The sequence below is a fragment of the Manis pentadactyla genome, chromosome 8 (assembly GCF_030020395.1).
Source record: "Manis pentadactyla isolate mManPen7 chromosome 8, mManPen7.hap1, whole genome shotgun sequence".
In the NCBI taxonomy this organism is placed as follows: domain Eukaryota; kingdom Metazoa; phylum Chordata; class Mammalia; order Pholidota; family Manidae; genus Manis; species Manis pentadactyla.
The window spans coordinates 59303003-59447181 of NC_080026.1; the positions used below are offsets into that span (position 1 = coordinate 59303003).

The 144179-nt window shown below is 39.4% G+C and overlaps 1 protein-coding gene across 1 annotated transcript; it reads right to left on the reverse strand.

Annotated features, from left to right (window-relative positions):
- Nucleotides 1-37936: 37936 nt before the first annotated feature.
- Nucleotides 37937-117944, reverse strand: ERCC6 (ERCC excision repair 6, chromatin remodeling factor). The gene is made up of 21 exons (XM_036916617.2): nucleotides 117866-117944; nucleotides 113865-114297; nucleotides 111932-112052; nucleotides 109865-109976; nucleotides 104659-105382; nucleotides 88839-88967; nucleotides 83895-84053; nucleotides 76563-76698; nucleotides 67743-67913; nucleotides 60743-60919; nucleotides 56244-56360; nucleotides 52548-52643; nucleotides 50379-50594; nucleotides 49533-49643; nucleotides 48996-49115; nucleotides 48448-48542; nucleotides 46981-47126; nucleotides 46205-46900; nucleotides 44473-44677; nucleotides 43768-43843; nucleotides 37937-42626 (listed from the first exon to the last, which is right to left on the reverse strand). The coding sequence occupies exons 2-21, from the start codon at nucleotides 114281-114283 to the stop codon at nucleotides 42204-42206; spliced, it is 4449 nt and encodes a 1482-aa protein (XP_036772512.2). The 5' UTR covers nucleotides 114284-114297; nucleotides 117866-117944; the 3' UTR covers nucleotides 37937-42203.
- Nucleotides 117945-144179: the final 26235 nt, after the last annotated feature.

Here is a 144179-nt window from a genome sequence, read left to right on the forward strand (position 1 = left end):
ATAGAATTCGTGCCTCATATCAAATTTACCGAGTATCATAATTCTTCCAAGTGGTAAAGATACCTCAAGACAAATGCTGGGCATAGAAGCCACAGGGCATAAATATGCAAAGAAGTAAAAAGCTAACCTTTTCAAACAATAAGGCTTCTCTCTCACTTACCAACTTCACATTTCCCTGTATGGCCCCGGAAGATGACTGGTTAGCCAGAGACGGGTAAGATTCCTCAAGGGAGGAACAACCTAAGACAGGCACAGTCGCAGGGGGGCCATCAGGTGAGAAATTGGGGATCAACAGAGGTGAGGCTTAGAACCTCACCCCCCCGTTCTGAGAGAAATCTTCTGCATACGTGGATGTTTTATTGCCCTGGTCTAGCTTGGATTAACACAGTCTACAGGCACACACCTGATCATCTACATGTGCTCTCTTACAACACTAAACTATGTTTTCTACCTTTATCTTGTATCTACCTACCACTTCAGCATTTTATTAAAAATAATAATAATAAAGAGAGAAATGTGGTATCCACATATAAATCAAGTATAAAAACCAAATCAGTATTCATATTTGAACTGACTGTTTATAGTTCATAATGCATGAGCAAAACCGAAAGTTTCTGTGATGACTGCCCTTGTACTGTTCACTATGTAACTTATTCATTATGTAAGAATTTGTTCTACATGTAAAAACTTGTTTGTTATGCCTCAGAAGATTGGAGACTGACAAAAATTAGGCTTGGGGTGGAATAATGATTGTGCATTGAGCATTGACTCCCCTATACAGAATTTTATTGTCGTTAACAACCATTTGATCAATAAATATGAGAGATGCCCTCACCAAAAAAAAAAAAAAAAAAAAAAAAGGACAGACTTCCAATGGTAAAATAAATTAGTAACCGGGATGTAATGTATAGCATAAGGAATATAGTCAAGATATTGTAACAGCCTGGTAGGGTGATAGCTGGAACCTAGAATTATGTATATAAATGTTCTACCACTGTGTTGTACACTTGAAACTCATGTAATGTAATACTGTGTGTCAACTACCCTTCAATAAAAAATAATTATTAAAAAAAAAAAAAAAAAAAAAAAAAAGAAATATTTAGGGGTAAATGTCTGCAACTTACGTTCAAATGTTCAGAGACAAAAATGTGTGTCTGTGTGGAGAGAGAGAAAGAGAGTGCACAGGAGAAAATGGGGCAAAAATGTAAACAGTTGGTGTGGGTCGAGAGCACGCAGGAGCTCTCTACCATTCTCATAGCTTTTCTGTAATAGAAATTATTTCAAGATAGAAACATTTTTAAATTAAAGGTTTCTGTCTGTGTGCTGACCCATATACTCTGTTTTGGGCATCATCCAAAGAGGAGAAAGAGGTGTGGCTGGCAGCCACCTCGCAGCCCAGCGCCTGTGTTCCGTGTCCAGGGACCCGTGTGCCTGGCCTCACCACCTGGGAACTGGAGCCAGAGGAGCCTGGGCTTCAGGCTGGCAAAGGCTGGAAGAGGCTCACCTGTGACAACACAGATGACAGAGGCAGGAGTAGTACCCGACCCACAGGAGGCGCTCAGCAACACTCCTTCCTGGCCGGCAGCCCTCCAGCCCAGAGGGCTGAGGCCCTTCCCTTACCATCCAGTGACGTCAGCACCAGCCCGCCGCACGGGGTCAGGGGTAGGTCTCTGGCTGAGAGGAGCGTCCCTCGCTGTGACTCAGTGGGGGGATCCAGGACCTTGCGGACTTGCACCTGGGGACACGGCAACCTTGTCGTGAGCTGAGCCCACATTCTCAAAGGAGAAAAGCTGCACACGGTGGTGCCATGGAGAAACATGGTATGTGGCACATAACACACAGATCCTTGGCAGCTCTCGGGGTCAAAGAACCACGGCCTCTTCGGTTCTGATGACCTGTAAGATTGTACATTTTCCATGCTGCTGACCATGTAAGTTTTATTCTCTGAAAATAGCCTGATGACTCTCATTTCCCACTCTATTTCATTGTTCACTTTTTTCTTACTAATGTGTGGACAGCTTTGAATGTTAGGAATGTGTGCTCTGTGTTCTAGAGACTGCAGGTAAGTCCTCACGGACTGCCCTTCACCTTTGCTCTTTGTGTCTATCGTATCTCAGAAGTTTTAAATTTTCAAAGGAATCAAATTTATCAATCTTTTCTTCTATGTTTTTGTGTTTTCTGTTTGGGTGTGTGTGTGTGTGTGTTTTGCTTTTGAAGGCCATTCCCATTCCAGGTTTATACACAAAGTATTTGGTAATTTCTCAAAATGCTCTTACAATTTTTTTAGTTCTTTAACTTGAAGTTTATTTTTACATGATTATCTACAACTATCTATAATATTTTAAATGCGTATTTAGGTTTTCAGTGCTGTTTATTAAATATTTAAGCTTTTCTTTCTGGCCCCATTGATTGTATACTAATTTCCCATGTATATATGGGCTGTAACTGGACTCCGTTCTGGTTCATTGATGCATTTGTCCTTTTCCTGCATACAAAAGCCAGGCAACACCTGACAGGTGGGAAAGGGAACTGAACGTCTTTCCAGAAACGTGGAAAATATTGCCAAATCCTACGACATTGAATCTTTATTTTTACAAGTCTCAGGGCAGCATGGGAAGCAGAGAGGAAAGGGAACTTGTGCCAGGTCACCCATTGAGGGGCTTCTGACCCCCCACCAGGGCCTCCCTCTAGTTCCTCCTGCTGAAAGGTCCACTCTGAGCTGGGCTACCTCCTCCCTGCTGCTCTGGCAGGACCCTCACCCAGACAGAGGCCCCACCTCCCAGAGCTCTTCTCAGGGCTATTTCCAGACCACACTATTCTGTAAGGAAACCCTCATTGCTCCCCTCACCCAGCCCTCGTGTGCTACAAGGGGGACCCTGGGAGTCAGCCTGGACCCTTCCTCTCCCACCCAACCCATCACCTCACCACCCCAGTTCTCATCACAGCTCCACCTCCTACCAGGCAGGCCCTCTCTGTGCCTCAGTTTTTCCCCCTGTTAAATTGGGACAACAGTCACACCTAGCTCATCAAGATTTTTTGATCATTAAAAAAGGTAATATTCGGAAGGTGCTTGCAATAGCACCTGTGATGTGCACCCACTATTTTCAAGCCTAGACAGAAGAGCCTGCCGATAAGAAAATTAAGTGGCCACAGGTCCACCCTCAGTTCAGCCTTCTGGGGGCTCATTTGGTTTCTCTCTGCACAGTCAGCTTCACTTGGGAATATCACCAAACCAATAAGCCCCTCACTGCTTACCCCACTGCCCTGGAGTTCCCAGGTTTCCCTTAAAATCCTCCCCACTGGCCCAGCCAAGGACATGAGATCAAGCCCTGGTGCCACGGTAAATGGGACTGCACACACCACATCCTTCCTGCATCATCCAAGCACACAAAGCTAGCTTTAATGGGGCCCCATAGGTGTGTGACAGGGAGACCAAAACTTTGTCAGAGCCATTCACTCAAGGGAGCCCGTGTGTGGTTGAAACAAATGATAGAATACTTCAAAGCAATGGGGCTCTTTCATCTTTCTTAAATTTTTTAACAGAGCCATATATGTATTTGTCTTAAAAGTCAAATACTACTCTAAAGCTGATAATTAAGCAATAGCACCCGTGCATCTATTGGTATGGGAGTACACAGGTGTACAAATTTGCGCTCAAATGTTGGATCCTTGCTTGCCCATTTTTATTGTGGCATAAAGAAGCCTCAGAGTGGAAGCTCCATGTGCAAGAACAGGATTGGGTGGCTGGTGAGCTCCCCAGAAGGGGCTCCACTATTTAGAATCCCCACCATCCTGAAGGACTTGAACAAGTAGCTTGGCTATCGGTCTTTCCACAGACATCCACTTGATTTCCACTTTGCCACTGTCTCCACAGCCCCAGATTCTGCTGCACCTGGTGCCCAAAGCCCCCAGCTACTGCAGCTCATTTCTCCAGGGACTTAACATCCTCCTGCTGCCCTGGTGGCAGACGGATCTGGAATTTCTAGACTTGTAGGATAGTCCCCTCAGTGTGACCTCCAGCAGTTCCTATGGTTCTAATTCTGCGTCTTTCTGGCCATCCTCAGCATATCGTCTTCCTACCCCTTCAATTTTATTCTGCTAAATTACTTACCCTTCTTCATCTGAATTCTGTCTTTCAAAAATATTTTTGGTATTTCCCATCCACTGTTTCCTCTTCTGCTCTCATGCTCTTGTGAACTGACACCATAGTTTCAGGGAGGAAGGGAGATAACTGTGACCTCACTCTTTCTAACTAGATGTCTCAAATTTATACTCTAAGTTGTTACATTGTTTTGAAGAATGTTTCTTGACTTCTCTGAGCACGAGTAAGCACCTTTGTAAGCCAAGAATGCAGAGTTCAGGCACTGTAAGATCTCAAAGTGCTTGATGATACAAGTGCCCTGGTGGGTTGTGTGGCCAGGATTCAGCTCTGTTTTTGGGACAACCTCTCACTCTTTACAAGACAATGGAAATGGCAGCATGGGGCAAAGTCACCATACTAATTTTCAGTACTGATACTAAAGGCTCTAAAAAGAGGGAAAGAAAGAACTCCCCTTCAACTGTCCTCTATGCCCTCATACTAGATGGACCAATTACCTTTCATAGTCTCTACTTCTTCATCCTTATGTTGAGGAAAGAACCTTCCTGCAGGCTTCAAGGACCAAGGGAGTGAAGGGATGTCAGTGATGAATGAAACTAATGGAGAGTGGTGAACAGAGGAGGGAGGGGGATGGTGAATGGAGGTGGATGGAGATGAATTGAGGTAGATGGTGGATATTGCATGGAGGTGGATGGTGGATGGAGAACAGAGGTGAATGGTGGATGGTGAGAGATGGCTGATGGTGAATGGAGGTGAGTAATGGATGGTGAGTAGATGGTGGACAGTGAGTAGATGGTGGATAGTGAATGGAGGTGAGTGGTGGATGGAGAATGGACAGTGAATGGAAGTGAATGGAAATGGGCAGTGGGCAGTGAATGGAGGTGAATGGTGGAGGAATGAATGCTGAATGGATGCTGGGAAGCACTTCCCCACCCCCTGGAAGAAGGAAAGGCTTTTTCACATTTATGTGATTTCCACATCCACCTTCAAAGGATTTTTGCCTCTAGTCCATTTGAGAGAATAGGGATTCTTGGATGGCTCTCAGAAGGTCTGGGTGTGAAGGAGAAGAAAGAGGACAACATCCTACTCCTGAAAGACAAATTCCAGAACAGCTAGTTGCCAGGACTTTCCTCTAACCTCTAATTTAGATCCCAGGGACAGATCTGGCTCTTATCCTCCAAGGTATAGATAGGATAGTGGTTCTCAAAGTGAGGTCCTCAGACAGATGCCTTAGCATCACCTAGGATCTCATTAGAAATGCACATTCTGGGCCCCATGTGGACTCACTGAATCAGGAACTCTGGGGGTGGGTCCCAGCACTCGGATTTAAGGAGCCCTCCATCTGCTCAAGTTTCAGAACCACCACTCTCTCTAACATGCACACCGATACCTGGGGGTCTTGTTAAAATGTAGGCTCTGAGGCCTGAGATCCCACATTCCTAACAAACTCTCAGGTGATGCCAGTGCTTCTGGCCCAAGGACTTCACTTTGACTAGGAAAGCTCTCCAAAATACAATCTGAGCCACAGATTAAATTATGAATTTTCTAATAGTCACACTTAAAGAAAGTTAAGAGACAGGTTAAGTATGTTAAATTATGTTTCATTTAAATCAATACATCAAAAATATTATTAATTCAACATGTAATCCATATGAAAATATATCAAAGTATTTTACATTATTTTTCCATTTTTCCTTATTTACATCATTTTTCATATGAAGTCTTTGAACTCTTTTACATTTAGAGCACCTCTCAGTGGACACTGGCCACATCTCAAGTGTTTCATGGCCACATATGCCCAGTGGTTACGTATTGGAAAGTGCAGCTTTAAAGGCTCTTCCCACCCTGGGATGAAGGCATATGCCCACAGCTCTGTTGGTGACCTTCCTGTGGGACAGTTCTTTTATTAGAGTGAGTATACACATCACTTCCCCACTGATTTAATATTAAAGAAGATTCATATCTGTGTTTGGAATATTTCTAGTGCTCACTAGGGATAATTACCCCCATTTGTTATTAGATGAGAGAGAAATCATTGTGCCCACTCAAGCCAGAGAGCTAGGACCAAGACCACTGCACAAAGCTGAGATCCGACGGGGTGGAGGGCTGCAGTGAAGGGGGAACAAGGAAGATTCTGCCCACCAGCATAAAAGAGGTCAGAGAAGCTGTATCTGCCCACAGCTCTGAAGTGGTGGGCAGGGTGGGTCAGGGTAGAAGGAGGGTTCTCCCAAGGGAAATCGAAAACCTAAGCTTACATCACGCACAGGTTTGCAATCCCTATGTACACAGTTAGGGAGGTGTGGAAATCCCTAAGCTGAGAAATTGACATGAGAAATGGTTATAATTGGGTGAGACCTCAGATATCCTGGAGGAAACAAAAGCAAAAGCAATCCTTGGGAATAATTTCCCAACCCAAAGCTTCCTACATTGAAAATAAACTATTGAAACCCCTGCTATATATGAGGTCCCATCTTAAAAATTCCAAAATATACAGGAATTATAAGACACAATAAGTAAAAATTAGCAGAAACATCAAACAAGAGGATTAGCCACCCCTGTCCCCACCAAATGAGTAAAACATATGAAAAAGTTGATAAAGTAGGAATATTTTAAATGATTAGAGAGATTAGAAATCACATGAGAAAAGGGAATTTTGAAATTATTAGTTAGGAAAAACAAAACAAACATTAAAAATATCATATGTTGTTGAAATTAGCAACTCAATAGGTTAAAGATTAAGTTCAATACCTAGGAGGAGAGAATTAATGAAGGTGAAGGCAATTCTGAGGAAATCACCTGGAATACATCACAGAGAGGTAAATAGATGAAAATCTTTGAGGAGCTCAAATGATGGAGATGAGAATAATTACTGACACATCATGATGGGCATTCAGGAAGGAAGGCATACAGGAAAGGAAGACAAGGCAGTATTTGAGAGGTGGATCATTTTTAAGAAATTATAAAAAATTTGATTCTCAGATTGAGGAAGCACAAGTAGTTCTAAGCCAGGAAAATCAAAATGAATGCATGGCTATACCACAATAAAAATCATAAGTAGCAAGACAAAAAGAAAATCTAGAGAGCAACCAGGGAGAAAAGACCAATAATCAGGCAAGCGACAACCCTGAGACTGAGAGCAGGTGTCTAAAGAGCAAGAGAAGAGCCAGAAAACAAGAGAATGACATCTTCAGTTCATTGAAAATGCACACTCCTGATGCCCTAGCCTTCCACACCCTGTTAAGGAATCATTCCACAGTGAGAGTGAAATAAAATAATTTTCATTCAGGTAGAATATGCCATTTACACGTACACTTGCACATGCACGCATGCACCCACAGATACACACACTCACTGGGAGAACGATTTAGGAATGTGCAAATGAGCAAAGAAATGAGTGAATCTGTAGGTAAATCTGAGTGAGCATAAACTGTACAAAGCAACACTATGACCACTGGGGGTCACTGGATTCAAGACGGGCCTTAAATGAAGACAATATAGCATTCAAATTGGGGGAAAGATACAACAGTTCAAGGGTCCTCTGGTTTGTCTATTTTTCAGAAAGAAGATTAAAATGCTGGTTTTTTAAATGCATAGTAGACTTTTAGAAAATAGGTATAAACAAGTATAATTTCCAAGTAAATAAAGGGAAAAGGAATAACAAAAATTCAATTAATTCACAGAAGACAGAGACAAAAGTGAAATTAAGGATTAAAACAAAGCAAGATAATAATGAACACAAAACATGACAGAAGCAAATCCAAATTTATTAGTCATCTCAGTTATAAACTGACTGTATATGCCCATTAAAATACAGTAATCTCAGATAAGATTTTTTTTAATCCAGCTATATGCTATTTTGCAAGAGATGCATATCTAAACACTATGACACAGAAGATGAATGTATAAAGGTGAGAAAATATAATAGACAAATATTAATCAAAAGACAGCAGCTGTAGCTATATTTATATTGGACAAACTAGACATTAATATAAAAAGCATTATTAGAGTAAAAAAGACCAGCACATGATGATAAAGGGAACAATTCACCATAAACATATAAAAAATCCAAATCTGAATTTTTCTAACAATATAGTCACAAAATAGGTAAAATGAAAATCAATAGACTTACAAAGAGAAATTTAAAAATCCACAGCATAATAGAAAATTCTATACCCCCCATTCAGTAATAGATAGATTAAGCAAAGGAAAAAGAGATTAGTAAAGACAAATAATATTTTAACAGCATACAGCTTACAGGTTTGACCTAGTAAATGTTTATAATGTACCCAATAACCAGCATGACCTGGCCCATTTCTAACAATAAATCTCACCTCCACAAATACCAGAAGATCGATACAATGTAGACCATGTTCTCTGACCACAGTAAAATAATAGTACAAATCAATAATAGAAAGACAGTCAATCTTGCAAATGTATTTGAAAATTCAAAACTTTAAACATATTAAGAGGTGAAGAAGAAAACATATTAGAAATTAGAACCAAAAATGATGACTGTATGACATTAGAATCTGTAGAATCAATAACTAGAGGGAAATGTATAGCTTTAAATACATGTATTCCAATACAAGAAAGAATGAAAAATTATGAAACAAGAGTCCAACTCAAGACATTATGAAAAGAATAACAGGTGGCTCCAAAACCACAGAAGAAAATGATAGAAAGTCTGTTCATTTGGGGAAATAAATGAAATTGAACCTCTACTTCACACCATGCATAAAAATCAATTCCAGGTGAATTAAGTATTTAAATGGCAAAAGTAAAAGTTTTAGTAGAAAACTTAAGCAAATATCTTTCTGAATTTAAGTGGGAAAAGATTTTTTTTTTAACCAGGCATAGCAAGCACTAGCATAAAAATAAAAGATTGATCAAATAAACATCTTAAAAGAAGAGCAAAAGCAATACAAACTGGGAGAAATATTTGTAACATGCATAAGTTATACCAATTAGTACTGACACTATGAAGAACTGCTACCCATCAATGAGAAGGACAAATAACCCAATAAAAATTAAGGGAAAAAAGAAATGAAAAGGAAAAGAAACAGGTGTTCCACATCATTTGTGAATAGGGAAGATAAAGTTAATCAGGATGAAGTCTTATAATCACTTGATCCACAAAAGTTAAGTCTGATAGCATCAAGTGTTGAATAAGCACAATTTCTTCTTTTGCTTGAAGGGGCAATATTTGGTATAATTGGTACAATTGCATTCCTGGCTACATGTCCAGTAAAATACGTCCAAGAGAGGGTCTTCCTTAGGTAATGCCAGGAAGCATATATCAGAATGTTGACAACCACAGTTATTTATAATATAAAAATCTGGAAATAACTGAATTCCTTTCAAGAAGAGAATAGATAAATTGTGGAACATTCACAAAATGGCATATCATTCCATCGTGAAAACTGAAGTACAGCTTCATGCAATAATGTGAATGAAACAAGCAATATAATATTGACTTTAAAAAAAAGCCCCAGAAAGATGGCGGCATGAGAGAAGAGACAAGAGCCTTCCTCCTAAAACTGGATACAATTAGAAAATTTAATTGGCGCCACTAATCCTGAGAGAGCAACAGGAAAGAGGACGGCGTCAGACTGCACACACCTGGAGAAAAGAGCAGACCTCAGTGAATGGGGTAACTACCAGAGCTGTGGCTCCACAGGACCCAAGCCTCTCCCCAACCCCCGCTCACCTGTGGGAGGAAGAGAAACAGAGCAGGGAGGGAGTGGAAGGTTTAGGACTGCTGAATACCTAGCTCCAGAGATCTGTGACGGGAGCACAAACCTACATTTCATGGTGCTTTCATGAGACTCGCATGACTACCCGGTTGGAAAGCTAATACAGGCAGAGTTCCTGGGGAGACTGGGATTCCGGCTGCGTGTGGAAAACAGGGATCCAATATCCAGCTGCTCTGGGACAAAAACTTAAACCTGTGTGACCGCCCCACTGGCACAGCAGCCGGGAGGCGGGGAACAGCTCTTTCCTTCTGCCAGGCACCAGTACCGCTCACCTGCGACCCCCGACATTGCTTCAGGGGCTCAGCAGCTCCAGTATAGAGCTTATGGACACTAGAGGGCATCATATACAAACATGAAACGCCAAAGGAACCTTGTCCAGAGTAAAATTATTAATACAACTCTGGAGAAACATTTAAATGATATGGACCTCATGACTCTTCCTGAAAGGGAGTTCAAAATAAAAATCATCAACATTCTAATGGAGGTACGGAAAGACATCTAAGAACTCAGGAATGAATTCAGGTAGGAGATTCAATCATTGAAGAACACAATGGAGGGTATTAAAAGCAGGTTGGATATGGCGGAGGAGGTGATAAATGAAATAGAAACTAGAGAAGAGGAATACAAAGAAGCTGAGGCACAGAGAGAAAAAAGGATCTCTAAAAATGAAAGAATATTGAGAGAACTGTGTGACCAATCCAAGCGAACAATATTCGCATTATAGGGAAACCAGAAGAAGAAGAGAGAGAGAAAGGGATAGTGTCTTTGAGGAGGTAGTTGCTGAAAACTCCCCCAATCTGGGGAAGGAGATAGACTCTCAGGCCATGGAGATCCACAGATCCCCCAACACAAGGGACCCAAGGAAGACAACACCAAGACACACAGTAATTAAAATGGGAAAGATCAAGGATAAGGACAGACTGTTAAAAGCAGCCAGAGGCAGAAATAAGATCACATATAAAGGAAAACCCATCAGGCTAACATCAGACTTCTCATCAGAAACCTTAAAGGCCAGAAGGGAGTGGCATGATGTGTTTAATGCAATGAAGCAGAAGGGCCTGGAACCAAGATTACTTTATCCGGCAAGATTATCATTTAAATTTGAAGGAGGGATTAAACAATTTCCAGATAAGCAAAAGTTGAGAGAATTTACCCCCCACAAACCATCTCTGCAGTCTATTTTGGAGGGACTGCTATAGAAGGAAGGGTTCCTAGGGATGGACAGCTGTCACCAGAGGTAGTAAAACCATGATAGGGAGGGTGGAGCAGCCGATTGTGAGGCAAATGCAAAATTAAATTGACTATCCCCAAAGTCAAACAAGGGATAGACAAAAAGTACAGAATTTGATACCTAATATATAAAGAATGAAGGAGGAGAAATAGAAAAGAACCTTTAGATTGTGTTTGTAACAGCATACTAAGTGAGTTAAGTTAGGCTCTTAGATAGTAAGGAAAGTAACCTGGAACCTTTGGGAACCACAAATCTAAAGCCTGAAATGGCAATAAGTACATACCTATTGATAATCACCCTAAATGTAAATGGACTGAATGCACCAATCAAAAGAAATAGAGTCACTCAATGGATAAAAAAACAAGACTCACCTCAAACCCAAAGACATGCACAGACTAAAAGTCAAGGGATGGAAAAAGATATTTCACGCAAACAATAGAGAGAAAAAAGCAGGTGTTGCAGTTCTAGTATCAGACAAAATAGACTTCAAAACAAAGAAAGTAACAAGAGACAAAGAAGGACATTACATAATGATAAAGGGCTCAGTCCAACAAGAGCATATAACCATTTTTAATGTATATGCACCCAACACAGGAGCACCAGCATATGTGAAACAAATACTAACAGAACTAAAGGAAGAAATAGAATGCAATACATTCATTTTGGGAGACATTAACACACCACTCACTCCAAAGGACAGATCCACCAGACAGAAAATAAGTAAGGACACAGAGGCACTGAACAACACACTAGAACAGGTGGACCTAATAGACATTTATAGAACTCTACACCCAAAAGCAACAGGATACAAATTCTTCTCAAGTGCACATGGAACATTCTCCAGAATAGACCACATACTAGGCCACAAAAAGAGCCTCAGTAAATTCAAAAAGATTGAAATCCTACCAACCAACTTTTCAGACCACAAAGGTATAAAAATAGAAATAAATTGTACCAAGAAAGCAAAAAGGCTCACAAACACATGGAGGATTAACAACATGCTTCTAAATAGTCAATGGATCAACGACCAAATTAAAATGGAGATCCAGCAATATATGGAAATAAATGACAACAACAACACTAAGCCCCAACTTCTGTGGGACACAGCAAAAGCAGTCTTAAGAGGAAAGTATATAGCAATCCAAGCATATTTAAAAAAGGAAGAACAATCCCAAATGAATGGTCTAATGTCACAATTATCGAAATTGGAAAAAGAAGAACAAATGAGGCCTAAGGTCAGCAGAAGGAGGGACATAATAAAGATCAGAGAAGAAATAATAAAATTGAGAAGAATAAAACAATAGCAAAAATCAATGAAACCAAGAGCTGGTTCTTCCAGAAAATAAACAAAATAGATAAGCCTCTAGCCAGACTTATTAAGAAGAAAAGAGAGTCAACACAAATCAACAGTATAAGAAACGAGAAAGGAAAAATCATGACAGACGCCACAGAAATACAAAGAATTATTAGAGAATACTATGAAAACCTATATGCTAACAAGCTGGGAAACCTAGGAGAAATGGACAACTTCCTAGAAAAATACAACCTTCCAAGACTGACCCAGAAAGAAACAGAAAATCTAAACAGACCAATTACCAGCAATGAAATTGAAGCGGTAATCAAAAAACTACCAAAGAACAAAACTCCCGGGCCAGATGGATTTACCTCGGAATTTTATCAGACATGGAGGAAAGACATAATACCCATTCTCCTTAGAGTTTTCCAAAAAATAGAGGAGGAGGGGATACTCCCAAACTCATTCTATGAAGCTAACATCACCCTAATACCAAAACCAGGCAAGACACCACCAAAAAGAAAACTACAGACCAATATCCCTGATGAACGTAGATGCAAAAATACTCAACAAAATATTAGCAAACCGAATTCAAAAATACATCAAAAGGATCATACACCATGACCAAGTGGGATTCATCTAGGGATGCAAGGATGATGCAACATTCGAAAGTCCATCAACATCATCCACCACATCAACAAAAAGAAAGACAAAAACCACATGATCATCTCCATAGATGCTGAAAAAGCATTTGACAAAGTTCAACATCCATTCATGATAAAAACTCTCAGCAAAATGGGAATAGATGGCAAGTACCTCAACATAATAAAGGCCATCTATGAAAAACCCACAGCCAACATTATATTGAATAGCGAGAAGCTGAAAGCTTTTCCTCTGAGATCGGGAACTAGACAGGGATGCCCACTCTCCCCACTGTTATTTAACATAGTACTAGAGGTCCTAGCCATGATAATCAGACAAAACAAAAAAATACAAGGAATCCAGATTGGTAAAGAAGAAGTTAAACTGTCACTATTTGCAGATGACATGATATTGTACATAAAAAACCCTAAAGTATCCACCTCAAAACTACTAGAACTGACATCGGAATGCAGCACAGTTGCAGGATACAAAATCAATACACAGAAATCTGTGGCTTTCCTACACACTAACAATGAACCAACAGAAAGAGAAATCAGGAAAACAACTCCATTCACAATTGCATCAAAAAAATAAAATACCTAGGAATAAACCTAACCAAAGAAGTGAAAGACTTATACTCTGAAAACTACAAGTCACTCTTAAGAGAAATTAAAGGGGACACTAACAGATGGAAACTCATCCCATGCTCATGGCTAGGAAGAATTAATATCGTCAAAATGGCCATCCTGCCCAAAGCAACATACAGATTTGATGCAATCCCTATGAAACTACCAGCAATATTCTTCAATGAACTGGAACAAATAATTCAAAAATTCATATGGAAACACCAATGACACCGAATAGCCAAAGCAATCCTGAGAAAGAAGAATAAAGTAGGGGGGATCTCACTCCCCAACTTCAAGCTCTACTATAAAGCCATAGTAATCAAGACAATTTGGTAATGGCACAAGAGCAGAGTCACAGACCAGTGGAACAGACTAGAGAATCCAGACATTAACCCAGACATATATGGTCAATTAATATTTGATAAAGGAGCCAAGGACATACAATGGCGAAATGACAGTCTCTTCAACAGATGGTGCTGGCAAAACTGGACAGCTACATGTAGGAGAATGAAACTGGACCGTTGTCTAACCCCATATACAAAACTAAACTCAAAATGGATCAAAGACCTGAAAGAAACTCATGAAACCATTAAACTCTTGGAAGAAAACATAGGCAAAAACCTCTTAGACATAAACATGAGTGACCTCTTCTTGAACATATCTCCCCGGGCAAGGAAAACAACAGCAAAAATGAACAAGTGGGACTATATTAAGCTGAAAAGCTTCTGTACAGCAAAAGACACCATCAATAGAACAAAAAGGAACCCTACAGTGTGGGAGAATATATTTGAAAATGACACATCCGATAAAGGCTTGACGTCCAGAATATATAAAGAGCTCACACACCTCAACAAACAAAAAACAAATAACCCAATTAAAAAATGGGCAGAGGAACTGAACAGACAGTTCTCCAAAAAAGAAATACAGATGGCCAACAGACACATGAAAAGATGCTCCACATCGCTAATTATCAGAGAAATGCAAATTAAAACTACAATGAGGTATCACCTCACACCAGTAAGGATGGCTGCCATCCAAAAGACAAACAACAACAAATGTTGGCGAGGCTGTGGAGAAACGGGAACCCTCCTACACTGCCGGTGGGAATGTAAGTTAGTTCAACCATTGTGGAAAGCAGTATGGAGGTATATCAAAATGCTCAAAACAGACTTACCATTTGACCCAGGAATTGCACTCCTAGGAATTCACCCTAAGAATGCAGCAATCAAGTTTGAGAAAGATCAGTGCACCCCTATGTTTATCGCAGCACTATTTACAATAGCCAAGAATTGGAAGCAACCTAAATGTCCATCGATAGATGAATGGATAAAGAAGATGTGGTACATATACACAATGGAATACTACTCAGCCATAAGAAAAGGGCAAATCCTACGATTCGCAGCAACATGGATGGAGTTGGAGGGTATTATGCTCAGTGAAACAAGCCAAGTGGAGAAAGAGAAATACCAAATGGTGTCACTTATCTGTGGAATATAAGAACAAAGGAAAAACTGAAGGAACAAAACAGCAGCAGAATCACAGAACTCAAGAATGGACTAACATGTACCAAAGGGAAAGAGACTGGGGAGGATGGGTGGGTAGGGAGGGATAAGGGGGGGGAGAAGTAGGGGGGTATTAAGATTAGCATGCATGGGGGGGTGGGAGAAAAGGGAGGGCTGTACAACACAGAGAAGGCAAGTAGTGATACTACAACATTTTGCTATGCTGATGGACAGTGACTGTAAAGGGGTTTATAGGGGGGACCTGGTATAGGGGAGAGCCTAGTAAACATAATATTCGTCATGTAAGTGTAGATTAGTGTTACCAAAAAAAAAAAAAAAGGCAGTTTCTGTGTGGTAACCTCCAATGAGTTCTACACAAGCGTATAAAGGGCATATAAAAGTGTAGGCAAAGGGTCTTGTTTGTGTTTATACAGAGGATCAAAGCCTAATTGGGCTACTCCAAAAATGAACTAAGATACGATATGGAAAAGAACTTCCAACATCTGCACTCTCTGGAAGACTCATGCCAGAAGATGATCATCAAAAAACCCCAACAAAGATCCATGCACTGCTACTGCTGTAGATGCACTCATCCCACCAGTTTCTGGACTTGCCATGGGAATGAAGAAGGAGATATCTAAGCTGGCCTGTGCATACAGTAAAACAACAAATTTGACTGGATCTATACTGTTGGAACTCAATCAAGAATTCGGAGAAGTGCAAATTGTAGCACTCCAAAATCTTACAACTACAGACTATTTACTGTTAAAAGAACATATGGCATGTGAACATTCCCCAGGAATGGGTTGTTTTAATTTGTCTGATTTCTCTCAGACTGTTCAAGTTCAGTTGGACAATATCCACCATATCATAGATAAGTTTTCACAAATGCCTAAGGTGCCTAACTGGTTTTCTTGGTTTCACTGAAGATTGCTGGTAATTACAGGTCTGCTTTGGTTATGTAACTATACTCCTATTATGTTAATGTGTGTGCGCAATATAAGTAGTAGCTTAAAATCTATACATGCTGAAGTTACTCTACAAGAAGATATGTCAAAGAAATAATCAATCTACCCATGTTTTCTTCCGCCTGCTACTTCTATAGCTTTTCTTCTTCCTTCCTAATTACAACCCTTAAATAGAATTCGTGCCTCATATCAAATTTACCAAGTATCATAATTCTTCCAAGTGGTAAAGATACCTCAAGACAAATGCTGAGCATAGAAGCTACACGGCATAAATATGCAAAGAAATAAAAAGCTAACCATTTCAAACAATAAGGCTTCCCTCTCACTTACCAACTTCACATTTCCCTGTATGGCCCCGGAAGATGACTGGTTAGCCATAGACGGGTAAGATTCCTCAAGGGAGGAACATCCTAAGACAGGCACAGTCGCAGGGGGGTCATCAGGTGAGAAATTGGGGATCAACTGAGGTGAGGCCTAGAACCTCACCCTCCCTGTTCTGAGAGAAATCTTCTGCATATGTGGATGTTTTATTGCCCTGGTCTAGCTTGGATTAACACATAGTCTACAGGCACTCACCTGATCATCTGCATTTGCTCTCTTACAACACTAAACTATGTTTTCTACCTTTATCTTGTATCTACCTACCACTTCAGCACTTTATTAAAAATAATAATAATAAAGAGAGAAATGTGGTATCCACATATAAATCAAGTATAAAAATCAAATGAGTATTAATATTTGAACTGACTGTTTATAGTTCATAATGCATGAGCAAAACCGAAAGTTTCTGTGATGACTGCCCTTGTACTGTTTACCATGTAACTTACTCACTATGTAAGAATTTGTTCTCCATGTAAGAACTTGTTCGTTATGCCTCAGAAGATTGGAGACTGATGAAAATTAGGCTTGGGGTGGATTGATGATTGTGCATTGAGCATTGACTCCCCTATACAGAATTTTATTGTTGTTAACAACCATTTGATCAATAAATATGAGAGAGGCCCTCACAAAAAAAAAAAAAAAAAAGTACACACTTCCAATTGTAAAATAAATAAGTAACTGGGATGTAATGTATAGCATAAGGAATACAGTCAAAATATTGTAACAACTTGGTATGGTGATAGCTGGTACCTAGAATTATCATGTATATAAATGTTGAATCACTGTGTTGTACACCTGAAACTAATGTAATGTAATACTGTGTGTCAACTACCCTTCAATAAAAAATAATTACCTACAAAAAAAAAAAGCCCCAGAATATCATGTACAGCAAGATGCTCTTTTTATTATGTGAGTACAACTAAAAATAAATTATGTATTTAGGAATATACAAGCACACACACGCACACACACACACAGAAGCAAGGGATTAAAAAGCATGAGATCCAGAATGTGGTTACTTGTGAAAGGAGAAAGCTGAAGGAATGGTGGGGAGTGAGGGGGAGTAAATAGGTAGATGTAAGTTTTGGAGGTGTCCTTTCTCTCATGTTGAGCAGTGGGCTCCCACATGCTTATTACATACTGTCTTGCCAATGGACTTCAGCCCAGGGCAAGTTCACTGTGGATTCAGTGAGACTGAGGAATGACAATGGAATGTTCTTGGGGTAAAAGGGTTTATTATCTGGTTTGTTCTCCTGGTGATAGATCGAGCAATAGAATTACATCTTCATCCAACAGTCTGCAGGTCTGTAATCCTCCTTCCTCTCTGCCTCTGCCCAGAGCACTGTGCAGAGCTCTTTATATAGTGACCCAGTCAATAACAGCTTATTGGCTATGGGTGTGGAAGCAGTAGCCCAGCAGCAGGCCAGTTACATCATCAAGTAGGTTAGGTTCAGGTGAGGATCCTGGCCATCAGAACCTTCACTTCATCCACACATATACAGACACAATAAAACAGGGCATGACAGGATAAGGATGAGCATCTTTACTAACAAGAATTTGCACCAAATCCTGAGCATCTGTGGTCCATTAGAAAGTTAGTGACATAGTAATCAAAGAAATAAGAGAATGACAAAACTAAAAGCTGGTTCTTTGAAGAAACTAATAAAAGAGACAAACCTCCAGCATGACAAAAAAGGAAAAACAACTTAGGAATATTTTAAGGAACATAATCATAGGTACAGTCAAAACTGAAATAATCATTTGAGAATAAGATGAATAAGTTTATGCCAATAAATTTGAAAACCTGGATAAAATGAAGCATTTTCTACAGATATATTAACTTAGTAAAAGTAACTCAAAAGAAATACAATGCCGAACAGATTCATATTGTGGATAAAGTGAAGGTTCCTATGGCCGGGATTCTCACCTGGCCCTGGTCAGCTAGCTCACTACACACGTGTGGGCAATACGTTGTTACTGACTCTATATAAAGAGCTCCACCCAGTATTCTGGGCCACACGGCGACACGGCTGCAAGGCTGCAGGAGAGCGGAGGCTGGAGTGGTGGAGTACAGGGACAGAAACGGCTGAGGGGGCAGAGGCCCCAGGGGCAGATAACACTTGCTGCGTGCCGACTCGCTCTGAGTGGACAGGATTCTAGTGCTTGACCTGCCACCATGGCAATAAAGTTGGGTATAAACCCTTTCTCTGCAAGAATGTTCCACTGTCAATTTTTCAGTCTCATTGAGAATCCACAGTGAACTTGTTTGGGGCTGAAACCCATTGGCAAGACAACCTAAAAGGTGGCTCACTGAAAACCAATTAGAATTTACTCAGAAACAGGGGGAAATGCAGATAAAAAGCATCATACAAATTAAGATTTATCCTCAGGAATAAGAAGCTTGAGGAGCCTGGGGGCTGAAATCTCTGGGGAACCTGGTGAGCAGTAAGGCGTGGAGCCGTGGTGGTGCAGTGGGGAAGCCGATGGGAACCTGTTAAAGATGTTGCCTCCCACCATGACATCTCAGTCTTGCTTCAGGTTCCAAAAACTGTGGTTATCAAATAGAGGAGAAAGTCTCCTTTCTAATGCAGATTTTAATTATTCTAAAATATTATAAAAGTACAACTCATTAAAAAAATTTTAAACCTGCTTTGCCCTCATAGTAAATTCAATCAGCTATTGACATTTTCCCCCTTTCCTTTGCCTCTTTATCATGATATCAAACATTTTACACGGTGTACAACTTCACATTTTGATCTCTTAACAATTAGACGTGCCACCCCCACGCAGCCGGAGTCTCCACAGCGGTTCTTCCGAATCTGCCACCCGCGGTGCCCTGGGCGCGCGAACCGTCCGCGCATCAGCTCGCGCCCGGTGTGCAGAGCCTTACAAGGTGTGTTCCTGATTTAATGGGTTTAAAAACGGGACTTTATTTTGACGACTGGTTACGACCCACTAAAAACTAAAAGGAAATAAGGCGGGAATGTCAAAGAATGAGGAGGAGGCAAAGGAAAGAGAGGGTGCTTCAAATTGAAAGTCAAACTTTATTCTGTGAGGTGAGTCAGGAGAGCCTCCTGGGAGCCAGGGAAACCCGAAGTGCCTCCTGCCCTGGCAGGACGATCTTCTCTGGGGCTTTAGCACATTCCCACACAGGCTGTTCGTATCCCAACAACTCCTGGGAAGGGGGCGGGGTGGCCGGGGAGGGGCGGCGAAGCGCGACTGCACTGAATCGCCACAGTTGTAAATGTCCAACATTTTTTTTTTTAGGTATAAGGGTTAAATAAATGCTTAAGTTTTACTAATTTGCTTTACTGACCCCCAAATTACCGTGGGGAAGGTCACAGTGACCTGAGAAGGCAGACCACGTCCCTCTACCTCTTCCCTCCTGTGCTGCGCTGTATTCGGACTCCCCACGCTGAGCGGGGGTGTCAGGGCTCTACCCTGATTGTCTTGAAAAACGAAAAGTAAGTTTGCAGGCTTGCTTGTGCAACACTTCCAAGGCTAAGGGCACCCAATTCACTGTGACGACAAAAATGATAAATGGTGGTGGCCAGTGTTCAGATATGCAGTTTCTCAAACCAAGGTACAAACTAAATGTTACCCTTTCTCCCTCTCCAAAGAAGCAGAAACTTATACAAGCAACTTAGAAATCCCTGACAGTGACAATGCTAGTGGGGTGCATTAGTCAGAATTTTTTGTCTTAAATTCAGAGACTATCCAAAGCAATAATCTAAACTGAAGCTGGGTTCCAGCCTTTTTGAAATCTGAAATCCACAATACAAATAAGGGGAAATAAGCAGAACAAGAGTTTTCAAATGTGAAATCTATAACATGCTTAAGGGGAAATACACAAAACAACATTTGAAGCAAGGGTTCTGACACTTGATGGAACACGGGCAGGTGGTCAGGTGCTCAGAACTAGAAGTTTTCCGTTGTTAAAATGGGCTGAGATTATTTTCCCTCCCCCTTAGTTCATACATATTTCTCTAGATTTTTCATCTCCAAAATTCCTCTCCTATTTTTAGCCTCAGGTTACTTGCTCAGCAAAATGTAATTTTTATTCTCCAGGAAAAAAATTAAAAATTTCAAAATTCTACTCCAACCACTAATTAAAGAATTAAAACATCCAATTGCCTAAAAATGTTACAGCATCCTTTTTCCTCTCTGGATACTTTGTTTGCATTCACTTCTGAAGGTGTAAAATAGAGGTATAAAATGTCCCGTTGGTATGACCTGGTCATCAAGAGGTTACCTTCCCTAATCCCTTTGCATAAGTGAAGTTCCCAGACACTTGGCAGCAGAAGACATTGAGCCGGAAAGCAAAAATCCAACCTCTGAAAGAACATTTTGCCATTTGGACAGTAAATAAGATTCAGATTGAAAAAAAAAAGTGTCTTAAAATTACTCTTATGAATTAAATTTTAATACATTTAGGTTAAAGAAATTAAATCAATCATTATATGAAGATTGGACCAAATGGTAGACTGAACATAAATGTTTGATGCCCCTTTCAGACAAAATATATATGTGCACATACAAAAACAGTTGCATTTAGTTATCAGAGATGTACTTCTATATCTATATCTATGTATATATATCTCCACAGTGTTGGAAAACAAGGAGGGCCATTGTGATTCAGAAATTATGAAGAGTGCCTGAAGGACAGGCACAATGGGTAAGAAGGCACCACAGATGGGCAGGGGGTGGCTGCCAAGGAGGGAGTCACTGGGAAGGAGGCTTTGGGCTCTCCCTCCCTGCCATTGCCCACCCCCACTCTATTAGGGTAGGTTCTTGCACAGAGGGGTTTTGCCATGCCCTTGAGCTGGAAGCAGCCAGAAGAAATAGAATCCATCTCCTCGGACAGACACTTTTCCGTTTGGGCCTGGATTCTTAGTGAGGGACTTTTACTTCCCCTCATCCCTCACCCTAACATCCACCCTCTGAGATTCATAATCATAAACTCATCTGGATTAAGATTTAAATTTATACTGCTGTGCAATCCAGGAAGGTGCAAGCCAAAAATATAATTAAATCAAAAAATTGGTCCCAGGCTGGTTGTTATGCCCGAATCGTGGCGAGTCCCAAGAACCACCGGAGGACTCAAATAGCATATAAAAACAAAGAGCCTTTATTAAAACAGAACAAGCTCGAGCTTGGGCACCTAACCAGCCCGACGCAGCGGGACTTAGTTTGGGAGCCCCTGTGAATGTTACAACAGGATTTTTATGCATTCAAGAGAGGCAGTTAGGGGGTTTCCTCTCAGGCAGAACTGGGATTGGTTGACTTTTAACTTGTTCTAAGCTGATTGCATTGTTAAGGTAAGTTCTCTTTTTCTGTTCTTGTAATGTTCCTAGGGTTCTTTCCTGCCTGAGCCTGATTGGTTGAAGTGGAACATGGTTTTTCTTAGTTGCTGATTCTTGGTACAGTTATGGGGTAAGAGTATAGTCATGGGATAAGGGTACAGTCATGGGGTACGGGTACGGTCATGAGGTAAGAGTTCAGTCATGGGGTAAGAGTATTTTAACTTCTCTAAGATAGGGAGTCTCTTCGATCAATCTTAAATTTTGCTTGGTTGTCTCATGGTAATACCACAGGACATAAGCAAATGCAAAACCATACTAGTCAGGCAAGGCTTATACCCACAGACATAGTCCCTCTGAAGATAACTCACATCCAACAGACACAACATAGAACAGGATTAATACCAAGAGCTTCAGCCAACTCAATAATCAGATGGGGACTCCAGAACAATTTTTTAAAATTACAGCCATAAAAGAAAAATTCAATAAGAAAAAAGAATTCTGAAACAAAACCAGGAAGACTTGGGGATGGGAGATAAAGTTTTGAAATAAAAATTTTAGTTATAAATTAAAAACTCAATGGATGGTTTAAACAAATTAGAAAGAAAGGGTTTCAGAAGAAGAGGATGACAGAAACCAGGGAGAAGAAACATTCAAAGAATAATGGTTGTTTTCCTGAATTGTTGAAAGACATGAATCTTAAATTCAGGGAACAAAAGTTTATGCAGGGTGAAAATAAATCCACACAAATTAGAGTGAAATGCAGAATACCAATGACAAAGAAATGATATTCACAAAAGGAACAACTTTGAAAACTAGACAAAATGGACACTTTAGAAAATACATTACTAAAATTGATTGACAGTAATATTGAACACATGGAAATGTTTAAAATAAAATTCAGTGGCCCTTAGTACATTTGTGTTTTGTAATCACAAAAATTGTTTAGTCCTAAAACATTTTAATTACCCCCAAAAGAGAACCAGGTTCCTATTAAGCAGTTGCTTTACACCTACTCCCCAACTCCCAGCCTCTGGTAATCTCCAAACTACTTTTTGTCTCTGTGGATTCCTCTATTCTGGATATTTCATATAAATGGAATCATACAAGATGTAGTCTTTTGTGTCAGGCTTGTCACTTAGCATAATATTTTTGAGGTTCATCCATGTTGTAGCAATACTTAATTCCTTTTCATGGCTGAGCAATATTCAACTGTATGGGTATACCTCCCTTGTTTATCCATCCAATAGACACTTTGGTTGTTCCCACCTCTTCATTCTTATGAATAATGCTATATGAACATGGGTGTAAAAATATCTCTCTGAGTCCCTACTTTCAATTCTTGTGGGTATTCAATTCTTTTAAGTGGAATTGCTGGATCATACGGTAATTCTGTTTTTAACTTTTTTAGGAACTGCCATGCTCTCTTCCAGAGTGGATACATCATTTTACATTCCCATCAATAGTACACAAGTGCTCCAAAATTTCTCCACATCCTCAGACACTTGTTCTTGTTAAGTGACCCTAATGGATGTGAGGTGACATATCATTTGCCTAATCAGTGGTGTAGAAAGCATCTTTCATGTGTTTATTTCCCATGGACAAATGACTATTCAAATTTTTTTCCCATTTTGGAATTAGGTTTTTGTTGTTGAATTTTAAGACTTCTCTATATATTCTAAATATTCACCCCTTATCAGATAATTTACAAATACTTTCGTCCACTCTGTGGATTGCCTATTTTAAAAATTTTTTATTAAGATATGATTGATATATACTCTTATGAAGGTTTCACATGAAAAAACAATGTGGTTACTACATTTACCCATATTATCAAGTCCCTACCCATACCCCAATGCAGTCACTCTCCATCAGTGCAGCAAGTTTGCAGACATTCACTATGTCCCTTCTCTGTGATACAGTGTTCTCCCCATGATCCCCCACACCATATGTACTAAACACAATAACCCTCAGTCCCCTTCTCCCTCCCTACCCACTCTCCCACACCCCTCTCCTTTGGTAACCACTAGTTCATTCTTGGAGTCTCTGAGTCTGCTGCCATTTTGTTCCTTCACTTTTGCCTCATTGTTATACTCCACAAATGAGGGAAATCATTTGGCATTTGTCTTTCTCCACCTGGCTTATTTCACTGAGCATAATATCCTCCAGCTCCACCCATGTTGTTCCAAATGGTAGGATTTGTTTCTTGTGGCTGAATAGTATTCCATTGTATATATGTACCACATCTCCTTTATCCATTCATCTACTGATGGACACAGGTTGCTTCCATATCTTGGCTATTGTAAAAAGTGCTGCGATAAACATAGGGGTACATATGTCTTTTTGAATCTGAGAAGTTGTATTCTTTGGGTAAATTCCAAGGAGTGGGATTCCCGGGTCAAATGGTATTTCTATTTTTAGTTTTTTGAGGAACCTCCATATTGCTTTCCACAATGGTTGAACTAGCTTACATTCCCACCAGCAGTGTAGGAGGGTTCCCCTTCTCTGCATCCTCGCCAGCATTTGTTGTTCTTAGTCTTTTTGATGCTGGCCATCCTTAATGGTGTGAAGTGATATCTCATTGTGGTTTTAATTCTCATTTCAATGATGATTAGTGATGTGGAGCATCTTTTCATGTGTCTGTTGGCCATCTGAATTTCCTCTTTGGAGAACCATCTCTTCATATCCTCTGCCCATTTGTTAATCAGGTTATTTGCTCTTTGGGTGCCGAGGTGTGTAAGTTCTTTATATATTTTGGATGTCAACCCCTTGTCGGATATGTCATTTACAAATATATTCTCCCATACTGTAGGATGCCTTTTTGTTCTGTTGATGATGTCCTTTGCCATACAAAAACTTTTTAGTTTGATGTAGTCCCATGCGTTCATTTTTGCTTTTGTTTCCCTTTCTCAAGGAGATGGGCTCAGGAAGAAGTTGCTCATGCTTATATTCAGGAGATGTTTGCCTATGTTGTCTTCTAAGAGTTTTATGGTTTCATGACTTACATTCAAGTCTTTAATACATTTCAAATTTACTTTTGTGTATGGGGCTAAACAATAATCCAGTTTCATTCTCTTGCATGTACCTGTCCAGTTTTGCCAACACCAGTTGTTGAAGAGGCTGTCATTTCCCCATTGTATGTTGATGGCTCCTTTATCATATATTAATTGACCATATATGGTTGGGTTTCTATCAGGGCTCTCTAGTCTGTTCCATTGGTCTATGGGTCTGTTCTTCTGCCAGTACGAAATTGTCTTGATTACTGTGGCTTTGTAGTAGAGCTTGAAATTGGGGAGCATAATTCCCACTGCTTTATTCTTCCTTCTCAGGATTGCTTTGGCTATTCAGGGTCTTTGGTGGTTCCATATGAATTTTAGAAAGATTTTCTCTAGTTCATTAAAGAATGCTGTTGGTATTTTGATAGGAATTGCGTTGAATCTATAGATTGCTTTAGGCAGGATGGCCATCTTGACAATATTAATTCTTCCTATCCATGAGCATGGGATGTGTTTCCATTTATAAGTATCTTCTTTAATTTCTCTCATGAGTGTCATGAGGTTTTCAGAGTATAGGTCTTTCACTTCCTTGGTTAGGTTTATTCCTAGGTATTTTATTCTTTCTGATGCAATTGTGAATGGAATTGTTTTCCTGATTTCTCTCTCTGCTAGTTCATTGTTAGTGTATAGGAATGCCACAGATTTCTGTGTATTAATTTTGTATCCTGCAACTTTGCTGAATTCAGATATTAGATCCAGTAGTTTTGGAGTGGATTCTTTTGGGTTTTTTATGTAGAGTATCATGTCATCTGCAAACAGGGACAGTTTAACTTCTTCCTTGCCAATCTGGATGCCTTTTCTTTCTTTGTGTTGTCTGATTCCCGTGGCTAGGATCTCCAGAACTATGTTGAATAGAACTGGGGAGAGTGGGCATCCTTGTCTTGTTCCTGATCTTAAAGGAAAAGCTTTCAGCTTCTCGCTGTTAAGTGTAATGTTGGCTGTGGGTTTGTCATATATGGCCTTTATTATGTTGAGGTACTTGCGCTCTATACCCATTTTGTTGAGAGTTTTTATCATGAATGGATGTTGAATTTTGTCAAATGCTTTTTCAGCATCTATGGAGATGATCATGTGGTTTTTGTCCTTCTTTTTATTGATGTGGTGGATGATGTTGATGGATTTTCGAATGTTGTACCATCCTTGCATCCCTGGTATAAATCTCACTTGTTCATGAAGGATGATCTTGTTGATGTATTTTGAATTCGGTTTGCTACTATTTTGTTGAGTATTTTTGCATCTACATTCATCAGGGATATTGGTCTGTAATTTTCTTTTTTTGTGGTGTCTTTGCCTGGTTTTGGGATTAGAGTGATGCTGGCCTCATAGAATGAGTTTGGAAGTATTCCCTCCTCTTCTATTTTTTGGAAAACTTAAAGGATAATGGGTATTAGGTCTTCACTAAGTGTTTGATAAAATTCAGTGGTGAAGCCATCTGGTACAGGTGTTTTTTTCTTAGGTAGTTTTTGATTACCAGTTCAATTTCATTGCTAGTAATTGGTCTATTCAGATTTTCTGTTACTTTCTGGGTCAGCCTTGGAAGTTTCTATTTTTCTAGAAATTTGTCCATTTCTTCTAGGTTATCCAGTTTGTTAGCATGTAATTGTTCATAGCATTCTCTAATAATTCTTTGTATTTCTGTGGTGTCCATAGTGATTTTTCCTTTCCCATTTTTTATTCTGATTATGTGTGTAGATTCTCTTTTCTTCTTGGTAAGTCTGGCTAGGGGTTTATCTATTTTGTTTACTTTATTGAGGAACCAGCTTCTGCTTTCATTGATTCTTTCTATTGTTTTATTCTTCTCAATTTTATTTATTTCTGCTCTAATCTTTATTATGTTCTGCCTTCTACTGACTTTGGGCCTCATTTGTTGTTCTTTCTCTAGTTTCATTAATTGTGAGTTCAGACTGCTCATATGGGATTGTTCTTTCCTGAGGTAGGCCTGTATTGCAATATACTTTCCTCTTAGCACAGCCTTGGCTGTGTCCCACAGATTTTTGCGGTGTTGAATTATTGTTGTCATTTGTCTCCATATATTGCTTGATCTCTGTTTTTATTTGGTCATTGATCCATTGGTTATTTAGGAGCATGTTGTGAAGACTCCATGTGTTTGTGGGATTTTTCATTTTCTTTGTGTAATTTATTTCTAGTTTCATAGCTTTGTGATCTGAGAAACTGGTTGGTACAATTTCAATATTTCTGAATTTACTGATGCTCTTTTTGTGGCTTAGTATATGATCTATTCTTGAAAATGTTCCATGTGCACTTGAGAAGAATGTATATTCTGTTGCTTTGGGGTGTAGAGTTCTGTAGATGTTTGTTAGGTCCATCTGTTCTATTGTGTTGTTCAGTGCCTCTGTCTCTGTACTTATCTTCTGTCTGGTTGATCTGTCCTTCAGAGTGAGTATAGTGTTGAAGTCTCCTAGAATGAATGCACTGCATTCTATTTCCCCTTTTAATTCTGTTAGTATTTGTTTCACATATGTGGGTGGCCCTGTGTTGGAAGCATAGATATATATATAATGGTTATACCTTCTTGTTGAATTGACCCCTTTATCATTATGTAATGTCCTTCCTTGTCTCTTGTTACTTTCTGTGTTCTGAAATCTATTTTGTCTGATACAAGTACTGCAACTCCTGATTTTTCCTCTCTATTAGTTGCATAAAATATCTTTTTCCATCCCTTCACTTTTAGTCTGTGTATGTCTTTGGGTTTAAAGTGAGTCTCTTGCAGGCAGCATGTAGATGGGTCTTGTTTTTTTTATCCTTTCAGTAACTTTATGTCTTTTGATTGGTGCATTCAGTCCATTTACATTTAGGGTGAGTATCGATAGGTATGTACTTATTGCCATTGCAGGCTTTAGATTCATGGTTACCAAAGGTTCAATGTTAATTTCCTTACTATCTAAGAGTCTAACTTAACTCACTTAAGCTGCTGTTACAAACACAATCTAAAGGTTTTTTCTTTTTCTCCTCCTTTTTCTTCCTCCTTCATTCTTTATATATTAGGTATCATATTCTGTATTTTTTGTCTATCCCTTGATTGACTTTGGGGATAGTTAATTTAATTTTTCTTTTGTTTAGTAATTAGCTGTTCTACTTTCTTTACTGTGTTTTTATTTCCTCTGGCGACAGCTATTAAACCTTACGAACACTTCCATCTATAGCAGTCCCTCCAAAATAGACTGCAGAGATGGTTTGTGGGAGGTAAATTCTCTCAGCTTTTGCTTATCTGGAAATTGTTTAATCCCTCTTTCAAATTTAAATGATAATCTTGCTGGATAAAGTAATCTTGGTTCCAGGCCGTTCTGCTTCATTGCATTAAACACATCATGCCACTCCCTTCTGGCCTGTAAGGTTTCTGCTGAGAAGTCTGATGTTAGCCTTATGGGCTTTCCTTTGTATGTGATCTTATTTCTGTCTCTGGCTGTTTTAATAGTCTGCCCTTATCCTTGATCTTTGCCAATTTTATTACTATATGTTTGGTGTTGTCTTCCTTGGGTCCCTTGTGTTGGGAGATCTGTGGATCTCCATGGCCTGAGAGACTATCTCCTTCCCCAGATTGGGGAAGTTTTCAGGATCTACCTCCTCAAAGACACTTACTATCCCTTTCTCTTTCTCTTCTTCTTCTGGTATCCCTATAATGTGGATATTGTTCCGTTTGGATTGGTCACACAGTTCTCTCAATATTCTTTCATTCTTTGAGATCCATTTTTCTCTCTGTGCCTCAGCTTCTTTGTATTCCTCTTCTCTAGTTTCCATTTTATTTATCATCTACTCCACTGTATCCAACCTGCTTTTAATACCCTCCATCATGCTCTTCAGCAATTGGATCTCTGGCCTGAATTCATTCCTGAGGTCTTGGATATCTTTCTGTACCTTCATTAGCATGTTGATGATTTTTATTTTGAACTCCCTTTCAGGAAGAGTCATAAGGTCCATATCATTTAAATCTTTCTCTGGAGTTTTATTAATTTTACTTTGGGCCAGGTTCCTTTGGCGTTTCATATTTGTATATGGTCCCCTCTAGTGTCCATAAGCTCTACTCTGGAGCTGCTCAGCCCCTGAAGCAATGTTGAGGGTCGCAGGGGAGCGTTATTGGTGCCTGGTGGAAAGAAAGAGCTGTTCCCTCCTTCCCGGCTGCTGTGCCTGTTTCCACTGCCTTAACCAGTGGGCCAAGCATACAGGTATAAACTTTTGTCCCAGAGCAGCTAGATATGGATCCCTGCTTTCCACAAGCAGCTGGAATCTCTGTCTCTCCAGGAATTCTGCCTGTATTAGCTTTCCAACCCGGTAATCATGTGAGTATCATGAAAGCACCATGAAATGTAGGTTTGAGGTCCCAGAGCATATCTCCAGAGCTAGGTATTCAGCAGTCCCTGGCCTCCACTCCATCCCTGCTCTGTTTCTCTTCCTCCTGCCAGTGAGCTGGGGTGGGGGAAGGGCTTGGGTCCTGCCTGGCCACAGCTTTGGTACATTACCTGTTCCATGAGGTCTGCCCTTTTCTCCAGATGTATGCAGTCTGGTGCCGTCCTCTTTCCTGTTGCTCTCTCAGTATTAGTTGCACCAACTATATTTTCTAATTGTATACAGTTTTAGGAGGAAGCCTCTGTCTCTCCTCTCAAGCTGCCATCTTTTGTGTGGACTGCCTTTTTATTCTGCTGGTAGTGTCTTTGATGCACAGATTTTTTAAACTTTCATGGAGTACAATTTGTCTATTTTTTGTTACCTATGCCTTTGATGTCATATCCCAGAAATCATGGCCAAATCCAGTGTCATCAAACTTTTGTTCTGTGTTTTCTTCTATGAGTTTTATTGTTTTGGGTCATATTTCTATTCTTTTACATTTATTGAGGTTTGTTTTATGGCCTAGCATATGTATCTCTCCTGAAATGTGTTCAATATGCACTTGAGAAGATGTACATGTTCAGTGTTCTGTAGATATCTGTTAGGTCTGTTTGGATTATAGTGGTGGTCAAGTCTTCTGTTTCATTGTTGATCTTCTATTGATTCTCTATTATTGAAAACGGGGTATTGACAAAATCAAATATTGGAGATTAAAGATTGCAGTGTGAGAGGTGAGACAGAAACCTCCTCCTAAAACCATATATAATATGAAAATATAATTAATACAACTAATCTTGAAAGAGCAACAGGAAAGAAGGCTGCACCAGACTGCATACACATGGAAAAAAGAAGAGCTCTCACAGAACAGGGTAACATACCAAAGCCATGACCTGGTGGGACCCAAGCCCTTCTGCCACCTCAGCTCACCGGCAGGAGGAAAAGAAATGGAGCAGGGAGGGAGTGGAGACCTGGGACTGCTGAGCACCTAGCCCTGGAGATCTGCTCTGGGAGCATGAAGCTATATTGCATGGTGCTCTGGTCATTAGTGGGGTTGGAAAGCTAAGACAGGGGGAATAACTGGAGTGACTGAGATCCAGCCACTTGTGGAAAACAGGGATACATATATGGCTGCTGTGGGTGGTCAGTCTGACAGAATTCCTAACAATGGGAGGGCTGCTGAAGGGGCAAGAATTGCACAGAGCTTACTACACAGGAGAAAGGACAGGTAGAAAAAATTGTCCAGCTGCACTTCCTACAGCAGGTAGGGAACTTTCAGAATCTTCAGACACTCCATCACCCTGGATAGCTATGCAGCTCCAAGGCCCCACCATGATACGCAGCCTGCTATGCCTTCCTCCCAGCCAACCCACACCTGGCTCACAAACTGGCAACCCCTGCCCTGGCGTCAAGGCAGCCAGAGGGAAGCCCCACTTACAGAAGCTACAAATGCAAAGCATAGAGACTTACACCTGTGTGTTCAGCACACTGGTTCTGGCAGTGGAGACAGGCATAGCAGCCGGGTAACAGGAAACAGCTCTTTCCTTCCTGCAGGCACCAGTGCTGCTCCCCTGAAACCCCCAACATTACTCCAGGGGCTGAGCAGCTCCAGAGAGTAGAGCTTCTGCGCTCTAGAGGGCACCACATACAAATACAAAACATCAAAGGAAACTGGTTCAAAGCAAAATAACACAAACACCAGAAAAAGGATCAAGTGAGACTGAACTAATCAATCTTTCTGAAAGAGATTTCAAAATAAAAACCATAAACAAGCTCCTGGAGGTACAGAAAAAGATTCAAGAACTCAGGAACGAATTTAGGACAGAGATCCAATAATTAAGGAACACAATGGAGGGTTTCAAAAGCAGATTAGATATGGTGGAGGAGATGATAAATGAAATATGAATTAGAGAAGAGGAATACAAAGAAGCTGAGGCACAGGGAGAAAAAAGGATCTCTAACAATGAAAGAATATTGAGAGAACTATGTGAACAATATTCATACTATATGGGTACCAAAAGAAGAAGAGAGAGAAAAAGGGATAGAAAGTGTATTTGAGGAAATAATTGCTGAAAACTTTCCTAAACTTGGGAATGAAATAGTCTCTAAGGCCATGGAAGTGCATAGATCTCCAAACACAAGGGAGCCAAGAAAGACAAAACCAAGACATATAATAATTAAAATGGCAATGTTCCAAGACAAGGACAGTATATTAAAAGGAGCCTGAGAGACAAAAAAGGTCATATACAAAGGAAAACCCATCAGGCTATCATCAGACTTCTCAGCAGAAACCTTAGAGGTCAGAAGGGAGTGGCATGATATATTTAATGCAATAGAGCAGGAGGGCCTCGAAACAAGAATACTCTACCTGGCAAGGTTATCATTTAAATTTGAAGGAGGGATTAAACAATTTCCAGATAATCAAAAGTGGAGAGAATTTACCTTCCACAAAGCATCTCTAGAGTGTATTTTGGAAGGACAGCCTACCCCCAATGAAGGGTCTACTGTCTAGACTCTTAGACAGTAAGGAAGTTACCCTTGAACCTTTCATAAACACAAATCTAAAGCCTGCAATGGCAATAAGTACATACCTATCAATAATCACCCTAAATGTAAATGGTCTGAATGCACCAATCAAAAGACACAGAGTAACTGAATGGATTAAAAACAAGACCCAACTATATGCTGCCTACAATACACTCAATTCAAATGTAAAGACATACACAGACTAAAAGTGAAGGAATGGAAAAAGATATTTCATGCAACTAATAGGGAGAAAAATGCAGGAGTCTCAGTACTTGTATCAGACAAAGTAGACTTCAAAACAAACAAAGTCACAAGAGACAAAGAAGGACATTACATAATGATAAAGGACTCAATCCAACAAGAGGATATAAACATTACAACTATCTATGCACCCTACACAGGAGCACCTACATATGTGAAACAAATACTAACAGAATTAAAAGGGGAAATAGAATGCAATGCATTCATTCTAGGAGACTTCAACACTTCACTCACTACAAAGGATGATCAGTCAGAGAGAAAATAAGTAAAGAGACAGAGGCATTGAACAACACATTAGAACAGATGGACCTAACAGACATATACAGAACTCTACACTCAAAAGTAGCTGGATACACATTCTTCTCAAGTGCACATGGAACATTTTCAAGAATAGTTCATAGACTATGCCACAAAAAGAGCCTCAGTAAATTAAAAAAGACTGAAATTGTACCAACCAGTTTTACAGACCACAAAAGTGTGAAACTAGAAATAAATTAGGCAAAGAAAATGAAGAATCCACAAACACATGGAGGCTTAACAACATGCTCCTAAATAACCAATGGATCAATGACCAAATAAAAACAGGGATCAAGCAATATATGGAGACAAATGACAACAATAATTCAACACCACAAAATCTGTGGGATGCAGCGAAGGCCATGCTAAAAGGGAAGTATATTGCAATACAGGCCTACCTCTGGAAGGAAGAACAATCCCATATGAACAGTCTAAACTCACAATTCACAAAACTAGAAAAAAAAAAGAGTACTGAAGTCCATAGAAGGAGGGACATATTAAAGATTAGAGCAGAAATAAAATTGAGAAGAATAAAACAATGGAAAGAATCAATGAAAGCAGGAGCTGGTTCCTCAATAAATTAAATAAAATAGATAAACCCTTAGCAGAATTATCAAGAAGAAAAGAGAGTCTACACACATAATCAGAATAAAAAATGGGAAAGGAAAAATCACTACAGACACCACAGAAATACAATTATTAGAGAATGCTATGAAAAATTATATGCTAACAAACTGGATAACGTAGAAGAAATAGACAAGTTTCTAGAAAAATAGAAACTTCCAAGGCTGACCCAGAAAGCAACAGAAAATCTGAATAGACCAATTACTAGCAATGAAATTGAACTGGTAATCAAAAAACTACCTAAGAAAAAAACACCTGTACCAGATGGCTTCACCGCTGAATTTTATCAAACATTTAGTGAAGACCTAATACCCATTCTCCTTTAAGTTTTCCAAAAAGTAGAAGAGGAGGGAATACTTCCAAACTCATTCTACGAGGCCAGCATCACCCTAATACCAAAACCAGGCAAAGACACCACACAAAAAAAGAAAATTACAGACCAATATCCCTGACAAACATAGACGCAAAAATATTCAACAAAATATTAGCAAACTGGATTCAAAAATAAATCAAAAAGATCATCTGTCGTGATCAAGTGGGATTTATTTCAGGGATGGAAGGATGTACCATATTAGAAAATCCATCAACATCATCCACCACATCAACAAAAAGGACAAAAACCACATGATCATCTCCATAGATGCTCAAAAAGCATTTGACAAAATTCAACCTCTATTCATAATAAAAACTCTCAACAAAATGGGTATAGAGGGCAAGTACCTCAACATAATAAAGGCCATATATGACAAACCCACAGCCAACATCATACTTAACAGCGAGAAGCTGAAAGCCTTTCCTTTAATATGGGGAACAAGACAAGGATGCCCACTCTCTCCACTTTTCTTCAACATAGTTCTGGAGGTCCTCACCATGGCAATCAGAGAACACAAAGAAAAGAAATAAAAGGCATCCAGATTTGTAAATAAGTTAAACTGTCACTGCAGATGACATGACATTGTACATTAAAAAAACCCTAAAGAATCCACTCCAAAACTACTAGATCTAATATCAGAATACAGCAAAGTTGCAGGATACAAAATTAATACACAGAAATCTGAGGCTTTCCTATACACTAACAATGAACTAATAGAAAGAGAAATCAGGAAAAAAATTTCATTCACAATTGCATCAAAAAGAATAAAATACCTAGGAATAAACCTAACCAAGCAAGTCAAAGACCTATACCCCAAAAACTACAAGACACCCTTAAGAGAAATTAAAGAGGGCATTAACAAATGGAAACTCATCCCATGCTCTTGGCTAGGAACAATTAATATTGTCAAAATGGCCATCCTGCCTAAAGCAATGTACAAATTCAATGCAATCCCTATCAAATTACCAACAGCATTCTTCAATGAACTGGAAAATTGTTCTAAAATTCATATGGAAATACCAAAGACCCCGAATAGACAAAGCAATCCTGAGAAGGAAGAATAAAGTGGAGGGGATCTTGCTCCCCAACTTCAAGCTCTACTACAAAGCCACAGTAATCAAGACAATTTGGTACTGGCATAAGAACAGAGCCACAGACCAGTGGAACAGAATAGAATCTGCAGACATTAACCCAAACATATATGGGCAATTAATATATGATAAAGGAGCCATGGACATACAATGGGGAAATGACAGCCTCTTCAACAGCTGCTGTTGGCAAAACTAGATAGCTACACGTAAGAGAATGAAACTGGATCATTGTCTAACCCCATACACAAAAGTAAATTCAAAATGGATCAAAGACCTGAATGTAAGTCATGAAACCATAAAACTCATAGAAAAAACATAGGCAAAAATCTCTTGGACATAAACATGAGTGACTTTTTCATGAACATATCTCCCTGGGCAAGGGAAACAAAAGCAAAAATGAACACATGGGATTACATCAAACTAAAAAGCTTCTGTACAGCAAAGGACACCATCAACAGAACAAAAAGGCATCCTACAGTATGGGAGAATATATTTGTAAATGACATATCCAAGAAGGGGTTAACATCCAAAATATATAAAGAACTTACACACCTCAACACCCAAAAAGCAAATAACCCGATTAAAAAGTGGGCACAGGATATGAACAGACAGTTCTCTAAAGAAGAGATTCAGGTGGCCAACAGGCACATGAAAAGATGCTCCAAATCACTAATTATCAGGGAAATGCAAATAAAAACCACAATAAGATATCACCTCACACCAGTTAGGATGGCCAGCATTGAAAAGACTAATAACAACAAATGCTGGCGAGGATGCGGAGAAAGGGGAACCCTTCTACACTGCTGATGGGAATGTAAGCTTGTTCAACCATTGTAGGAAGCAATAAGGAGGTTCCTCAAAAACTAAAAATAGAAATACCCTTTGACCCCAGAATTCCACTCCTAGGAATTTACCCTAAGAATGTAATTTCTCAGATTCAAAATGACATATGCACCCCTGTTTACTGCAGCACTATATACAATAGCCAAGATATGGAAGCAACCTAAATGTCCATCAGTAGATGAATGGATAAAGAAGAGGTGGTGCACATACACAATGGAATACTATTCAGTCATAAGAAAGAAACAAATCCTACCATTTGCAACAACATGGATGGAGCTGGAGGATATTATGCTCAGTGAAAATAAGCCAGGCAGAGAAAGACAAGTACCAAATGATTTCCCTCATTTTGGAGTATAACAATAAAGCAAAACTGAAGGATCAAAACAGCAGCAGACTCACAGACTCAAAGAAGAGACTAGCAGTTTCCAAAGCGGAGTGGTGAGGGAGGGTGCGTCGAGAGGGAGGGAGAAGAGGACTGAGGGGTATTATGATTAGCACATATGGTGTGGGGGGGATCATGGGGTAGACAGTGTAGCACAGAGAAGGCAAATAGTGACTCTGTGGCATCCTACTACACTGATGGGCAGTGACTACAATGGGGTATGGGGGGACACGATAATATGGGTGAATGTATTAACCACATTGTCTTCATTTGAAACCTTCATAAGAGTGTATATCAATAAAACCTTAATAAAAAATATAAATATAAAGGAAAATGGGGTATTGACATCTCCAAGTATTATTATTAGTTCCTTTATTTCTACTAGTTTTTGCTTCATGTCTTTTGGCACTCTGTTATTAGGTGCATGTCTATAATTGTTATATCTTCCCAATGGGTTGACCCTTTTATCATGAAATTTCCCTTTCTCTTAGTAACATTTTGAAATTTTGAAGTCTATTTTGTCTGGTATTAGTATAGCACTTGAGCTGTTTGCATGATGTACCTTTTTCCATCCATTTGCTTTCACTCTGTTTGTGTCTTTGAATCCAGTGTGACTCTTGTAAACAAGAGTTGGGCTGTTTTTTTTTAAATCCAATCTGATAAGCTGCCTTTTGATTGGATAATTATTTGTTATTACTGATAGTTGGGTTTATATCTGCTACTTTGTTTTCTATGTCTCATGTCTTTTCTAGTTCTTGTTCTCCTTTTGTTTTCCTTTGCATTGGATGAATATATTCTAATATAGTATTTTAATTTCATTAATGATTTTTTCACTTTTTTGAATCATTTTCTTAGTGATTGCTCTAGGGTTTACCATATACCTCTTAACTTACCAGAATCTATTATAGATTTATACTTAAGTTCCAATATTTATTGTACACAAGAATTGCCAAAAGCTCTATTGCTATTTCCTCATTATGGTTATACATACCTATTGCTACAAACCCAAAATTACATTGTTATAATTGTTTACTATCATCATTTTATCAGCACATTATAGCTTTGCTCCCACCTACCTCCTTTGTGCTGTTATTGGCAAGTATGTAATATATTAATTTCTGTATGTTACAGGCCCAATACAATATATTCATATTATTTTATACAGTTGACTATTGACTCAATATAGAGGAAAGTATGTATTTATACTTTTATAATGACAATTATTTTTACTAGAGCTCTTTGCTTACGTGGCTTTGCTTTACTATCTGAAGTCACTTGCTTCAGCCTAAGGAACTTCCTTTTATATATTTCTTGTGAGGCAGGTCTGCTAGCAACAAATTTTCTGTTTTTATCTAGGGAAGTGTTGATTTCACTTTCATTTTTGAATGATACCTTTGCTGGATATAGGTTTCTTGGTTGGTAGGTCTTTTTCTTTGAGCACTTTGTTATTCCTGCCTCTGGCCTCTATTGTTCCTTCTGAGAAGTTGTTAATAAATTCCTTTGTAAATGATGCATCATTTTTCACTTGCCACTTTCAAGATTAACTTCAGCATTTGACCATGATATGTCTGTGGGTCCCTTTGTGTTTATCCTACTGATGTCCACTGAGCTTCATGGGTATTTTCAGCCATTATTTCTTTGAATGATTTTTCCTTCTTTGTCTTCTTCTGGTACTCCCATTATGCATATATTGGTGTCCTTCATGGTATATCACATGTCACATGTCTGAGACTTAGTACATCTTTCTTCATTTTTCTGATCTTTAGATAGCAATAATATCTATCAATCTATCTGCAAGTCTGTTGAATCTTTCTTCTGTCACTTCATATCTACTGCTTTAACCCATCTAGTGAATTTTCCATGTTATACTTTTTAACTCCATGAATTTAGCCCCTTCAACTTGGGGCTGGAGGGAATGAGAAATGCTGGCATCATGCCCCTCACAGTGAGGTATTATATTGCTTGATTGGAAACTGAGGAAAGGACCCTCATTTTATTGGCTAAACCTACCTAGATTACTGCATCTGTCATCACACTGAGATGGGGAGAGACAGAAAGAATGGGTTCTGGCTAAAGAGTCACAAACCCCCACTGTTCCTATCAAGGTTTAGATTTTTTTTGACTGAGTGTCTCTTCGTTTGCAGTATGCCCTCAGGACTATTTCTGGAAATATGAAAAAACACTTCGGAATATTGTCCAGTTACAGTTTTTCAGGATAGCAAATCCACGGAGTCCCTCATATTGCCATTCTGGAAATGGAAGTCTTAGAATGTTGGAAAACTTAACTGTTTACTTTATAGCATTAAGAGATATTTAAAGGAGAAAAACCACACAACTAAATCAATAGATGCAGAAAAGATATTTAATAAAATTTAGCACTGGATTCGGGATTAAAGGATCATTTCCTTAACTTGATAAGGAGCACCTGCTAGAAAACAACAGCAATGGGGTATTGAATGTCAGAAATAAGTCAAGGATGTTAACCACTATCATTTACATTCATTATCATATTGGAAATACAGAAAGTAGTAAGTATTGGAAGAAATAAGTTGTCATTATGCACACCTTACATGATTGCTATGTACAGGACAATTTATAGAGCCATTAGACCTAATAGGAGTTCAGCAAGGCTGCTAGATATAAAACCAATATGCAAAAATCAATAGTATTTTTTTAAACTAGAAAACATAAATTTTTTTTAAAAAGCCATTTACTATAGCAACCAAAACTGTAGGATAATTAGGAATAAGTATAAGATGTGCATGACCTTATAAGTGAAAGATATAATGGAATTTTCTTTATAATATATAAATGGAGTGATGTCTTATTCATAGATGGGAAACTTAATATAATGAACCATATCTCCCCAAATAATCTGTAGTCATTACAATTTCAAAAACAAAATCAAATGTGGTAAGTTGATTCTAAAATTTATATGGAATAAAGGTCCAAGAACTAAGGTATTTTTGGAAAATGATAGGAATTACTCTACTATATATGACAGCCAATTGTAAAGCCACAATGACTAAAACAGCAAGTTACTAAAACTGGCAAAGTTCAACCAATTTAACAGAATACAGAGCCCAGAACCATTCCCATAATTACATGGAAATTGGATATAATGATAGAGGTGGCCTTACAAATCAGGAGAGAAAGGATGGACTTTATAAAAAAGTTGCTAGGGGAAATAACTATCCATGTGGAATCTGCATGAGAATTCATGAAAATGTAATCATTATTTTAGGTTAGGGAAATCGTTAAGTTAGGGAATAAAACATGGAAAGGCTGAATTTGACTATCTAAATTAAAAACTTCTGTATGATAAATAACATCATAAAGTAGATACACGGATGTTCGAATTCTCCCCATTTTTATGCTGAAGTATAAAAAGCCCCAACCAAAATTAAAAATCTGTAAAATATCTAGGAATAAGCATGAAATCTGTTGAGAACTTTATGAAGAAAGATATTAAATTTTTATCCAAGAACATAAAATACTTTAATTAATAACAGAGGGCTATTATGGTACTAATGGGAAAAGTTTTATTAACTGTAAATAAGTCCATTATCCTCAAACTCATGTACAAACTAATACAATCCCAACCAAATGAGCAACACAATTTTAATGAAACTTAAATTGATTTTAAGATTTACCTGTAACAGAAAATATAAAAAAAGACACTGAAGAGGGGGAAAAAGGACAGGGAACTTAGTATAATATCAAATGACAGTGAAGAGTATGATTGGTAGAATAGATCCATTGTCCAGAAATAGAGAACTTAGTATATGATGAACTTGGCATTTCAAACAGGGGCAGAACAGAATAGACTATTCAATAATACTTGGGACAACTGCTTTTTCATTTCTATTTGGGGAGAACCCTAAAAGATAAATAACTACTAGTAAAACAAGGCAAGTATGACATGAACGGGAAACATAAAATAGAGGTTCTACAAATAGCAAAAAAACATGGAAAAGTCTGTTTTTTTAAGTAATTAAGGAAATTTAAACAAGACATTTCAAACACAGATTGATTTTAAAAAGACAAAAACAGAACTCCCAAGACTGATTCTACCTACTGTTTGGCAAGCATGTGGAGAATAGGTTCTTTTAGGGAGTGTGAATTCAAGGAAGCAGTTTCACCATATCCATTAAAATAAAAAATCTACATAATTTTAGTCCAGCAATTCCATGAAGGTAGAATTACAATTACAGGGATGAAAAGATGTCTTGTATATAATGTTGAATGATAAGTTAGTTGCAAAATAAGATGCTATAATCCCATTTATGTAAATCACATCTATAAAACAAAACTAGCTGTCATAATAAAGAGACCCCAAAAGACAGTGGTTTAAACAAGTCAAGAATTTATTTTACTAACAGATGGAAGGAAAGCAGTTCAAGACTGGCAAGCTGATTTCCCTATCCTATACACATGGTTTCTGTGGCTCCCCTATAATTGCTTCAACTGCCACAGGCATCTCAACCAGCAAGAACAGGGAATGTCAATATGAGTGTGCATTCACTTCCTTATTTAAGGACTGGAAGTTCTATTCGCATCCCATTGCTTAGTCATGCGGCTACAATTAACTATAAGAGGTGCTGGGAAGCTTATAATAGCTGAGCAGCCATGTGTCCAGTAAAACTCAGTAATCTTCTCAATAAAGGAAGAAGGGAAATCTGGACAGTATAGCAGCAGCCTCTGCCATATGTATCTGTAAACACATGGAAAATAGCTTGGAAGAATATGCACCAAATCTATCTCTGGAACATGAGCAAGAGTGGTTGGGAGACAGAGTATTGCCTGAAATCTTTTAAACAGTAATAGTACATTCATGTATGAACTATGGAATTTCACAAAATTTTAAAATCCATTATTGCAGCTTGATACCGATATAACATTAAATACATTATCTATATTGTACAAAGCTTTCTGAAAAAGTTCTAAAACTTAGATTTTACCTTAATGAATAAGTTACTCTTTGTTGTTAAGACCACTATATTTAGAGCATCTTCCTCTAAAATCTTTCCAAAAACAGAGTAAAATGAACAAGCCAAAATTTTTAAAAAGCAGAAAATCCTTGTGGGCATCATGACTGATTATGACATCAACCATCTAAGGGGAGAGATTCCTGGCCCAGCTATCTGACAAAATCTCAGAACAGAAAAGTAAAACTCACATCCCCCAACCCAAGCTGCATGGTGCCCCAGTAGAGACTCTCTCTGACCCCCAAGTCCAAATCTCTTCCCCCTAGGTCTGGAAACAGCTGTTCCCTTTCAGGATGAGCAAGATGTAAAAAGACATGGCATGAGAGGAGGGCAAGCATAATCCAGAAAATCAAAGAGAGGAAAAACAGCAAGCCAGAGAAAACAAATACAAGAAACAAACAAATTACACTGTGACAGCTCTAGAAGAAATCTAAGGAATACAATGAACTTAAGAAAAGACTTCAGAGATGAGATGATAAAATAAGAAGGAAACAAGAAAAACAAGACTCAGAAAACAGAGGATCAAAACAACACAACCGCAGAACTATAAATACATAAACAATAGCCAGAAACAGAATGCAGCAGCTGAAAACTAAAACTCTTCAACAGGAGAGTCAGTATAAATACAAAGAAAAAGAGATATAAAAACAAATGGAAAGATGACCACACATAAGGAGAAGAGTGATGCCTAATATACAGTAATGAGCATCTTTAGGAAAGCAAATGATAAATTAAATAAAAAAGGTTCTAAGTTGCCTCCCAGCATGTAAGCAGAGAGAGGCTGGAATGGTGGTCACTATGGCTGGAGTCTGCAGTGATGTTTATGTGCATGTGTTTGTCTGTTGGTTGTTTTATTTGTACTTATTTTTGGTTCTGCTTGAGTTTTTTTTTCTTTTTAAGATAACACATTTCATTTTCCTAAAACCAACAGATAGTTATTGTAGGGGGTTTGAAAAAGATGCCTTTTGTTTAAAGTAAAGCCAATGTGAACTGAGTACACCACAACTTTCTGCAAATACATCTTATCATTTATCACTAAGCTATTTCATGCTTTACTAATAAAAATACCTGCCAGTTTAACAGTATCTTAAAAGGAAGATCATTTAAAGGCAGTTAATATGAGTCAAAGCATAACAAATCTGATTTTTTGGGTGGCAAATAATAAAGTTAAATTTAAAAGCTATGCATCAAAAATAATGCTGTTATCAGATATTGATTAACTTATTGAACAGGTCTGACTGAATATAAAACATGTTTTTGGCACCAATAAAAAGAATTCTTGAGGCTTCTGGTCTACAAACTTCTAAATGAGTAGTAATATGCTTTCTGACAGCCATCTTTTAGGTAAAGGAATAAATGTGTTTCAAGGATTAACTTTTAGGTCCCTCATTTTATAACATAATTCACAGAACCAAGAAAAAAAAAATCAACCCAAGCATTTTTAAAACTTATAAGTTTCAGAAAACAATTTCTTCTCTTTTAAAGTTTCAATTATGAGGTAGAGATCAAAGTAAACATCAAATGCAGCCATCTTTTGTTGACAAACATGATTATTAATCATAGGATTGATAATCAGAAATTTCCACTAGAAAAAAGTCAGTCAAAAGTGTAGAAAGTAATACTGATCAGCAGTATTCTGGCTTGAGTTTCCAAATTCCTTCACCATTAGAAGTTCTATGAAAAGTGCACAGATTTCTCAATAGTTCTCGGAAGACACAAGACTGTGAAGTTGATAACTTGGATTCGAACTCCTGCAGTATCTCCTGAGTGCTGGCCTGCCCATCAACATGGGCCTGAAAAGCAATAAAGTTTCTCATTTCTACCAGTAGGTCGTCATGTTCTGTGGCGGAAGGCAGTGGAGCAGAGGCCTCCTGAAGGTGCACATTTTCACCTTCTAACTGCTCTGGCAAAATCAGGTGGTTTCTAGCCCTCATTTTAGCCAACAGTGAGGATGAAGGGAGGACCCCAGATGAAGACTCTGCATCTTCTACTTTTCCACTAAAATGCTTAGAAACGTTGTCATTTCCATCCTTTGTCATGATGCCATTCTGGAGAAAGAAGATCTATTTAACTTACAGTTTATGTTCCCACTTATTTCCCCAAAGGCTCTGAGGGGCCATAAAATAACACATGCACCCAGGGCAGGAAGAGGACAGGGAAAGGACAAGATGCTGTCTAACACAGAGGGAGAGGAGTCAGGTGTTGAAATCCACCCGCTGTTAAAGAACATTTCCTATAAAAACAAAAAACCCCAAACTACACTACTCGCCTGCTCACCATTCTGAGGTGAGAATGGGCGGAGGGCAGAGGGATGGGGACAGGCTTCTAGGAGCTCCAGCCAGCACGGGTTCTGCGGGCCTTTCCTGTCCTTCCTCCCAAATCTACCCTGATCTAGGCACTGTGCAATAAGGAACAACATCATAGCTGTACTTCTTTTTCTTAATTTTAAATCTTATTAGTCTTTCCCACTTTATACATCATGTGAGTTTCCTTGAAACAACACAAATCTGTTTTTCACATTCTTACTGATAAAATAACGAGGGAAGTCAAGAAAGGTTCTCTCTTCCTCAATGTGTTGCATTCTAACTAAAATAGGAGTCTGGACCTAGGAGTTTTCAAATTTTATCAGTGACATAACCCTTAACCATAAAAAAAAAAAAAAACAGAGCAAGTGCTGAATGAGAGTCTGGATGAGTACTTGCTCTCAGTGAAGCACGCCCAGCACGCAGGGAGAGACAAAACGGGGCGGGGGTGAGGGGCTCGGGGGGAGTGGCATGCAGGGAGTTACAGGCCGGGTCGGGGGGGAGACGGATGTGATGATGTACAGCTAGTAAACTGCCAGCAAGTCAAGGTGGTTTTGGAGACCTTCATGCTAGAGGCTGGTGGTCTGTGGAGGTGGCACCTCATCTCTGGAAAGGGTAGGCTGTATGGGCAGTAACTACACATCACCTATCCCTGTATTAACTTCCTGGGGGTAAACATACTCTGCTATTGGTCTTGGGTTAAAGACTTTGTCTTTTACAGGGAAAGCTAGCCAATTTAGATTTAAATGAAAGTGGTTCATAAATCAGAGCATGTAATATAAATATTACGTGTCATTAAGCAAGGATTTTCTTCCATCGAGTTAAATTTTCACAGCAGTCCAACCCAGTTGAGTCCCACACAACAAGCACAAGGTTACAATATTACCTGGCATTTCTCCTTTGGAGAAGCAGAAGGATGCCGCACAGGGAAGCGGGAATTCCTTTTCTGACCAAATCTACTCCTAAATAAGGAAGAGAATCACAGTAAATTCAACATTTGCTTTTGTGACTTAGAGACTAAAACACCCTTTCAATGACTAAATCTTCCTGGAAAAATGGTCTTCAGCAGGGTTATTCTTTCATGACCACGTGCTTTATTCTACCCCCTTCAATCCCTTTGCTTTACTCTCCTGGGAAGTAACTGCTGCATCTGGAGTGAGAACTGCTCAAAATCCTCATTCAACATATGATGGAAACTGCCCTTAAATGCTAGGTAGGAAAATTATTCTATAGGAGCATATTAACTAGCACAGTAATTATGGACTATTGAAAACTGGCTAATCATCTTATTAAAATTACACGGTCATTCTGTATCCCTATGATTTTTAGTGACATCATCTCTTAAACAAAACAGATCACTTCTGCCCGTGAAAAATCAGCTTTGGAAAGTAGGCAACGAAAGTGAGGGAGAAAGGAAGATTATAAGTGTACTTCCCCAAATCACACAAATCTGCTGACCAATCTGAGCCTGAGAGATTTCCTACAACTGCAGATCAACAGGAGTATGCATCCACGCCTGCCCTGACTTGACTTCCAGCATGGAGGGTTTGGCCTCCATACCAGCATGGTAGCGCCGGTCGCAAGTTCTTACTTTATTCCTGTTGGTGCACCAGAAATCCCTCTGCGGCCAGTCCAGGTGGGAACACCAGACACTGCTCCCAGACACTGCTGACGAGACAGTCTCAGTGCTTTCAGGGCATCCTGGGCCACTCGGCTGGCTTCTGCCTCCACCAGGACATAATCTGGACTGGCTCCATCTATGATGGCATCATGTTTCATGACACTGTGCACACCAACTAGCAACCACAAAGGAAACAGTGAACATGTTACTTCAGTTTGTACACCATCGTATATTTCTTCTGTATAGTCTAGTGTGTTGCGGGTGGAGGAAAAATGATGAACGTTTTTAGCTGCTATTTACTGAGTGACTACCATGACCCAGGAGCTTTGCAAATGCTGTTGCCATTCACCTTCATCACAACTGTTTATAAGGTAGGGACTATTAACTATCCCTGTTTTATAATAATTGAAGCATAAGGCTTTAATCAGCACAACTACAACATATCTGCCATCTGGAAAATTCTAAAACTTCTATTAATAAATTCTTTACTGAAGTGAAAATATAAAAATAAAAACCAGAATTATAGAATTTCTAAAAAGCAATGATCAGGAAAATACTACATATCATAATTTAAAGCAGTTATTAGTAGAAAAATTCACAACCTTAAATACTTGTACCAATAAAAATGAAAGAATAAAAAGGAACTAAATTTTCAGGTCAGTTTTATAAAAGCCAAAAAAACTCACCAAAACACAACAGAAATAAAAGCACAAGGAAGAAAGAAATAAAGATAAAAGCAAAAATTAATGAGGTACAGAACAACCATGGATCTAGTTAGTAAATAAAAATCCTGGTTTATTAAAAAAAAAAAAATTAAAATAGGCAAACCACTAGCTTAACTTGATTAGAAAAAATATACAAAATTAGAAAAGTCAAGGAAGAAAATTATCTTGAAGCAGGAGCAAATTAAAAACAAAATTATTACAAGAGTATTTTCTATGCCTCTATACAAATAAACCTGAAAACTAGATGAAAAAGGTAATTTCTGAAGACAACTGACCAGTAATTATAGAGAAAATAGTGAAAGTTACCAATAAACTACCTTACAAAAAAGCATCAGGCCCAGACGGTTTCTTTCTGAAATGTCATCCATAGACCTGCCTTTATTGAAGAGAGAACCACAAACTATGACCTTCGGTGAGTCCAGGTCCTCACACTGTGAGCCAGGGACTGCCAAGGCCTGAACAGGGCGATGCTCCCAGGGATGACCAAGCTGTGCAGGGCTGCCTGTCCTGCAGGTCCTGGGCAACTGTTAAGACTACTTTCCTAATTTTTCTCCCTCGACCTTAGCTATCGGCTTTCCTACTTCTAGAGTGCCTGCCTCTGGCCATGCCCCTGCTGTTCTCCCCCATGGCCTGTTACTTTACTGCCCGGGGGCTGGAAAACCAGATAAATATAGCAGATAGAGAAACTTCCTATTAATGTTCAGGTAGTACGAATCTATTTAAAGCATTGCACCCCTCTTGTATGTGGCTATGAGTCACACATGATTATCCTCTGAAAGTTTCAAATTCTTTCTTGTCTTCAGAAAAGAGAGGCAAATCTGATTTTCAAAATGTCAACACATTTCAAATATGAATTTTAGAAGAAATAATAATTCCAGTTGAGAACCCACTCTGCACTCTCAGTGAAGCTGCTACTACTAGAAACAGCCTACTCGTTTTCTGTTTCTGGCACACCCGTGGCAATTCAAAAAGATTACCTGATTTTTTGAAAAGCTTCTGTAGAACATAGTCATCATTGCTCTGTTCGTTGGTCTCACTCTCGTTCTCATTGTCCTGCTTCTGGTACCGCCTTTTCTTCACCAGGTGTGGAATTCGAGCTCCCTCAAATTTGGCATCCCTGCAATGCTTAGAGTTCTTAGGCTTTTTCTTTGGCCTCACATGTTTCTCCAGTGTCTCCTCTTCTGCCACAGTGTGTTTTGTTTTTGACTTGTGTTTATAAAAATTATTTTCCATTTGTTTCTTCTCCCAAAGAGGTTCTGTTTGGATCTGGCAGCTTTCTCTTTCATGAGAAAGACCTTGCTTTTCATCGATGCTTTCCTCACCAGATGTCCTGTATATTTTGCTGACTCTTAGAGCATTTGAATAGTCCCCATTTCCACTAATCACTGATGACTCCTCTAGGCTAGACACTGCATTTGTCTCTTCTCCAAGTCTATCACTGCTATTACTAGGTGTTGGAGGAACATCTTTCAAAGGATCACCTTGATTAGAAGTTACTGCATTTACTTTGGCTCCTATAGCTGTAGATTTCTCTTCAGATGATGTGGCATCATTTGCAGGTGCGTTAGAATTGGGGAGCTCTTTGCATATTGGAATGTTATGGTCTGTTCCAAAGGCGAGTTGAAGTTTTTTTTTTAAATGGCATTTGGTTGTCTGAACATCTGAGCCAGTTCCTGTAAAAGGCGGAAACACACTATAGTTACACTGCATGCTTAAGTAACTTACTGTTCTAAGTCAAACCACCTTAGTATACCTGCAAAAATAGCACTAGTTTCCGTGCCCTGGCATGCCTCAGGGCTCGTCAGCGTAAACAGCTCGTAAAGATCATTGGGCTTGAAAAATCGCCTTTGCTTTGGATCTTTCAGCACTCTATTTGTCAAAAACTGCTTGAAGATTTGTCTAAAAAGATAAAAATTAAACTGGCATGAAACAATGTTTAGCTGTTACCTCAAAACTGTAATCACAAAGAATACAAGAGACACATGACTAGAGCTGTACGAATGTCTGAATAATCCCCCAAACCCAAAACTTTAGCTTTGGAAAGTTAGAATTCAGGAAGTGCATTAAACATTAGGTGGTCTCCCATGTTTTACAGAATTTAACTTAGAAATAATACCTTATTCTTATTTACACCCAGTGAATTTTTACAACCTCCAAGATTCATCACATTTCAAGAAACAGCTTTTCACATACTCCTGTGTAACTCACAGCCTGAGTTGGACAGAATTGGCCTCCCTGACTCCTAGACCAAGGGCCTCCTGCCCCATGTAGGACCCTTCTGTAATGTGACTCAGGAAATCCTCACCTGGGCTTTGCAAAGTTTCCACATGGAGCCATCCTGCCCAGCTTCCACCTGCGGGGTCACACTCCGTGCTAAAGCTCCACACCATCGGTGTTCCTGAGCAGCTATCTCCACAAAGTAGTCCTGTCCCCTCCCCATTCCCAGGAGCCGATTCTGCAGGCTAATGCATGTGTCTAAGACAAATCCCTCAGAGTACTATCTCCAGCTCTTTCACAAGGCCTGTAAGGAACACAAACCATTGCAGGAGAGGCCCAGTGCACGATGGAAAGCAGGGAGCCTCCCTTTACAAGCTGGTGTGGCTCAAGAAAAGTTTCCAACAGGAGAGGGAAGAAGGTGGCAATATCTCCACTCTACTGTTAAAGTTACTCTTGCCCAAACTCCCTAATCATTGTAGAGAGAGAGACAGCTTTAGAAACAGGTGTCCTGGTCAACCTCTCTCTAAGAGGCAGCTGAGCCAAAGATCACGAGACCCCCCCACAGAGCACACCCGCAGGGTGTGTATAAATACGAAAGGTTACTTCAACTGTGTCGCTTCTTAAAATTTTCTAAAAGAAGATGGCATACTATAGTAGGTAAGAACCCTTCTCTCACAAAATAATATGAAATTTACACATAAGCAGTCCTTGGAATTTAGTAAGGTACAAAAATGATCAGGTTCAAAGACATGTTTTAAAAACTCACAATAAGCCATCTAAGCTTATTTTCATGAGAAAGAAAAGATACAAAAACAAATAAAAAATTTAAAAAACACACATACCCCTCAAGTCAGAAACTACTGCTTAAGAAGGAAAGACTTTTAAAAGCAATACGTTCCAAAAATTTCCCTGCTCAGAACCTTGGCAGCATACTTCTACATCCTGCAAACACCACAGCCAGGAGCAACCTCCAGTCAAGGAGTGGACAGCCATCTATACTGACCGGTGGTAAATCTTTTCTTCAATGGTGCCCGCAGTCAGAAGCCTGTACACCGTCACCTGCTTCTTCTGGCCTATCCTCCACGCTCGCTCCCGGGCCTGCAGCAGAGAGGCATCTCAACAAGGGTCCTTCTCAATGACAAGTACTAACTAAAAGAGATAGCTGGTTGCTTCCATCTATTGCCAAAGTTAGAATTTTGGCAAATGAGGCCAAATATACCTGAGACTTCTTAAGGAAGATAAACAGGTGGGTGACAGAGCCACCTCCACCTGAAAAAGCAATGTGTGTTTGGACTTTGCACATTTTCTTTTTACCCCAGACCTAGCGATGGATGCTAGGTCTGGAGTAAAAAGATGAATACACTGGTGTGTATGGATCCGCCCATCTGCGATGCTATAGGGTGCCCCCTCCTCCCTGCCAGGGATGAGGCAACTGCCGATATGCACTATAAGCTGGGGCTAATCCAAGCACCACAAGGACACTCCCCAGTGCTGCCAGGAAACTGTATGTCACTAACACACTCCTTCAAAAAAAAGGGAACAGGAACAGACCTGCGTGTCTGTGCTTGGGTTCCAGTCGGGGTCATAGATGATGACTCTGTTTGCCCCTGTTAGGTTGACTCCTATGCCACCCACCCGAGTGGTCAGAAGAAACACAAATACGGATATGTCCTAGAGGTAAGATGTACAACACTTAGTATGCACATTTACAACTAGTCACATTTACAACTCTTCACCTCTGCCTTTACCTATTCTACATATGGAAAGCTATTCCGAATAGGAGCAATAGTTTGTCCTAGAGACCTTATGTCATTCAAGATCCCACCTCACAGCTCCTACCCTGAGTATCAATTGTATTATCAATACAATATTTAAAAGTTGGGTTTTCAAGGAGTACACATTCTTTGCTTAAATAGCCCCACCCCCAATAATCCAGAAATGCACAGAGTTCATAGCAGAGTCTCCCTCCACCTGCTGCCCAATCCTAAATGTTAAGTGCTGCTCAGGTAGGTGCAGATACTCTGTGTCTCTTCCCTCTGCAAACACTAATGCTATTTCCCTTTCCTGTTTGTTATATTCATGGGTTACCTCATTGTATCTTGTAATCAGTGGTTGTCGTGAAGCTATTGCAGTGGTACCATCCATCTTGAGATAGGAATACTTTTGGGCTCTCAGGAATACTTCAAGTATGTCCAACATCTGTTTGGGAGAGGGGGTAAGGGATGAGTTTAAAAATCAAATACACAACTCCAGTGAGTACTTCTATATTTATATAAATAGTCACACCTTACCCAACAGGCTTAAATTAAAAAGGTTTCTTGCTTTAAGGTAGATAAATGTAACTACTACAAGAGTATTTTTGGCATTTCTCTACTGTTAATTCTAAAAGTTTCAGAAACAGCAGGACATTTGAGTTCAGACCCAAACTCACCTGTACCCAAGAATCACATGGTAAGAAGCCTTTTTAAAAAGTCAACTTTGGTGCACCAACTCTAGAGAAAGATCCAAGCTCCCGAAGAGATTTGCAGCCTGCCACCTCAGTATCAATGGATTGATTTGCTTTTGGAATCATTATTTTAGATTATATCCCATTTTTTGAATTAATGGTTGTTAAGTCATAAAGAACCTACTTATAACAAACAAACAAACAAACAAAAAAAGTACACACTTCCAATGGTAAAATAAATAAGTAACCGGGATGTAATGTATAGCATAAGGAATATAGTCAAAATAATGTAACAACTTGGTATGGTGATAGCTGGTACCTAGAATTATCAAGTATATAAATGTTGAATCACTATGTTGTACACCTGAAACTAATGTAATGTAATACTGTGTGTCAACTACCCTTCAATAAAAAAATAAATAAATAAAAATAAAAAAATAAAAATAAAAAGAACCTACTTATTTCTTGTATAAGGTTTATATACTCACCTGTCTTGACTGTGAAAATAGCAATACTCGTTGACCCTGTTTGTGCCATATTTTCAACAAGGACTCAACAACTATCATCTTCCCAGAACGTTTCCAGTATCCAAATTGATCTTCTTCTAATTCATCATCTGGAATACCTTTGAGATTCTTGGGACCTCCAGAAAAGAGATCAGGGTGGTTGCAGATTTTTCTTAGGGCTACAAGTCCAGAGAAAATCTATCATATAAAAGAATTACACGCACTTGGATTAGCACCATGTAAAATAATACCCATTCAGGAAGGAAGTAAGGAGGCTATTTAATAAGTAATAGATTAAAATGTAATTCTTCACCAACTTCTTAGTTTCCTCCCTAATCACAGCTTATTAGGAGCTGGACGAAATCAACCCTCACTCATCTTTTTCCTGATAGGAAAAGTTTTCTTGAAATAACAACAAAAAATTTATTGGACCTATGTGTCTACTGGGGTTCTATTCAGTTGCTGATGATTTATTCTCTCACTAGAAAAAGAGTATGCAGTTCACAGCACATAAAAACTGACACATCTTTAAAATATAAAGAATTCATTCCCACCTAAATCTGGAGAAATCAGACTTAGAAAATACATTTAAGTCTTACATTTCTAAGTACCTCACTAAAAGTTCTCTAGTTTAATGTATGAGTCACAGGTTGATGTTCCATTTACCTTTACCTTAGTGTATCAGAAAACACATTTGCATGGAAAATACATAAGTGGGGAAGATATGAAGGATGGTTCACACAGCAGACCAAGAGTGAGTGCTTGCCCTCCCAGAAAGAGGGCATCTCTCACAGTTTTTGCAGTGTGACTTAAAACAAGCTCACCAGTATAAAAACTCAAACAGAAAAAGAGAAATCATAAATTAAACCAATAATCAAAGTGTATGGTAGTTTAAACTAGTTAAACAGGTAAACATAAAAGATCTGAATAAATTAGGAACACCGTCAAACCCCCCCAAGGAGTCATCAACAATCTTTCTTCCTCTAGATCTGAGCTGTCCAATAGAGTAATCACAAGCCACACATGGCTACTGAGCACAAGAAGTGTGGCTAGTCCAAACTGAGATGCCCCACAAATGTAAAGCACCCAATTTTGAAGATTTAATGCAAAAAAAAGTAAAATACCTCACTAATAATTTTTCAGTTTTAATCATTAGAATATTTAGCTATATCAGATTAAATAAAATATATTATCAAAGCTGATTTTACCTGTTTTCTTTTTACTTAATATGACTTCTAGAGAATTTTAAATCACATGTGTGACTTACATTCTCTGTCTACTGGATAGTGCTGATCCAGACCACCTAAGCCTTCCCAACTTGGGAGTCACATGAAGGTAAGGGGAGATTTAAGAAAGATAAATTAATATGAATGGTTTAAAAACCTCCTACAGATGCCAATGACAGATATGAGAAACTAAGAGGTGGTTAAAAGAACTGAAATAACTTAATCTGGAAGAAAAAGCATGTAGATGTAATGGGACATAGGCAGCTGTGTCACCTGTATTCACCTCTATCTACCTCCACATAGGACAGGAAGTGTGTACTTTGCAATGTATGGTGCCACTCAACTACACTTCAGTGAGGACTGACGAGGACTAAGTCTTACACGTCAGATAAATAAAAGTTACACTTTAAGATAATGAAGCACAAAGAAGCTGAATAGTTTATATGATGTTTTAGACTAAATGCTGATGATTATAAACCTGCTACATATGCTTATTGAACATTTACCCACATATATTCCGGAGTAATGATAATAACTGTTATTACTTACACAAAAATTTAATAATAATTCTTCCTCCATGTACCTGCTAACAACCCAAGGAGGCCAGGGCTGCTTCTCATCATTCCGCATAGGATCAACTGTCCCTGCAGGACTCACCATTACAGGCCCTGTCAACTAGTGCTACTCTCCCACTAGACCACCCAGTGCTGGGTTCAACTACAACGGTGCTGAGCACAGATAGAAAGGGAGCATGCCCAAATTTAATCGTGTTCTCTTACTTCTGGAAGGGCTTCAAATTAAGCAAAGGTTCAAACCCAAATGTTTCAAGAGGGTGGTGGTGAATCCCTGCCTAGTACTAGTTTCCTTTTCTCCTCTGCTGCCCTTGGTCCATATTAAATTCTCTAGCTACTATTATTTAGCTGACCTGCATCTCTCCATTGAGAATTCCATAAACTTCTTTGGAATCAATAAAACTTTGGTAGACATTATGTTGCTCATCTGTAAGACGGCAAAATAAGACCTGAGTAGGGAGAAAACAGAATTTAAAAAAATTAACAGAATAATTAAAACATCAACAAAAACTTTTAAATCAAAATAACATATTATATGTAATTTTAAAAACATAACCTCTTATCAAAAAACCCAAATAAAAAACCCTCATCTCAAAGCTGAACAAAGAGCAGAGTCCACTCCTCACCAGCCCTCTCCATTTCTGTCATCCATTCACCTCTTGGTTCCCAATCTACTATCCAACAGTCCTTAAAGGCTGGCTTCCTGCTAATAGACAAGGCAAGTTCAGGACCAAGTGCACAGACCTTTCTCCACCCTGGCTCCCAGGTGCTTGTGTCATCTCACCTCCCATACTTTTGCCCACATTTTACTTTAGCAAACCTGACCGGGAACCTTAACCTCGCCTGGCATATCCCCTTTCCTGGAGTTTAAGGGCAGGCCCACAAGTTCACCAGACTCACCTGACCACCTCTACCCTCCCAGCCGAAATGCGCCCATTATTTTATGCCATCATGTTCCTGACTTTCTGCCTCTCAACCCTCCTCTCTTTCTCCAAGTCCACTGCCAGCAGCTTATGGCTTAACTTTATTCCCTGGCTAGTCATAAACCCAAGGTATCTGCCTTCAGATGCCCCTTTGCCACCAATTGCCTCTAGCCTGTAAATGTCCAAATGAAGATGAACTCTTACCACCTGCCTCTCCACTCCTTTACATGCTGGGTGCTGCTGGAGAACAGCACCCACCCCGGCAGTGTCCTGCCACTGCCTCCACCTGGTCTCCAGGGGCATCCTCTTTGCACTGCCTGCTCAGCACCTTCTGCAAAACCAGACTGGTGGGACAACACTCCTCACTCTCTGCAAGCCACCCACCTCTGTCTTACTGTATACTTAAAAACAATCCAACAAAAACAAACAGCAAAAAGAAACTGAAACTATCAGGCATGATTCTCTAATTTTCACTCCCTAAAATTTACCTACTTTTTCATCCACCTCACCATTTTTTTTTTTTTTTAATTCTCAGAGGAAGAGGGCCTGTATGGGATCCAGGGCAACCCTTTGACTTTTGTACTAGAATATGAAAATCCACCCATCTTCCCCAGAGTGCTTCATATTTTATAAAGATTACTCAGGCATCACGTGGAAGCATTGCAGGGAAAGAAAATGGAGGTAAGAAGACCCCTTAGACTCTCCAAAACTAAGAGGGAAGCCCTTGGAAGGATTATGTGTAGACCCCATTCCCAGTCTCTCCTGAACCCAGCACAAGGTGCAGCACTTCTGCTGCCCACTGCAATGCTGGCAATGAGGGCACTAATGCCTGCTCAGCTGCCAGACACACTGTCCCTAGGGCCCACACTCACCCTGCCTCTCCACCAGGCCTCCCACCTTCCCAGCTGTTCCTCCTCCTCTTCGCTCTCCTTACATGTTGCAGTTCCCTGGGCTGCTTGTCACTTTCTCATTCCCCAGACTCCCTGGGCAAACTCCTCCCTGATCAGGACTTTTAACACCTTTCCTGCCAGCAGGTCACAGCTACATCCCAGCCCAAGACTGCTCAGAGCTCTAGATCCATTTATAACCACCTTTTGGGCAAGCAGGTGTTCCAGGAGCACTTCAAAGAGATACAAAGTAAACTCATCAGCTGTCCCCTCCCAGCCCTCTGTCCTTTTGAAGTATCTGTGGCAGCAGATCCATCCCACCATCTAAGTGAGAAGCTGGGGCATCCCTGGGCCCTTCAGCTTTCCCCTGTCAGCCCCATCCTCTCCTCGGTTCAGGCCCATGTCTTCTCTCTTGAGGAATTTGTAGAGACTCGCTAACTTGTCTTCTTACCTCCATTTTCTTTCCCTGCAATGCTTCCATGTGATGCCTGAGTAATCTTTATAAAATATGAACCTGAGGGTTTATCATTCTTAATTTCTCAAGTTCGTATTTCAGTCCTTTAAAATACAATGCCAACAAAGAAAAGCCTTTCCTCTCAATCACAAAGTTAACCGTACAGATTACTCACCAGATGCCTAGTGCCTGCATTTTATGGTTCTGGGTGTTACATGGCATTTTAAGATGTGTAAGACAAAGCCCCTACCTCAAGGAGTTTCAGTCTAGTGAGATTCTAGGAGAGCCTAGTTGGATCTTAAGATTTCTCCATGTGTTTCCTGGGGTGAAGGATCCCCCAGGTAAAAGGAGCTTCATATGCAAATAGAAAAACAACTGACACATGTTTGGAAAATAGGAAGGAATTTGCCTTGGCTACTGCATGGAACACAAGAAGAGACATTCTGGGATTCCCTTGCAGAAAAATATATTGGTGCAAATAAGCAAATCAGTATTCTTGGGTAGGAGAGGGGCACTGAAGGTTAGTTGGAAGACAAACCTTTGAAAAATTAAACCACAACCCCACGCAATACTGGTTGGAGACCAGTCAGACATCAACAGCACTGATTTATGAGGATGTGAGCAGAGAAGGGAGAGAATGAAACAGGACACAGATCACCATCACCACAGCAACTGGCTGATCTAGAATGAGAGATACCTCAGAGCACTGTGGCCTGAGTAACCGGCAGGAAAGGGAGACCTGTAAGGGCAATGCTAAGACCAAGGGCAAAGTTTGGAGATGAGTTTTGGGAAGGAAGAGGAAGGGATCAAAGTAGCCTTAGTGACAGCTCTCTAGGTTCCTTCATGGTTTTACATTCAAAATCTACAATGCGCTTACTTTTAGAATCTCAATAGAAGGCTCACACAATCTATGAAGATAACAGAACATTAGGTCAGAATTTAAGGGGACAATCCTTTTAAAACTAGGTCAGATATCATCATTCCTTTACTCAGTGTCTTCCTATGAATTGCCTACTCACTCAGAGTAAAATCCAAAGGCCCTGGTGATCTGGCCAGCAATCTAAGTTCTTCATTTGATTGTTCTTCTCCTGGCTCCTGCCCTGCAATCACACAGGCCTCCTTGCTAGTCCTCAAATATACCAACCCATTTCCATATTGTGGGAAGAAGAGCATCCATCAATGTGGAGCACCCACCAGTGTTCCTCCAAAAACCCTGTGAGTCATCCTTTACCTTCTTTGGGTCTCTGCTCAAATGCCAGCTTATCAGAGAGGTCTTCTGTATAAAAAACCCATTTCCCTAAATCCTTGCCCTCAGTACTCCCTATCTCCCTTACCCTGTTCATTTTTTTGTCCACATTATCACCACCTGCCATCTGATATGTTTCTTTATGACTCTGTCTCCCCTCATGAATGAATGTGGGTTCCATGGGAACTAGCATTTGCTGCGTTCACACTATCTCCCAAGAATGTGGCCATCACCTAGTATGATTTGCAGCATGAATGAAGCGGGTGCTTGAAGAAAACAGAGAAGTTTAAGAGGAGCTATAGGAATCAGTACATTAACAAGAGGGCGATCAAATCCTCTGGACTAGAAGGGAAATCCAGCTGAGGGCAAATGCCACAGCAGGCTCACCTGTCACACACAGATGTAGAGTTAGACCAGCCTGCCCCACAGCATGAGCGACCACACCTGTTAGCCTCACCAATTCCACATGTGAAAAGCAGAGTAAATGGAGAGGTATACCCATGCTTTTGGAATGTTTGGTAACTCCTGAATTTACAGACCTGTTCGTTCTTATCTGGCAAAGAAAGGCTCATTTTGACATCTGACTTCATCCTCCGCAGTAGGTATGGATTTATGGTATCTCGTAAGACACATGCACACTTATAAGCAGTTTTAACCTTTAGTAAGAGAAAAGGGGAAACAATTACTATATTTAAAGAGTGCCACTGTTCTTAGCTCTCAACTGACTCCAGTGCTTAAAAAAGAAATTTAAAAAAGAATGACCAATGGCTGTACAAAACTGGTTGGAAATGGCTGGCAAAATTTAGTGTTAAGTTCCATATACTCTAGGAGGTGGTAGCTTTGAAAGTATCATCTTTAAAAAAACTTATTAATCAAAATGTACAAAAAATGACAGATAATTTTGTGCCCTCTTCCTCTTCTATACTTTGCTTTAATTATTATATGGTTAATTCTAAAGAAGGGAGTTGGTTCTCCACCACCCTCTAGGGAAAAAACTACTTTCAAATTAATCTGTTTTATAATCTTGTATTCTCCAAAAGCTACAAAGGAACCACTACTCTGCAAGACTCAAGATCAAAAGCTTACTTTAAGGGAAAGCTGCAGCAATAGAAGTACCCAGATAATAAGCAGATTACTGCTCACTGGAGACTTAGGAGAGTAAGTTCAAGAAAAGCCCTATGATCCCAGAAATGAAAGGTCACTCTAGCCTAAAATGGGGCATATGGCTCTGTAATGGAGCAGAGCCACATGAGATGGGTATTAACTGTACACACACAAAGACCCACAGAGTAGGAAACCACTCCCTCTGCAATTCACTTAGAGGCAAAAAAAGAATTCAATAAATTATTGATACTTAAAATCTAAATAGGCTTAATAACCCAGTAAATTACTATTTAACAGAACACAACAAATTCCAAAGTTTACATTTAAGAAAGTTAGCTGCAAAATGAATGAAAATGTGAAGTGCTTGATCATAACAAATACAGAAAAATCATGTTTAAAAAAGAATAACACAGTAGAAAACATTTTAAAAGACCTTAAGAACACCTCCCTCAAGTATGTATAATATATGTACATGTATGTGTGTTTATCTTGTATGTAAGTGTATAAATATAAAAAAAAATAGGTTTTACAAATAGCGGACAGTTAACAAGGAAGCTCAATTGATCAAAAACTTAGTTATAAGTAACCCTGTAAATGTAACATTCAGACATTGATTAAAAAATACCTTTAAGATGATGATCAGGTACATATTATGGTTTGTAATGCAAAGATGAATAAATTCATGCAAAGACGAATAAATTTCAGAATTTAACAAGACATTACAGTCCCACTGAAGAAGTACACTGTTGAAATTCTTCCTAAAAATATACACAGTGTAGTCAGGAAACTGTCCCTGCATCCCCATCTTTACCCACATTTCTTTCCTCCAAAGGAATGAGCAAGCTGGTTGATGATACTGGAAAACCAAGGTTGGGCTGGTGAGTGGCCCGGCCTCTTGCTCTCACTCTCTCTCCTGCCTGTCCACTCCTCTGGACAGCCCCCTGCCACACTGCTCCTGGCCCACTGTAATGAACTCACAAGGGTCAGAGCTCAGAGTGGCTGGGTATGGGTCTATTTTTCACACCCAACTCTTGCCAGAGTTAAGTAATCTTAAACTCTGGACTGGGGTAGGGATGGGAAAGCAGGGATGATGAAGAAACCCTATTTTAGCCTTGACATTGAGCCACATTCCCCAGTCCAACTTTCCTAGGGAATCCTGTGCTTCAGGCAATAAAGCTGATTCTATATTCAACTGCCATCTGTCTCTAGTGTCCATTTCTCTGTGAGTAAAAACAGATGGTGGGGATCCGACTGTATATCTCTATCACTCCCAACTCCCCGGTGCCCTGGGAAACGGATACCCCATGCTTCCTTCTTATTCCTGACAAGGTGGATGATAATTACTCCCCAGGTCTGCCTCTTCCAGAGCTGAGTGACCTTAGGCAATCACCAAACCAATGAGGGTCAATAACCTTGAACATGAAATGAGGAGGTTCGCTAGGTAACTCATCAGGTTCTTTTCAGTTCCACAAGCCCCTGTATAAGCTTAACATACAGATTCAAGAAGCAGTCCATATTTTTGGCAGTTAATGATCCTCCCCTCACCTCCCTCAGTTTTTTAGGTCCCAGCAGTCATCACTTCCCCAGGAAGGCTTCCTTGACTTCCACAATCTCTGGTATCAGGTATCTCCCCTGATCATAGTCCTCACTATCCTACACTGTGATCATCGGTTTATCACTTTCCCGACTGTGAAACACCCCACTGGAATGAGGATACTAGCCAAGGGAAGGTTCTGGTTGACAGCTACCTCCCATCATTTAAGCCCCAGCCTGACACAATAAATATCTGCTAACACGCTATCTTCTTGGGATTCAACTATGGACATAAGTTTATGGCACCCACAGATTTAAGCAAAAAAGAGCAAATAAAAACAACATCTCTGCTCCCAAGGGCCTTATAATCTAAAAAAAAGAAAAAGAAGTACATAACTTCTGAAACACGGACTTCAAGGAAGAAACAGACCGTATTTACATGGTCTCAAAGTCTCTCCCAGCAAATGACTTACTAATTCCCAAGGAGAAGTAGTAATTTCGAAGTTTAGAAATCTGGCTAACACCACCTTACCCAAGTAATCAGACCATCATCAGTTAATACCACCAACATAGGGATGAACCAGCAGTATGTGCCTCCAGATAGGAAATACTGAGAAAGACAAGTGACTTCTGTGATATTCTTGCCAAAAATGTATAACCCAAATCCAGTTATGAAGAATGGAAGACAAACCCAAAGTGAGGCACACTACAAAGTAACGGGCCTGTAGTCTTCAAAAATGCCAAGCCCATGAAATTCACAACAAAGGTTGGAGGAACTATTCCAGATTAAAAGGAGACTGAAGAGACATGGAAACTACTTAAACAAATGGCAAAATGTGAATGACTATAGATAACAGAATTTTATCAATGTTAAGTTTCCTCCTGATTTTGATGTTTGTTCTGTGGTTATGTAAGATAATGTCCTCATTCTGCTCAAAGACATACTTTAGTATCTGGAGGAAAGGGGCATCATGTCTGCAACTTGCTCTCAGATGATTCAGAAAATAAATAGTCCTAAGTTTGCAACATGTAGAGAGGGAGGAAAGGAAAAATAAGGCAAATGGGGCAAAATGTTAGCAAAATGCTAACAAATGGTGAATCTGGGTGAAGAGTAGATAGGAGTTTTACAATTCTTGCAACTTTGTTAAGTTTGGTATTATTTCAAAATAAAAAGTTTAAAAAAGTGGGATAAACAAAGGACAAAAAGAAATCAGTTGAGCAAGAGAGCTCTTACGAAAGTTAATTAAAAATCACTCCGCCTCAAAACATAAATGGCATTAAAATGGTATTTGATGGTTCTCTAATTTTAAAGGTCTAAAATTCTTTTTCTAATTAAATATTTCAAAACACGTAAAGTCTCTTTTGGTACAAGGCTTTGTCATGACATGGCAGGTACAGGCCCTCCTGAGGGCTGTGCAGAGACCCTGCCTCTCAGAGACAGGAACTTGCCCCAGATTCCACAAAGTTCCCTCAGGCTGGTCTTACTTTCTCATGTTCCTGTTTGTGACAACCCCATTCTACCAGTCACCCACGCCTAAAACCTCAGGGGTTAGATGCAGCAAGCTCACCTTCCTACACCCCATTTCCTTTATCTTGTTAGCCCTCACATTTTGTTTGTTCTGTCTAAAAAAAATGCCACTTGAGGCTCTTGCTCCACACCTTCTTCCTCAGAACCATCACCCAAGTCCTGGTCGGGGTCCTCATCACCCTCATCCCCAATGACTCCTGCAGGTCCCTCAGTGCCAGCCTCCCTCCTCTAACCACCTGCAGCCTGAGTAATGCTCTGACAGCAGCCTTCTTCCAGACTCTTGCTCAGACTCCCTCATTGGTTCTGCCGTGCCTGAGCACCTCTGCAGACCTTTCAAGGCCTCCATTTTCAGCATCCACACCTCGTCCACTACTCTCCCACCAGCACCTGGAGTCCAATCAAGCATGTCTCTTCACTGCCCATGCCCACATAATGTAGCTTCATTCTTAACTGCTGCCCTAACCTAGGGTGTCACTTTTCTCAGCCTGTTTCCCCAGAATCAGGTTAAGGGATACATGTTTCATTGTCTTCCCTAAACAATTCAATCCTTCCTGGTTGCCCCTTTTCTAAGTTTTTATACTACTTTATCAAAGGCACTACCCCAGTATGCACTAAATTTTATGCTCTCCAGAACTGATTCACTCATTTCTTAATTTATGACTGCTTTTGAATATTTCATATTTTTTAAAACTCATCTGGAAAAACATAAGCTATTAAGCAAAAATAATTCTATGATTTTTATCAGATACCAATTTATACACTTGGTCATTTCCCTTATATTCTGAATGACTTGGCTACAAAGTACAGTATTTGGGGGGGAACACTTACTTTTAATATTAAAATGCTAGAAGAATTATCTGCTTACTACATTACCTGTACTGGGGAGGCATTTGAATATCCCCCCATGGTGATGGGGACTGAGAACTGCTCCATAAACACTGGCAATGTGCCTAATTTCCCTGGAAAGATAAAGTCAAAGAGCGACCACAGCTCGCGGAGGTTATTTTGCATCGGTGAGCCAGACAAGATGATGCGATGTGGGGTGCGGAACTATGTGGGGGGAAAAAATATTTTTTATTAAATTCACCTTTTAACAGATGACCACCAACCCTACCCCAAAACATTCCCACACAATCTTGTTATTTAACACATTTATGTTGTTTTGGTGTTCTCCAAAATGTAGACATTCTTTGTAATTTTAACTCTTCAATTACATATAAATAAAACAGGAAGTAATTTTTTTTATTGTTCAAATGAATATTATGCATTAAACTTGGAATTTGTTATGTTCTAACAACTGATCTCTACAAGAGATGTTAAGTACTGTGAACAAATCAGAATTTCAAAAAGCACGATTAAAAGCAAAAACAAAGAATTTTCTGCATGAAGGCAAAACATGTACCTTAAATTCCTTATGCAAAGGCACAAGCAAAGACTCCAGGGCATTATTAAAACTGTGTTACGGAGGAGAGGGATTCAAGATGGTGGCGTGAGAGGTGAGACAGAGAATTCCTCCCAAAACCACATGTAGTGTGAAAATATAGTTAATACAACAAGCCCTAAAACAGCAACAGGAAAGAAGGCTGCACCAGACTGCACACAGACCTCACAGAGCAGACCTCACGAAACAGCGTAACGTACGAAAGCCTTGATCCGGCAGGACCCAAGCCCTTTCCCCATCTCAGCTCACTGGCAGGAGGAAGAGAAACAAAGCGGGAAGGGGGTGGAAGCCTAGGACTGCTGAACACCCAGCCCTGGAAGTCTGCTTTGGACCAAAGACCTACATTGTGTGGTGCTCTGGAGGTTGCTGGGATTGGGGAGCTGGGACAGGCAGAGTGCCTGAGAGACTGAGATTCCAGCTGTTTGTGGAGGATGGGGAACCACATCAGGCCGCTCTGGAACAAAGGAAAGTTGGGCGATCTGACAGGCTTTCTGGCAGCGAGAGGGCTGCTGAAGAGGTGGGGTTTGCAAAGAGCTTACTGAGTGGGAGAAGGGACAGGTGGACAACTTTGTCTGGGCGCACTCTGAACAGCAGGTTGGGGACTTTGAGGAGATTCAGGAGCTCCATCCCCCTGGCTGCCTACTTAGCTCCAAGGACCCCCACTGTGAAATGCAGCCTGCTGCACCTTCCTCCTGGCCTGCTAGCACCTGCTCGCAAACCAGCAGTCACTGCAATGGCATCAGGCCAGCCAGAAGGAGGCCCGCCTACAACAGCTAGAGACACTAAACACAGAGGCTTACACCTGTGTGCGCAGACCATTGGCTCTGATACTGGAGACAGGCACTGCAGCTGGGAATCAGGAAATAGCTCTTTCCTACCCACAGGCACCAGTGCCGCTCCCCTATGACCTCCAACCTCACTCTAGGGGCTGAGCAGCTCCAGAGACTACAGCTTCAGGGCACTAGAGGGCACCACATAGAATTGTGAAACGTCAAAGTTACCTGGTTCAGACCAAAATTTCACAAACCCCAGAAAAAGGGCCAAATGAAACTCAATTCACCAATCTTCCTGAAAGAGAGTTTAAAATAAAAATCATAAACATGCTCATGGAGATACAGAAAAATATTCAAGAACTCAGGGACGAATTTAAGATGGAGATTCAAACATTAAGAAATTCTCTATCTGAAATAAAACACAGAATGGAGGGATTTAAAAGCAGATTAGATGTAGTAGAAGAGAAGGTACATGGAATAGAAATTAGAGAAGAGGAATACAAAGAAGCTGAGGCACAGAGAGAAAAAAGGATCTCTAAGAATGAAAGAATATTGAGAGAACTATGTGACCAATCCAAACGGAACAATATCCACATTATAGGGGTACCAGAAGAAGAAGAGAGAGAAAAAAAGGATAGAAAGTGTCACTGAGGAGGTAATTGCTGAAAACTTCCCCAATCTGGGGAAGGAGATAGTCTCTCAGGCCATGGAGGTATACAGATCTCCCAACACAAGGGACCCATGGAAGACAACATCAAGACATATAATAATTAAAATGGCAAAGATTAAGGATAAAGACAGACTTTTAAAAGCAGTTAGAGAGAGAAAAAAATATCAGATACAAAGAAAAACCCATTGGGCTATCATCAGATTTCTCAACAGAAACCTAATAGGCCAGAAGGGAGTGGCATGATGTATTTGATGCAATGAAGCAGAAGGGCCTCAAAACAAGAATACTCTACCTGGCAAGGTTATCATTTAAATTTGAGAGAGGGATTAAACAATTTTCAGATAAGCAAAAGCTGAGAGAATTTACCTCCCACAAACCACCTCTACAGTGCATTCTGGAGGGACTGCTATAGATGGAAGTATTCCTAAGGCTAAATAGATGTCACCAGAGGAAATAAAACCACAGCGAAGTAGAACAATTAATTACTAAGCAGATGCAAAATCAAATCAACTACCCACAAAGTCAATCAAGGGATAGACACAGAGTACAAAATATGATACGTAACACAGAAAGAATGGAAGAGGAAGAAAAAGCAGGAAAAAAAAGAACCTTTAGGTTCTGTTTGTAATAGCACATGAAATGAGTTAAATTAGACTGTTAGATAGTAAGGGAATTACCCTAGAATCTTTGGTAACCATAAATCTAAAGCCTGCAATGGCAGTAAGTACATACCTATCGATAATCATCCTAAATGTAAATGGTCTGAATGCACCAATCAAAAGACATATAGTCAATGAATGGATAAAAAAATAAGATCCGTCTATATGCTGCCTACAAGAGACTCACTAAAAACCCAAAGACATACACAGACTGAAAGAAAAAGGGATGGAAAAAGATATTTCATGCAACTAATAGGGTGAAAAAAGCAGGAGTTGCAGTACAAGTATGAGACAAACTAGACTTCAAAACAAAGAAAGTAACAAGAGACAAAGAAGGACATTACATAATGATAAAAGGGTCAGTCCAACAAGAGGACATAACTATTATAAATATCTATGCACCCAACACAGGATCACCCATATATGTGAAACAAATACTAACAGAAGTAAAGGGGGAAATAGAACGTAATGCATTCATTTTAGGAGACTTCAACATACTACTCACTACAAAGGACAGATCAACCAGAAAGAAAAAAACAGACAGAGGCACTGAACAAAGTATTAGAACAGGTGGACCTAACGGACATTTACAGAACACTTCATCCAAAAGCAACAGGATACACATACTTCTCATGTGCACATGGAACATTTTCAAGAATAGATCATATACTAGGCCACAAAAAGAGCCTCAGTAAATTCAAAGATTGAAATTGTATCAACCAGCTTCTCAGATCACAAAGGTATGAAACTAGAAATAAATTACACAAAAAAACAAAAAAGCCCACAAACACATGGAGGCTTAATAACATGCTCCTAAATAATCAATGGATCAATGACCACATAAAAACAGAGATCAAGCAATATATGGAGACAAATGACAACAATAATTCAACACTGCAACACCTGTGGAACGCAGCAAAGGCCGTGCTAAGAGGGAAGTATATTGCAACACAGGCCTACCTCAGGAAAGAAGAACAATCCTAAATGAACAGTCTAAACTCACAATTAACGAAACTAGAAAAGGAAGAACAAATGAAGCCCAAAGTCAGTAGAAGGAGGGACATAATAAAGAGTAGAGCAGAAGTAAATAAAATCGAGAAGAATAAAACAACACAAAGAATCAATGAAAGCAAGAGTTAGTTCTTCGAGAAAATAAACAAAGCAGATGAACTCCTTGCCAAACTTATCAAGAAGAAACAGAGCTTACACACATAAACAGAATCAGAAATGAGAAAGGAAAAATTGCTATTGACACCACAGAAATACAAAGAATTATGAGAGAATACTATGAAAAATTATATGGCAACAAACGGGTTAACCTAGAAGAAATGGACAACTTTCGAGAAAAATACAACCTTCCAAGGCTGACCCAGGAAGAAACAGAAAATCTGAATAGACCAATTACCAGCAAGGAAATTGCGTTGGTAATCAAAAATCTACCTAAGAACAAAATCCTTAGACCAGACAGTTTCACTACTGAATTTTATCAAACACTTAGTGAAGACCTAATACCCATCCTCCTTAAAGTTTTTCAAAAAGTGGAAGAGGAGAGAATACTTCCAAACTCCTTCTATGAAGCCAACATCACTCTAACACCAAAACCAGGCAAAGACACCACTAAAAAAGAAAATTACAGAACAATATCCCTGATGAACACAGATGCAAAAATACTCAGCAAAACAGTAGTAAACCAAATTCAAAAATACATCAAAAAGATCATCCTTCATGAACAAGTGAGATTCATCCCAGGGATGCAAGGATGGTACAACATTCAAAAATCCATCAACATCATCCACCACATCAACAAAAAGGAGGACAAAAACCACACGATCATCTCCATAGATGCTGAAAAATCACTGGACAAAATTCAACATCCATTCATGATAAAAACTCTCAACAAATGGGTATAGTACCTCATTGAGGGCAAGTACCTCCACATAATAAAGGCCATATATGACAAACCCACAGCCAACATTATACTTAAGAGTGAGAAGCTGAAAGCTTTTCCTTTAAGATCGGGAACAAGACAAGGATGCCCACTCTCCCCACTTTTATTCAACATAGTTCTGAAGGTCCTAGCCACAGCAATCAGACAACACAAAGAAATATAAGGCATCCAGATTGGTAAGGAAGAAGTCAAACTGTCCCTGTTTGCAGATATGACATTGTACATAAAAAACCCTAAAGAATCCACTCCAAAACTACTAGATCTAATATCTGAATTCAGCAAAGTTGCAGGATACAAAATTAATACACAGAAATCAGTGGCATTCCTATACACTAACAATGAACTAGCACAAAGAGAAATCAGGAAAACAATTCCATTCTCAATTGCATCAAAAAGAATAAAATACCTAGGAATAAACCTAACCAAGGAAGTGAAAGACCTATACTCTGAAAACCTCATGACACTCATGAGAGAAATTAAAGAAGATACCAATAAATGGAAACACATGCCATGCTCATGGATAGGAAGAATTAATATTGTCATGATGGCGATCCTGCCTAAAGCAATCTACAGATTCAATACAATCCCTATCAAAATACCAACAGCATTCTTCAATGAACTAGAGCAAATCGTTCTAAAATTCATATGGAACCACAAAAGATCCTGAATAGCCAAAGCAATCCTGAGAAGGAAGAATAAAGCAGGGGAATTATGCTCCCTGACTTAAAGCTCTACTACAAAGCCACAGTAATCAAGACAATTTGGTACTGGCACAAGAAGAGACCCATAGATCAATGGAACAGACTAGAGAGCCCAGATATAAACTCAAGCATATATGGTTAATTAATATATGATAAAGGAGCCATGGATATACAATGGGCAAATGACAGCCTCTGCAACAGCTGGTGTTGGCAAAACTGGACAGCTACATGTAAGAGAATCAGACTGGATTATTGTCTAACCCCATACACAAAAGTAAACTCAAAACAGATCAAAGACCTGAATATAAGTCATGAAACCATAAAACTCCTGGAAAAAATCATAGGCAAAAATCTCTTAGACATAAACATGAGCAACTTCTTCATGAACATATCTCCCCGGGCAAGGGAAACAAAAGCAAAAATGAACAAGTGGGACTATATCAAACTAAGAAACATCTGTACAGCAAGGACACTATCAGTAGAACAAAAAGACATCCTACAGTATGGGAGAATATATTCATAAGTGACTTATCTGATAAGGGGTTGACATCCAAAATATATAAAGAGCTCACGCACCTCACCAAAAAAAAGCAAATAAGCCAATTAAAAAATGACTAAAAAAAAAAAAGCAAATAAGCCAAATGAAAAATGGGCAGAGGATCTGAACAGACACTTCTCCAAAGAAGAAATTCAGATGGCCAACAGGCACATGAAAAGATGCTCCACATCATTAATCATCAGAAAAATGCAAATTAAAACCACAATGAGATATCACCTCACACCAGTTAGGATGGCCACCATCCAAAAGACAAAAAACAAATGTTGGTGAGGATGTGGAGAAAGGGGAACCCTCCTACACTGCTGGTGGGAATGTAAATTAGTTCACCATTGTAGAAAGCAGTATGGAGGTTCTTCAAAAATCTCAAAATAGAAATACCATTTGACCCAGGAATTCCACTCCTAGGAATTTACTCTAAGAATGCAGGAGCCCAGTTTGAAGAAGACATATGCACCCCTATGTTTATCGCAGCACTATTTACATAGCCAAGAAATGGAAACAACCTAAGTGTCCATCAGTAGATGAACAGATAAAGAAGATGTGGTATATATACACAATGGAATATTATTCAGCCGTAAGAAGAAAACAAATCCTACCATCTGCAACAACATGGATGGAGCTAGAGGGTATTATGCTCAGTAAAATAAGCCAGATGGAGAAAGACAAGTATCAAATGATTTCACTCATCTGTGCACGGTAAGAACAAAGCAAAAACTGAAGGAACAGAACAGCAGCAGAATCACAGAACCCAAGAATGGACTAACATTACCAAAGGGAAAGGGATTAGGGAGGATGGGTGAGAAGGGAGGGATAAGGGCGAGAAAGGGGCATTACAATTAGCACATACAATGTAGTGAGGGAGGGACACGGGGAAGGCAGTATAACACAGAGAAGTAGTGATTGTATAGCATTTTACTACACTGATGGACAGTGACTGCAATGGGGTGTGTGGTGGGGACTTGATAATAGGGGGAGTCTAGTAACGATAATGTTGTTCATGTAATTGTACATTAATGATAGGAAAAAAAGTGTGTTACTAAAAGTGTATCATTAAAAGCAGGAAATTTATTCTCAATTAAATACTATTATCCACCTGGAAATTCCCTTTATAAGAAGCCATACCTGTTTGCAAGCAAGGGTCACAGCAGCATTTGGATTTCGAATTTTGTGTCCTTCATCCAAGATCACATAGTGCCAGTCATGCCTGCTAATATCATCTTGCATCAATCGAATGTAGGAGTAAGAAGTGATTAAAATTCCATGACAGTGAGCAATATCTCGAATTAGTTTCTCCTAAAATGATGATAAAATGGTAAAGCCGGTTTTAAATATGAAATTAAATTAAATGAGCATGACTCTTAAAATTACAACCTTTTAATCATGATGCAATCTAGCACACTTTATAAAATATGCATACAAACACAACATATTCAATTATGATTACATATTATTAGCACTGGAAATTTACTTTATGTCTCATTAATCTGTAAGTAGTAAACACTGACTAATATATCCATTATCAAGGAGGGGGAGGGTGGCTCAAAGAAGACCAGAAAAAGTTTTAACATGTAAACACTTACCCAATTTTTATTTTTCCAAAACATCCTTTGTGTCAATCCTTGTTAAACTTAAAACAACAATGTACACGGAAAGTGACTCATTATTTTAAAACAAAAGAAAGAAAAATGAGAGAAAAGCCAGGGAGACAAAAAGACAAATCCAGGACCTCTAATAATGTAGAACAACATGAATTCCAGGAGAAGAGTAGAAAGGATATTAAAAAATGATTTTAAAAATGATAGAAAAAAAATTCTGAGAGACTTGAGTCTAAGAGAACAAAACATCCTAGAGTATCAGGCAGAAACACTGGTATACACAGAAAACTAGGTATATACCTAGGCATATACCTACTAAATGTCTGAATTCCAAAAATAAAGGAAATAAAGAGAAAATGCTGTAGCTTCCAGTAAGAACAAAACAGAAAAAACAACAAAAGATTCTCTTCAGGGGAAAAAGACTCTACCTACATTGGATATCTTTTCTGAAGCACTAAACAGAAAGCGAAGCGAGACTCTTTCCATAATTCTAGGGGGAAAACAATGATTCTGGAACTCTGCACTGATCTAAGCTAGCAGACATGCTTGACAGAAAAAATAAATTCCACCTTCAGACAGGCAAGGACAGAAAAAAAGCCAGCAAGAGATGGGCAAGGTACAGTATGCTATACCCACCCAGTGCAGGGGTTCAGTCACTAAAGACAAAAGGAACTGGACAGAAAAGAGGGATATTTTATATTTTAAAGGAGACAACACATTAAGAAAGAAGAGCCAAACCTCTGCCTACCAGGAAGCACTGAAAGAAAGGGCCAAGGCAAGCTCCTAGAGTTGACAAAGTTGAACCTACAGCCTGCAGGGGACTTAACCACAGCCTCTGAGTTTGACAGGTCAGAAGAGAGAGTTAAGTTAAAGGAAACAAGAGTTTAAAAATTAGGATATAAAGGATCTAAGTAGCCCCTTTGGTGAGCAGCTTTCAATAGTTATCAGCAGAGCTTCAGACCACACAAAAATCACTCATTCTTCACACTCTACCAAGGCTGAAATCAAACCAAACAGCCAATGTAATCTGCTAAAAAAAGAAAATGAGAGACTAAGATAAAAACAAAACTTAGTGAATCTTAAGAAAAAACCTGGCAGAATTGATAAAGCAAAAACCTAAATAACTCTTTGAAAAGACCAAACAAAACAGACAAACCTCTGAAAAGTCAGTTCAAAGAACAGACTCAGACACACAGCCTGAGAGCTGTCAAAGGTGCGCAACTGCAGATGAGCGTACAAGGGCCAGTCACTGCCATCTGCCATCTAACGCCAACACACTGAGCATTCTGACAAAGGACCACTGTTAAAAGGGCAAACTACCAAAAGGACCCAAGAAAATGAGAAAAACTGACCAATGACACAAACAAATCAATACTGAAGAACTTGCAAAAGATGTTAAGTTTTCCCCCAAAAGTCGACCTGACCCAAAGGGTGTGTCATAAAAGTACAAATTAATCCCACTACTTGAACTGCTCCAAAGTTACAGAAAAAGAGAGAATGCATTCCATATCATTTTATAGGCTAGCAAAACCATTTTCAAAACCAACAGACACAACACACTTCTACATGTGTGTAGAACCTCCCTGACAAGAGACCCATTACTTTCTAAGTGAAATCTAGCAATATATTAACCTAGTAAGGCTTATCACAGGAATATAGGAATAGCTAAGTATTAGGAAACCTAACACAATAATTCATGCAATCACAGTCATACAAATGTTTACAAATTTAACATCTTCGAAAATGATAGTAGTATTATCTTAAACTAGGATTAGAGTATTTTTTAATTCAATGGAGTACAAAAGGGTGCAACAAGGTCCAATAGCACTCCTGAAGAGAAAAATAATGACTGAGAAACCGCCTTCTCATGTTGTAACACACTCAAAACTTCAGAGTTAATAAAACGCCTTAGAGAAGAACTACAATACCTGGTGTCTGGTAAAGGTCAGCAAGTGAGAGCTGCACTATTATTATGACTACTATCTTAGCATGTTCCTATTCACCACTGTCAATGCCTGTACAATACTACATTGGCAGCTACACCTGATTTCACCATTTCCAGACTTTTCACCTTATGATGAATTGCAGCAGTCAGTCCTCAGGGCCCACAGCCTTACAAACACGCACACAGGTTCTCTCAGGAGGCGACACCATCCACTTCTCCCTGTCTACACTGCTACTTCATCGCCTTGGCCCTGCCATGGCTGCTAGTGCCCAGTGAGGAAAAGCAGGCTGTCCAAAGATACACTGCTCTACCTTGAGTGCCTCTTCCACAAGACCTGCGACTTTCAGAAGCCAGAGCTAATCTCTATAGTTCCTCCACATCTGGATTTTCCACTGGGATTCTGAGCAGGTAGCTATCCCAGCCCTGCTCCCATTTCCTTTTCATGAGAGCAGTGTCTGCTAGAAGTCACAAAGCAGGTAGGGCACAAAACAACAGCAAACTGAAACCCAGCAATGGTCCATGCCCAATTCTACTCCAGGCCCAGAGCTGTGAGTGTGCACACAGAGAAAACAACTACAATTGTTTGGGGCTTGAGATATAGCAGTAGTTTAATTACCACCCACATTTATAAAATGTCCACTGGATCACAGCCAAACCCTTCAAATGTGGGTCCACTTGTTCATGACCCTGGATGCACAGACTTGCCACAGTCAATCCATTAACCTCCAATTAATGCCACCCAGAGTAAATTCTGGACATTACTTTACCATAGTTATACAAAAAAGATGCCAAGCCTCTCAAATACATACCACTGGAATGATGTTTAGCTTCTTTTTCTTGTTTAAAGATTGAAGTTTATTTGGAAAATTCTGTGATGTTACCTAGAGAAATACAGCATTTCTACCATATTCAGAAAGATGTACAATGATGAAAAGAATCAACACTTCTATAAAAAAAGAAATTTTTTTTAATGTCACCATTGAAAATAAAACCTCCAGTTAGCCACTGGGTATGAACACATCTAAGACTATTTGTTATCACCTAACTCAAACCCAGAATTCTGGAAGTGCCTAGACTAGAGTCTCAGTGATGGTGAACTGCTGACTATTATGGACATCTCTATCCAAACACTTAAGACAAATCATCTCGGGCGGTTTCAAATTAAAAGCTTGTAAAATATGTAACCTCTCCTAGTTTTTGCAATTAATAGGGTACATCTGCAATTAGCCTGACTTACTGAATGCAGTGTTGTTGTCATTAAAAGATGTCTGTGAAAGTGCTGCTGTTATTATGGAGGCTCAGGAGACCAATCCCTCCTAGAGGGCAAACAGTGGACTGGTAGAAAACAACAGCCATAAATCACACTGTCAGGCAGCGGGGAGAGCAGAATGGAGCATAGGCACATGAAGGCCATTCACAGTAAACACAGCACGGCAGCTTTCCAGGCAGGATTACTGCACCTGTAATTAATTAAAATTTCCTTCAAGCTAAATCTTTAATAAACAAGGATTTGTGCTGACAGTGAAGAAAAAAAGGGCCCCGGCAAAATAATTTTACAACATACCTCACAGAACAAGCAGAGCATCTATCATTTCTTCTATCAGGTGTATACCCCATCTCTAAAGTTAATGGGAATTACATCACTTTCCGTTATAATTTGTGTACCTGGAATGGGTCTGAAATATTTAGGATGCTTTAGGGACTATGTGGCCCTTTTCCACCTTTATTTGTTATGTTTTTATTTGACTCCCTTCCAGCTTTTTAAGAAGTCAAGTCTTTTTACTCTAGTGTTTCAGAATATGGGCCTTTTTTTTTTTTGGTAGATAATTATTTTTTTATTGAAGGGTAGTTGACACACAGTATTACATTAGTTTCAGGTATACAACACAGTGAGTCAACATTTACATACATGATAATTCTAGGTACCAGCTAGCACCATACCAAGTTGTTAACAATATTTTGACTATATTCCTTATGCTATACATTACATCCCGGTTACTTATTTATTTTACAATTGGAAGTCTGTAATTTTTTTTTTTTTTTGAGAGGGCATCTCTCATATTTATTGATCAAATGGTTGTTAACAACAATAAAATTCTGTATAGGGGAGTCAATGCTCAATGCACAATCATTATTCCACCCCAAGCCTAATTTTTGTCAGTCTCCAATCTTCTGAGGCATAACAAACAAGTTCTTACATGTAGAACAAATTCTTACATAATGAATAAGTTACATAGTGAACAGTACAAGGGCAGTCATCACAGAAACTTTTGGTTTTGATCATGCATTATGAACTATAAACAATCAGTTCAAATATGAATATTCGTTTGATTTTTATACTTGCTTTATATGTGGATACCATATTTCTCTCTTTATTATTATTATTTTTAATAAAATGCTGAAGTGGTAGGTAGATGCAAGATAAAGGTAGAAAACATAGTTTAGTGTTGTAAGAGAGCAAATGTAGATGATCAGGTGTGTGCCTGTAGACTATGTGTGAATCCAAGCTAGACAAGGGCAATAAAACATCCACGGATGCAGAAGATTTCTCTCAGAACACGGGGGGTGAGGTTCTAAGCCTCACCTCTGTTGATCCCAGAATATGGGCCTTTTTTAAAGAACATGACGGTCATCTTGTCAGACGATCATGTTTTTGTGTGGTTTATTCTTTAATCAACACTTTGTATTTCCCAAAAAGAATTTTAGCATTCTATTTCTTTGTTTCCACTTGGGGTCAAATGTATCTGGACATGAGAAAAAAAACGTCTCAAAGTGAATGACCATGAATATTTTTGATAAAGCAGGTGTGAACCTTCTATCTAGATGTATTTATATTGAATCAATCAGAAAAGTAGAGCATTTTTTCTCAACTACTGAAATAAAGAGGTCTATAAATACTTTGTTTCTAATACTAAAAATTACTTGAGTAAATGTTACATGTCAGGAACCACATTAAGCTTTCTATGCACACATATAAACCCAACAAATCTTCACAAAATTACCAAAGGACACCCATTTTTCAGGAAATCAAACTAGGCTCAGAGAAGCTAAGTGACATACCAATATCACAAAACAATACAATGGCAGATCCAAGGTTCAAACCCTGGTCTAGTTAATTACAAAATCTATGCTTTTAAACCTTTACGCCATTGTTACACTTCCCACTCTTATGCCTCTAAATGCCATGAACTAATAATCAAAATGTGATAAAATTCTTTGAATTATCTAAGATACTCCATAGAATTACTATACCCTACATAGCAGAAAAAGGTGGAGGAGGTACAAGGTAACAACAATTTAAGAATATAAGCAAGAAATTTCTCATTACACATCTTCCAACAAATTGAAAAAAAAAAAGGTCCTTGATAGTTACATAAACTTACAACACACCACTAAACATGCCACCTCCTACTGTGAATTATGGAATAAGTATCACAAAACTGCCTTCTTTTAATATCTTTTCATGTATTTCCTTTTCCTAAGTAAATTGTTAGCTTTTCAAGGTCAGTTAAAACATTGTACCCTTTTTTGGAGCTCAAACAGCATGGAATATCTGCATTATTATGTTTTATAGTTACTCAAGAAACAAATATCAATTGACACACATATCAAATTTCTCTGTTAGAAAAAAAGGGATCACAAAAAATAAAAAAAGAAAAATCTTGGTTTCCTATTAAAAGACCATAAAAGGAGATTCAGAAGCCTGAAAATCTCTTTATTTGATCTGATCATTTGACTGAACACATTAGCCACCTATTTTTTTTTATGGCTGCTGGGTGTGCATTTGATAATTCTAAATATGCTATCAAAGAGATTATTAACAAAGATAATGTAGGATCAGAGGGAGGTAAAAGCTAAAAGGCACTTTAGGGAAGAACGATAAATGTGCTCCACTCAGAAACTGTTTGATCGTTTGATATCTGTTCTCTAAACGAAAATTTTTCAAAATTTTCAAAATATTATGTCATACCAGCTACAACAAATCATTAGGAAAATAAAGATAATCTACTTGAATGATAAGAACAATCCTGGCATTATTACTCTTTCAAGTTCTCTAAAGAAAAAATATCTTCCTTATTTTCTACAGCACTTAATGTCCCTATGTCAGAGTACCACTATTACATTTAGAAAGGACAACAAGTGGGTAACATAAAATTCCCCCATGGAAGAAAGGAATCTCAGCTGAAAAGAATGTAAAGGAGTCAGACATTAGAACTGTTTAGAGGTCAGATAATCATGCACAGAGTATTTGAAATATGATTAGAAATGTAAACTCTATTGCAATCTAACACATCTGTGAGTCAACAGGTGTGCATAGGGTAGTGACAAAGACCTACATAAATACAAAATGAGAAAGCAAAGGGGTCAGATGACACTTCAGTATTTGATTCAGAAGCCAGAGATCTGATCTTGGAAGTGTTACTAAAAAGGACTGTGCAAAAGAATGAACAGTTTCAGTGTGTCATCATTACAAACAATAAACTGATATTAACATTAATAATAAACAAGTAGTAAGTTAATTGTGCTTCGAAGTTGACAGCATGGTTTGAAAGATGGAAAAGAACATCTTTTTGTTCTTTTACATTAGAGAGCTGAGATATTTTATAATGGAAAGAGTTATAAATGGAAAGAGTTAAAGGTCAGAGTACAAACATTCAATCTACTTCTTTTCCTCAAAAGTTAAGAAACTTCAAGTTAAAGTCCTTGGTAAGTTATAAAGCACTGAAAGAACTACGAACAACCACATGTATGCATGTGTTTGTGCATGCAAAACAACTTCAGAAGGCGGTATCACTGCAAACAAAAGTAAAAAGCTATTCTTTAAAGTTTTGCCTTCCAAACAAGTTAAGGAAGCAGTTCTCACCAACAGAGACACTGACCAATGTCAATTCTAGTTCTATTAATGTGTGAACATACTTTTTTTAGATGAAGATAGTTCTTCAGGTTATACTAACAGAGGACTGCAGGTAAGCCATGATATAGGAGAAGGTGTGAACTTCACTAGCTCAGAAGAAAAAAAAACCATAAAGAGGAACATATGAATATTTGCCTTTTAAAGATAAACACCAACTAATGAATCCTGCTATAGGATTTTGTAATACAAAACACTAAGAGATGTCAAAAGACAACAGAGGTGAAAAAAGGAATAAAAATGTTCTACAAGGTAGTAACAGTTTCAACTATTTAGTTTGACTAGTAAAACAACCTAAACTTATTTTCATGCTGCTAAAAATCACTGTTTTTTTCTTTTGTTTCATTTTGTTTTAGTTTTGATCACAGCATTTACCCTCTAAGTATTTTAACTCAGTTTGTTTTCCATTTATCCTTTAAAATTCAGGGCAAAGGCAGTTAGCTTTAACAACAGCTAGTTTAAGCAAGACTCTGTTCTTACCAAACTTCAGCTACCAAATTATAGATACTCCTGAATCATGTCTATCAAGAGTTCTGCTTACTCATGATCCTGAACAAAATGGGAATTTGGAGATAGAGAGGTATTGGCAAAATTAAAAAGACGCTGTGGAGTTCCGTGGCTGATGTGTGCCTATCTAGGTGAGGCAAACATTCCCATGCTCTTTTAGGGGCACTGCTCCCAGGGGTACACTAGAGCTCATTCATGAGCCCCAAAGACTCAGGAAAGAATGAACTCAAAACCACTTCTTATCAATAAAGTAACCGGCAAACCCACAGTGAAAATGTGTAATTATTAATCTATTCAGCAAATGCTAATGGGGCACCTGGGATACAAAAATAACGAAGACATAGTCCCTACTCTACAAAGCTTACAGTCTAGATAGCAAGGCAGAGATGAGAATTTTAAAAAAAAAGCACAACATAACCTATCTATGCTATCCACAGGAGCATAGATAAACCTCCTTTTTGATAATGTGGTGAAAACTATGAGTAAGTGAGGAAATGCACTTTCAAAACACAGCGATTATCCTTACACAATGATCAAGGATTCAGAGAACAAAAAACAACAACTAAAAGCGACAGTACAAATTTTAAAATTCTCAAACTGGAAGGTTGTTCTTTTGTTCATTAAAACATAGTTAAGAGATGTTAACAAATGAATTTATCAGTTACATTATATTTTATACCCATTTTCCTAAAACTGCTCCACCACCCCTGACTGATAGTCTCACTCATGCTGTCAGCCTTGTGATGCCCTGTCTGTACCCAGCTGTGCTTCACTGGACAGCCAACCTGTCTCAACACCACTACAAACTATGCTCATAATTGTTTTGAAAAGCCACAGTTCTAAATCAAATCAGTAACAGTAAGTTTAAGTGCATGAAAGAAACACAGGAACCTACATATGAGAAATACTCAAAGAAAAAAGAAATAGGTAAAATGGAGGGCTTCAAAGCAAAACAAAAAGGTTCTAAAATACTGTAATGTTACCTTTCTGTGGTTATAGGAGCCGGTCTCATGTAGAATCGCTACTCTGAATGGAGGCCACCATGTATGAAATTCCTTCACCCACTGATGCATCACTGTTGTCGGACAGACAATTATAGCAGGACCCAACCCCTTGAACCTGCACCCAAAATGTCCAAGAAAAAAACACAACTGTGAATGACAGTGTATGGATCATCAACTGTCAAAAAACAGAAAAGAAACAAAAGCTTAAGAATTCAAAAAAGAAAATCCTAGCTATGAAAATTTGGTATTTTCTTTAAAGAAAAAGCTATTAAGGTTAAAACCAGGTAAGTGAAATCCTTATGATCCAATTCATCTGTTATTAATTTCATTATTAAGGGAACACATTAAAAAGATGTAATACATTAAAAGACAAAATCTATAGTAAAGTAAAACAAAGTTACATAACAAAAATACTGCTCTTTCCTCTTCTATTCCAGATTAGTGAAGGTATTATACAATGTATCTTAATCTAACTGAACATGAGTATCTTAAATTTGTTTGAAATTTTAGAGTCTACCAAGAATCTTCATCCACAGAATTTCAATCAATCTCATAGGACAGAAATGCTCCAGTATTCAGAAGCTCTGAGGCTGGCTCACTCAAGGCGACATGGTTACGGGGAGGTGGAGCACCTGACTCAGCACCTGCCCTTCCACTGCAGCAGGCTGCTCTGTTTCTTCATGGGATAAACAACAGGCAGGCAAGCATCACGGTGAACATTCCTACTTAAGAGGCCATGCCAAGAGAGTGCAGGCTGCACTGTTCTTGTGGAAAGCAGCTGAGCACCACATAGCAAGAACCATGACAAAGGAATTCATTGACCTGGAAATCCCAAATAAACATTTATGTATGGGGATACACACTGTAGCACTGTTTACACTGTGGAAAAAATGAGTGCTACCTGTCCATAAATAAGAGAAGTGTTGAATAAACCGTTCTATTTCTTTAATCCAGCACAGGTTAGTTTGTTAGGAGCCCTGTCTGGGCCTGAATCCCAGCTCTGCACACACTAACTGTGTGATCTTGGGCATATTATTTAACTCCCTCCGAAAGTCAGCTTCTCTTCTTAAAATGGGAATAATAGTACTGATCATATAGGGTTATATGAAAATTGAATCAGTTAATACCTGTAAAGTATTTAGAATAGTGCCACAGAGGAAATACTGTAAGGGTTTACATAAGCTGGAATACCATACAATCATTAAGGTTGTTTTGGAATATTTAAAAACCTAGAAAATGCCATTAATGTGCTTTAAAAAAAATTCTTTATGGAATCACCCCAATTAACTTACACATAGGCAGCCAGTAGACTGGTCATGGCCACTGTGTCAACACCCATTTATCTTCTCCTCTCCTTCCTTCCTGATGGAACCACAATATTGTGTTGGTATCCCTTCTTCCTTCCCTGACATGTACTTGACCATTGTCTTGCTATGACAAAGTAGGGAGAAGCAGGAATCCTGGTTCATCTATGGCCTGTCAGCACGGTACTCCTCTGGCAATGCTCACTAGTCCACTAAGGGGCCTGGGAAGACTGGCTCACTCAGTGTAAGAAAGGACTTACATTCTAGATCGGGGGATAGTTTTCTCTCTCGGTCTCTCCTTTCACATGTGAAAAAGGAAACAGCCCGATGGCTGCTCAGCAGTTGGTAACAATGCAAGGAGATCTAAGATCACACAAGAACTGGCCTTAGGAGAAAATGGAAGTTCCTGGGTCCCTGATGCCATCCCTGAGCTGCTGATCAGCTGTGTCTGCGCCTACCCTCTCTGTACTTTTCTAGGTGCATCAAACATATTATGAACATTTAACCCAATCTGAGACCAGGATTTATTTACCTGCAGTCAAAATATACTGATACCATCAAAATATATTGTGTACCATCCTGCCCTCCTCCCCTCCTGTTCCAATGAAACAGGGGTCCCTTTTCTTGCCTGCACCCAATCTCTTTACCTGTGCTTACAAGCCCACCACCCACATCAACCTCCCATTCCTGTAGCTGCTTCAGCTTCAGTCTGGCAAGGAGTCAGGTGCTGCTATCAGTGCACAAGATGAATGGTAAACAGAAGTTGAACTAACGATGGGAATCACCTCAACATTAGGCTCACACTCAGCTTGCACGACAGGAGGCAACTGGGAGTCAAGACTGACTGAGGACAGTGGAGATCCACATGGCCCACCTCTCACTCTGAGCAGAGTCAGCAGTACTTGTTAAACTGTCATTTTCCCCCTCCCTACCTTTTCTGCCAACGAGGATGTTGAGTATCTGAAGCTAGATGCACACTGCACACATCTCCCCAAGCTATCTTAATAATTCCAATAGTTTCAGTCATGCACTCTTCACTGATGCTGCCAAATCTAGGTCTCCAGCCCAGATCTCTTCCTGAACTCCAAAGTACCATATGCTTAAGTGTCTAACTGCTGGCTGACATCTCCACTGAGACATACCCACAGAACCACACATTACCTTCCCCCAACCTTGCCTTCCTCCCACATTTCCTAATCTAATGATAAGAACTGTCACCCATTCTGCAGGCAACCAAATTGGAAATCCAGGCCACATCCTTGGTCTGCCCCTTTTGCTCTCCACTGTGTCCAACTAAATCAAGTTCATGTTACATCCACCTCCTAAATCCCTCTCAAAATCATCCTCTCTCTCCATCTTCACTGTTTTAACTCCAGTTCTGGCCAGTCACCTCTAACCTGGGTTACCACACTTTCTAGCATGATCATTTCAAAAACGCCAAGTCTGAATGTCTCATCCATTTGCTTAGTAGCCTTTTAATGTTTGCACCCTACTCCTGGGACAGTCTGGACACTTCACCTGGCCTATGAGACCACAAGGATCTGACCTCTGCCCACTTCTTCAGTCTCTCTCGCTGCCCCCACCCCAACACTTGCCCCTATGGCTCAGCACCCCACTGGCCAGCGCTGCATCTAGTCCCTGCCCTTTTCCCTCCAGATGGGTTAAGGACCCTTCCTCAGTGCACCCACACTAGTTAGACCCCCATACTAACCCTATCGAAACACGTACAACCCTTATTGTAACTGTGTGTTAGATCCTTCCTAAGCAATTTGAGGACAGGGAGCCACTTGTTCAAATTATCTCAATGCCCAGACTGTAGGAGGTAATGAATATGGCTTTATTAAGTGAAACATTTTTTAAAGATTGGAAGGAAATACAGTTGATCCTTAAACAATGCTGGAGGGATTAGGGGTACCAATCCCCTCTTGCAGTTGAAAATATGCTTGTAACTTTTGATTCCCCCAAAACTTCACTAATAGCCTAACTACTGAACAGAAGCCTTACCAATAATATAAACAGTTGATTAACATATATTTTGTATGTTATATTCTGTATATGGTATTCTTACAATAAAGTAAGCTAGAGAAAATAAAGTTTTTTCAAATCATTGAAAATCTCCAAAAAAATTTCCAATACACTTATTGTAAAAAAATCCACATATAAGTGGGCCTGTGAAGTTCAAAATCAAGTTATTCAAGGATGAACTGTATTGATACATTAAAAGAGATTATTTCTGAATTGGGGGATCATGAATGGTTTTTATTTTCTTGCTACAGCTCAATAAATGATGCCTGAACTTAAAAAAAAAGTTTCACATAATGCTTGAAATATTCAAAATAATACTCTGCACAACTGAAAAATACCTTGTCATTGTAATATAAATATCACCACTAACTTATGTGAGGTTTATCCTTGTACTCCAACGTAGCAAAATGCCTCCACCCACTTCTACATCCTCTCAACCTCCAGGCAGAGGTTGCCCTTCCCCTTCTGCTCCATAGAAAGGGCTCACACTACAGAAGCCTGAGGCTGCAATAGACTCTGACACGCCCTGCAGAATGCCCAAGCCACGCTCTGCTCCTCACCAACAGCAGGTCCATGCAGGTGCCCCCTCAAGATCCCAGGAGAGAGCATGATGCTGCCCTGGCCCCCTCCATGACAATATTCCTTTCTAAAGGATTAAATGCACCAGCTTCTTTATATCCTCCAAGGGAAACAAAAGAGTCATCATTAATATGCACTTAGCAGGAATTAGAAAATATCCAATCAAGACCTGTCTAAAATATTTAAAAAAAACAAACTCACTTTCAAATAAGGATAAATGCATACATACATATATATATATGCTTTTTTAGGTTATACACTATTTTTCTCTTTTTTTATAACATGCTTTCCACCAACTGCTACACTGATGACCCACACTTTGTCATTTAAGGTCCGTATTTTATTCTGGCTCACCATCTATCTGGCATTATTACACCCTTTAATTTCTGCCATTCTCATTCTATTAGAAGTCTATGGAGGTTTTCAAACTGAGTGGAAATCTAGGAGCAGACCTAGATTGTTCCTGAACAAGGGGGAATCAAATCCATTAAAGTTACATCAATGAACCACCCTTCTTCAACCCTCAATACCAGTGAGATGAACATAAGAAATGGCTAAATGTACTAGAGTGATTAGCATCAATTACCAAACCAGCTACAATTCCTTTCATCTTTGATTATTATTGATTACCTAATGAGTTTAGGATAAGCCAGTATCTCCATGGTCAAACATTTCAACCTGCAGAATGGAAATCTACTCATATACTTAGAATTTACCAGGAATCACAAAGTAAAATATATTTACTTTTAAAAGGTGATTAGCTTTTTCAGGCCATTTATTGTTATCTAGGAATATACTAAATGACATCCAAGACTTTAAAGTATTAACTGAAGTTTGAAAAGCAAATAATTTATTTCCTCTCCATCATAAAAATTCAAGGGGCCATCATAATATGAATGGCAAAGTGAAAAGAAGGTGGTGTATACATTCTGAATTGTGAACACAACCACCACAGATTTTTATTAACCACATGTAATATGCTTCTTCCTCTTTTTAAAACACACACACATACAAAGCACATTAAAAAAACAAAACCAAAAAAGCTTCTTTTACTATAAAGCTTCTTGGCACCCCAGAGACTTCCACTGTTTCAGCGATCATGGAACTTAAAATTACAACACCAAGACCAGCTCAAGTTGGGCCCCAAAAGTCTACAGCTTGGAAGAGTTCAGAGGAACCGCACATGGCCAATGAAGAATGCCAGCTCATGCACTTAACTGACAATTCATTTGGCTATTTTTTTTAGGACATAAACATGGAGGAGAGTTCCAGGATCATCTAGTTTCAGAGGAGGACATGTTATAAATCTGTGAGGAAATGTTACACAATTTGCTCTGGCCCATGGAAGTGGAAGCGACAGAGCTCCTCAGTACACCTCTGTTCATAAAGAGCCCAGTTGTTTGACTGATATATAACAGCATTCTGGGAAACCACTTCTACCAATACTATTTTAATAGAAATGATCTGGGCTATAGTCCAATATGCCACACTATTTCATTATGGAAAAGAGGATCTGAGCATTGATAGTTAATTGATTACAGCTGCTATTCATTATTAGTCCTGACTTCACTCCTAGTAGGACTGTCACCACTCTAGAGAGCATGTTTTAATTTTTAGATCAAAACTACACTGCAGGGATGACTTTATACATTTCCTAGGCCCAGAGTATTAGACTCTACACAAGTTTAATGATAACAGGAAGGGAAGGGAAGGAAAGAGATGTGAAATAAGAAAATCACAGAAATCATTTAAGGAAGGAAAGATAGTCCTTGAAACCATCTGGGGTAGCTTGGGGCACTCTAGTTATCCAAAAAACAAAAACAAACCACAACGAAAAAAAAAAACAAAAGAGTTGCAGAGCCAAGTCAACCAAAGAGTTTATTTAGAACAGAGAAAACATTTTTAAAATGCTAAACTGAGGACACTAATAGATAAGAAAACACAAAATGCTCGTTTTCAACGTTGACATTTCCCTTGTACTGGAATCTTTTCATGTGTTTCCATGCAAAAATAACAGAACTCTAATATTTGAAAAAAAACATCTGCTTCAATACAATTTGTTTGTAATAACAACAAAACACTGAGTATTTAAAAATCTCCAAATGTTTTTCTGCTTCCTACGTCTATATAAATATTTCTAAAATATCTTAAAACTTCAAACACTCCTCATGAGAAGTACTGATCTGCTAAATTAATGAAAGTAAGGAATAAAAACCAAGTAATAAATGTTGAGGATAAAAAAATAAAACAAACAAAAACAAAAAAACAGTTCTTTACTCAATAGTTTATGGTTTGTATTTGTTTCTCTATTAAGCATTTCTCTGCTGATGAACCAGAGTGTAGGACAGTAACTTTCTGCAGTAGCTGACTTCCAGCACACCGATACTATTTGAACTATGTCTCCAAATGCTATCTAGTGAGGGCCTGAGTTTCTACAACATAGCCATCTGGTAAATATCTTGCTGTTACTCATTAGATAAGCCTATTGAAATCCAAGGAGTTCTTGGATTATCTGGGTTCAGGATTAAATATCCTAAACAATTTACCTAGCGATATTTTTACCAATGCTGATTTATATAAAGCCAATTTATAGCTTAAATATGGAAATGTTCACTGTATTTCATGATTAAATATTCCAGTCCTACACTACTGAACTCACACAGTTTAAGTGCTTATTCTTTTAGAATATGAAGCTTTAATGGTTTAACTTCCTAAAGAGAATAAGGATTACAATCTAAACATAGCTTTCTATCAGTTTAGACAGTCACTTAGGCTTTGACTTCAGAATTTACATACAGTTCTTAAAGACTGGTAGAGGGGGTAGAAAGCATAGTGAACAAACAAGTAACTCCATTTAAAAAAATGCACTATCTATAAATGCTATCATGTATACTGATTATAAAAGAAATTTGGGAGAATAGCTTCGCCAAAGCTCCAACTTTCCCCATGAATACATTCTGTACTTACTGTAATACTCACGTGGTCTCCTGCCAGAACAAATATTTTAATGTAAAATTTAATAAATGGAACTAAAGGTATTATGTCCAATTTAAAATTCCATATTGTGTAAACTATTGATATTAACATAATTGAGTTTGTAAACAATCCATTTGCAGATGCTAACCTTAGACACTGTATTGACCCAAAATATCTAGTGGGGCTCATCTGCAAAATGAAGCATCAATGCCTGGAATTCATTAAAAGTGTTACATGTTTAATTTCTCCTGCCCTACAGCTCCATTGTCTCGTAAAAATTTTCCTTTGATGTCCCCCACTAAAAGAATTAAAGGAATATTGTAATTGAAATGTCATCAATAATTCACAAGACCCTCCTCCACAGCAATACATCTGATGAAATATTAATTGAGCTCCACAGACTGACAGTCTGCAGAGGAGCACTTGCCTGTAATTTGAACCACGAGTCCTGATCTTGCTGTAGCTCAGACCTGCCAAGAAGGCAATTATCTGGATGGTCTTGCCCAATCCCATTTCATCTCCCAGAATTCCTCCTGCCTGCTGGCAGTGCAATTCCCACAGCCACCTAACACCTGTCTGCTGGTACCTACAACAGACACCAACAAGAAAAAGAAAATGGCAAATGGTGGATAATACAGATCATAACAGAAAGTACTCATGAATTAATCATTTGGCTAGGTCTTCTAGTACCAAGCAGAGAAACATGCCGGATGTGTGTTTTACATTGTTTTACATGAGTATTATATTTATAAGGTCATACATTTTTGATTATCTAGGCATAAAATCACAAATTTTTCTTTATAGAACATTAACACATTTCTAATTAGACTGATAGATGGGGTGATTAGCAACTATTTCATTTCCTTTTCAGGATCAGAAATAGCTTGGTAAATAAGCATAAATTTATTATCTTTTATTCAATATCTCTCTGGAAAAAAATACCAAATTTTTTAGTTAAAGTTGCAATAATTTTTCTATGAAAGAGGCATTAGTATTTACTTTTTCCATATGAACAGTATCAAAAGGCAGGACAAAGAACACCATAATTTATAGCATACACTGTTGAAAAGTCACTTGAAAATCATACTGTCTTTTTATAGGAAAAATTAAATTAAATTTTAAGGCATAAACAGGTCTGAATAATAGGGCTGCTCACAAAATTAGTATGTAACAGATGATTCTGTCATATTACTAGCAGCTGCAAAAAAGAACCATTTAAATACTCAACAATACAAAAGATCTTTTTAATATTTTAAAGCAGAACTTGATTCAGAGACTTTACCATAGATACAAAAAGATCAGAGCTATTAAAATTTTAAATAAAGGAGTACGGTCAAAAAGACATATATTTCCCTCTAAAAAAAAGTTGGTATTTTCCTTTCTTCATCAGTGACACATTTAATCTATAATCTAAAAATGGAGTTAAGAAACGGAATAATGCAAAAAGCATTTTTGAGAGTAAAAGAAAGATTTAACATCATGAAACGATTTGAAGATTATATGCCAAATAAAAAAGTATCTAAAGCAAACAATACTTATGTTAAAAGACAATGAAATCTAAAGGACTGTTTTCCCAAGAAAATACCAAGGCTAATGCATTTCCCACTTTAAAAGGCGGTTTTACAGTTGTTTTACTGCCCCAATGGTTACTCTTTGGTACATGGTATGTCTACTACAGTCTCATTGTGGACTTCAGTCCTTGTGGAACTAGTTCTAATTTCCTTTCAGTAAATATGTCATAACTTTCCCCCAGTATTTTGCAAATCAATTCCAAAAGTCTGGCTCTAGCTGTTGCCATTATTATCTGTCATAATAAGGAAACCTTTGCATGAGAATTGTGCTGCTTATTAAGTTTGCTAATTATAATATGTACACTGAATATGCACCCTGGAGAAGATTAAAAAAAGTGAAAAACAATGAAGTCTAGTATGGACAGAAGATCATTTTCTTGGAAGAAAGATAAGTTCTACTAACATGTGGTACCTAACAAGATAATAATCGCTACCAACTACTTAAGGGACCTCCTGCTGAGGAGGCAGCTGCACAGGTGATTTGGATATAGCCTCACAACCACCCTGCACGAAGATTATCAGCCCATTTTATAGTTAGGAAACTAAGGCACAGAGAGGTTAAGTAACTTGCCTAAGGTCACACACGTCTAGCAAAAAATGAGCAAGCCAGAATTAAAAGCTGGAACCTTTGATTCCAAAGTGATTCCACTCTGGAGATAATCCTGACCAGCGGTTCTCAAAGGGGGGTTATTTTGCTCCCTATGGGACATTTGGCAATACCTAGAGACATTTTTGTTTGTTACAACTGGAAAAGTGCAATTGTTAACCTAGTGGGTAGAGGCCAGAGATGCTGTTCAACAGAATAGTCCCTACAACAAATTATTATTCAGCCCAGTTGTGCTAACAAATGAGAAACTCTGACCTAGAAAAAAGGCTGGTTGTGAAGTAGCTACACCGGATTCATCTCAGCTGTGGATAAAGATGTTGTCCAAAAAGCTCTTCAAAAAACGGACATACAGTCAGAACCACTAATCTCATCCATACGCCTCCTTTATAGGAGTACAGAACTAAGAGACCAGTTCCTCCAGGCAGAGCAGGGACCAAAATCTCCCCATGATCATTTCAGTGTGTGACCACTACACCAAATTGCTCCCACCCAACATGGGTCCAACACCTCTCTGTTTGAGGCCAATCAGATTAAAATGGAAAGAACCTGGAGAGTAGCCATTGAGAAACCATGAAATAAAAGGAATAAAAAATGGTGACCAGTATAGTATCCCAGAGGGAGTTTGGGAAGGAGCTGGGACATCTGGATTCTAAGTGATGAGGAGAAGCACTAACAGTGTGCTGGGTGTTTCCTTGTCAACAAATGTCATTTCCAAGGGCATTCAAGTAGCATATGATTGTATATTTATTACATGATGATTAACACTGAAGAAATGACTTACGGAAAAATATCTACTAGGCAACACTGTAAGTCACATCACTACATGGAAACCCCCAGCAAATGGAGACATTGTACAAAGATGGCAGAGTACCAACATGCTGGTTCTATGTCCTGCTGGATGACGAGTTAGGGGGCCTGGGTTCTGGTTTTAGTAGTGCCACTGACTGACTTTGACTTTGTTTTTGTTGCTGTTATTTCCTAATAATAAACACTGTAAAACAATTATATTCTTTAAATGAAAGCAGATTATAAAATCCAGTTTTCAGAACCTTTGAGAAATTATTCTTTAGTGGAAGTTAAAAAGATTTTTACAAACTACTGTACAATAGTAAAGAAATCACCATACTCTGCTTCCCTCATGAGATTGAAGCATCACAAAATAACCACAGATAATTAGTATATCTTGGCAATGTCACAGTAACCCAAGATTACATTTGCTAATGTGGCTAAAGTAAGGTCAAAAGATTGAAGCTGTCATTTGACTGCTAAATTATACAGATGAATGCATTTGCTGGGCAAACTTTCAAAACAGAATTTTAAAAGTTAAACATTATCTTGCAGAAAAAGCACTTAAATGGATAATTGTACCTTCTGACTCCCCTGTGTACAACTCTACCCTGCTAATTTAATTCCATAGAGTGCGGGAAATACAATAAAAATATATCTACAGCTTAAAATTAAATTGGCCTGGCTAAAACTTAATCGTAAAAGAAAAATGGAAACTCTATCAATCCTATTAAGTTTTTTTCATACAGCAGAAGACAAGGAACAGAAGTTTTTTTTAACATTCATGAAATATTAAAAATCCTGTGTGTAACAAATGAAAACAACAAAATACTTTCCAGGAATGTGCATTTAAGACTAATTAAAACAAACATGCATTTACATTAACTATTATAGGGTTAACAGTCAATACACTGAATCCTATATATTCTTTGTAAGCAAAGTTTGGTTCTATTAGCTGTGAAATTTCTTTGCTAGAAAAATCTCACTTTCATACAAAAAGGTATATTCAATTTGACCCTTGAGGGTACCTGTCAAATCACTTACTACACATGTAGAAGTATCATTCTTTGTTAAATCAATTTAATCTATAATTTGGGTATTACTTTTGCTAGAACAACACTGATTCTATTTGGCCTGTTCCTTGATAAGCATTCACTTTACGGAAGATGAAAATAGTTGCCAATAAATGTTGTCTTTACTTATCTTTCCATAGTTAATTTTCATTTGGGAGAAGCAATAAATAAAGTAGCCACCTCTCCAGGCTATGATTTGTCTGCAAAAATTACTGGAGAGATTCATATCTGAACTCCTACATAATTTTTCTGTACAGTTATAGCAACCCAACCAAGACACTTCACACCTTTAGGATTCAGCTTTCCTATATATTTAGTGGGATAAAATAACTACGCTCCCCCTTTTACCCACCCTCACATAGAAAAAAATTTAAACTATAATACATAAGCAATTTGAGAGGAAATATAAAAGCATACTACTTTTAAATAGAGAACTCGCACAAGTTTAGGGCATCACTGACAGCTGAATCTATGAATGAGATTAAACATAATCTTCTCAAAGAAAGAAGTCTGCATCCTGCACCCAACTATCTAGTAAGGATACGAGACAGAAAAGGGCTCATTAATGGTTTAACTTCCTATATGCATCAAATAAGCCTTCCTAAAGTATCTTGTTAAGTAAATCCCAGGAGTGTTGAGACTCAAAATGGACCTCAGTATTTGCATTCAGCACAGTAGACCTGCTCAGGCCATGTAAGCTACAGGATTGCCATCTATCACACGGCATCCACGTATCTTTAACACTTGGCCACATAACATGTGAAACACAGTTTCAAATGGCAACATAATCCTGAAGGTGTTTTTGCCTGTATCTTCTCTTTTGACATTAGAACATACATAAAATATTTAGATACACATTTGGTCATCTCCAAAGCATTATACCCTTAGGTACAATATAAGACACTCAGAAAATAATCTCAATTTCTTATTTCAACATAGAAGTAAAACACCTCCCCAATACTGATTTTAATATACAACTCTTCTTAATTAATCTGATTTAAGAAATTAGAGGTTTGGTCCCTCAAAATTACTAAGAACAAAAAAATAACTTGATATAGATGACTTTTAAATGTGTTGCTTTTAGTCTGCTGAGACAGGTCCATATAGATTCATCAGTTTACAAACATACCCAATACACACTTTCGTCAATTTATTATCATCTAATTTTAATGAACAGCATATGGCTAAAGTTTCATTTGACAGTATCTGTATTTGCAATAAATTGCTGTGAGTATCTCAAGGGCCCACAGGTAACTACTATGTAATTCCTAAAATATTAATTTGTACACAATAGATGGATGACAGATATAAAGGAAAGGACACATGGCACATACTTAAAAAGCTTTTTGAATAGAAAACCTGGCATTCTAAAATCTTCATCAAATTCAGCATCACTTTCCTCAGAATCATCTTCAAGCTTCACACACTTCTCTTTGTCTTCCAGTCTCAGTTTATTCCATCTCCTACCATGAAAATAAAAATTGTTTCCATTATTTTGGTTACAAGACAGATTAAAGTATAGTTCTAAATAATGCACAGGAAAAAACAGGCAAATTAGGATGGTCTTTTAGCTTTCTGCTGCCATCATTACCCAAACCACTGATATTCAAAGAAGGAAAACAATTCTTTATTCCTTCTTACTCAATTCTTATTTGAATTATTATAGTTTCTCTAAAAATATTTTTGTAAGGTCCCATTTCATTATCAAAACTACTTGCTCTTCTTCTGGTATACCTTATGGGAAAATTTCTCTGCTAGTTCCTACGATATATGTACTTAATTCTAGAAAAGATTCAGTGAGATTTCAATATAACTAAATATTTCCAAAACAACAATATAACAAAAAATATTTTATTTAAAATTACTATTACTGTGTTAAAGATATGATTGTCATGTCATAAACCAGCACAGTGTCTTAAACATAGAGCAAATTTTTGGTCAAAATTACTATATATCAGATTCATATACTGATTACTTATTGGAAGGAGGCATCAATAATATCAAAGTACTGATAATTATACTATTTAGAAAAAATGTGTTCACTAATTAAAACCTGTTATAAATTTAGTAATATGATGCTCTTCAGATACAAAATAAGAGGAACATTTATATTTCAGAAGGTGTTGCCATGTAAGTATAACAGAAAAAAATAGCTTAAAAAGTTGAAAGTCTTAGCAATACACCAAGGATGCTGGGAGGCTGCAGTCATGTAAGCAGACTATTTTTGCATCCCTGTAACTCTAGTGGACCCTAGTGTCATGAGTTTAAAAAAAAAGTTAATAGCCTCACATTCTATTCACTTTCCAAATAAAAGGATGACTTTTCTCAGTATATATGCAACCAACACATTGAATTTCATAAAATGGTGGAAACAGAATAAAGCAATAATACAGATAAATGCTTTCAAAGCAAAAAACTCACAGAAAGGGAATGAGAATAGCAACATATACAAGACATTTATCTGCTACTGACTCTGCAGGAATAAAGAGAATGTGTGAGGGCAGGTAAAGGAGAAAATGGAATGATAATATTGCAGACACTGCTCAGCTAGAGGAATGGTATGGTTTCTAGTACCAATTACCAAGCCAATAGCAGAGGCCAAACACAACAGTGACAGGCAACCCCATCCTGTAGCTGCTGTACGACCTTAAAGCACATGCTGATAAACTCTTGGCCTTCCTGAAAATTCCAACTCTTCAAAGTAACAGAAAGAAGACCTAGCTGGGGTTTAACTGTGATCAATAATGAAGAGCTAGTTGGCGATCTGAAACTGCTTCTCATGGTACTAATAGAACCTATAAATAGGCATTGTTGGTTAATTTACAGAGAAAAAGAGCAAATGGAAGAGGCAGTATACAGCCAAGTCTAAGGAAACAGCTATAAGGTTTAAATGTAACAGTCTTTTTATATAGAAAATTTAATGACCTTTTTGTGCTTAACTTCTAAAAGCAATCTCTTCCTCTCCTTTATTTTTACTTTCCTTCCTTAAAAATTACCTCCATGCAATTGATGAAATGAAATACCTCTAAGTGGCTATAATAGTCTTTGCTATTCTTCTGAGTTTCATATTGCCTACAAATCTAGCTAAGTGCAATGGTATACAGCAGTAGTTCTCAACGTGAGGCAATTTAGCCATTTGTCCCCCTGTGCCTGCCACTGGGGTAATTTGACAATGTCTAGTGGCATATTTGGTTGTTACAAGTGCTGAGTAGAATGGAGACATACCGTTAGCATGCAGCAGGCCACCGGGGATGCTGCTAAACATCTACAATGTACAAGACAGTCCTCCATAATAGACTGTTACCTGGTCTCAAACGCCAATAGTGCCAAGGCTGAGAAACCCTGGTATACTGTACTCCTTACTATTAGAACTTTGAAGCCAAAGTGATATATATACATTTTCCTGATGTATGTATCTGATTCTTCCTATTGACTCGCTGAAATTTAGCAAGTAAGCGATTTCAGATTAATGAGATATTCCTCAGCATCCAAATTCTTCCTCTCAGAACTCAGAACCAAGTATATGCATAACAGAGGTACCTGTATTTTGCAAATATGTGGATAATACAAAATTCAAAAGAATCGCAAAAAACTATCAGTCACTTAAATTTACTCCATTTGCAATTACTCAAAGATAATTCCACAGAAAGAAAAACACCAGAAGATACTGGTTTTATAAGTTTGGTACAAGGTCACTAAATATTTTACATACAAGGGTATCACATAAACTTCATTGATGGATGACAGTTTTTTCCTTAGACTTGCCCAGTAAATCTCTGTGGCTGTTAAATTTCCCCCCGCATCACTCTCCATCAACAAGGCTTTGGCTTCCTCCTCCTCCTTCCCTCCTAAAAATACACAGGCATCATGACACCACAGAACACACAGCACCTAGGAAACCACATGAGCCACTACAGAAGTGATTGCATTCCAGTGCCTTCTGCTTCATAAAGAAAGATGAGAAGAGCTGAACATTTATTCAGTTTTGTTAAAGGATGACTAAAAGGTGGTGGGGAAAAATCATTATTGCCTACAAGTATTTGCATCACTGTGAAGACAAACTGCCACAGTAGAATCATATACACATATTAAAGATAGAAAATACTGGGGTTCTAAAACCACATGCAGGTATGACTCAGGCAAATAGAGTTTTCTTTTATATAAAGCAGTCATTCTTCACATGGCTTGTAGTCAAAATAGACCTGACCATCTAACCAATGCCCACTGAGGCAGTGCCCCATCGAGGCTGGCTAAAAAGAAGTATGATGGCATGCTAGGAGGTGGAGGAGAGCCAAGTTCACCTCAGTTCTATGAGAAACAGATGTATTTCCCATCCTAGATTCCACCAAGGGTTTTAAAGTTGCTCTCTTCAATGGGTTTACCTGCTTCTCCTACAGCTTGGTAGGCTGAGCAATCTGTCCGGCCAGCAGGCATAAAGGGGTATTCACTGGAATCAACCAGCTGGGTTTGACGTATGCAATAAACACAGGCCAAAGCACAAAAGTCTGGACTCAAACTAGAATCAAATCCTGCCATTTAAAATCTCTTTAACCCCCAGCAAATAACTTAAACATCTTCAGCATCTAAGTTCCTCAACTGTGAGACAGGGAGGACACCACCATCTACATCTCTGGATTAGGTGAGTTATCACATGTAAAGCGCTCAGCATGAACCTCAAATGTAAGTAATTAATGAATCGATACACTGTTACATGAAATCACATCTTCTTATTGAAATCCTCATACAACCCTGAGGTAGGTACTATTACTATGCACACTCACAGAGGAGGAAGTGCAGGCCAATACAATCTGCATGTGATAATGCAACACACCACAAACATTTCACACAACTACCTAAACATGTATATTAGAACAAAAACTATGACAGTTTATCAAATGAATGCTCAGTAAATTATTACGGATAGAATGATCACCATGAGTAAAGACATCTAGCCATCAGAAGACACTTGCTGGAATATCTCAATTTAAAAATTCTGTAAGCAGTTAATTGTCATGAAGTATAGTTGCCTTTTATGACAGTAACAACAACAAAACAGATTCAAAATGATTTAAAACTGGTTGGGGAAGGACCAAAATTAAGATCTGGGCTCAAGTGATCCAAAATCTTAAAAATTAAAAATGGTCCCAAAATGTCTAAATTCTGTTATTTCAACAAATAAGCTACGTAACTGATTTTAAAGGTGGCAGGGGGCAGTAAATAGTCCAATATTTACTTTTTTGGAAAAGAGATAACTTTCTCATGTTTTCTATCCTCTTGTTTAAAAAAATCCACACATGTAATAGTCACAGCTGCAGCCACATAAAACCAACTGGGCATGGTGTTCACTGGCAGTGTTTCTAACTCTTCACACGACTGCCATCATCAGCTCGCTGTTGACTCCACTGGCAGCCACTGAGAAGAGAACCCAGTAATAAACATAAACTTACAATTCCAATCAGATGCAGGCAGAGAAAACGCTCCCTGGCTTCACTCATGCAGGAGTGAGAACCTGGCCCAGGCTGTGGAGCCTGAGGCTGATACTGCAATAATGATCTGTCAGAAGCAACTCGGACCAAGGGCCAGGCTGCTAGCAACACTGCACAGCCTAACCAGTTGAACTGCACAAGGAATAATACTTCCTCCAGTTGCAACCTACTGGGATACCTTGTCAATGGTTTCCTAAGAATACACCTGAGAGCTAGCTGCCACCATTTACTTTATTTTTGAAGGAGAATTTCCAGCATGCCCAGGAAGTTCAAAATACCTAAGTAGAAAAACACAGCTTGCTGCCACTATGCTATACCTGTGGCTTCCTCATATTTGTACATCTAATTTGTGTGCCATCACCCAACGCACACATCCACACACCCCCGGACCCTTCAGACCTCTGCCCAAGCAGGCCTCTTAGAGGAGGAAGGCCCCCCTGCAGCCAGAGCTGGTCCCCAGTCCTTCAGCGGCAGCCCAGCCCCATGGCACCATGAGCATGCCTGGTGTCTCTGACAGAACACTCATCCAGTGTTAGCACCTTCTGAATTCTGTATCTGTCTCCCCGGTTAGACCGGGAGCTACCTGAAGTCAAAGATTATCTTACTCATTTTCATAGCACCAGAGACTGTTATGATATCCCCCCCCTTATCACAGACACTCAATAAAAATGCTCAAAGAATGAATGAGCTTCAGAATTGGGCTAGGAATATGGAAGACCTCAGGGACAAGAAGTATGGCTTGAAATGGTCACAGTAGGTCATTCAGAAATGGGTCAAGTAATGTCCTGTTCTCCATCAATTACAGCCTGCCTCCTGCTGTACTTCTCACTCCTACATGTATGACTTTAAGGTATTACTCCAAGCTATGTCCACTGAGTAAATGTGGCTAAGGTCCATTACAAAGAATGAGGCATGGCAACTGCAAACTCAGAGAAATTCTTCAAAATTTTATAAGGAGATGCAGGAAAACTCATTACATTGACAATCAACTCCTGAGTTCTGTTTAGGGGATTCACTTTGCAATAAGACTGGTTTCTGCATGCCAGCTGATGAAAAGAATCATGAGTCACCAGTTTGGGTCCAAGTCTCCCTAGGACCAGGAGGGAAAGACTGAACAAAAGATTCAACTTTTTATAAAGGGCTTCATATGCTAAAAGAGGAAAAAGAAGTTTAACTAACCTTAAACTATATTATACATATTACTAGAAAGAAAGTAATGTTTTTGATGTTTCTACCCTCATCTTTTTCTTTAATCTATGCATGTAACAGTCACAGCTGCAACCAAATTAAGTGAGTATGTTATTCACTGGGGGGGATTTTTTAACTCCTACAGTCCCTCAGACTCAGGCAGCAGCCACTAGAAGAGAACCCAGTACAAAACACAGATTTAAGATATCTGCTGAACAATGAAAACCGGATCCAGGCAGAGAGCTGCGTTATTACATGTCTGTAACTGGAAAGGGCAAGTCCAAACTTTAGAAACATCATTTGACCACAATATGTGCCAAATAGGTTCTTACAGCACTAAGTAACATGTGCTATACCATTTGGAAACTATTATTTTACACTACTGTGGAGAAAGTGAAGGTTCCTATTGCCAGGATTCTCAACTGGCCCTGGTCAGCTAGCTCACTACACATGTGTGGGCAATATGCTGCTACTGACTCTATATAAGGAGCTCTGCCCAGTGCTCTAAGTGACACCATAGCATGGCTGCATGGCTGCATGGCTGCACAGCTGCAGGAGAGGAGAGACTGGAGTGGTGGCAGCACCGAGGATAGAGACTGAGACAGCTGCAGGGGCACAGAGACCCAGAGGCAGAGACTGGCTTGCTGCATGCAGACTTGTTCTGAGTGGACAGAATTCTTGTGTTTGACCTGCCACCATGGGAATAAAGCTGGATATAAGCCCTTTCACCCCAAGAACGTTCCATTGTCATTCCTTGGTCTCACTGAATCTATAGTGAACTTGTCCAGGGCTGAAACCCATTGGCAAGACAACTACATACTGTCAGATGCTATCTTATAATTAATTACTGACAGGAAATTACCAAAAAAGTAAAACTGAAATTTTAGTTAACTGTAGGTTAAATATGAATTAACAACAAATGTCAAAACACCTAATCTTGGGCAGGCAGGGGTTAAGTGCAGCCCCCAAGGAGCCACCTTGCTTCACCCATACTGTTAGCTGAGATCAAGATTATCCCAGTCCACTCAGTAGCACGAGGTCCTACACATCTAGGACAGGAAGGAGTGTGAAGATCAAGCCTTAAGAAGCACAACAGCAGAATCTGGAACACTGTCCTTGGAAGAGAGAGAACAATGCGGAACCAAAATGTAATCATGACCTACCCAAGCTTAGAACCAATGAGCAGGCCATTAAGTTGAAGAAGGTCCCCTGGTGGATGTCTAGTGCCCCCTAGTGTGTTCAAAGGAGAAATAACTTTTTATTTCCTAACTACTGATAATGTATTTGTATTTGTATGGATTTTTTTATGAATAAATGTGGACTTTAATCATATTAATAAAAAATGTATGAAAGGTAAGAAGAGCCTAACATTAACAAAACTAAGTTTATAACAGCCAATGATTTGGCTATGCCTACAAATATCAATTGTTAAATGGCTTTTTACTTTAGAGTCACCTTTTCATATATACCAATATTTACAAGTTCTCCATTATCTTCACAGACCCTCTTACTTGGCTTGATGGAATCTTTATAGTAAATATTTTACCTAGTGGGCATGCAAATAATAAGAATAGCTAATATTTACTGAGTGTCTGACGCGTGTCTATTATCTTAGATGTACTGTCATTTGTAATCCTATCATCCTTGAAGAAGGTAATCACATTTTACAGATAAAGAAATCCATAAGATCTCATAGTTACTAGGTGAAACTTTGGCATTCTGAGTCTATGGCCTGTGATTTCTAACCCCTATGCCATATATCACCTCCTTAAATGATATCAGCTAGCTCTGGACAAGTTGTATTTTGAAATTATACATATGTAAATCCATACTATGTACATATTTAAATTTAGAGGCAGAAAATAAACACTAAGAATACAACAACTAATAGTTACTGAAACTCATTGTATGTTGGGCACTGTTTAATGGATTTTACGTGTATTAATTCATTTAATCCTTACAACCCTATGCTTAAGAGACTATTATTATTCTCTTTTTCACAAAGAAAGGTAAAGTAGTATGCCCAGGATTACTGATGTGAAGATTCAAACACAAAAAATCTGACTCCAGCATCATACTTCTGAATGTAACATAGTCTTGTCTCTCAAGAAGTATTTTTCAAACTCCCTAAAACGACCCTTTTTCTCATAGTACCAGCTAAAGGGCCAATAATTACCTATGCAATTTCTATACAATGTAAACAATTACATAGGAGCAAGCCAAATTCTAAAACTTTAATCAAATCTATCTCAAAAAATGTCAATGCTCAAGTTTAAGGAGGGGAAAGATGGCCTTCATTTTTGCACAATAACATGACTCCTTCCCTACCTTGATACTGTGCAGGGTGAGTGAAAACTAACTCCTCACTGGACACTTGCCAACTTGTCCAAATAGCAGTAAAACCAGCTTAGCAGTTCCTCTGACTACATACAATCTGGGCTGAACAAGCACATTTTTACATTTAATACCAGACAAACCAATGTGTTCAGCTGCCTAAACCAACCCACATAAAAGGCAAAATACAACTATTAATGGAAACAGTCAAATATTAGCAGCTGAAATCATACATTAATAAAATTAATGTGCCCTCTCCAAAACTTCAAAGAAGCCACATAATGCACTGCTTGAAATTTAAAATGGACCTCACTGCTGTCTTCATCTTTATGTTGCAAGGGCCACCAAGCCCAGAGAAGTTCAGATCTGCACTGACTATAAGGGAAAAGGTACACATCACACAGTTAAATCATTCTTAATATAAGGTGAAATTTCAATCTCAGGATCATTCTCCACTGACTGCAATATCCGTGGAAGAAATTCTATGACAGATGCACAATGAGTACAATTTGATTTTTAAAAATATATTCAAGGCACCAAGCTGGGTATCTAATACAGTTTGCACTTCTGCAGTGCAATAGGTTTTCTATTTCAGACAGCTAAGTATCCCGTACAGATTAGTCTAATTTGCTAAATTGAGATACTCAGTGTTTTACTTTTCTTATCTGCCCTTTTATGGTCTATCTGGGTGGACTTAATTGGCACATCTGAGCAGATGAAATACCCTCAGTTAGGAGTCCAGATCTCACAGAGTAAATTAAGACTGATGCAGACAATTATGCACTGGAGATGAGAATGAGAGGTGCGTGCAGAGAGCAAAGCAGAATTAGTCTTCATTTGCAACTTAGCTTTGTCACTTAAAAGACGCCAAGACTCTCTCTAAGAAAACTCCTTAAGGGAACAACTTTTTCTTCTCTCCTTAAATCAGATTCCTAGAAGAAAAAAGGAATATAAACTTATTTCTTGAGAAAAAAATCAACTCCCAGAAACTGATAAGAACAATCTTCAAATCATTATATTTAGGTTTCTGGCTCAAATCTAGAGTGAACTTTTACTAAATTCAGATAGCTTAAGATCAAATTATTTGGGGTTTTTTTTTTAAAGGTACAAGCAAACTGGGCTCTACAATGTAATGTGGCCTTTGCCTAAGTGTGACCTGCAGGTGTTGAATTGTTGACGAGTACAAAGACCCAATGGAACCCAGTGCACAGGAGTCAGCTCTAGACGAAAGGGAAGAGGCTCCGTGAAGACAACAAAAAGGAGACAGAGCAGCTGGAGAGTGGTTCTAGAGGGCACAGTCTTCAGCAGCACTACAGGCGATAAATGGGACCCACAGAAAGTTTCCCCAAGTGACAAAGAAACAGTTGCTGGGGGAGTGCTTGTCTCAGTCCACTGCGCCAGACCAAGCTGACAGATCACTCCCACCTGACTAATCCAAACCACTTTCAGATCCCCTTCCCTTCTCCAGGCTTCTCTACTTACTGATTATCTTGGACAAATTACTTCACTTTCTGGGCTCAGGCCTATTCCCTAGGGGGTTGTGAAGATTAAACCAATGAACCATAAACTATGGTGCCCTGCCAAGTGGTAAGCATTCAGTAATGTTAACTGTTGTTCTCATACAACTTCCTCCCATCCCCGACTGATGCTATCCTTGCTCGGGCCATGGAGGCCTCCAATTTCCAAATCCAAAAGACTTTCAACATTCATCCTACTTGGCTTGACCCCTTGAATCATCTGAAAATGCTAACAGCCTTCCCCTCCTAGAACTATGCATGTGAACAGCCAAACCCTGCAAGCCAGGATCCAACTCGTCCCTGGCCATAGAAGCCTCAGTGCCCAAGGAGGAGGACAACGAAGGTATTGTTTACACAGATGATTAAACCTTGCAGTGTTATAAGATATTCTGAAAATGTATGCAATGGATAGAATTATCAGTCCTTTTTAACTCAAAGTTATTCATGTAAAATAAAGTAAAAATGGGGCTGGAAAGAAAAACCTTTAAGGTCAAAAATGAATTCAATACCAGGTACAGCAACAGGCATCATGACTACAGATTCACGTTATGGTTATGCCAGAGCATGAGGCAAATTCTATCCCTATCCACACCATGCTGGTCAGGTCTTCTAGACTCCCTAGCCATCTCCCTAAATGCCCATCCAGCTGCCTTAGGTTTTGGCTTGCTTTCCAGTCGCGGGAGGAGGAGGCAGCCATGTGCTGATTCTTGGCACCGCCTTGTGGTCATATATAGATATTACCCATTCTACCCAATTTCACAAACAGAAGGAAACAGGCATTTATACAACCCTGTCCAGGATTCAAGTCCGCACTCTACCTCTTAAAAGTGAGATGGTGAGCAAGCTGATCAATTTGAAAGGGTCATGATAAAGTGTTTATACAGCCTACTGTTAATTACAACACTTGAAAGATATGTATGCATAAGACCAAAGACTAGACTGAAATGTGGTAAAATAACATAAAATAATAGAGGGGTGAGTAGTTTTTCTTCATCTTAATATTATCATAACTCCACAACTTTAAAAAAAGCAGAAACCATTAAAAGTGGAAGGGAGGTGAGAGGAGGATAGAAAGCCTTCAAACCATTTGGAGGTACCAACTCAAATCCTTTCAGGCTGTGATTTCTGCAAACCTGGCCTGAAGTAACAGATAATCTGAGACTCAGGCACTACCTACTAAAGAGTCTGTTTCTGAACTCCACTGGGTTTCACGGATTAAGTATGGGGAGGACTGATTCTGGTAGCAATACCAACCTGATTCTGGGCTACAGCAGAGAAAAAAGCACTACATTCTCAAACCCCAAGATCCTTACCGATGTGTCTTTCCAACTGCCTCAAGTTTCCTCAATGGGAACATAGTAAGGGCCTATATGAATGAAGAACGCCACCAACATCACCTCAGAATTAGTGGGAGCTCGGTCAAAATGCAAGTGCAGTGCCCAGCTCCTCCTGCCCCAGACCTGCTACCCCACACACTCCCAACTAAAGATGCTCCCCAAGTGACCCTGAAACAACACACCCTGACAAAAACCAGATGATCTACCATGTACAGAATTTAGCTGAATCAACTGACCCCAAAGCTCCTCTCCAGGCCCTCTCCTATGTAAACACAATTATGCAGAGTACATAAGAGGGTTTTAGAGAACCTATATAATAACAGAATCTGCCAAAAGCTGAAGCCTCTAAAAGGAAAAGTCTATATAAAATCAACTTTTCTTCAAGTAGTTCCCAAACTTGACAGTCCATAAGAATCACCTGGGAAAGCTTTTTAAAATTACTGGGTGGTAGCCCCATGCTGGACTTCATGAATCAGTACCTCCAAAGACAGGACTTCCAGGTGACTGACTGCAGAATCAGCTTGTGGGCTGAGAACCTTTGCATCAGTCTCTGCGCATTGCTAAAGAAATACAGGCTGTTTAGTTAGCAACTTAAACAATAATGGCTGGCAAATAGAAACAGAGGAGCTTCAGCATACAGGCTTAAGTCGAATTATAAATGCTAAACCTAGTCATGCCAGCAGTAGACAAAGTTTATTTGGAAGTGCATCCTCTCACTCGGGATGTAACCCGCTTACTCCCCAGTCTGACCAAGCAGTGCTGACTGCTGCTGGGGAAACAGACAAGAGCTGGTGACATTTTTTTGGTTTGCAAATAGCTGGCACAAGTGCTGCTGCTCCCCACCATTCCTCCGTGTCCATGACAGACGTCGTGAATGGGCTGTGGCTCTCTTCCCGTGCCTCACAACTGCCCTGCTGCTGCCCAAGATGGGAACCAGCTGGTAAGGTGAGATCTTGTGCTTTCTCTGTCCTCAGGTGGACAGCTTAGGAACCGGGCCTCCTGCAGACCATGGCCACCACACCCATATCCGAGGCAATCCAAACAAGACCCCTGAGGAAATAATGTGCTTCTAAAGCAAAGGAAGTATTTCCTTTTCAAAAATGCACCTGCAAGGGGTTAACATCTAAAATATATAAAGAACTTACACACCTCAATACCCAAAAAGCAAATAACCCGATTAACAAATGGGCAGAGGATATATGAAGAAACAGCTCTCCAAAGAAGAAATTCAGATGTCCAACAGACACATGAAAAGATGCTCATCATCACTAATCATCAGGGAAATGCAAATTAAAACCACAATGAGATATCACCTCACACCAGTAAGGATGGCCAGCATCAAAAAGACTAAGAACAACAAATGCTGGCAAGGATGTGGAGAAAGGGGAACCCTCCTGCACTGCTGGTGGGAATGTAAGCTAGTTCAACCATTGTGGAAAGCAATATGGAGGTTCCTCAAAAAACCTAAAAATAGAAATACCATTTGACCCGGGAATCCCACTCCTTGGAATTTACCCAAAGAATAGAACTTCTCAGATTCAAAAAGACATATGCACCCCTATGTTTATCGCAGCACTTTTTACAATAGCCAAGATATGGAAGAAACCTAAGTGTACATCAGTAGATGAATGGATAAAGAAGATGTGGTACATATACACAATGGAATACTATTCGGCAGTAAGAAAGAAACAGATTCTACCATTTGCAACTACATGGATGGAGCTGGAGGACATTATGCTCAGTGAAATAAGCCAGGCGGAGAAAGACAAATACCAAATGATTTCCCTCATTTGTAGAGTATAACAATGAAGCAAAACTGAAGGGACAAAATGGCAGCAGACTTGGAGACTCCAAGAATGAACTACTGGTTACCAAAGAGGAGGGGTGTGGGAGCGGGGGTTGGGAGGGAGGGAGAAGGGGATTGAGGGGTATTATGTTTAGTACACATGGTGTGGGAGACCACGGGGAGAACAGTGCAGCACAGAGAAGGCACATAGTGGATATGTGGCTTCTTACTACACTGATGGACAGTGACTGCATTGGAGTATGGGTGGGGACTCGATAATATGGATAAATGTAGTAACCACATTGCTTTTCATGTGAAACCTTCATAAGAGTGTATATCAATCACACCTTAATAAAAATAAGCAAAAAAAAAAAAAAAAAAAGATCAGAAATAAATTAAATAAATAAATAAATAAATAAAAATGCACCTGAAGTTTTGGGGCAAATGTGGCAAGTTTTTAACCTGCATCCTAAGATCCTTATCAACATACCTCAACTACCCAAAAGACCCCTGTGCTGGGATGAACCTCCTCCACAAAGTCTTCCCCAAATGCCTCAATCTGAATTAATTATTCCCTTCACTTTGGTTAGGTCCTATTTGTGCTCATGCCCCCAAAGACTGCTACTTCTTTGCCAGAAACTCTTGAAGCCAGTCCTAGAATGCAGACACACATTCACACAAGGAAAGCAAAGACAAAACGATGGAAGTTGACCTCATAGTTCAACTGGGAAATGAATCAACAACATTGAGATAATAAAACCACTAGTCTTTGATCACAGTGAGACAAAAGGTGCACATATAAAATGTTTGTCCTTCTAGGTTACTCTCGGTTGTCCTGGCTGTACAGACTGAATGAGGTAAGTAACATGTATGTGCTCACCAGGAACACCTATCACTCAAACACTGAATGTGTGCTATTTCTATTAAATCTTCATTTGGCTCTTGGAGCCTTCAGACCCTAGCTTTCTAAAGCAGCAATGTATTTTAGAAAGAGCCAAACCTCACAATTGAGAGCCACACCCTAATGGAAACTTGGGTATCACAAAATTAACATTAAAAAAAAAATGGATGTTTTGTAAGATCTGAATACAGTTGAGATGAATAAGAACCAACAGAATATTTACTTCTAACAAGTGGCTCATCCATCCTAGTACATTATCAGAGGTATGAAAACGGAAGACCACTGAAGAAACAACCCCCAAATGCAATTTAATAGAGAGAATAAAGATAAAAATGGGGGAAAGGCAAAATACATAGGCAGTTTTAAAAAGAGATAGAACTTCAAAGAACTTCAAAGAAGATTTTGGACTAAATCAGATCATAAGTGCTATTATCCAGCTCCAGAAAAGGTTAAGCTGTAGAAAAGGCTTGAGAGGAAATTCTCATTGAGCAACAGCTAAAACCAAAGACACCTTGTTAGGATTAACCTAGAGCTAATGAAAGACCTGTGACTCTCAAGTTGAAAGAATAAAAGGGATGGGATCTCTAGGAGTCATTCACTTCCACTTCGAAGAGTCTGAAGGAGAATTATAGTTAATGGGGCTATAGGCAATACATATTTAAGTCATAAAAGGTGCCTAGACTGGGTACATATTCCTAAATTCTAACCATTAAGAAAAAGTCTATTTTCTAGGTTGCAAACCATATGGGGCTTTACTCTAATCAACCATCACCAAACCAATGCTAAGAAATCCTAAAGCCTTGTTCTTCACTCAAGGGAATACCATTACAATTTCAATCTTTCTACAAAGACCACCAAAAAAAGTAACAAAATATAAAGACTGACTAGCAGTTCTAAAATGTTAATACTTTTGTTAAAATGTTGCTTTTCAAACCTGAGCATTTTCTTTTAACATCCCCTAATCCAAAAAGCACAAACATCTCAATGTGGTATCTGCAGTTACAGCCTTAATAACTATAGCTATAAAATTTTAAGAGCTATAATATTTTGTTGGCAATTAGAGTTATTGATATTTCTGAAATTCATTTGAGATTTTACTGTAACTTTAGCAAAAAACTGGTGTATGCTATGGCTTTGGAAATAATAAGTTGTTAAACAATCTTGACATTAATAAAAACTTATTGCCGTGAATTTAAATTAAACCCCTATTTGAAATTCAATCGAAATAAATTGCTTTGATGAAAATACTGATATATTGTAAACATATTTATATTGACCCAAGTTAATGGGAATATATTGCTCCACTTATAATCAATATGTTGAGATTAACACTTTTATTAATTCTCTACAGTAGTTAAGAACGACTGATACTGCTCACTGTTCAAGAGTATTGTCATATATCCCTCCAACAACTCTACAGATACTAAATGTACAAAATAACTTGAAAGCTGCAATTAGAAATGACAAATTCAAGCCACTCCTCAACTATATATTTCTACATAAGGTGAATATAAAAGCTCTGAAGAACTGTATTTAGGTCACTCAAATTCTGTGTGAGAAGAATATACATCTACTTTCAAAGGGTGGGAAATGTATGTGGCAGTCTAGATGTGGATCATCAGCTGTTCTGAGTCACAGAAGAAAAAATATCAGATCAATCTTCATCCACGAAAGCCAGAATGCTCCAAGAAATATAATCAATTAAGTCTCTCTACATTGAGAAATAAGAAAAACTGTTGAGGATTGGGAAAAAGCCACCCCAGGAGCAAATATTTAAAAAGTAATCTGTTCAACAGACTGCCTTTCTCCCTTTGAGTTTCTCAGTGCTCTTAGTAAGCTAATGTGTGAGCCCTGAGATATGCCATGTTGTGCTCAGGGAAACACAGCGGACACCTGCAGCGTACAGACCATTTCTCTGGGCTCACAGAAAATGTGTGGCAACACACAGTGGTTACTTCACAAATCAAAGTGCTCAACTTCCCTGTTACCTTCTTTGCATAATATACTGATAGTCATGGAAATAAACTCAAAGCCAGTCATTAGCATAAAAATGGCAGTGAAAAGGAAGGGTATGCTGTGCATAGGAAGTACATTTCTGGCAACATTACAGTGGTATTTCTGTAGATGACTACTTTCTCAAGACAAGGAAGGAGGGATTTAAGAAAACAAGCTTATTCTTTGATACACTGAAGCTTAAATTTCAGCTTTTTGAAGAAAAGTCCTCTAAAATTATATCCTTCTTCAGAAGAAAAAACACCACCCCAGCATACACTACATAAGCCAACCTTTCCACCCCTAAAACTTGTTGCAGGGAAACCCTTCTAGGTGTAAAGGCACCCACTTCATGTTTCTGTCCTCTGCATGCCTCTTGTCCCAGCCTTTCCCCTAAGCTGTGCTTCCTAGACTTGTCCCTAAATCTGAAGATCTAGAAGCATTCTGAGTCAGCTCCACTGAGGACTCAAGGTCTCTCTGGTACTAGCAGGCTGAGGCTTGTAGAAAGTCTAACCTTTGCATAAACAGGGGTCCATTATAAGCTGGATCTAGAATTCCTATTTAATAAACCTGAAGCCCAAGATAAAGCAAGCAGTACAATCTGTTTACTGACCTTAACCGTTGCTTATAATAATCTTCATCTCCGTCATCTCGGCATCGCACTACTTTCCGACTACCTCCTCTTCCTCTTCCTGCAGCTTCAGCTTCATCCCCAGAACTTGGGAAAAAGTCATCATCAAATTCCTGCACTGGGACTTTCTTCTGCCATTTCTGGGGCTTGAGCCCAAGCTTCAGTTCCCAGTTGGTGCCTTCTCCGGACAGGTCGGGCCCCGCAGCCTCCTCCCACTCCTCCTCCGTGGGTAGGTATTCAGACACTTCACCCTCAGAGTCCCCCTCTGCCTTTGGCCTCACACCAGACTCCCAAGGTTTCTTTCCCTTTCGCAATCTCACTTTCCCCTGGAACTGAAGAGCCCTCTTCTGGAGTTTCTTGATGTGCTTTTTCAAGCGTTTATCTGTTTTTGAGAGAACTTTGCTTCTCTCGTGTGGTTTGTTTTCATTGAGTGTTGGGCTCAGCTCAGGTATGACCAAGGCTGAAGTTTTTTTAGCTGCTCTTTTATTACAAGCTTGCTTCTTCCTTTCAAAAGACAGTTTTGCTTGGTCTGCCAAATACTTTTCAAAGCCTGAGGCTTCATTGAGCATTATTTTTCTAGGCTTTTTTTCCTGTTTCTGAGGGATCTGGGTACCAAAAGGTGTCATCTGGCCAGTGCGGATAAGCTCTTCCCAAGCAGTCTCCTGAGCAGGCATAAGCATGCTGCCGAGACAGGATGGCCCCGGTTCTGAAAGAGGGACGACAGTGCATTGGGCACCAGCACAAAACTTTCCAGAAGCACAACGGAAATATTCACTTATTTAATAACTAGGAAGCACCTACAAAATAATCATTAAAAAAAAGTACCACTGATGTACTAAAACATATTATGCACGAAGAATAAAATTTAGTATAGCATTCATGTCACATTTAATATACTCCTGTTCAAAAGGTGATTTCTCGATAATGTCCAAAATACATTACAAATACACTGCACATCCAAAGGCAGACCTATTCATAGGCAACACCCAGATAAATTTAACTGTGTTTCTTTATCAATTAACAAGTAGCCCATGAGGAAGACTCTCCCAAGTTTCCAAGTCATTGCCAATACGAGCATGCAGCTGGACTTAAATTCGACAGTAAAACTGAAAACAGACATCTAAAGAATCAGCAAGCACCTAAGTAGGCAACCATTAGCTCTGCACTGCCCAATAGGATAGTCACCATGTGGCTATTTAAATTTAAGTTGAAAATTCAGTTCCTCAGATGTACTTGCCATGTTTTAGGTGCTCAATAGCTACTACATGTGGCTAATGGCTACCGTAATGAATGGACAACCCTGGCGATATTTCTGTCTTTGGAAAAAGGTTTACTGGACAGCACCATGTTAGATGTGTGAAGTTAGCAGACTGAAGAGAGGAAATGAAATTGGAAGTAACACCATAATACTATGAAGTCAACAAGAAATCATCATCCTTTTATTAGTTGAAATTATTAACTTTACCTGTAGTTATACTTTACCTGTAGCCAAAATACCAAAAGAAGTAAGGCTTAATAGGAAGGAATCCATTTTGTAAAACCTACGTTTCTTATAGCCCACTAATACCTCAGCCAGTCTTTCATTAAACTTGCACTCAAGAAAAATACACATCAGAAAGTGTACAAACACTAAGTGTACAGCTCAGTGAGTTTTCAGAAAAAACATGCCCAATCACTGGCATCCAGATCAAGAAACGGAAACTACTAGCATCCCCCAGATGCACCCTTAGTGGGCGTCTCCAGGCCCCAGCCCCGCCCCAAAATAATAGCTAACCCATTAACACTATATATAGGTTGTGCCTGGCTCTTAGCTTTATGTAAATGGAAACATTTGTATTCTTCTGCCTGGCTTCTTTTGCTCAACATTATACTTAAGAGATTCACACTTGCACAGCAATTTGCAGTTTGTTGACTCTCACTGCTATTAGTATTCTGTAACTATTATACTATACTTTTTCCTTTTTACTGTTAATGGACTTTTAGGTAGTTTCCATGTCTTGACTACATTGCTATAAACATTTTGGTACACATCCTTTGGTTACATATATATAATTATTTACATATGTTAAGTTTTAGTAGACATTGCCAAGGTTTTCCAAAATGTCCCCACCAATTTTAAGTTCCAACAACAGTGTTTGAGAGTTTCAACTAGTCCACATTCTTGCCATTCAATTTTAGCTATTCTGGGAGGTATGCAGAGGTACCACCCTGTGGCTGTAATTTGTAGTTCCCTGATGACTAATAAACTAGGGTACCTCGTCATAGATTTATTGATCTTTTGGATAGCCTCTTTTGAAGAGAACATTTCAGTTTTTGCCCATCTTTCTCATCAGCAATCTACCTTTTTAAAGGTAATCATAAAATGATTTCTATGAGTTCTTTATACATTCTGGATTCAAGTTCTGTGACTGACACATATATTCCAAGTACCTTCTCCCACTCTGTAGCTTGCTTCTCACTGTCTTAATTCAATCTTTTGACAAAAACAAGTTCTCAGTTGTAATACAGTTGATTTATCAAACATTTCCCTGTAGAGTTTTTGACTCTTGTTACGTCTCTGCTCCAAGATCATAAAAATGATTTCTTACGTTATATTCTAAAAGCTCTGGTTTACCACTCACATTTAAATCCACAATCCATTAGGAATTTATTTTTGTACATAGTGTAGTGGGCCAAGATTCATTTTATCTTCATGTGTATTAACCCAGTACCACTTAAGTGAAAAGATGATTCTTCTCCACAGCACTTATTGCCACATCTGTTATAAATCAAGTGACCAAATATGGATGGGTCTGTTTGCCACACCTATTCTGTTCCACTGGTCTACTGTTTATCCTTGTGCCAATGCCACACTTTCTTAGTTACTGTACTTGATTATAGGTCTTGATGTTCAGTTCTTCAAGACTGCCTTGGCTATTCTTGACCCAGAGCATTTTTTTTTTTCCAGAGCATTTTTATATAAATTTTAGAATCCACTTGTAAATGCCCCTCACCCTCAGTCTACATTTCCTACCCTCACTCTTCTCCCTCAAACCGCCCCCTGAAATTTATACTGGGGTTGCACTAAAACTATAGATGGGTAGAACTTACATTATAATACCTTCTGATCCATGACCATGGTGTATCTTCCCATTTATTTAAGTCTTCTTTAATTTTTCAATGACACTTTGTAGTTTTTCATGTAGAAAATACTACAGAAAACTACATTTTTTGCTAAGATTTTTTTCTAGGTATTTGATTTTTATTATAATTGGCATCTTCACTAAATGTTATTTTTGTTTTTGCTAATATATAGAAGTATAATTCATCATTGACCTTGTGGTCAATGATATTGTTAAATTCATATATTAATTCCAACAGATGGTCCACAGATTCAGATTTTCTACATAAAAAATCATGTATTCTGTGAACAATGATGGCTTTATTTTGTTCTTTTCAATGCTTATTTTTTATTTATTTTCTTCCATCACTACAATGCCCAATACAATGTTGAATAGAAAAGGTAATAGCAAGCACCTCATTTCATTCCACAGAAGAGCAAAGCCAACCACTGCAAAGTTTTGTTTTATTTTTAATTTATCCTAATTTCACCTGCTTCCAGGAAAGGATTCTTTGTCAGATATTTCTCACAACTTATGAATGGATCATTATGTGGAGAAAGGAAAGAAAACCTCAGGGGAGCATCTGAGCAGAGAAATGAAGGTTTACAATACTTACACCTATCTCAAGGGTTCAAAACAGACTTGAAAAAGGTTAAGGATGTAGCCCCGGTCTATACTTAGGCAACACCTAGCTGGGAGGCACAAAGCTTATGCTTCTAGACACTCTGCTGCTCTACTGTCTCCCCAGATAGGGCAAAAGACACCAGGGACCAAGAAAGACTGTAGAAGGGAGGGAAATAAGAGACCTGGAGTCTTAAGTGTCAGCTGGCACCTAATGGAAAGATGTAGTAAGAACCAAGAGCTCAGAAAAAGGGCAAGGCCATAGGTGTACAGACTTATAAGATACTAGAACCTAAGTGGCCACAAAGCCATGAGGAGTGGGTGAGATTATTCAAGGAGACGTAGTATAACAAGAAGAGAGCTCAGCAAGAAATCTTGCAAATAATCAACATTTAATGTAAGGCCAGAAAAGCTAACCAAAAATAACTAAACAGAAATGGTCAGAAGGCTGAAAGAAAACTAGGAGAGACTGGGATTCCAGAAGGCATGGATATATCAGCTGCTATAAGCAGGCCAAGTGAAGCAAGGGTGAAAGGCGGCTTTTGGATTTGGGGAAATAATCATTAATCCTGGGCAAAGTTTTACCAAAGAAGCAATCAGAGGTGAAATCAGCAGGTTTTAGGCAGTCAGACAGGAACAAAAGTCTCTCACCAATGAGAAATATGGTAACTCAGCAGCATAAAGCATTGGTTATAGGCTCAATGAACTAATTCTCAGACACTGAGCTTCAAAAAATCATGTATCTCCAATATTTTTTCTATCATCTCAATTTTTCATAATTATCATGTCTTATTGAATAACTTCTGCAGCTAGTAGAAATATTTGCTTGAAGAGCTTAAATGCTATGAAGCCTCATATTAAATGAATGAGCAACTATCAACAATTTCTAAACTATCTTTATCAACACAGATACTTTGTTTCAGATCTTATGCATTTTCCCAAAAGGTTTTCCAAAAGATGTCTATTCAAGGCAGTAATATGAACAAAATCATGGCCATGGTATATCCTGAATGAAAATGTCTTTTCTTCAACCCAGAGCTGATGTTAGGAAAGCCTGCCAAGTAAGTCCCAAGAAGATACATGAAAGCAATTCTATGAATGCGGACTGATGATGCCAGGCTTACAAAATATAATTCATTCAAGATGTTAAGTGTCCTTATGAAATTATACAAGAATTTTAAGATTTCCATTTTATTAAACATAAAACTAAATGTGCACCAGCAGCACCCCAGTAGACCAAGTTAAAAATTTACTTTCATTCTCTAAAAACCCAGTATGACATAAAAGAGACTTGGTTCTGCAGATGTAGATAAATAAATTTGTAAAATTTTCCCAAATCTGTTTCAACACTAAGGCAAAGAAATGTATTTTTCTCAAAACCAAGGCCAAGACCAAAGAGATACCTGCCTCTGACTACAGCCATCAGGCATCAATTCGAGAACAAAGAGACACTGCAATATCCTCACCTGCATCGTCTTCCTCCAGCCTGGCATGATCCAGTTCAACTTTTACCTCAGCTCCTCCAAGGATGGCCTGGAGACGTTTTTGTTTTGCTGTGATTTTCTTTAGCTGTTGTTCCTTAAAATGGTAAATATTGAATATAGAAAACAACAATGAAGCAATTTACTGTTAAATACAAAAGACAGCATTACAAAATTTGACAACTTTAATCAACAGCCAAATGAAAATAAAACAGAAACTACATACATTACTATTACTATAGAGAACCTTATTTGAGCAACTACCACTTTTCTGGGAGGAAGTAGGTCTCAAAGCATTTCCAGCAGCAGGCATGCCTGTCCCACCCACTCTCCTGACTGAGCAGGACAGCTTTTCATGTGCCTAAATGCTTGATTCCACATGTAGTGACTTTCCATTGACTTGGGAAGTGGAGCTGCTCTACTTGGTTTCCCCATTACACACTGGGTAGATCACTAAACTTCTCCGTTTCTGACCTTGCCAGTCAATGGGCTATGAGGTTAATAGGCTGTAGGAATAAGAAATATAAACACAAATGTTCAAATAGTTGAAAAAGTCAGTCAGTCCCCTTTGAAAACTTACCTACTTATAACTGTCTTTTATAGTATTCTACCCAATCACAAAATTTTAAAAGGAAAATCTGTTTTGATATATATACACTTTTACACTACTTACCCCAAGCCCCTCTGTCTTGTCTCCCTCTATATCACCAGAATCCAAATATGAGACCATTCCTAGGGCCTCCCCAATTAACTAGGACTATTGTACCTGATTATTCTTTCCAAGAATGTTTAAACACCACATGAGTATGGGGTGAGGGGAAACCATGAACGTACATGCCATGTTGTAATGACTTGTAATTCATTTTATCTTGTCTTTCTCTCAAGCAAAAACCTCATTTCAAACAGGCTTTCTCTCCGAATAGTCTATCTCTAACCATCAGAGAGCTGCTAAAGAAAGAAAGGAATATATACTTGAGTTAGACTAGTACCTAAAGTGGCCTAAAGTTTGGTCCTCTCTGCTCCTTGAAATCCTAGCCTACCAGAGCCCAAGGTTGGAGAAGGTCTCTGCACAGTAATTCACATGCTCCCATAAGAGGCCAGATGTTCCCTCTCTACTCTGGGGAGACCCTGGTTACCTCAAGCCGCTGCTAGCTCTGACCTTGGGCTGCTATTCTCTGACCTTGGGCTGCTATTCTGGAGCTAAGTGTGAGAAGAACTTAATGGACTGGTGAGTGGAAAGTAAAACGAGAAACTATGTCCTTTGACACCCACTTACAGAGCTTAAATGAGAGATACAAGGACTCTACTCACTACAGTGAATTAACTGCAAGCACAGGATCTATGTTAGTCATTCTGGATGGCAGAAATAAAACGATCAAAACTAGCTGTTCCTTTCTACCCCAGTATTTCATATAATGCACATAAATTCTAAAAAATGTTTCCAAACTCATTAAAAACAATGTCACAACTAAAAGATATACCCTACCCTTAAGTTCTATAATCCTAAGTGCAGACCCAATCAGTGTGGCTGGGTGATGACTGAACAATGAGGGTAAATCTGTGAGCGGTGATGGCTATATCAGCAGGGAACAGAGTACAGGCAATTAGTGCAAGCAGGACCTAAGGAGCAGAAAAAGAAAGTTCACACAAAACAAAGAAGAATGAATGAGAGGCTGGCATGCTAAACAGTAGTATAAGCTGGGGAATAAAGAAATGGTGAGGCAAGGAAGACTATGAAGGTAAGCATGACTAAGGAGGCACACAAAGCCAAAAAGGGAACTTTTCCTCAAATGCATGTTCATGCATATGTTATGTATGTGTATATTTTTTAAAACACTCTTTAACAGGGGACGTTAAGGGGAAAAATTAAACACACAAAAGCAACTCAAATTTTTCTGAAAAATTACACATACCAAAAAAGGAGCTCAAATTTTTCTATTATAAATATTTGCTTCACATCTAAAAGTACTTTTCAGAATACTTCCTAAATATATGAGCCTAAATGATGACTTTTAAAAAAAATGCAATACTTAATGTGTTATTTGGAATCACCTTATTATACTTCTGTCGTTTTACAGAATCTAATTTCCTGTTGACATCTCTGTTGGTGGTAGCTTGAGGGCTAAGTTGTTCGATAATTTTATTGATTTGCCTTAGGGATGTCGTACATGACCTGAAAAACAAGATAAAATGTCTATTTTCCACTCTGTTAACATTTTTTTATAGTATAATGTAAATAAAAATGATAAAAACATGTCTTTTTTACTTCTTACTAACTGACAGATAAAAGAAACTAAACCAGAATGCACATTCTTGTTGCCCACAAATAGAATTTGAAAGGTTGTTAGAAGTTTTAGATATTGACTAGTGTTTTCCTTTGATATGGCTGATTTATAAATCAGCTCATTCCCATTGTTAAGCTGATTCATTCATTCTACAAGCATTCTGAAGTATCTACTTTATTCAAGAGACCATTCTAAAACAATGTGCAATAAGTTGTCCTTTTATATAAAAAATGCATACTTTTTTAGACTTTATATAGAGCACAGTGAAACTGAGAGGAAGGTACAGGATTTCCCATATGCCCCCTGCTCCAAACATATAGCTTCCGCCATTATCAATAACCTGTACATGGGTTTTTAAAGACCATTATGGAAGTCTCCCAAAGTTTGGAAAAGTACTAAAGATGCTTAAACATTTTCTTATATAAGACATCTGTGACAATAGTTTTCTTTCACATGACTGGAAGACTTACTTGCTATAGTATATACTTTGTAGTGCAAAGAATAAAAATTAGTTTATAATTCATTGCTCCTAAAATAAACACCACAGAATTGTAACTCCCACTTTTCAACAAACAAAATCAGTCTTGACACTGTGTAATTTGCTGCTTGTATCCCTTGTGGATTTCAGAATACCAGCTGTTATCAGTGCAAGTTACTGGAGGTCTAGCACCATGGGTCACCATCCATCTACTATCAGTATGCCTATACTGCAGCACTCTGCTCTGAAACCTCTGCAAGCAGTGGCCCCATTTCCAAGGTCAAATGTAGAAGATGTATCCAAGAAGTCCTCAAATCTGAAGGTCAGGCTACAACTATTTGAGAACACCTGCTCCTCAAGAAGCCAAAAAAACACACCAGGAAACTGTTAGCAAAAAATGTCCTTTCAGTCCAACAGCCACCTGTACTATAGCCCCCCACTGTGTAGCCAACAATGTGAATTCCACCCTCTTCTCCCCTCCCCCAGCTATCCCCATCCCTCCATCCAATCTTCCTCTTCTAGTTCTTGCCTGACTGCCTAGAACACTGGCCAAAGGAGAGCAGACTGGCTGTGGGGAGTGAGCTCATCCTCCATCCCACTTCTAGCCCAGGACCAGATCCTCCCCCCTGCCCCAATGTGCTATGTTCAACAAGGCCCCAGTCTGTTTCTCCTTGAAAACACAAATAAGTCTCCACAGGACTTCATATTTCCTTATAGCATCACATGTAGGATGGAAGAAAGGAAGAGTAAGAAGTGGCTTCTCACTATTTCTAGAAATGCCAATGCGAAAAATTACCAAAAGACTGACACTCAGTTTAGGGATAGGAAACGGGAAACTACTGGACAAAGAAAAATGTGAGGGGGTAGATGTGTCCCTGGTATCTTGCGTAGGCACATCAGAACATTAGGTACACTTCTGAGAACCACTTAATGCACATGCTTGAGTTCTGGGGCCCTCAGAACTGCCCTTCTCTCCAGGACATTATGCATGAACAAGCTGTTATGAGATGGACTGAGACCATAACTACTGTGTACAATGCTGCTCCTGAGGGAAAGGGGCTCAGATTCAAACATGAGGCTCATGACTGCCCTTAACTCCATCCTCCAAATGAGAGGGTCTGTAAATATTCTAAATGTCTGGATACCGCAGGTATTACCTGAATTTCTTCATCACATGTTAAGCACAAGTTCTGCTACCAGAGAGAAGATGGTCCACACTCACGTGAGGTCATCCAAGACTGACTGATACTCCTTCTCCGCATCAGCGAGCTGGGCGGTGCGGCTGGCTTCATGGATGGCACTATCCACCTGCCTAAGCACACCTTGCTCCAGCACATCCTGGTCATAGACATCCACACCCAGCCCCTGTAGTTCAACAGCCTGCGCACTTGGGTCCACCGCCTGGATCTGATGTCTGTCGATGTGCAGGAGGGCAGGCCCTCTATTGAGAACTTCCGAAGAACACCCCTCAGCAAAACTGAATGGTCCATGAGCAGAACAGGAGGGGAGGACTTCCTCCACCTCCACACTGCCATCAGTTTCTTGCTTGATTATCATGTCTTCCTTATCACTGATGCACAGACTTTGTAAACAGTCTTGCTCCTGAGTTTGACTTGATTGGGGGACTCTCTCATTCGACATTCTCTACAGAGTGCCTAATAGAAAAAAACTTTTTTCAATAAGCCTTTTAGTTATACAGAATTGATACTTAGTTTCTTAAATATTTTATCATTAAAGCAGACTGATTTCTCAAAAGATCAAGCAATAATCCTCTAATTATTCAAGTTTCCAAGTATTATTTTTCTTAAAAGGGCACAAGCTAGATATCTTCTTGAGTTCTGATAATAAATAAGAAAAATTAACCAAAAAAGAAAGAAGAAATGCAGAATTATCAACAAAGGACATTTGGAGAGCCAGTAAAGAAACCCGGCAACAAAATCCTGAGTGATGCCCACAGGTCTTCTCCAAATCAACTGCTGCATTCCAAGTTATCATCTTCACTGCATTATGGCACGAATGACTTACATTACAATTGCATGATCAACTGAGATACAGAGATTTAGTGATGAAAGGTGAGAGCTTCTGTACAAACCTGACACTAGAAACTTTAAGGTTGAACAGTTATTCTAATAAACAGAAACTCTGAACAAGAGATAACAGCACCACTCAAATCAGAACCTGAGAAAGATCAATTAAAATATTCTCAAAAATGACTCCATTTAAACGTGCAATATAATCTCTCACCCATCAGGTTGGCAACAATGTAAAAGCTGATACTATCCACCATAAACAATGACAGCCAACCTCACAGGATGCTGGGGGGATCATAGAACAGTAAAGCTCTTTTGGAAGGTAATCTAGCCATGTCAAATTTAAAATGCACAAGACTAGGTACTTATTTCAGAGAAATACATTATGCACAAGGATGTTATTGTAGTGTTTTTAATAGTTCACTGTAGGCATTAAGTATTTTCAGTGGTACTGAGATAAAAGTCTTAAAAAGTGAAAAAATGTTACATAATATGAACCCATCTATGTTGAAAAAAAATGTGTATCTGCAACCTCCACTGTATGGAATGCTTTCTAAGTGATCTAGTGATAAAGCTGCCAACAATTGGAAGGTGAAAGCAGAAAGAACAAGGAGGAATAAAAGGGAATTTGCACATTTCACTCTAGATATTCAAGAACTCCCGGAATGAAAATGTATCCACTATACCACTATACTGCCAATAACTCTAGCTAATAAACACACTAAAAAGCAACACAATAACCAAGAGACAGTCTCTTTTTTGATTATCTGTGAGTAAGCTAAGGTTTCTTTCAGCTCTGAAACTATTTCTATGAAATGACCACAAATTTCCCCAATAAGCCCCATGCATTTCCTATTAAATGATGCGATCCCCATGCCAACCACTGGTATACAAAGATGCCAGGAAATTTGCAACATCCTGTCCCAAGTGGCTCACTGTCCAGTGGAGTAGAAGCATGTCACTAGTAACACAGCAGGGCAGGTCTGTAAAAGAGGAATGGACAAGAGACCAACTGGGCACAGCAGAATGCATTGGGTCTGGAGCTCAAGAAACATGTATGAACTAATATGTATACCTGGCCATGTTCAATGCACAGGACATACTCAATATACACTGAAATGAAGTAAGGTTGTGAGAGGAGGCCAAAATAATAATAAGTCTGTTCTGGACAACTGAATCACCAGTGAATTCAGTCATAAAAATGAAAACTGCAAAAAGGAAGCAGATGAGAGGCAGGGACAGGGGTTGGTCACTGCAGACATGTGACCAGCAGTCAGAAATGCAAATCTGGGCTCAAAACAAAGCAGACACAACAGCAGAGAGAATAGCCCCAGTGATCCCAAGGCTATGACAGGTACCAGAGATCTTTTCGAGGGTAAGACAAGGCTAAAAGTGAACAGTAAAGACAGTTCCTCCTTTTTTGGTCCTTTTGATTACTTTCAGGAGAGAGGATCAGCTTGGTACTCTATTATTAGCTGGTCTCCATTTTCAACAGACAGGGCAGGGTTCTGGCTTAAAGCCTTAATAATAGCTGGAATTTAACTATTCTGCTTTCATTGTACTTACTTATGTGTATACAAGGATTTTTCATTTAAAACAAGACAATTCAATAAAAAAATTAAGTAATAATACTGTAGCTCAAAGACAAGGTTAAAATAATGTTTGGAGAAAACTTCTGATAGAAAAGGAGGAAGAGGAAATGGTTAAAAGTGAAAAATATGGCAAGTTCACATAAGGAAACCTGAAGGGGTCCAGTGGGTTTGGAAATCAGCAGGTCACTGGTTATCTTAGTAAAGGAGTTTTAGTGGACCAATGCAGACAAAAAACAGACTGTGGTGGGTTAAGAAGAGATGAGGAAAAGGAGGCCATAAGTGGGTAGCCTACCCCCTTAAGGAGTTTGGCTGTGAAAGGGAGAAAACTGGAATGGTAAAGTACTAATGGAATGTGGAAGGAAAATTATAAATATTTATTTATATGTAACTTATATATAATATACATACACACACAAATGTAACTGTGGTATCTGCTATAAGAGAAAAGTATAGGATTCTTTACAACAAGTAACAGAGGAAAACTGACATTGCAGAGGAAGGTATGAGCCCAGGAAGGTGTCTCTGATAAAGTGGTATTTGAGCATCTGAAGGATGAGCAGGAGTTAATCAAGCCAAAACTGGAGTGAACATTTTGCAGAGAAATGTGTAATTTCTAATGTTGGTAAGAGCTGGTATATTTGGAAAAGTGGAAGAAGGCTGGACATAAATGACTGAGTTAAAGCAGCTGGTAAGGACTCCATTCATTGTGTAAATCTTACAGAATATCTTCTGACACTGTAAGGCTTAATCATCTGGGAAAAACAGTATCTTCACTGTTCTTCCCCTTTGAGCCCTGGGACTTCTGTGGGACGAGTTGGATTCTGGTTTAGAGGTTTTGTTGTATAAATACCTGCATCGTTGGGGAATGGGAGAGAAGTGAAGATGGAAAGGTAGGCAAGGGTCAGATCACATAAGACCTGGGAAAACAAGAGCCTGGATTTTACTCAAGCTTAATGGAATGACTTTGACAAGTTTTTAAACAGCGTGATGACGGCTTGACCCAAATCGTGTTTGTAAAACCCCACCTGGGCTAATGTATGGGTAATGCATTGGAGAAAACAGTGCAGTAAGGAGATGGTGGTAGACATACGGATGAGAAGTGACGGAGGCTTGTAACAAGGTGACAGCAGTGAAGATGTCGCTACTTGGGAAAATATTAACCGCATTTACATGCGGACTGCTCAATCCTCCTCCGCATACTCACCCTAGTGTCTATGCCCAACGCGCCTGACAGGTATTTACCCTGATTCTCTTTCAAATAACAAACAATTCCAGTATTTTAAATAAGATTCAGCAAGGCCGGGCTCACCCTGCGTACGTGGGCCTGATACAAAGCCGCGAAGTTGAAGTCTCGTCGCTGGCCTGCCCACCCCCCCCGCCGACCAATGGCTAGAACCCCCGCCGGCCAGGTGAGCGCGCGCCGCACCGTCACTTCCGGCCGCAGGTGGGCCGACCGGCAGGGAAAGTGGGCCCGGTCCCCAGTGCTGTCGGGCTCCTCCATGGCGACCCGGACCCCAAGGCAGGGTACGGCTGCCTGGGGAGCCCAAGCGCGGCTCAGACATACCCTGCCTGACTTTCAACCCGGCAGCTCGAACACTCACCCACGGGGCCGCGAGGCAGCGCGTCCGGAAACACAGACGCCGCCGCAGCCGGCAGCCGTGGACTCTGTAGTGGGACCGGCAACGGCGCATGCGTGTCTCCCCAACACGCCCCTCCCCCCGGAAGCACCGCCCCCAACAGTGACCCCGCGGGTCTGCGCTGGGTCTAAGGCGCATGCGCTGGGCTGCCCGGAGCCTTTGGAACTGACAGTCCCGGCCACGTCGATTGAGGGCGTTGATGCGACTGCGTCAATCTTCCGCGAGCCTGGTGTGGATGTTTTCTTGGCTCCTGGCCAGCTGTGTGGCTTGGGGCCAGTGCAGGGCGAAAGTAGATGCTTACATTAACTTGAACCCCCAAAGAGAAAGTAAGCTTGGAGAAGAGCCCTAGCTTGAGCGCCGCACATTTCAGTCGCAGTGCGCGGCAGGCATTGTGACTTCTCTTGCTCATCCGGCACGACTGTTAGCACGTAAAGAATGGGGAGTGGGCTTACTTATTTCTGTTCCTCCTCTCCACCTCGCACACACACACCCCTTGTATATAGTAGGCCTATGTCAATGTCTTGATTACGTTAGTGAGTCATTTAATATCTGTCCTCAGATCAAAGAGGTAAGGAGGATTTTGAGCCAGGTGAAAATTTTAGCTTGGAGCCCTTGAAGAAACAAAATGTCCACAGGTTGGTTCAGAACAAAAGGAGGAACTTGAGCTTCACCTTAGTAGTCCATGATGGGTGGCAGCTGGACCAAATGGTATCTTCCAGCGCTGGGATAGGGTGGATTTTCCAGGGGCCAGAGCTAGAAAGCCCTCTGGGAGTGGTGATGACTGCAAGGATATTTGGGGCCTGAGTAGGGAAGCGCCTTTCTCATTTTGAAGCCTGAAGTCGGACAATAAGAGAAGAGGATTGGGAAGCATACTTGATGATACCCTGTAGTACCACCTTGTCTCTCCTTTTAGCAGTCTATATATGCCTCAAGTCATCCCACATAAAAATGTAACTTGTTGAAAAAGGAAAATAGAATTCTAATGATCTCTTGACTAAAATACTCAGAATAGAGAAGCATCTGTAAGTTTTAATGCTTAAGTATGAAAGCAGTTTCTGCCAGACATATAGTGGTTCCCAACGGTTTGAAGTGCGGCCCCTTTTGTAATGCATACTATTTTGGCGAGCTCCTATATATCAGCCAATTTGGGCAGGAAGCAGCTGGTATACCCAAACTGGGTAGTTGAGAATAACTTTTACAAAGATGCAGGCAGGATTTAGGAAAACAACTCAGGACGGCATATCCCTGAGGCTAGCGGTTCCCATCTGTTATGGGCTAGATTGCATCACCCCAAAGTTAAATTGGAATCCAAACACCAGTACCTCAAAATGTGGCTGTATTTGGAGATAGGGTCTTTAAAGACCCTCAAAACTAAGCTACAATGAGGTCGGTAGGGTGGACCCTAACCCTATAACTATGTCCTTAAAAGAGGAGACTGGGGAAATAAATCGCTGTTGTTTAAGCCACACAGTCTGTGGTACTGTGTTATGGCCCTAACGAATAATACCATCCCTGGGTCTGAAAGAGTAATGGGAAGACACAAGTTCAGAAGAGAATAGCTGAATGGAGGAGACCCCTCAACTACAGAAATGCACCCATCTATGGTTCCTCAGGGGGAGGGACCTGGGGAAATAAATACTCTGACCCCACCTTCTCCATTATTTCACATGCTGGTGCTTCCCATTGGTCAAAACCTGCTGAAAGCCAGAGGCTGAAGAAGGCTTTGATTCCCATCCATAGAGATCAGCCTTTTAGGGCACAGGGCAGGGTAGAGAGGGGGAGAGTAGCTCTGGAGCATCAGGCAGAAAATATGCATCATACTTCATTCAATAGTAATTATCCTCTTAGTATCTTTTAGTATCCTTTTAGATATTTAGAAAAGGCATAATGATACAGAGTCACTATTAATTCAGTAAAGCATATTAGATGAATTTTTTTTTTTTTAGTTAATTAAAGGATCCACATACTTTATGTAAGCCACGTTTCTCCTGACCTGGCCTGAGAGTGGTAATAAGGTCACATGAGCAGCAACAACTCAGATTTTGGTAATTCCTGTGCCCACCTGAATATTTAGGACCCCTCTTTTCACTCATGGCCCTATGAATGGGATCCAGTGCCCTTACAAAAGAGACCCCAGAGAGATCACTCTGCCCTTCTACCACGTGAGGACATGATGGAAAGATGGCCTTCTGTAAACCAAGAAGAGGACTCTCACCTGACCATGCTGGCACTTTGATCTTGGACTTCTCAACCTCCAAAACTATGATAAATAAATTTCTGTTTTTTATAAGCCACACAGTCTGTGGTATTTTGTTAGCAGCCCAAATGGACTAAGACAGAGAGAATGTAAGGGATAGTGGGATTTATCGTAACATATTTGTAATACTAAGATTATAATACTCTGTGCTGACCAAAACATCTCTCCTTTCCTCCCTACATCCACTCCATCCCTAAGTTTCATCGGTTCTGCTTGCACACCTATCCCATCTTCCCCAACTCCTCTGTTCAGGTGTCTCCTAGCTCCAGTCTTGTTCCCTACCCATGCATTTGCATGCAGAGGCCAGAGGGATTTAAGACACTGCTCTGATCATCTCTCTTCTGCCTCAGACCCACCCCCTGCAGGATAAAATCCCAGCTTTTTAACATGTCATCCAAGCCATCTGATTATCCTGCCCAATCTGATTTTCTGCATCATTTCTGTCCAGCTGTCTCTGGATGCCTATGCTCAAGATTTAGGGAACTACATACTGTTCTCTTAGTTGCGGTGTGCTGCAGTCAGCTCCTACTGGCTATCAAGCCTACTTTGTGCATCTCTGTTTAGTTTGCTTGGTCTACCATAGACATCTCTGTTTAGTTTGCTTGGTCTACCATAGACAGTTTTTGACCAACTGTCTAGTTTGCTTGGGCTACCATAGCAAAATACCATACACTAAGAGGCTTAAAAAACAACAAAGTTATTTTCTCACAGTTCTGGAGGCTCGGAAATCCATGATTAAGATGCTGGCTGATTCAATTCTGGTGAGGACTCTTCCTGGTTTGCAGACTGCTACATTCCCTAGTGGAGAGATCTGGTATCTTTTCCTTATAAGGGCACCAGCTCTATCAGATTAGGATCCATCCCACTCTTACAACCTCATTTAGCCTTAAGTACCTCCTAAAGCCTCTATCTCCAAATACAGTCACATTGGTTAGGCAGAGACTGATCTATATGGATGGGAATCAATGTGCTTTCTCATCCTCTGGCTTAAATTTAAAACTAATTTAAAAAGCAATAGAAATATACTGGAGGTGCATTGAATACTATGCAAAACTGATACATCTAAAAATAAAAAGCATATTATTTAGAATTATGTTGACAACCACTAGAAGAATTAATGTTAAATATTCATTGAATAAATTAACAAATAATTTTAAAGTCGATGAACATATAAAACCATATGGCCTCATTGAATATATGTATATGTATATATGTGTGCGTACAGTGAAGGAATACGGGGTGGGGATGGGGAAAGGTCTCCTTTTTCACACTCCTACCATGGCATTCTGTGCCTTTATCACTCTTAATTTCATTGTTTCATATATTCTGTTCAACTTTGGCTTTGCCCTGCTTTTTCTCAAATCCCTCCCTAGTTAATTTTGGGCATTGCTTTTTTTCCTGATCTTTTAGGGTCACTTCAATGATCATAGCAACACCTTGCTCTCCAAAAGTGATATAAAAAAAGAACAGAACAAGCTCTGTTCAAGCTTTAGGAGATATGGGTTTATCTCTGTGTGCCCTGATTTTAGTCGACTCCACTATTTCAGTGTAATTTTAATAGTAACCAGTATTGTAACTAACATCTGAAGTTTCACATAAAGGAAATTTTGAAGGATTGTGATGATTCTGAACACAAGAACTTATTGTTGATCTATTCTTCATATCAATGGATGAACATAAGGAAGAATTTAGCAATAGTAAGAATAACCTGAGAACATGGAACCATGTTTAAAGGACAGATAATTCCAGATAAAATTCACATAAAGAAAGTGGACTCATGTGATCTCTGTATATTGTACACTGTGCAGCAATTTCACTTGTTCATTATCAGCCCAACTCCGTTTGAGCAACCGGCTCTCAGAGAATGCTATTCAACAAATGGCCACTAGAGGAAGCAGAGCACCAACTAATGGGATTGGGTAGTTTTATTTAAACAAATGTATTTTATTGAGTGGCTGCTATGAGGTAGGTGCTCTGTAGGATGTGGGGGACAAGTGAACAAGACAGAGAAGGTCCCTATTCTCATGAGATTTATGTTCTAGCCGTGGGAGAAAACAATAAATGCATTATATAAATAAGTAGTAAGTGCTATGAAGGAAAATAGGATAACATGTTAGAGGACTGGGTTGCCTCTATAGTGGGTGTAAAACAGTATCTGATTAAGAGACATTTCAGCGGCAATCTGAATGACAAGAAGAAGATCACTATGTGGGGGTCAGGCAGAAGAGGATTCTTGACAGGAAGCAGTAGTGCAGTGAGGATAAGAAAAGCACAAACTTGGCAAATTTAAAGACTAGAAATTGGTCCACTGTGACTGAAGCCAAGGTAGGCAGGTAGGCAGGGGCCAGATTATCTAGAGCTCTGTAAGCTAGGCATGGAATTTAAATTTTATTCCAAGTGCAAATCAAATCCATTGGAAGGTTTTAAATAAGGAAGTGAAATGATAAATTTACATATTAAAAATATTATTTTGCCATAAGGACAGTCTTACAGAACTGAGAGTACAGAAATAAACTCAATAACTATGTTCAGTTGATTAGTAACAAGTGCTGAGACCATTCAATGGGGAAAGAATCATCTCTTCAACAAATGTTGCTGGGAAATTGGATGTCTACATGCAAAAGAATGATATTGAGATCTACCTCACACCATATACAAAAATTAACTCAAAATGGATCAAAGATTTAAATCCAGCAGTTAAAACTATGAAACTCTTAGAAGAAAATTTAGGAGTAAATCTTCATGACCTTGGATTTAGCAATAGATTAATTAGATATGGCACTAAAAGCACAGCAACAAAAGAAAAAATAGATTAATTATACTTTATCAAAATTAAAAGCTTCTGTGCATCAAAAGACACTATCTAAAAAGTGAAAAAGACAACCCACAGAATTGGAGAAAATATTTGCAAATCACATATATATCTGATGAACTATTATCCAGAATATATAAAGACCTCTTCCAACTCAATAAAAAGAAAAACCAATTTAAAAATAGGCAAAGGACTTGAATAAACCTTTCAATAGCTGAACTGTATATATATATATATATATATATATATATACACAAATATATTTTGCATGTGCTTGTTGGCTTTTTATATATATACAGCCAACAAGCACATGAAAAAATACTCAAATCATTAGCTCTTAAGGAAATGCAAATCAAAACCATAGTGAGATGCCACTCACTATCAAAAAATGGAAAATAACAAGAGTTGGCAAGGATATGGAGAAATTGTAATTCTCATAAATTGCTGGTGGTAATATAAAATACTGCAGCTAGCCAACAGACACATGAAAAGATGCTCCACATCGCTAATTATCAGAGAAATGCAAATTAAAACTACAATGAGGTATCACCTCACACCAGTAAGGATGGCTGCCATCCAAAAGACAAACAACAACAAATGTTGGCGAGGCTGTGGAGAAAGGGGAACCCTCCTACACTGCTGGTGGGAATGTAAACTTGTTCAACCATTGTGGAAAGCAGTATGGAGGTACATCAAAATGCTCAAAACAGACTTACCATTTGACCCAGGAATTGCACTCCTAGGAATTTACCCTAAGAATGCAGCAATCAAGTATGAGAAAGATCAGTGCACCCCTATGTTTATCGCAGCACTATTTACAATAGCCAAGAATTGGAAGCAACCTAAATGTCCATCGATAGATGAATGGATAAAGAAGATGTGGTACATATACACAATGGAATACTACTCAGCCATAAGAAAAGGGCAAATCCAACCATTTGCAGCAACATGGATGGAGCTGGAGGGTATTTTGCTCAGTGAAACAAGCCAAGCAGAGAAAGAGAAATACCAAATGATTTCACTCATCTGTGGAATATAAGAACAAAGGAAAAACTGAAGGAACAAAACAGCAGCAGAATCACAGAACTAAGAATGGACTAACAGGTACCAAAGGGAAAGGGACTGGGGAGGATGGGTGGGTAGGGAGGGATAAGGGGGGGAGAAGTAGAGGGGTATTAAGATTAGCATCCATAGCGGGGTGGGAGAAAGGGGAGGGCTGTACAACACAGAGAAGACAAGTAGTGATTCTACAACAGGTTGCTACGCTGATGGACAGTGACTGTAAAGGAGTATATAGGGGGGACCTGGTATAGGGGAGAGCCTAGTAAACAAAGTATTCGTAAGTATTCGTCATGTAAGTGTAGATTAATGATTAAAAAAAAAAAATGCAGTTCCTATGTGGTGACCTCTAATGAGTTCTACACAATAATATAAAGGACATATAAAAGTGTAGGCAAAGGGTCTGTTTGTGTTTATACAGAGGATCAAAGCCTAATTTGGCTACCCCGAAAATGAACTAAGAAACGATATGAAAGAGAACTTCCAACATCAGCACTCTCGGGAAGACTCATGCCAGAAGATGATCATCAAAAAACCCCAACAAAGATCCACGCACTGCTACAGCTGTAGATGCACTCATCCCACCAGCTCCTGGACTTGCCATGGGAATGAAGGAGATATCTAAGCTGGCCTGTGCATACAGTAAAACAACAAATTTGACTGGATCTATACTGTTGGATCTCAACCAAGAATTAGGAGAAGTGCAAATTGTAGCGCTCCAAAATCTTACAACTACAGACTATTTACTGTTAAAAGAACATATGGGATGTGAACAGTCCCCAGGAATGGGTTGTTTTAATTTGTCTGATTTTTCTCAAACTATTCAAATTCAGTTAGATAATAACCATCATATCATTGATAAGTTTTCACAAATGCCTAGGGTGCCTAACTGGTTTTCTTGGTTTCACTGGAGATGGCTGGTAATTACAGGTATGCTTTGGTTATGTAACTATACTCCTATTATGTTAATGTGTGTGCGCAATTTAAGTAGTAGCTTAAAATATATACATGCTGAAGTTACTCTACAAGAAGATATGTCAAAGAAATAATCAATCTTCCCATGTTTTCTCCTGCCTGCTACTTCTATAGCTTTTCTTCTTCCTTCCTAATTACAACGAATTCTTAAATAGAATTCGTGCCTCATATCAAATTTACCGAGTATCATAACTCCTCCAAGTGGTAAAGATACCTCAAGACAAATGCTGGGCATAGAAGCCACAGGGCATAAATATGCAAAGAAATAAAAAGCTAACCATTTCAAACAATAAGGCTTCTCTCTCACTTACCAACTTAACATTTCCCTGTGTGGCCCCGGAAGATGACTGGTTAGCCAGAGACGGGTAAGATTCCTCAAGGGAGGAACAACCTAAGACAGGCACAGTCGCTGGGGGGTCATCAGGTGAGAAATTGGGGATCAACAGAGGTGAGGCTCAGAACCTCACCCCCCCTGTTCTGAGAGAAATCTTCTGCATATGTGGATGTTTTATTGCCCTTGTCTAGCTTGGATTAACACATAGTCTACAGGCACACACCTGATCATATACATTTGCTCTCTTACAACACTAAACTATGTTTTCTACCTTTATCTAGTATCTACCTACCACTTCAGCATTTTATTAAAAATAATAATAATAAAGAGAGAAATGTGGTATCCACATATAAATCAAGTATAAAAACCAAATGAGTATTCATATTTGAACTGTTTATAGTTCATAATGCATGAGCAAAACCGAAAGTTTCTGTGATGACTGCCCTTGTACTGTTCACCATGTAACTTATTCACTATGTAAGAATTTGTTCTCCATGTAAGAACTTGTTCGTTATGCTTCAGAAGATTGGAGACTGACGAAAATTAGGCTTGGGGTGGATTAATGATTGTGCATTGAGCATTGACTCCCCTATACAGAATTTTATTGTTGTTAACAACCATTTGATCAATAAAAATGAGAGATGCCCTAACAACAACAACCAAGAAAAAGTACACACTTCCAATTGTAAAATAAATAAGCAACCGGGATGTAATGTATAGCATAAGGAATATAGTCAAAATATTGTAACAACTTGGTATGGTGATAGCTGGTACTTAGAATTATCATGTATATAAATGTTGAATCACTGTGTTGTACACCTGAAACTAATGTAATGTAATACTGTGTGTCAACTACCCTTCAATAAAAAATAATTATCTAAAAAAAATAAAATAAAATAAAAAAAAAATAAAAAAATAAAAAAATAAAAAAATAAAAAAAAATAAAATACTGCAGCTATTTGGAAAATAGTTTGGCAATTCCTCAAAAGTTAAACATGAAGTTACCATATGACCCCAGCAATTTCACTGCCAGGTATAAAACCAAGAGAACTGAAAACATAAGTCCACATTAAAAAAAAACTTGCACACAAAGGTACCTAGCATTATTTTTGTTATAGCCAAAAGGTGGAAAAATCCAAAAGTCCACCAACTGATGAACAGATAAACAAAACACTGTGTATCCATACAACAGAAAATTATTCAGCCACAAAAAAGAATGAAGGGCTAATATATGCTACATCATGGATAAACCTGGAAAGCATCATGCACATGTGAAAGAAGACAAGCACAAACAATCACATATTGTGTGGTTCCTTTTATATAAAATGTCAGGATATGCAAATTATTAGAGACAAAAAGTAGAGTAGTAGTTGCCAGGGCCTGGGGGAAAAGGGAATTTGGAAATGGCTGCTAAGGAGTACAGGGTTTCTTTTTGGGGTGATAAAAATGTTCTGGTATCAGTAGTAATGGTTGCACAATTTTGCAACTATCCTAAAGAGCACTGAATTTTGCACTTTAAAAGCAAATTTTATGTTATGTGAATAATTTCTTAATAAAAAAAATGTAAACAGTTCTAAGGCACTGGGGCTTGAACTATTTATTGTTTCTCTTGGAAATCTTGTGACAGCCACCCTGTAAATAAGCAAAGTAGACATCAGGTCAACTCAAAACATGAGTGAGGCCATCCTAGACCATCCAGCCCCAACTGAGAACTGAGCATTTAGCTCACCTCAGGATCACCAGAGCCAACCCAGACCAGAGAAATCCTTTGCTGACTCATAGAATTGTGAGGACTACTAAATATCGACTGTATTAAGTCCTGTGTGTTGAAATACTTTATTATGAAGCAAAGGTTCACAATGCTCAGTGCCAGAGATGTGGAAAAAAGCAAAATGGCTACCTACTGAGGACTCACAGTACCAGGGAGGACCTGTCATTTACACAAGGGCACAGGCAGCCAGCAGTTCACTGCACTGTCACCTCTGGAGCAAAAAGATCCACGGGGACTCCAAAGGCCACACGGATTACCAGCAGTCAAAGGGGATGCAAGAATAAGAAAGCAAAAAGAAAGTGCTCCTCTTCCACCAAGGAAAGGTGATCCATAAGTGGGGCCCTTCCTCACACTGTCCCTGTGCACTGCCCACACGGACCCAGACACCTGCAGCAGGGAGGGCAGGCAGAGAGGGAGGGCCACATGCTTTCCTCTGCCAGCAGCTCACTGCTTCTGACGACCTAGGCAGAGGATTTAACACTCAGATAAGCTAAATATTTACCTGACAGGACACGAAGGTTTTAACCCCGTATTAGAATACTGGCCAAACTTAACCGATGTGACCTGGGTAGGGTTTTTATGGTAAGAGACCAAGTTATCTTTCCTCTCCACTTTCAGAAACAGAAAAAGGACCTGAAAAAGCAAAGTTTGATGGTAGTGGTTATTAGAGAGAGAAAACAATTCAGCCTGTTAAATTCTCTCATTCATTTCTCCCTAATATTTGGTGTAACCATGTGCCTGGCCCTTGGCAAGTGAAGGACTCTTGGCTCATTTCCTTCTTCTCTTTGGGTTGTCAGTGTGATGATATTTTGCAAGTCCTCCATGAGTTAGCTCAAATCCCTTTCCTTTCATAAAGCTTTCCTAGCACTCCTCTCAAACAGCTGAAGTCCCCTTTGCTCCTTGTTCTTAACTCCAGCCCAGTACTCACCACACTGTTGTGTAATTGGCTGCATCAGTATACACTTCCCCCATGGATTGGGTAACAAGATCTCTGCTGCTCCCACAATCTTGACACTGTTTCCTGACAAGGACACAGGATGCCACTCCCATACCTGTCCCCTCTCTTAGAGCCACAAGGAATGTCAGCCACTGCTGATAAAGAGAGATGGCCATACCTCTCAATGCATTAGCCTACTGGGGACCAAAGATCTCTGAGCCAATGGCTGGCAATTCCCAGGTTGTAGGGATGTGGTGAAGCTTCAAAAACTTGCTTCCTCCATCCTGGTGGGGCCCCTACCCACAGCCCACTGCATTTCTGTGAGGTCTGTATTTAGAGACCCACAGATTCCTCAAGGTGCTTTTTAAGACTTCCTGCTCTTTGCTGGCAAATTGTTAATCAGTTTGTGGTAGCATAAATAAAATTAGAGGGTTTAATTAAAACTAATGAATGAGCGAATGGAGACCAGCATAGCCGCTTTGCTCTTGGAGCCTCTGAGCAGTAAATAATGAAAGTGTCACACAGCAAGTGATATGTTGTAGCAGAAGTGTAGGGCCCGCAGAAATGAAGCTACAGAGAGCTCCTCCACCTGGGTGCAATTTGCAAGTTGGTGGAATCCCCAGTTTAGTGTGTCTAATTAACTAATTCTGCAAGAATAGTTCCAGTTTTCTGGCCTTTCCAAAAAAAGAGAAAAAATAAAAGGGTTAGCATGCAGGATGTCCATTCTCTGGTGTTCTTGACATGTCCTGGTCCTCATGGAGAGAGGCAATGGACACAATGATAGGGCCTCACTACAGACATTTCGTGAGCATGGATCCGGAAATCTGACGTTATTGATATATAGGATACAAAGGGAGAATTTTCGTACATCCCACTTGACTTTCAACGTTCATATAGGTTTAAAAAAAACCTGCTTACAATTATTTGTGCTTAGACTTAAACTCCACATAAACATAAAGTTCCTTTTGCATAGTTTTACTAAGGAATTTTCCAGACAAGCAACTACTGTGTGAGTGAGGTAAGCTGTATTTGGTGGCATTTTAAAAGTCACATCCCCAATGGCAACACCCCGCCTTGTATTTACATCTCTGGTGTGGAATGCACCTGCATCTTCTACACTGTAGCTTGTTACTTTCAAGGTGATTCCACATACAAGTATGAGCATTTTACTATTTATTTTGTGTCCAAGTGTAGGCCTGCCCAAGCATTTACATATTGAAACAGAAATTATATTATTATGAATTATTTCCCTTTTACTTCATTCAGCTAGGGCATTATACTGATTTCAACAAACTGAGTGAGCAAGTGTGTGTAGGGAGTGTGAAGAATTTTGTTACAGACTAGGTACATTGTATCAGATGAGTTTGAGAACCACTGCTTATGTCCACATGTGACTATAAACACTGTTGAGAGAATTTTAGAGAATGTGCCTTCCCTCTGCTCCTTCTGTCCCTTGTCCCCACCATCTTGTCAGTTCTGATTAAAGTTCCATAGGACTTCCAGAAGCCATTTCTGGGGCCCAGAACAGCTCATCAGCCTGGGCAAGTTGTGCCAGGTCTAAATCCTTCATTCAGCTGGCTGCCATGGTCAGCGCTTTTCTCTATCTCTGCCCACACACACCCCATGCCCTCTCCAGCTCCTGTAACTCTAAAGGAAGCCCAAAGGTGTTCTTCCCTTGGTTTTCCTTACTTTTCCATTCATTATTATGTCCAGGGGTTGGGGACCAGGCAGGTAGGGGTCCCAGGCCTGGGCTGGCTACTGGGGCGCTGTGGTAGACAGGATGCCAAAATGACCCCCATGACTTCCTCCCCACTGCTGGACAGCATTAGTCCCAGGGCTGGACAATGGATTTTACTCCTGTGGCCAGGTTATGTTATATGACATAATTGACATTAAGATAGGGAGATCTTCTACCTGGGCCTGACGTAACCACCCAAACAAAAGCAGAGTTTTCTTTGGCTGGTGGCAGGAGGGGAAGTCAGAGACCTGTAGGTATAGTGTGTCACTGCTGTATTGAAAATGGAGGGGGCCATGTGGAACGGCATGCGGGCAGCCTCTAGAACTGAGAGCCAACCTCCAGTAAGGAAGTAGCTCCCAGCTTAGCTCCAGCAAGGAAATAGGGACTATAGCTCTATAACTGCAAGGCACTGAATCCTGCCAACAACAAGAACATGCTTAGAAGCAGATGTTTGCCCCAGAGCCTTCAGATGAGAACTCAGTCCTGCTGACACCTGCATGGCCTGTTTTTAGCCTGTGATGCTCTGTACAGAGTCACACTCACTTCCATGCTCTGCCAAACTTCTAACCGACAGAACTGGGAGCTCAGAAGTGAGTGTTGTTTTAAGCTGCTGAGTATGTGGTGATTGGCTGGGCAGCAATAGAAAATTGAAGCAGATAGGCACTATTTTCCTGAGGACAGCAGGGTGAGGTATTTGGGGGGTGAACTGACTGAGAAGGGACAGTGCAGCACAGAGGTGCAGATGGAGACCAGAGGCTGAGTGCCATGGAAGGTCCAGGTCAGGGGCAGGAGTCAACCAGAACCCTCCCCACTCACAAAGTGCAAGTAGCAGTGTTTAGTTCCCCTTAAAATTTAAAAAAAAATATATATATATATATATAAAGATAACACAGCCTTATTATAGAAAATTCACCACCAAAAACAGTAAGGAAAACCCAGAAATCCCAGCACTAATGGACAACTATTGTCAACCTTGGTTTACATCCTTCAGATGCCTATGAAATGTCAATAGTTAGACTAATACTTACAACTAATTTTAACTGGGAGCTTGCCATGGGTCAGAACTGTGTAAATTTCTTTACACATAGTGACTTCTTTAATTCTCACCACACTTTGGGGTAGGTACTTATGCATTCACATGTATTTATGAAAGAAGGACTTATATTCAATAAGATAAGACGAGATCATATCCCCACTTTACAGTGGACTCACTGAGGCCCTGAGAAACTGAACAGCCTTCCTGTGGTCATCCTGCTGTAAGCCCCAGAGTTAGATTATTGGAATCAGATAGCTGGACTCCAGAAGCTGTGCTCTTAACTCTTAACTCTCTGCTGCCTCATGTAAACAAGATTTCACAGTCGATGTGATTTTACAAACTGCTTTTCTCAGTAGTATGTCATAGGCAATATCTTAGGTTGTGTCTCATAGGAAACAGGTGCTAATGCAGGCATTTGTGTGCAGACAATTTATGAGGCATGAGGGAAGGAAGATTGGGCAGAGGGGAAAATTGGATTGCAATGAAATGGAGTTCCAACACAGGTCTTGGCTCATCCCATGGGGAGCTGTGGAGCCGGAATAGTTCTCCAGATTGAGGCAAAAGGGCACTAATGTTTGCCATTCTCCCCAGGACGTAATACTGGTTTTGATTTACAGTCTTGCCCAGGGCTAAGAGGGAGCAGTTTCAGGAACTTGGTCTCCCCAGTTGACATAGCTCTTACCCCCAAGGCCAAGGGACCACTATTGGAATCAGTCAACTATCAAGTATGTGCCTTCCAATGATATATTTGGGGACTGGCGAATAACTACTGGGCATGTCTGTGCGTCCTTCAACAAAAATTGTCTTCAGCTAACAGGAACTAGCTTGTCTAAAGTTATCTGCCCTCTAATAACTTATCAATGTAGGAGTACAAAGAGCAATTCAAAACATATGTGAAGGGCCCATCTGGCTCTATCACTCAGAAGCGGTTAGTTCTGCCTTTCTTGCGACTGCATTCCAGTTGAACTTCCTCCCTCTGCCTGATCCTGCTTCCCTCCTTTTCACACTGTGCTGTTAACCACAAGCATTTCACAAAAAGCTCCTGGCCTGAGAGTCCATTTCCCAGAGATTATGACCTAAAAAGTTGGGGTCATGAGTGGCCCAAAGAAGCAGACTCCAAAATGCGATTTTAGGGCTATATCACCTACTGGTTGATAGTGAGGACGCCACAACTGGATTAGGTGGAGTAGCGAGTCCCTCACATTCAGAGCAGTGAACTTTAAAAAAACTTAACAGCAATCATGCAGTGGAATGGGAGGGCAGTAAAAGGATATTCTAGCTGCAATGTCTCAAGCTTCCAAGGAGTTCAAGAGGAATAATGATCATACAGGCAATGAAATTGGTTGGCTCCTACTGAGTTACTGAATGCCACTGATGTTCAATGAAAGAAAGGCAATGAAAGGCATACCAACTAAAGGAACAGTATGAAAGCCAGAGAGTCTTCTTGGCAACATACAGATTCTCATGTCTTGCAGAAAGAGCTGGGATCAGGCCCAGGATTCACTATAAAGGTGGTGGAACTCCAAAGAAGGTTGAATTTTCAACCCTAGCCAATCTACTATGCCTAAATCAGAGCCAGGGATGAGGAGTAGGACCATGAAATTCAGTATGGGGATGGCTGTGTTGATGAATTTGGGAATTTTGAAACCATGTCCCCCTGAGTTCTCTGGGTTTTTAGAAGCAGCCCTTCCTCCCCATTAAAAGCCAGAACCACCTCTCCACCCACTTTTGCTTAAATACAGGGAGAGGTCTTTGCTTTGAAAAATAATGTGCCCCTCTTTAGGATTTACCCCTACCCCCTCTACTAATCACCAGACCAATAACTAGTATCAAGTCACATTGTCATCGGGCCAGAAGAGTGCTGAGCCAACTAAGGGAAGAAAGGAGATTTAACACCCAGCCAACATTGACCAACAAGAGCTGGGGAACAATGGGAGTTCTCAGGCAGCATTTTATTTGTAGCTGGCTGTTCTAGCCCAAGTCAATACTGAAATGATACAGGTGGGGGGGTCAAAGGGCAATGGTACAGAAATCAGTAAAGATCCCAGGACAAATCCCAACTTAACAAAACAATATTCAAGGAAAGAATGTAAAACCCTGTCAAACACTTAATGTCTTGGGATCACAGCTTTAATTAAAAATTTTAAATCTTTATTGAAAATGAGGGCTGGGAATCATAGCCAGATGCTGTGTGCTGTCTTCTGACTGATAAAGGAATTGTGGCCTTTGGTCTAGGGGAGAAAACGCCAGGCTCAGCAAGATTCCAAAGTGGAGGCAATTTGGAAATGGTTTGGAGGAGATCAATTCCCTACCCAAAAGGTCTGAACAAACCCAACCAGAGCCTTTTACACAAATGATTAGAAATGAAAGCAAAAATTTCATCAAAGCAATGGTGTGTGTGAAACATATTGGCCCCTTGGTATCATTTGAAGGAAATTAATGTGGAGGGCCAAAGAAATGGAGTCTGCAATATGCATTTCTCCAGAGGCCTGCCTGAGATTTTGTTCCTAGTGTAGCAGAAATAAGTGCTCCTGGCAAACCTTCAGGGAGAAATAAGACATGTGCATAAGTAAGATTAATCAGTAAAGCTGGCATCGACCTAATGAGTCATCTCTGACATCATAAAACTTGAAAAATACAAGGTTGTAGGCCGACAGCTCTATGCACACCCAGAAGAAGCAGGGCAGGGGCTGCCCAAGGGCACAGTTGTGGGCAGCCCTTGAGCACTTTAGTCCTTGCAGAGAGGAAGTGATAGAAAAAAATGGCTGCATCTGGGGTTTATTGACCTACCATGGATCTGCTTCTGTGGAGACTTGGAATGGGGCACTGGGGTAGAGAAGAATGAAGGTGTGGAGGCTCATGCACTTTCTCCCTCAGGAACCCCCTTCCTTCTATTGAAGTGAAGCTCCCAGGGATGCTGTGTTTCCATCCAAACAAATCATGCACCAGATTTCCTGGGAGGCAGTGCCAGCTTCTGGGAAAACTGGGAAAAGGAGGGGTACGGGACACACCCAGGACTGAAGACAGAACCTCCATAGGGCAGGACTTCACACATTTCCAGAGCCTACTGAAGAATATTTGGGGTAGTCAGGTGCCCACCCATGTGGCCAGTTCTCCACCCCCATTATCACCAGATCCTCCAGGCCAGCCCTCACCTAGAATTACCCCTCCTTTCTGATATACATCTGCACCTGCTCACACACAGCCTTTACTTCCCATGAGCCTGAAAACTCTCTTGATGTACCTCCCTTCCAGCCCCAATATCCCCAAACTCAATCAAGAATAGGCTGAGGGCACATGCTGTCCTCATAAATCACATACCCTTTTAGAAGGCAGTCTATTTTATTCAGTGCCTCAGATGTCCCACCCTGGCCAGCCATAGCCATCAAAATGCCAAATGTTTTCCTTGGGGTATCATGGTTACACAGTAAGCCAGACCATGGGCCTCTTGACCATATACCTACTCAGGTAATTCTGGTTTTGAAAGCTTGCTTTGAACACCTGAAAAACTGAAACCCACATTCCATCTGTCATCTGATTCCATCTAGATGGTGGACAGCATGCCCTAAGAGCCCTAGAGAGTTCCTCTGTGGTTAGAGACTCCTGAGAGAATAGCCAGCCCCCTCTGCTGTGCACAGCCTGGTTCTGTGAAAGTCCTGCACTCTCTGGATCACAGGAACAGTAAATGTTCCTCCCTGGCACAAGGGAGCCTCAGGAGAGCAGTAGGTCACTCTGTTCTAAACTGCTAGTTGTTTTCATAAGATGAGGAACAATCACAGCAGTAGTCCCTCATAAAGTCCAACGGAAATTACAGTCATCACTGGATAACAAGAAACTTTCAGTGGAATGGATCCAGAGGGATCAAATGAAAGAGAAGAATGGAGAGAGGAATGAAGAGTTTATAAACATCATGCTTGAGTGCTAGAATTTTTACCAAGAATAAAGAAAAAAGTTTTGTCAAAGAGAGAATAGAGGATTGTTCTAATCCTCATTAAGACAGTGGAACCAAACATCTAGTTAACCCTGGCTACACATTGGTTGATAAGATGGGTTATCTATAAAATAGTTGGGTCAGCAGAGTTAGTAATTTGGGGTCCTTTTTTTTTTTTTTAAATAATTATTTTTTATTGAAGGGTAGTTGACGCACAGTATTACATTACATTAGTTTCAAGTGTACAACACAGTGGAAGAACATTTATATACATAATTCTAGGTTCCAGCTATCACCCTACCAAGCTGTTACAATATCTTGACTATATTCCTTATGCTATACATTACATCCTGGTTACTTATTTCTTTTACAATTGGAAGTGTGTATTTTTTTTTTTGTGAGGGCATCTCTCATATTTATTGATCAAATGGTTGTTAACGACAATAAAATTCTGTATAGGGGAGTCAATGCTCAATGCACAATCATTAATCCAACCCAAGCCTAATTTTCGTCAGTCTCCAATCTTCTGAGGCATAACAAACAAGTTCTTACATGGAGAACAAATTCTTACATAATGAATAAGTTACATAGTGAACAGTACAAGGGGAGTCATCACAGAAACTTTCGGTTTTGCTCATGCATTATGAACTCTAAACAGTCAGTTCAAATATGAATACTCATTTGGTTTTTATACTTGATTTATATGTGGATACCACATTTCTCTCTTTATTATTATTATTTTTAATAAAATGCTGAAGTGGTAGGTAGATACAAGATAAAGGTAGAAAACATAGTTTAGTGTTGTAAGAGAGCAAATGTAGATGATCAGGTGTGTGCCTGTAGACTATGTGTTAATCCAAGCTAGACCAGGGCAATAAAACATCCCCGTATGCAGAAGATTTCTCTCAGAACAGGGGGGGTGAGGTTCTAAGCCTCACCTCTGTTGATCCCCAATTTCTCACCTGATGGCCCCCCTGCGACTGTGCCTGTCTTAGGTTGTTCCTCCCTTGAGGAATCTTACCCGTCTCTGGCTAACCAGTCATCTTCCGGGGCCATACAGGGAAATGTGAAGTTGGTAAGTGAGAGGGAAGCCTTATTGTTTGAAAAGGTTAGCTTTTTACTTCTTTGCATATTTATGCCCTGTGGCTTCTATGCCCAGCATTTGTCTTGAGGTATCTTTACCACTTGGAGGAGTTATGATACTCGGTAAATTTGATATGAGGCACGAATTCTATTTAAGGGTTGTATTAGGAAGGAAGAAGAAAAGCTATAGAAGTAGCAGACGGAAGAAAACATGGGAAGATTGATTATTTCTTTGACATATCTTCTTGTAGAGTAACTTCAGCATATATAGGTTTTAAGCTACTACTTAAATTGCACACACACATTAACATAATAGGAGTATAGTTACATAACCAAAGCATATCTGTAATTACCAGCCATCTCCAGTGAAACCAAGAAAACCATTAAGGCACCTTAGGCATTTGTGAAAACTTATCTATGATATGGTGGATATTGTCCAACTGAACTTGAACAGTCTGAGAGAAATCAGACAAATTAAAACAACCCATTCCTGGGGACTGTTCACATGCCATATGTTCTTTTAACAGTAAATAGTCTGTAGTTGTAAGAGTTTGGAGCGCTACAATTTGCACTTCTCCAAATTCTTGGTTGAGTTCCAACAGTATAGATCCAGTCAAATTTGTTGTTTTACTGTATGCACAGGCCAGCTTAGATATCTCCTTCCTCATTCCCATGGCAAGTCCAAGAACTGGAGGGATGAATGCATCTACAGCTGTAGCAGTGTGTGGATCTTTGTTGGGGTTTTTTGATGATCATCTTCTGGCATGAGTCTTCCAGAGAGTGCAGATGTTGGAAGTTCTTTTTCATATCGTATCTTAGTTCATTTTCAGGGTAGCCCAATTAGGCTTTGATCCTCTGTATAAACACAAACAGACCCTTTGCCTACACTTTTATATGCCCTTTATACTCTTGTGTAGAACTCATTGGAGGTTACCACACAGGAACTGCCCTTTTTTTTTTTTTTGGTATCACTAATCTACACTTACATGACGAATATTATGTTTACTAGGCTCTGCCCTATACCAGGTCTCCCCTATAAACCCCTTTACATTCACTGTCCATCAGCATAGCAAAATGTTGTAGAATCACTACTTGCTTTCTCTGTGTTGTAAAGCCCTCCCTTTTCTCCTACCCCCCCATGCATGTTAATCTTAATACTCCCCTACTTCTCCCCCCCTTAACCCTCCCTACCCACCCATCCTCCCCAGTCCCTTTCCCTTTGGTGCCTGTTAGTCCATTCTTGAGTTCTGTGATTCTGCTGCTGTTTTGTTCCTTCAGTTTTTCCTTTGTTCTTATATTCCACAGATAAGTGAAATTATTTGGTATTTCTCTTTCTCCGCTTGGCTTGTTTCACTGAGCATAATACCCTCCAGCTCCATTCATGTTGCTGCAAATGATTGGATTTGCCCTTTTCTTATGGCTGAGTAGTATTCCATTGTGTATATGTACCACATCTTCTTTATCCATTCATCTACCAATGGACATTTAGGTTGCTTCCAATTCTTGGCTATTGTAAATAGTGCTGCAATAAACATAGGAGTGCATCTGTCTTTCTCAAACTTGATTGCTGCGTTCTTAGGGTAAATTCCTAGGATTGCAATTCCTGGGTCAAATGGTAAGTCTGTTTTGAGCATTTTGATGTACCTCCATACTGCTTTCCACAATGGTTGAACTAACTTACATTCCCACCAGCAGTGTAGGAGGGTTCCCCTTTCTCCACAGCCTCGCCAACATTTGTTGTTGTTTGTCTTTTGAATGGCAGCCATCCTTACTGGTGTGAGGTGATACGTCATTGTAGTTTTAATTTGCATTTCTCTGATAATTAGCCATGTGGAGCATTTTTTCATGTGTCTGTTGGCCATCTGTATTTCTTTTTTGGAGAACTGTCTGTTCAGTTCCTCTGCCCATTTTTTAATTGGGTTATTTGTTTTTTGTTTGTTGAGGCGTGTGAGCTCCTTATATATTCTGGACGTCAAGCCTTTATCGGATGTGTCATTTTGAAATATATTCTCCCATACTGTAGGGATCCTTCTTGTTCTATTGATGGTGTCTTTTGCTGTACAGAAGCTTTTCAGCTTAATATAGTCCCACTTACTCATTTTTGCTGCTGTTTTCCTTGCCCGGGGAGATATGTTCAAGAAGAGGTCACTCATGTTTATGTCTAAGAGGTTTTTGCCTATGTTTTCTTCCAAGAGTTTAATAGTTTCATGGCTTACATTCAGGTCTTTAATCCATTTTGAGTTTACTTTTGTATATGGGGTTAGACAATGGTCCAGTTTCATTCTCCTACATGTAGCTGTCCAGTTTTGCCAGCACCACCTGTTGAAGAGATTGTCATTTCGCCATTGTATGTCCTTGGCTCCTTTATCAAATATTAATTGACCATATATGTCTGGGTTAATGTCTGGATTCTCTAGTCTGTTCCATTGGTCTGTGGCTCTGCTCTTGTGCCAGTACCAAATTGTCTTGATTACTATGGCTTTATAGTAGAGCTTGAAGTTGGGGAGTGAGATCCCCCCTACTTTATTCTTCTTTCTCAGGATTGCTTTGGCTATTCGGGGTCTTTGGTGTTTCCATATGAATTTTTGAATTATTTGTTCCAGTTCATTGAAGAATGTTGCTGGTAGTTTCATAGGGATTGCATCAAATCTGTATATTGCTTTGGGCAGGATGGCCATTTTGACGATATTAATTCTTCCTAGCCATGAGCATGGGATGAGTTTCCATCTGTTAGTGTCCCCTTTAATTTATCTTACGAGTGACTTGTAGTTTTCAGAGTATAAGTCTTTCACTTCTTTGGTTAGGTTTATTCCTAGGTATTTTATTTTTTTTGATGCAATTGTGAATGGAGTTGTTTTCCTGATTTCTCTTTCTGTTGGTTCATTGTTAGTATATAGGAAAGCCACAGATTTCTGTATGTTGATTTTGTATCCTGCAACTTTGCTGTATTCCGATATCAGTTCTAGTAGTTTAGGGGTGGAGTCTTTAGGGTTTTTTATGTACAGTATCATGTCATCTGCAAATAGTGACAGTTTAACTTCTTCTTTACCAATCTGGATTCCTTGTATTTCTTTATTTTGTCTGATTGCCGTGGCTAGGACCTCCAGTACTATGTTAAATAACAGTGGAGAGAGTGGGCATCCCTGTCTAGTTCCCGATCTCAGAGGAAATGCTTTCAGTTTCTCGCTGTTCAATATAATGTTGGCTGTGGGTTTATCATAGATGGCCTTTATTATGTTGAGGTACTTGCCCTCTATTCCCATTTTGCTGAGAGTTTTTAACATGAATGGATGTTGAACTTTGTCAAATGCTTTTTCAGCATCTATGGAGATGAGCATGTGGTTTTTGTCTTTCTTTTTGTTGATGTGGTGGATGATGTTGATGGACTTTCGAATGTTGTACCATCCTTGCATCCCTGGGATGAATCCCACTTGGTCATGGTGTATGATCCTTTTGATGTAATTTTGAATTTGGTTTGCTAATATTTTGTTGAGTATTTTTGCATCTACGTTCATCAGGAATATTGCTCTGTAGTTTTCTTTTTTGGTGGGGTCTTTGCCTGGTTTTGGTATTAGGGTGATGTTAGCTTCATAGAATGAATTTGGGAGTATCCCCTCCTCTTCTATTTCTTGGAAAACTTTAAGGAGAATGGGTATTATGTCTTCCCTGTATGTCTGATAAAATTCCGAGGTAAATCCATCTGGCCCGGGGGTTTTGTTCTTTGGTAGTTTTTTGATTACCGCTTCAATTTCGTTGCTGGTAATTGGTCTGTTTAGATTTTCTTTTTCTTCCTGGGTCAATCTTGGAAGGTTATATTTTTCTAGGAAGTTGTCCATTTCTCCTAGGTTTCCCAGCTTGTTAGCATATAGGTTTTCATAGTATTCTCCAATAATTCTTTGCATTTCCGTGGGGTCCGTCGTGATTTTTCCTTTCTCGTTTCTGATACTGCTGATTTGTGTGGCTCTCTTTTATTCTTGACAAGTCTGGCTAGAGGCTTATCTATTTTGTTAATTTTCTCGAAGAACCAGCTCTTGGTTTCATTGATTTCTGCTATTGTTTTATTCTTCTCAATTTTATTTATTTCTTCTCTGATCTTTATTATGTCCCTCCTTCTGCTGACCTTAGGCCTCATCTGTTCTTCTTTTTCCAATTTCGATAATTGTGACATTAGACTATTCATTTGGGATTGCTCTTCCTTTTTTAAATATGCTTGGATTGCTATATACTTTCCTCTTAAGACTGCTTTTGCTGTGTCCCACAGAAGTTGGGGCTTAGTGTTGTTGTTGTCATTTATTTCCATATATTGCTGGATCTCCATTTTGATTTGGTCATTGATCCATTGATTATTTAGGAGCGTGTTGTTAAGCCTCCATGTGTTTGTGAGCCTCTTTGCTTCCTTTGTACAGTTTATTTCTAGTTTTATGCCTTTGTGGTCTGAAAAGTTGGTTGGTAGGATTTCAATCTTTTGGAATTTTCTGAGGCTCTTTTTGTGGCCTAGTATGTGGTCTATTCTGGAGAATGTTCCATGTGCACTTGAGAAGAATGTATATCCCACTGCTTTTGGATGTAGAGTTCTATAGATGTCTATTAGGTCCATCTGCTCTACTGTGTTGTTCAGTGCTTCCGTGTCCTTACTTATTTTCTGCCCAGTGGATCTATCCTTTGGGGTGAGTGGTGTGTTGAAGTCTCCTAGAATGAATGCATTGCAGTCTATATCCCCCTTTAGTTCTGTTAGTATTTGTTTCACATATGCTGGTGCTCCTGTGTTGGGTGCATATATATTTAGAATGGTTATATCCTCTTGTTTCACTGAGCCCTTTATCATTATGTAGTGTCCTTCTTTATCTCTTGTTACTTTCTTTGTTTTGAAGTCTATTTTGTCTGATATTAGTACTGCAACCCCTGCTTTCTTCTCACTGTTGTTTGCTTGAAATATGTTTTTCCATCCCTTGACTTTTAGTCTGTACATGTCTTTGGGTTTGAGGTGAGTTTCTTGTAAGCAGCATATAGATGGGTCTTGCTTTTTTATCCATTCTGTTACTCTGTGTCTTTTGATTGGTGCATTCAGCCCATTAAAATTTAGGGTGACTATTGAAAGATATGTACTTATTGCCATTGCAGGCTTTAAATTCGTGGTTACCAAAGGTTCAAGGTTAGCCTCTTTAGTATCTTACTGCCTTACTTAGCTCACTTATTGAGCTGTTATATACACTGTCTGGAGATTCTTTTCTTCTCTCCCTTCCTGTTCCTCCTCCTCGATTCTTCATATGTTGGGTGTTTTGTGCTGTGCTCTTTCTAGGAGTGCTCCCATCTAGAGCAGTCCCTGTAAGATGTTCTGTAGAGGTGCTTTGTGGAAAGCAAATTCCCTCAGCTTTTGTTTGTCTGGGAATTGTTTAATCCCACTGTCATATTTGAATGATAGTCGTGCTGGATTCAGTATCCTTGGTTCAAGGCCCTTCTGTTTCATTGTATTAAATATATCATGCCATTCTCTTCTGGCCTGTAGGGTTTCTGTTGAGAAATCTGACGTTAGCCTGATGGGTTTCCCTTTATAGGTGACCTTTTTCTCTCTAGCTGCCTTTAACACTCTTTCCTTGTCCTTGATCTTTGCCATTTTAATTATTATGTGTCTTGGTGTTGCCCTTCTTGGATCCTTTCTGTTGGGGGTTCTGTGTATTTTCGTGGTCTGTTCGATTACTTCCTCCCCCAGTGTGGGGAAGTTTTCAGCAATTATTTCTTCTAAGATACTTTCCATCTCTTTTCCTCTCTCTTCTTCTTCTGGGACCCCTATAATACGGATATTGTTCCTTTTGGATTGGTCACACAGTTCTCTTAATATTGTTTCATTCCTAGAGATCCTTTTGTCTCTCTCTATGTCAGCTTCTATGCGTTCCTGTTCTCTGGTTTCAATTCCATCAATGGCCTCTTGCATCCTATCCATTCTGCTTATAAACCCTTCCAGAGTTTGTTTCATTTCTGCGATCTCCTTCCTGGCATCTGTGATCTCCTTCCGGACTTCATCCCATTTCTCTTGCGTATTTCTCTGCATCTCTGTCAGCATGTTTATGATTCTTATTTTGAATTCTTTTTCAGGGAGACTGGTTAGGTCTGTCTCCTTGTCTGGTGTTGTCTCTGTGATCTTTGTCTGCCTGTAGCTTTGCCTTTTCATGGTGATAGGAATAGTCTGCAGAACTGGGAAGAGTGATGGCTGGAAGGACTTCCTTTCTTGTTGGTTTGTGGCCCTCCTCTCCTGGGAGAACAGCGACCTCTAGAGGCTTGTGCTGCGCAGCTGCGCGCAGACAGGGTTTCTGCTTCCTGCCCCGCTGCTATGGAGTTAATCTCCGCTGTTGCTGTGGGCGTGGCCTAGCTCGGGCAGCTACTCCAAAATGGTGGAGTCGCGTTGGAGCAGGAGCGGCTGTGAGGCTATTTATCTCCTTAAGGGGCCTCCCTGCTCCCTGAAGCCCAGGGGTTAGGGTGCCCAGAGATCCCGGATTCCCTACCTCTGGATTAAGTGACCCGCCCTGCCCCTTTAAGACTTCCAAAAAGCACCCGCCAAAACAAAACAACGCCCACCAAAAAAAAATTTAAAAAAATTTTTATTTAAAAAAAAAAAAGTTTTTAATTAAAGAAAAAAAAAAAAAAAAGGTGGTCGTTCGTTTTTCTTTAATCTCCGGTGCCAGCCTCAGGCCTCTGCTCACCGGTCTTTCTGCCCTGTTTCCCTAGTATTGGGGTCCCTATCCCTTTAAGACTTCCAAAAAGCGCTCGCCAAAACAAAACAGCAAAAAAGCAAAAAAAATGGTCGCGCACTTTTCTTATGTCCTCTGTCGCCCAGCCTCCAGTGCCTGCTCACTGTTCTTGCTGCCCTGTTTTCCTAGTATCGAGCACCCTGCACTCTGGCCCGGATGGCTGGGGCTGGGTGTTCGGCAGTCCTGGGCTCCGTCTCCCTCCCGCTCTGCCTGCTCTTCTCCCGCCGGGAGCTGGGGGGAGGGGCGCTCGGCTCCCGCGGGGCCGGGGCTTGTATCTTACCACCTTCGCGAGGCGCTGGGTTCTCTCAGGTGCAGATGTGGTCTGGATATTGTCCTGTGTCCTCTGGTCTTTATTCTAGGAAGGGTTGTCTTTGTTATATTTTCATAGGTATATGTTGTTTTGGGAGGAGATTCTGCTGCTCTACTCACGCCGCCATCTTCCGCCCGCCCTCTAACCACTTCTTATACTTACTAGAAGACACAGCTAAAACTAAGGCCTCAGTAAGGATGGCACTTACATTCTCGTGGAGGAAGAGAAGCAAAGAGAGCTAATTTGGGGTCCTTTTATAAAATAATATGAAACCATTATTTCAAAAGGTAAAACAGCCTAGTCATCTCCAAATATTTCTCTTATTTCTCCATGCCTTGAACAAACCACAATAACCATGAGCTTTACGTGCTTGACTCTGTGTGTGTGTGTGTGTGTGTGTGTGTGTGTGTGTGTGTCACTCAGCGACAGAGAGAGAATGTACTAAAGAAAGTCAGAGATAACCAACTGGGGGATGAATTAACTTTCGAAAATCAGATTTCTATGAGAAATACTACTGTTTCTCCCTACGTGTCCCCCCACCCCTTCTCCTTCTCTCTAAAAGTATTATTGGCTTTTAAATTTTAACATTACAGATACAACCATACCTGTCTAATAAAGGTCCTGCATTGTATTTATAGTAAGTAAAAAAGAAAACTCAAATAAATTGTGCACATTATTTTGGATTCCATAGATACCACAGGTAAGAAGTAGTGGCTGCTCCTTCTTGCTGATGCTAACCTATCTGCCCTCCTGGAGGATGCACAGAGGTGCCCTGGAGCAGACCCTGAAACTTCAAAAGCAGCTGCTGCACCAGAACTGCATGTGAACCTTGCCCTGCTTCTTCATTGAATACCACAGAACTGCCTGGCTGTCCTTGTGCCCATGCCAGCTCTCTGACTTGGTCATGACACTGACTCTAGTGACTGTCCAGTGTCCTCTAGCCTCCCCTCAGTCCTTGGTTTTCAGCTTGTCATCCTGCACTGGTGACAGCCTTTAGCCAACCAGACGTTCACTAACTTGTGCACCGCATAATCTATCCACCCACCTGCCCATCCAGTGAGCATTTATTGATCACCTGCTCTGTTCCAGGTCCTGTGCTTGACGTTGAAAAGTCAGAAATGAGAGATGCAGAATAAGATAGAACCATATTTTGTTTTTACCCTCCCATATGAAACTGTATTTACCTTCCCACATGAAACCACCAAAAATCCAATCAAAATATAGGATACAATGGATTTCAATACACTGAACACTAGAAAATGAAATACTGGGATTCCTGAGAGATGGAA

Coding starts and splice junctions, on each gene's coding strand:
- ERCC6 (XM_036916617.2), bottom strand. CDS start 114,283: ATGTCGAATGAGAGAGTCCCCCAATCAAGTCAAACTCAGGAGCAAGAC. Junction 88,968..104,658: donor TATTATAAGCAACGGTTAAG/GTCAGTAAACAG, acceptor TTTTCATGGTAG/GAGATGGAATAAACTGAGAC. Junction 84,054..88,838: donor CTATTCAAAAAGCTTTTTAA/GTATGTGCCATG, acceptor TGTCTGTTGTAG/GTACCAGCAGACAGGTGTTA.